This window comes from Talpa occidentalis, unplaced genomic scaffold (genome assembly GCF_014898055.3).
Source record: "Talpa occidentalis isolate TD23 unplaced genomic scaffold, MPIMG_talOcc4v2.1 talOcc4.6, whole genome shotgun sequence".
Classification (NCBI taxonomy): Eukaryota; Metazoa; Chordata; class Mammalia; order Eulipotyphla; family Talpidae; genus Talpa; species Talpa occidentalis.
This window is the reverse complement of record NW_023604972.1, coordinates 39,284,776-39,398,160: the sequence shown is the minus strand read 5'-3', so window position 1 is coordinate 39,398,160 and position 113,385 is coordinate 39,284,776. Positions and strand designations below refer to the sequence as shown.

Genomic DNA, 113,385 nt, shown 5'->3' with positions numbered 1-113,385 from the left:
GAGGTGAGCGAACGGCTCTGGGCGCCATTAGAGAACAACAGAGACTCTGGAGACCTGCACACAGCCCCGGGCCGGCCAGTAAGCTTGCGCGGAAAAGCGCGGCGCGCTTGAAAAGCAAACACGGATCTCGGCTGCCCAGGTCCCTTCACCTGCGACCTAGGCTTGCGGGGAGACGCGCGGTGGCCCTCACCGAGGAGAAAGTCCCTCACTGAATAATCAGAAACCAGGCGCCCCTACACAGGAGTGGGGTGCAAAAGGCGCCATCCCTGCGGCCATTGAACTGGGCTACAACCCGCATCCTGGACCTGAGGGCTTTGGAACTGAGACCTGGGGCACGAAATTCGGGGTGTGGGTCATCCACGTCAGTGGGGCACAAGGCAGACACAGCACCCCAAAGCAGTTAAGGTTTTCCCTACCATTCCCACTCTGTTCCCTGTCCCACGGGGTGAAAAAAAGAGCTCCCCAAGAAGAACAGGAGAGATCTCTGGCGCCACCTAGTTTGAAACCGGCAGAAGGCTTTTGGAGGAGCCCGTGGCCAGCTGGGAAGTTAGCCCAACCCAGGCCCCCTTCAGACCAGCAGTCTGAGCCCACAGGGGGAGCGGGCACCCACGGCCGGGGCAGACCGGGCGCGCAGAAGAATGTGCCTGAGACTGGACGCACAGGGAGGGTGTCCCGCATCGCCATTTTAGAAAAGAGACATTTCTTCAGTAAAGACTGCCTGCAGAAGGCTCCCTCAGGAGCCAGAGGTGAGCGGGGAAGCTCCCCCACGCCAGGCCCCTTCTGGCCTGCAGTCCAAACCCAGAGGGGGAGCGGAAACCCACCATCAGGGCAGACCAAGCACACAGGGGAGTGTGTCCCCACATCAGCATTTTAGAACAGGGACCTTTCTTCAGTAAAGACTGCTTGAAAACGACAGATGGCTCCTGGAGAAGCCAGAGGGAAGCGGAGAAGCTCACCCAAGATGCCGGCCAGTCCCAGCAACACAGTGTCCCAATGCATACGACAAATTAGAAAACAGACAGTAGGGAGTAGAAGAACCACATGCAACCTAACAACTCCTCAGGAAAAAAGCACACCACCAAAAGAAAACCACCCCCCAGATTGCAACGACAGTAACTTGGAAGAACTTCTGAACCTTCCATATAACTGTTCATACACAAACAATAAATCTGAAGAAGAAGAAATAAAAAAAAAAATCTCTTTTATTATTGAAACAAAAAAAATCAAATATTTGGGAATAAATCTAACAAAAGAGGTAAAGGATCTATACAAAGAAAACTATAAAACCCTGTTAAAAGAAATAGAAGAAGACACAAAGAAATGGAAAGACATCCCCTGCTCATGGATTGGAAGAATAAACATTATTAAAATGGCCATCCTACCAAAAGCAATATACAGATTCAATGCTATTCCAATCAAAATTTCAATGTCTTTCTTCAAAGAAATAGAACAATTATTGATGAAATTCACATGGAATCACAAAAAACCCCGAATAGCCTAAGCTCTCCTGAAAAAAAAAGAAGGGAATGGAGGCATCACACTCCCAGACTTCAAACTATACTACAAAGCCATAATCATCAAAACTGCATGGTATTGGAACAAGAACAGACATACAGACCAATGGAATCGAATAGAAAATCCAGAAATAGACCCACAGATTTATGGTCAACTAATCTTTGACAAAGGAGCAAAGACTATGCATTGGAGCAAAGAAAGTTTGTTCCATGAATGGTGCTGGGAAAACTGGGTCGCTATATGCAAAAGAATGAAGCTTGACCACTACCTCACACCATACACAAAAATCAACTCAAAATGGATTAAAGAACTAGACATAACACCTGAAACCATAAAATACATAGAAGGAAATATAGGCGAAACACTACGTGATATGCACATCAAAGACATCTTTACAGACACATCACCCAAAGCAGTGATAGTGAAGGCAAAGATAAACAGCTGGGACTACATCAAATTAAAGAGCTTCTGCACAGCAAAAGAGACAATAACCAAAACAAAGAGAAACCCCACAGATTGGGAGAACATTTTTGCACACAACACTAATGATAAAGGACTGATCACAAAAATCTGCAAAGAGCTGATGAGACTCAACAAAAACAAAGAAAATAATCCAGTCAAAAAATGGGCAGAAGAGCTAAAAAGAAACTTCTCTGAAGAGGAAATGCAAATGGCCAACAGGCATATGAAAAAATGTTCGACATCACTTGTAATCAGGGAAATGCAAATCAAAACTACAATGAGATACCATCTTACGCTAGTGAGAATGGCACATATTAAAAAAAAACTAGCAACAACAAATGTTGGCGAGGTTGTGGAGAAAAAGGAACTCTCCTGCACTGTTGGTGGGAGTGCAAACTGGTCCAACCACTATGGAGAGCTGTGTGGAGATTTCTGGACCTACTAAACATAGAGCTTCCATATGATCCAGCAATGCCACTCCTAGGTATCTACCCAAAGGACACAGAAACATCCATTCCAAAGAACACCTGCACCCCTATGTTTATAGCAGCACTATTTACAATAGCTAAGCTTTGGAAACAGCCCAAATGCCCAAAAATAGATGACTAGATCAAGAAGATGTGGTACATATAAACCATGGAATATTACTCAGCATTCAAAAAAGATAAACACATGCAATTTGCAGCAACATGGATGGCGCTGGAAGGGATCATGCTCAGCGAAATAAGCCAGAAAGAAAAAGAAAAATACCGGATGGTCTCACTCATAGCAGGAATCTAGAAAACTTAAATAAGGGACCAGGAAAATGAATAACTACAAGAAAGTGAAAATCAAAATCAACAAAAAACTATGAACCAGAGACACTTTTTGGGGGTTGGGGCCGGGAGGGGAGGGAATGGGGTCAGAATGGGTGAGTTGCAATTGTATGGGGAACATAAAAATAAAATTTATTATTAAAAAAATAAATAAAATAAAAATAAAACATGATTTCATTGTAGTTCTCTAATTTTTAAAAAAAAATTTATTTATTCATGCATACAAGAACTGGGGTATAGGCCAGAGGTGGAGGGGGTTGAAAGTATTCGCCAGAGACAGAGTGGGGAACAGAGCAAGGAGATTGACTGAAATACACTGCTGAGGGGAGCAAAATTAAAAGTAGATGCCTGCATGCAGAGAAATCATGGATCCAGGGTTATTCAGATAGTGTGAAAGCTAGGAAAATTAGTGGAAAAACACCTTGAGCAGTTAGATTATATGTTGTCAAAGTCAATGAACCCTGTGAACACATATTCTAATTAAAAGATTGGAATTTTTTAGAAAGGTGGATTTTGAATTAGGAACTGCCATAAGAAAAAGAGAAAAGATGACATATTAGGCATAATGAAGACATACGAAAGCATAATGAGAAAAATAATAATAAAGGATGCAGTGACTGAGAAAAAAACTTGTAGTCAAGCCACAGTGGGTAGACTCCATCTTAGCTAAAAAGGGTAAGGTGGAGTAAGGAGACAGCTGATGAATACCTTTAAAATAGCATTTGGCACAAATATAACTTTATTTTCACACCTTAAAGCTGGGAATTTCCCCTTCCTTCTCAATTCCCCTTGAGAAGACATGAATTAATTAGTGGGAGATATGAACACGTGTACTTCATTAAGAAAAGCAATTCAAGGACATATCAAATATTTTATGAAAACCTCTGATTTTATTTTATTCAGAGCTTGAAGACCAGACTTACATTGACTAAGAAGGAAGTTCTACCTCCTGAAAGACAAATACAAAACTCAAAGTATCAAGGGCTTTGCTTAGGTTTTGGATGCAACATTGTTTCTCATTTAATTTTAATTATGCAGAACCAGGAAATTTTTACTCCTGCAACAAACACCAACCAAGTGATTCTTCACCTCAAGTCATACTACTGGCTAAAGGTTACCCACCCCAACTTGTCAAACTAGTTTACTTTAAATCCTCAAGCATTCTTTCTTTAGTCTGGTTACAAGTATGAATGAATGTTCAGGATGCTACTCATTTGATGAGAAATCACAAGGCAGCACAGAGGTGAAGAGTTTGCATTCTCAACAGTGTGCCATGTATCAGTAAGTTTAATTTTATTTCGTTTGAAAGATTTGTTTCAGATTTGTGGTTTCAAATTTAAGAAATTATGGGAATTTAAGTATCTGTTTTCTCTATTGTTTGGGGGAAAATAACATAGTAATGTTAATACTCTGTCTCAGAAAACCATGCTAACAATTTTATATTTAGTCTCTGAAAAGTTTAACATGTTGGATTTTAATTGGAAAGTTCATGTGAAAATGAGCTAATCACAGAGAGAGGAAGGAAAAAAAGCCAGAGGGCAAAACTGCATAGGTTTTTAGGAGTGAAAGGTTGAAGCAAGGAAGAAAGTATTTTCCCCCCAAGTCTAGTGTTTAGAACATATAGTGCTATTTGTGATTTTTCTAAATTATGATTTCTTATATTGCAAATAGAGAAAATACACACGTTGTATAGGAAATATTGTATTTTAACCCCTATTCTGAAATTGATCAATTAAAACTCAAAAGAAGGAATAAGAGTTTTAATATTCATTGGGAAATTCTTTACTTTATAAAGTAAAATATTAAGAATATAAAAAGGATTTGTACATAAGAATATAACTAGTGAGAAGCAAACACATAAGCCTAAGATTTAGTTAATGGTCTTGGAAGTCCATAAGAAAAATACATCTTAAAAGTTTTTTTTTTTAATCCCACTTTACGGCGATTCATTCTGTATTTTTCTACATATTGAACAGTAATTCTTTATATAAATATATGATACCAGTTAGTACAAATTACTCAAGAAACTAAAGGAATTACAAATGCATTTGTATTGTACAAGAGTAGTATTCTCCTTTATTTGTAATAATTGTATATTGTGTATAAAACTCAACTAAACACACATGGATTTCTGGGCCACAAATACCCCAGCAGATTCAATTCATTACAGTCATTCAAAATGTTTCACTTTTTCTCTGATCACCTCAGAACCACAAATTAAGATTCAGGTTGTGTTGTTTCTCTCACTCTCAGCCAAAACTAAATCTAATAATTGGATATTTGGCTAAGTTCATGCATTTATTTCAAACCATGTAATGAATGCTAGATATTTAATCACTTTAAGTTTTGGGTCCTAATCTAAAATCAGGATGTCAGGCCTCCCTGGTGGTGCAAGGGGTTAGGATGCAACCTATGAAGCTTCTGTGGCCTCTTCAGCATGAGTTCGATCCCCCGGCCTGCCAGGGAGCAACCCAAGTGGTGCAGCAAACATCTCCTGACTCACCCACTGCTCCCCTCAGCAGTGTATTTCAGTCAATCTGCCTGTTATGTTCCCTACTCTGTCTCTGGTGAGTCCTCTCACCCCCCCCCATACCTCTGGCCTGTACCCCAGCTCTTGTATGCATAAATAGATCTTTAAAAAAGTTAAAAATAAAATAAGGACATAATTAGAAAAAAAAAGATTTAGGTTGTTAAAAGGCAAAACTAATTAAACAAACAAAATCCCCCAACTTTTCACACTTAGTTGCTCTTATTTCTAGGGCTAGCACGTTAGGATTTACATCTTAAATGGAACTTAATGGAAATAGAATGGTCATCCATTCATATTGCTTTTATTTTTTTACTTAAAAGTATTTCCCTTCTGTAGAGGAAAACTGATTTCATACCAATAATAATTCAATTAATCCAATATTTTTTGCTCTTTGATAAGAGCATATGTTTTAAGAGTATATGTTTACTCCAGAATAACTATGTACAAGCCACCATTTTTTGGCATTGGAGACACAGGAATGAATATACATACAGTTTTAACTCAGTTTCTCTTAATGCTGGTGTAAATGTCAATGCTGTATGACAGCTGGTCAAAAGCAAAAGAAATCTATCAGAAGGTTAAAGAGAGAAATGAAGGTGAAATAAGTGAAGAGAGACAGGACTAATAGAAGAAATAAAAATCTGGGAAAATCAAAAGGTCTACATCTGATCAATAGATCAAGAAACCATCTGGTCCCCTCCATTTCTATTTCTTTTCATTTTCAAAATGGTCCCTTCCATATCCAAAATCCTTAAAAATTTTATGATCCCACATCCTATTCTGATAAATCAGTGTTTACTTTATAGATTTTTGTCACACTGGCTTTGGTTTTCTCTGACTTTGTAGTTCACAGGAAGAGTATGGAGTGAGCATGGTAAGATGTGAAGGGAACATGTTACTGAAAAATTATCCCTACTCTTCCCACTTATAATTCATACCTGGGTATAAATAAGACTCAGTGTTTTCTCCATCTGGTATACATAAATATTTTCACCTTTTGAGTAATTTTAAAAAATATATACCTTCTTTGTTTTATGTGCCAGTACACTGCAGAATGCTTGCCACATCTATGTTTGGGTCCTAATCTAAAACCAGGATGTAAGGCCTCCCTGGTGGTGCAAGGGGTTAGTTATGCCAGTTAATTCTTCTTCAAATATACTTGGGACTACCTAATTTCCAACAAACTCTGTTTGGGTTTTCTCTATTTGACTCAACTAAAGCACATGGTAAGACAAATTTTTACACTGAAATATTTTGTTTGCTCTTCAGTAAGCTACTCTGGATTTAGATAGTTATAAATAGGTGTAAACACATATATATTTTGTCCAGGTTTTCTTTCCTACAAATGAGTAATTATGAAGTAAATTCCTTGGATTATTGCATTCTTACTATGAGGTTCTGAATAATTTACATTTCTCTTTGCCTCACACAGAGACACTAGTTTTTTCAAGCAGTAACACTCATCAGTGGATTTGAAGTTATTTCCTAAATTGATTGTTAAAATCAAGTTTGGGTTTCATAACAATAGAAACAAAAGGATCTTGTCAAGTGACTATATCAATTAGGAAATAGGCTGCAATGATTTTAATTTGGAAATCAGACTTGTCTTTAAAATGAGAGACTTCCCTCATCTTATTGCCTTGGGCTCTAGAAGTTCAGCAGTGTTAATGCAGGACTGGAACTAGATTAAAAAAAAATAATACAGTTAGTCTTCAAAATAAATGAGTAATTACTATCTCTGAAATAGCACAACTAAAAATGCAGTTAATGCTTTATCACAACACATGCACACATATGTATACATTCATTTTTATCCTTCTTTTGAATAAGGATTAACAAAACACAAATACATCTGTTTTATCTATAGTTAAGTGTTTTTACAGGGAAATGTCATGATAGACTATTTTTTCTTTAAACCTCTTCTACTTAAAAATTTTTTTCCACCTGGTAAAGCTGACATACATGCTATAAACAATACAATTCGTTTGTGCCAAATTCAAAATTGTTTCCCTAGGATAAATTTTCTTCTGTGCTGTCAAAATTTGCCATGCCATGCTAAATAAACTACTCTATATGCTAAACTTTTTTGCTGAATATTGTCTGGAAATTGAATTACAGTCCTGTCTTAGGACACAGCATTTTTTTTTTTTTTACAGCCCTCTCAAGTGGGGGCTTATTATTTGGGTTTAATCTTTGTCTTCCTCTCTCCTTAATGCCGCAGTGTATATTACTCTCCACATCTGTAAGCTGAGTTGTTCCTCTGAGGCTTTCATTTTTCTGCTCTCCATGTTTTTTGCTTCCTCATTGCAGTCCTTATGGAACCAGGATTATGTTCTCCACTTACTGAAGACTGGCACTTGCTTCCTTTTTCTCTACTTCAAACTCTACATTTATCCTACATAGTATCAGAATCCATGTGGATGATCAGCATCCTAGACATTTATTTCCTTATTCTTTTCATCTTATCTTCAAACACTAGTCTCACTTCCACTCCCCAGACATTGTCTTAACATGAAGTTACTCTCTCTCTGAATCCTAGCTTTTGACAACTGTCACGATCCTAACCTTCCTTCTTACAGTCTTAGTGATTTATAATGCATGTTTTCTTTTTGTCTTTATTCTTTGGCTTTTTCAATCTATGAATTCTTCATACCCATCAGTTGCTACCCACACGAATCACACCAAACACACACATACACATACACACATAACTTTGATTATATTGTGACCTATAGGTGCAACATTGAACAATTTCTTAAAATGTTTTATTTATTTATTTTTTTAAATAGAGGCATGTTTTATTTATTTATTTGTTTGTTTGTTTGTTTATACAAGCACTGGGTACAGTCAGAAGCGCGGGAGGGTGAGAGAATTCACCAGAGCCAGAGCGGGGAGCAGAGCAGGCAGAGGGACCGAAGTACACTGCTGAGGGGAGCAGCGGGCGGCAGGAGAGGTCTGCGCGCCATGTGGGACCCTCCTCCGGTGGCCGGGGAGCAGCCGGGGATCGAACCAGGGCCGCAGAGGCCGCGGGCAGCTTCGCAACCCAGTGCTCAACAGCTGCGCCACTGGGGAGGCCCAATTTTTTAAATGTTTTAAACCCCACTAAATTCTCATTTTATTTTTCTTTCATCACTTATACCTGGCCAAATTCTATAGAGAATATAATTTTGTCAACAGTGATTTACCTCTGCCCAGACTAGCAAAGAATGCTGCAGAAAATCTTACAAATATGCAGGAGCTGCCAATTCCTATAAACCTTCAACTCTACACATATTCCTACTACATCCCCTTAGTCAATACTCCCCTTTGCCATAATAACTATTTCCAACTTCTCTCAGTTGAAATTTCCAGCCTCCCTGACATGTATGCACCACTTCATAGAGATGTGACTGCTCAATTAAATGACAATTATTTCAACTTCCAAATATCACGCCAACAAACTTTCCTAACATTCATTCATACTCTTAAGAGGATGCTTGTAGTGTGACCAATTTCTCCAATCCATTAGGTTGAAATGTATGAAAATCAACTTATGACCATTTTTGAACTTAAACACAAGTTTCATATGTGTGGGATGTTGAAAAATGATCTAAGTCATAAAAAAGATGAGATTGATGTTATTTAATTTTAACTCTATATTTAGTTTTTACCAAGGACAAGTGGGCATATGGTAAAGGAATAAAATAAATACGATTTCTGCTAAGAGACGGGAAGACAGAGAGAAAAGGGAAGAAAGAAGAACAATAAGTAGTAAAAAATTTAATACAATTCAGAATTCAATAAATGTTAATCACAGGTATAATCAATGTACTTTAGCAGCATTACCTAAAAGACCATTATTCATACTGCTGGTTATATATCAGATGCTATTATATAGGATTTATTTTAATACATATTAGGGAAGACAAAGCTATTATGTCAGTCTAAATAATTGGTGAATATTATCAGGTAGGGATTGCCTATATTAAACTGACTCCATTAAAAACTTTAAGAAATCTGTTTTAAAGGCATTAGTGCAAAAACTTAGTTATGATTACAATTGAAATTGGGGGAAAAATCCTAACTTAAAGAATGAGCAATTAATTTTAAGAGTGACAGAAAATGAACAGTTTAGGACACTTGGATGAGGTCTTAAAGATGCGTAAATTCTTATAAATAGGGAAGTAGTACAAAACAATTCTAGCCTGGGAATATTTGACAGACTAACAATGAAAGATGACCCCTTAGCTAATGTAAGAGGAATTTTGTTTTGCTTTTGGCCAGATTGATATCCTAAGAAAAATTCAAATTATAAGTCCTCTTTAAAACAAATACTTATTTTATGAGTTTATTGTAGAGAGTACTTTTATGCTTCAATATATAAACATATAAAATATATTACAGACACGGCAGGGAAAACGTCTATGAATTATTTGATTTTTTATGTTGTTGATACTATTATTTTTTTATAATTACTATGGTTAAATATTACTTTCACTGTATCTGTCTGAATTTGCCAAGTCTTTCAAATTTATACAAACTGAATCCTCTATAATTCTTGCAATTCAAACTCAAATATCAACTTTCTGGCAAAATATTCATGTCCTCCCTAAAATCCTTTAAATCATGAAAAACTAATAAATTAAAATCCAGATTACTGAAGTACTCCCATTACAAAATAAAGAGTTCACAGCAAAGATTATGGAAGGAGACTATGTCTGGTATGAGAACACTTAACCAGATAAAGACTCTTTCAGCAGATAGCTAAGTTAATAAACCAAACCCAATACCTATTTCTACCTCTGTAATTATATTTAAAACAAACACTATGAAAGCAACAAAGGACCACAAATGTTAAAAGTGATCATTATTCATGAATCCAATGGCAGTATCATTGAGAAGAGAGTTTATTATATCAGTGTAGGATTTGCTCATAACCCTGTGCCAGAAACACATGTATATGTAACAAGAGACTAGGTGATTGTCTAGATTTTTTTATACTTCGATTTTGATTCCCTTCTACATTTTTTTTAAAGATTTATTTATTTATTTATTTATTTATTTATTTATTTATTTATTTATTATACAAGCACTGGGTACAGTCAGAAGCGTGGGAGGGTGAGAATTCACCAGAGCCAGAGCAGGGAACAGAACAGGCAGACTGACGAAGTACACTGCTGAGGGGAGCAGCGGGTGGCAGGAGAGGTCTGCGCGCCATGTGGGACCCTCACCCCGTGGCCAGGGATCGAACTGATGCTGCAGAGGCTGCGGGCAGTTTTGCAACCCAGTGCTCAACCGCTGCGCCACTGGGGAGGCCCCTCCCTTCTACATTTCTGAGAACAGAACAGACTGAATAGTTTTACTGTGTCCCCCTTATAAACAGATCAACTCTCCTCACCAAAGGATTTTAGGTTTTTCAACAGGAGTAATCATTTTATCCCTATCTCTTTTGTTGTTGCCCTGAAGACCTCACAGTCTTGACATACATCATGTGACCCAAGCATCTCTCTCCCACATGGTCTGTTGGGCTCTGATTGCTGTGACTAAACCATACAGTACTGGAAACTCTTAGTGCCTGCCATACATTCACATGCTCTTCCAGATTCCCAGATCTTGGCTGAAAATAAAGTTATTTCTTAGTATGCAGTTCTGCTTAACAAACTTTACCTCCATGTTTCCAAATTTCTGTTTTTCAAATATGCTTCTTTGGTCATTACTCCAGTAATTTTGAATGAGGACCTATGTTGTACAAAGAAAAATGCTGAAAAGTAGAAGACAGGGAACTTAGGTGGGTTCAACTAATTAGTGCTTTTATGTCCTGGGCAAATCCCTTTGACCTCAATTAAAAAAATGGGCATAATAATATTTCTCATTTGCATTTTACATAGATGTTACGTGGTTCAAGTATTACAAGGTATGTTAAAGCTCTTTAAAACTATAAAGTACTGTACAAATGAAAGCTGTTATCATCACTATTGTTATTGTCAGGTGACCTGTGCTTCACCTTTATACCTCAGGCTGCTCTCACAAACTTGTTTAAAATAAGGTGGGGCAACTTTAAGTAAAGTAACACACCCTACTTTTTCAGGGGCTTAAGACTCTCCAGAATTCCTTCATGAGGTTCTTATTACACTATGCAATTTATCAAACACAGAGAGGAAGAACTTCTAGCAATGAAGATAGCTAATCAGATATATAAAAATGCCATTTATACTTAACTGAGGTCATATTGTCCCTTTCTAGTGGGTATATTGCCATTGAAATGTGAGTAATAGGAAATTAGGAATAAGAGAACAAGTTGGTGTGAGATCCCTTGGTTATCTTGTAAACAGGAATCTCCAAAATGAATGATACTTCTACTCCAATGGTCAGAGCAGTTATCAATCGTTTCCACTTTTCAAACCATCTAATTATATTCAGCAGGGAGAGCCAATCACAGCCACTTCCTTAACACTGGAGGAGCACGTTCTATCTCTTTTCATTCTCATAATGTCTCTGTAGGGATCATCTTCCCTTAATAGATTAAGAAACTCAAGCTCCAATAAATGAGGTGAGGTCATGTGACTAGTAAGTACAAAAGCATTCAGTCTGAAAACAGGGCTCTTTTCATTCCACATGCAACTGTTCTTAAGACAGCTGACTAGTCAGTTGTGACCAAAACAACCTTTTGAGGAAAAAGTATTGTGAGAGAAACATTGCTTATTTTCTGTATAAGGCTACGTAAGATATGCAGGATTGGCTAGAAGAGGTGGGCTATCACACAAAATTGCATAAAACTGTATTTCAGCATTGTTTTCAAGCATTTTCTTAAGTGCCTGACCAATAATAATTCTTAAAGATGCAACCCATTAAATAGTAACTATCAGCTTCATTCTTGCTCATGAGTTAATGGTAACATAGAGAATTTTTAAAATATGTGATACATCACATACAGACCAGATTATATAGGTGTGTGAGATACTGAAAAGCCCATCTGTGCAGTAAGTGTATAATTTCCTCTTAATTATCTACATAATTACATTAATTCTTTTTTTTTCAATTATTATTAACCATTTATTTGAAAAAATATCTGCTTAAGAACTTTACATTACTATGACAAATCGAGATTCAGAGCAGAAGCATTTTAATTACATTAATTCTTGACTTCCCCTTTTCAATGTGATTATGACCCCTTGTATGGAGATAAGACTAAAATCCAATCATTTCATTCCCTTGCCCATACTCATTTTTTTTAAATTTAAATTTTATATTCCCCATACAATTACAACCCCCTTATTTTGACCCCAAGCCTTCCTTTCCCCGCGCCCCCCACTCCCCATAGAGTGTCTCTGGTTCATAGTTGTTTGTTGATTTTGATATTTTCTTTCTTATAGTTATTTTTTTTTCCTGGTCCCTTATTTAAGTTTTCTAGATTCCTGCTATGAGTGAGACCATCCGGTATTTTTCTTTTTCTTTTTGGCTTATTTCGCTGAGCATGATCCCTTCCAGTGCCATCCATGTTGCTGCAAATTGCATGTGTTTATCTTTTTTGAATGCCGAGTAATATTCCATGATATATATGTACCACATCTTCTTGATCCAGTCATCTATTTTTGGGCATTTGGGTGTTTCCAAAGCTTACCTATTGTAAATAGTGCTGCTATAAACATAGGAGTGCAGGTGCTCTTTGGAATTGATGTTTCTGTGTCCTTTGGGTAAATACCTAGAAGTGGAATTGCTGGATCATATGGAAGCTCTATGTTTAGTAGGTCCAGAAATCTCCACACAGCTCTCCATAGTGGTTGGACCAGTTTGCACTCCCACCAACAGTGCAGAAGAGTTCCTTTTTCTCCACAACCTCGCCAACATTTGTTGTTGCTAGTTTTTTTAATATGTGCCATTCTCACTGGTGTAAGATGGTATCTCATGGTAGTTTTGATTTGCATTTCCCAGATCACAAGTGATGTTGAACATTTTTTCATATGCCTGTTGGCCATTTGCATTTCCTCTTTAGAGAAGTTTCTTTTTAGCTCTTCTGCCTATTTATTAACTAGGTTATTTTCTTTGTTTTTGTTGAGTCTCATCATCTCTTTATAGATTTTTGTGATCAGTTCTTTATCATTAGTGTTGTGTGCAAAAATGTTCTCCCAGTCAGTGGGGTTCCTCTTTGTTTTGGTTATTGTCTTTTGCTGTGCAGAAGCTCTTTAATTTGATGTAGTTCCAGCTGTTGATCTTTGCCTTCACTATCACTGCTTTGGGTGATGTGTCTGTAAATATGTCTTTGAGGTGCATATCATGTAGTGTTTCACCTATATTTCCTTCTATGTATTTTATGGTTTCAGGTCTTATGTCTAGTTTTTTAATCCATTTTCAGTTGGTTTTTGTGTATGGTGTGAGGTAGTAGTCAAGCTTCATTCTTTTGCATGTAGCAACCCAGTTTTCCCAGCACCATTTATGGAACAAACTTTCTTTGCTCCAATGCATATTCTTTGCTCCTTTGTCAAAGATTAGTTGAACATAAATCTGTGGGTTTATTTCTGGATTTTATATTTGATTCCATTGGTCTGTGTGTCTGTTCTTGTTCCAATGCCATGCAGTTTTGATGATTATGGCTTTGTAGTATAGTTGGAAGTCTGGGAGTGTGATGCCTCCACTCCCTTCATTCTTTTTCAGGAGAGCTTTGGCTATTTGGGGTTTTTGGTGATTCCATATGAATTTCATCAATAATTGTTCTATTTCTTTGAAGAATGACATTGAAATTTTGATTGGAATAGCATTGAATCTGTATATTGCTTTTGGTAGGATGGCCATTTTAATAATGTTTATTCTTCCAATCCATGAGCAGGGGATGTCTTTCCATTTCTTTGTGTCTTCTTCTATTTCTTTTTAACAGTGTTTTATAGTTTTCTTTGTGTAGGTCCTTTACCTCTTTTGTTAGATTTATTCCCAAATATTTGATTTTTTTTGTTTTGATAATAAAAGGGATTTTTTTTGATTTCTTCTTCTTCAGATTTATTGTTTGTGTATAGGAAGGCTACTGACTTTTGTGTGTTGATTTTGTATCCTGCCACTTTACTGAACTGATTGATGCATTTAATTAGTTTTTCTGTGGAGTTTTTGGGGTTCTCTATGTATATTATCATATCATCTGCAAATAGTGATAGTTTGACTTCTTCTTTTCCTATTTGGATTCCTTGTATGTCTTTCTCTTGTCTTATTGCTCTGGCTAGGACTTCCAGTATTATATTGAAAAGCAGTGGTGAGAGTGCACATCCTTGTCTTGTTCCAGATCTTAATGGGAATGCTTTCAACTTTTCGCCATTGAGAATGATACTGGCTGTTGGCTTGTCATATATGGCCTTAATGATGTTGAGGGCCCATACTCATTTCTTTATATTTCATTGTCTACAGAAACAGAGCAATGTCAGCTCTATGCATTATCCAGGATTTATTGACCACTTTTGGCCAAGCACTGTGCAAAATATCACCATAGGGACAAATGAAAGAACATGGACATGGAAATAAGACATAAGAAGGCATAAAAGGGGTGACAGATGGGTTAGCAGGAACTTGTGGATACTCTCTTCTGATTCTTTCTATTTTCTCACTGAAATAGAATGAAAGCCATAAGCTGAGGGTGTGAATGAAGGCGGAGAAATTAGAGATTTGAAATAAAAAAGAAGGCATGAAATAATTGTCTAGCTCACACAGTGGGAGAAAAAAGAGAGAATCAAATTAGTATGATGGCCAGGAAGCACTGAGGGCCAAGTTAAGGTTAGTCTTCCCACATTTGAAATGAGACTCATCAGCACTTTTTTTTTCCTGCTTCATTTGTGTTAACACAAAGTGGGCAGAAAGTTGTACCCAACCAGGATTGGACAAAGTGAAAAAAGGATCACAGGACTGAAGGTGCAAGCTAGAGGACAATTACAATGAAGATGATGGGATTTACACTAGGTGGGGGAGTAATTCCAACATGGGGTGATGCCAGACAGTGAGGAGATGTTATGATCAATGGATTGTTGGGCCTCTGGAACAGGATACGAAAACAGTGAATTGGAAAGATGACAGTGAGAAGTTGGATGATTAAAATTTACACTGGGAGGAAATAATTGAGGTTATTAGTAATGACAAGATATAGAGCGTAAGTGTAAGTGTATGCAGCTGAGATACAAAGGACAAGGTCACTGACACAAATAGCAAGAAAAGAAGATAAAACACAGCCAACACAGCAAACGAAGGAGAAACCAAACAGTATAAGATGCTTCAAGATGGGGCCGGGTAGCTAAGAGATGAATTGCAATTAAAGCAGGAAGAGGCATTATAGCAGCACACTGAAAGTTTTCCCAAAATGGAAATGCCAACCGCTGTGGAGGAGGAGGTTAGAAGTAAAGAGAGGGCATTTTCGACAGAGGGCATGTAGTGAGACAAATAGGTAGGGAACAGGACAGCACATGTGAAGCGAAGTACTATATATATCAGGAGACCTCAAAATAAATTAGAAACAGCAACTTTTAAAAATGTAAATAATCAAGTCTCTCCAATGTTAACAATAATCCATAAATTTCTGTCCCTTAGAATTAATAGCACCTTGTTATATCCTCCAAGAGCTATACGACTTAATCCTCACCTGTTTCTCTGACTGAATTTTCTCCACTTTTTCCTGGAACTTACCATGATCCAGTCACACTGGCTCACTTCTTTCAGGCACTAAAGTTCACTTCTGTTACAGCTCTTTGAACTTGCTGCCACCAGGTTACTCTTTCCTTAGTTCTTCTAGAAGCTCACGATTCTTCACAGTTTATTTCTCAGTTCAAATGGCATCTCTTCAAGGAAGACTCCCTACTAATCAATTAAGCATCCCCTTCTCAACCTGGAGACACTATTCACTAATGTGTTTTACTTTTGCAAGTTGAAGCTTATTTTTTGGCTTATTCATTTTTAGTCCTATTCCACTAGCCTGTGCACTTCATGTGAGTAGGAACTTGTTTGTCTTGTTCTCTACAGTATTTACAGCAATAGAATTAGTGTTCAGCACATAATGGGATCTCTATAAATGCTTCTTGAATAAACAAGTACTAAGTTAAATAGTTGAATTTACATAGTGAGACATATCTGTGTGTTTTTGAACTAGAGTCACATAATCAGAACTGTATATTTGGAAGCTAATTCTGGCAGCAACATTGTACAATGTCTTTAAGGGGGATTTACCTGGAGATAAAGAGATCGAATAATAACCACTATGATTGTTCCGATGAAATATCTTTGAAGGGCTGAGATAGGATGGTGACAGGTAAAGAAGGGGGCAAATGGAAGGACCATTCAGAAGTAAACTGATTAGGTGGAGGAGTTGTGGAGAGGGAAATATCATATAATTTCAAATTTCAGAGAATGGGTAATCTAGAAAATTATGAATGATTCTATTAATACTTAGTTTTGTTTCTAAAATGTTTTTATAAAGCAAAGGAAAATAAGGAGCAGGATAAGAAAATGACAAAGGAAGAAAGTGATGCAATAAAACCAACAGAAGCAATCTGAGGCAGCAAGTAAAAAAAAAAAGAAAAGAAAAATGAGGCTGTGTGTTATACATTATTGGTGAGAGTATAAAATGCTCAGTCCCTTTGGAAAAGTATAGCAGTTCCTCTAAAGTTTAAACAGTTATATGATCTAGAAATTTCTTTCTTATATATAAATGCAAATGAAATGAAAATATATATCCACACAAAAACTTGAACATGATTGTTCATAGCTAATTATTCATAACAGCCAAGAAGTAGAAAAAATCCAAATGTCCATAGCTAATGACTGAACAAAAACCATGGTATATTCATAAAATAAAACCTCCTTTGCAATAAAAAAATGAAGTCTTGATATATGTTACACATGGATGAAAATATTACACTAAATGAAAAAATCTATATATGAAAGCCCACATTTCACTTGATTCCATTTATATGAAGTGTCTAGAATATACAAACCCATGAAAAATTAAAGTAGACTAGTAGATATATAGGGTTGGGGGGAAAGGGGAGTTTTAATGGATATGAGTTTCCTTTGGAGTAATGAAATGTTTGCAAAGTGATTATGATGGCCATCTAACTTTGTGAATATACCGAAAACCACTGAAATATACACTTTAAATGAATAAATTCTATGGCATGTTAATTATATCTCAATAAAATGATTAAAGAAATAAAGTAAGAAAAGGAAGAGAGGTAGGAATGAGGACACCAAAAAGCTCTAAAAGCTCAGAAAGTGTAGTTTCATTCAATGCAAAAATTCCTGACACTATTGTGCAAAAATTCCTATTCACTAAAGCTGTCAAAGTCACCTACCTATCATAATCCTTCCCTTTGGGCCATATCAGTTAGTTCTTTCAATAATTCTTTCTGATCTGAGAAAAGCCTTAATTTTCTTTTCAAATTTTAAATAAAACTATTTCCCAGTGGTCAGATCTAGTGACAGTAGGCTTTGTCCATTAGAAAAGACTGGTAAGATATATCTGTGCTTCTTTCAGATATATCTGTGTTTTCTTGTGGAGGTTAAAATTTATATAAATAACAGTAAGTAGAGAGATGGTTAAGGATAAATAATTCTTAATCTGAAAACACCAAAAGCAGGAAAATGTACCATCAAAATTGAAGCATCTATGGGGACTACACCCGAGAAAAGAAAGCAAACATTGTTTTTAAAAATAAAAAAGTAAAAAATATATAAATAATTAAAAAATTTTGAAGCAGTCAGCCCATGTCCCCAGGGGCTGCCAGCACCAGACAAATTTTCTTATTCATCCTTACATGGGCACCCCTGGGATGTGGCGTAAGCTGGCAGAAGTGGGTGGGAAAACATTGCTCTCTCTGGCCAGATAAATGGCATGCACACCCTTTTTGGTCTTCCTCAGGTTTCAATTACCTCAAAACTCTAAAACATCCTTCAAGGAACAGGTTGTCATGCAACTTCACTATGTAAATTTACATTAATGGGGAAAGCTCTGAAGAGTAGCCCTCTCTGAACTTGATTCTCTTTTGAACTCTTATCAACTAAAACACCTATTATTTTAACTATGCTTTAGTTATAAAATCAACCAACTTCCCATTTATGAAGTATTATGTCCTTATTTGCATAATGTGGGGTTAAGGAAAAAAGACACACAGCTTGTGAGAACATGAAACATAAAAGGAAGCATAAATCTGTGAGCAGACCTCTCCTGTCTCGCCCACTGCTCCCCTCAGCAGTGTATTTCATCAGTCTGCCTGTTCTGTTCCCCACTTTGTCTCTGGTGAATCCTCTCACCCTCCCGCGCATCTGGCCTGTGCCCCAGTTTTTTTTTTTTTAAGATTTATTTATTTAATTATACAAGCACTGGGTACAGTCAGATATGCGCGAGGGTGAGAGAATTCACCAGAGCCAGAGCAGGGAACAGAACAGGCAGAGTGATGAAATACACTGCTGAGGGGAGCAGCGGGCATGGCAGGAGAGGTTTGCGGCGCCATGTGGGACCCTCACTGGTGGCCAGAGATGGAACCGGCACTGCAGAGGCTGCGGGCACCATCACAGCCCAGCACTTAACCGCTGCACCACCAGGGGAGGCCCTGTGCCCTGGTTCTTTTATAAATAAAATAAATCTTTAAAAAAAAAAAAAGGAAGCATAAAGCTTCATTTACTATTTTGCACTTTTAGTATTTTCTACACACATCACAGATTTTATGATCATCTCATCATTCTGGTGGTATAATTAAAATGATGATTGTCATCATTGCTAAGCCATTGTCATGAATAATACCACCACTACCTCCTGATATTTGCATAACAACCATTTTCTTTGAGTCTTTCCTAGGCAATGGATTAAAACTCCAGCTAGATGATTCACCCTTCCTGTTCTACCATATCCAGTTATTTTTGTTCAGTAAAATTTATCCATATCCAGTTATTTTTGTTCAGTAATTCTTTCCCCAGGGATGCTCCAAAATATACTCACCACATAATGCCAGACTATGACTACTCTTGCGGACTCTAGTATCTTTCGTTGCCCCAAGCTTGGAACGTCCTTTGCCTGCTGTAACTCTCCATGGTGATATGCAAGGCTTTGCTTGCCTCCCAAGCTGCTTCCCACTCTGTGTAAATTGTGTGCCTCTCAAATTCTAGGATCCAAGGTACCAGTTCCCACCTCTTACTTGAGCAGCACGCCCACCATCCAGCACACTCTTACCACCTCCTCTCTCTACTCCATCTATGAACAAATTCCTTGGTATCCTTTCTCTGTAGCTTTTGATAGTAAAAATAATAAAATAATTCTGATTCCTCAATCCTCACCATGTTTCAGTTACTGTTCTAAATGTTCTCTCATATATATACTCATTTGCAATAACCCCACAAGGGGTTGCAATAACCCCACAAGGTAGGAATTATTACCGCTAATTTCCCATAAGGGAGCTGAAGCACAAAGAGGTTGAAAGCCTGCCAAGGATCCTAGAGTGGGGAGACAGGATAATCACTTAGGTAGACTGGCTGTAGAGGCCCTAATTTTAACTACTATGTGGAACAACTTTTCAAAAACCATGAGTCTTCTGAGCACATGGCAGTTGCTGTGACAGAAATAAATTCCTTTTTTACTCATCTTTGAGGATAACTATAAAAAAAGGCATTTTAAAAAATCCTGGGAAATTAACTGATGCTAATAGAGTTATCTGAAGGGAAAGGACTTGTACCTGCAAAACACTGTAACAAGGAAATAAGTGACATTGAAAAAAGAAGGGTTCTTTCCATTTTGCTGAGGTTTGGCACAATATTTCCTCTTGAGATGGTCTAAATCATGTGGAATTTATATGAAGGTAGGGGAGGAATTAAAAGGAAGGCATGTTTAAGAGCTTGACTGTGCCTCTTTGTATTGACTCTTTCTGAAAGGTTTTCTAGACTTTCAAAATTAATGGCTTTTGTCATTACTCATCTTCACTGTGAAATGGACTATCTCAAAGGTGAGGTCACATATCCTTCATTTGATTGACTGTCAAAGGTTTCTCTAAGACTGAATTTTCCTGCACAATAAACCTGTTTAACCTTACTAAGATAGTCTGGCCAAAATTAAATTATGTAAATTGGAAGGATTAGGAGATGGGAGAAGTCAAGAAGGAAAAAGGAAAGAATTGCTTTTATTGACTTTTAAGTACAAAATTTGTAATTGTATCTTGATTCCTGGTAAAGACTTGATTGCATTTCTCTTCCTACCATGTTAGAAACAACTTCTAGCAAAACTCTCCATTAAAAAGTTTTTGTGTAGCAAACAGTTTAGGACTGCTTACTTCCTGGCTTCTTGTTTAGTAGAGTTGATGCCCACCAGTCTGAAACAACACTGAAATTAGTCATTGAAAATAGTCAATGCTTAAATTATACTAAGATTAGTTCTAGAGAAATAAGAGAAAAAATATTTTTTAAAAAAATATCTAGGAATATTTTCAGGCATGTGCAAGGTTAAGGGAATAAACTCAAACAATTTTTCACTGTGACCCATACATAACACTATAATTCAGTCACAATGATGTTTCCAGTTTTAGAAGTGAACAGTTCAACAGGAAATTACATCCTTTTGAAGATAAGCTTCTTGCAAAACAAGCTACCTCTTTATGAATGGTTTTCCTTATCTGACTCAGAGAAGATTCTAAGGTGGGTTCAGATTTTCAAACTTTAAAAATGTTATTACTTTTAGCTATTATTTTCTCCAAAGAGAAATCATAGTCCTTTCTGAGTCAAAAAACTCTTAGAAATTTGGTACAACTCTGATAGCAGTTGGTATACTGCTCCTGTATAAGACTATAATCCATGAAAGGAAGATCTATTAAATATTCCTTTTTATATTCCCTTGTATTTTGTACATAGTAATGTACAATCTATTAATTTAGTTGATTAACCTCATTAATTCATTTACCTCTACTCTGATTCATAAATTCTATTTTCTTAATTATGTCCTTGATAAATCCTTGTCCTTGTTTCATGTCTCCTTGTCTTCATTTATGCTCTTCCCTCTATCTGTGATACACACCACCACTGCCAATTCCTTTTCCTCAGCATTCAAAGCCCAGTTCAAAGGCCAATTTCTAGATAGCAAAACCTTCTTGCCCATTAATTTCATAGTATATTAGGCATAATTCCATTATGACAGTGACTACTTGTATGACATAATGTGTCTTTAGATTACACATCTTGAAAATAGGAGATTCTGTCTCATTATCTTGTAAATCTGGAGCAGAAATCTTTAGCACACAGAAGAAATTCAGTAAATGTCAGTGAATCAGTTCGTGATTGCTCATGATACTTGTTAATACAGGTGCTGATCACTCTTGTGAGAATGGAACATATCAGAAAGACCAGAAACAACAAATATTGATGGGGGTGTGGAGAAAAGGAAACTCTTATACACTACTGGTAGAAATTTATTCTGGTCCAGTTCTTATGGAAAACAGTATGGAGGTTTCTCAACATTTTAAAAATAGATTTACCTAATGATTCAGAAATCCCACTACCTGAAAGATGCAAAACACTAATTTAAAGGGATATATGCACTTCTATGTTATTGCAGTACTAATAAGAATAGTTGAGTTATGGAAACAACCTGAATGCCCAACAGTAGATAAGTAAATTAAGAAGCTGTGAGATTTATACATTAAAAGGATTACAACTTAGCTATTTAGTAAGATGAAACCTTTGTGATAATATGTATGGAATTGGAGGAGGTTATATTACATGAAGTAAGTTTGAAGGCAAAAAATAGAAACCAGATGTTTTCATGTTTGGAATATAGAGAAACAAAATAAGTGGTCAGAAAAACTAAACTAAAACAAACCCTAGAAATCTGAATGTGGAACTGAAGCTATCAGAAGATGGTGGGTGGAGGGGAACAAAAAGAGGGAAAGGACCCAATGGAATATGGTAGATGATTATGAGTGTTTTGGTGGCAGATATGGTATAACATACATCTGAAGAGTTGCTAATCTATACAAATTATACACAATGTTGAAAACCGTTGTTACCTCAAAAAACAAATGCTTAATTAAATTTTTAATGGATTTAAAAATAATTTTAAGAAAATTATATTCCAATGTCACCAAAATCAATGAGTTAATCATGAATTCCAGAAAAAAGCATTTTATATCAAAACTATGTGAAACTAAGATTCTAGTGTTTAAGATGTTTGTTTTTTAATATACAACTCTCTCTCAAAAGGCCAGCAATACTGGGTAGAACAAGTTCACTGAAACCATGGATGATTGCCCTTATTGTTATGGCTGTTGTGTTGGTTCTGTCAATAATCATCGGTCTCCTCGTTTATTTTTTAGCATTTTGTAAGTATCCTTTCCATAGTAATATGAAAGTTTGAAGATTCACTCAATTTCAAAATTCTTAATATTTTAAAATATTTTTAGAGTACAACATTCATTGTAATGATTTGTATACACTTACATATAATTTGCATCGTTCAATATTGTTATATAAATGTATGTAAAATTGGGAAATGGTAATCTTTTATATATAAGAATCACTTCTAGCATTTAAAAATTGGACTTGGTTCATATGTTATCACCTTTGAATAATGCAATGGATTCACAGTTTGTTATTTTGTGGTTTAATGTTAATGCACTAAGAGTACAAAATTATTTTAGTAGCAATTCTAACTTTGAGGTCAATTTATGAGAATATATTACATTATATGATTATTTTTGTTCTCCCTTCCAGACCAGAAGACTCACTATTACCAAACCTCTTTCCAAATCCCCAGTGTTGAATATAATCCTGAATTTTTAGTGGAACACTCAAAAATTAGAAATGACCTGGAACAAAAAGTCAATAATGAGGTAATTCTGACCTTTGCTGGCATCATTTCTAAACTACAATACTACTGTGAAAGAGATTAAAATAAGTGGTTAGTTTAGAACACACAAATTATACTTATATTAAGGTTTCCAGATAAAATACAGAATGCTCAGTTAAATCCTAATTTCAGATTATCCTAAGGATATAATTCAGCAACATTTGAAACATGCTTATACTGAAAAGTCAATCATTTATCTAAAATTAAAATTTAACTATATTTTTATTTGCAAATCATGGCAATTCTAACCAATATTATCTCAGGAAAATTGGAAGACTATTTTAGACAAAGGATAATTGCACCAAAGACTGAATAACATGGACACAACAGAAAAATAAATAGCTTAAATACAAAAAAAAGTTACTAGAGCTATGTGGAAACAAAATCCAATCATTCAGATCCAAACAATATCTGTACATATCATATATTAAGCACTTACCATATATATGCCTATATATATGGGCATATATATATATATATGGACCTGGGGTGTGTGTGTGTGTGTGTGTGTGTGTGCCCCTGATGTATTTCCCATGAGGCAATTTACACCAAACACTTCTTTCTGAAAATATGCCACAGAAACACCCAAACTAATTCTTCCACTGAAGACTTCAGGTGCGCATGCAATTTCTAGTGAGCCTAGCATTGACTAAAGATGACAGATCATTCTTGGCAAGTTCAGAAATATTTCTTTACATATTTTCTAACCAAAAGTAGAAGCTGATGAAAGACACTGAAGGCTACACCTGAGGAGGGTTGACATGAATTTTCAACAAACACATCCTAAGGAAATTTTGATTGGGGGTAAAAATTGGGGTAGGAAAATTTTGTTATGGGAAGCAATATATTAGAAATTGTTTTAAGTTTTGAAGTCAGAATATCTAAATGAATATCCCAATTTTACCCTTTGCTAGTTATAACTCTAAAAAAACTATAAAATAAGGATAATTCACTCACCTCCCTCAATTATACCGAGAATTCATTTGTGTAGTGAACAAAGAGAATGAGAAGTAATGTCTAAATAAATGTTAGTATTTTGTTCCTGTTTTCTCACAAAACTGCACACACTTCTGTTAGAGCAATTACTGCTTTGTGATTCATTATGATTTTATACACCTATGCTCCACTGGACCTGTGAATTCATTTATTCTAGGTCTAAGCCTACTTATTCTTATATTTCTGGTGCCTCTCATGTATCTGTCACATGGTAAGGCCATAGTTCATCAAGTAGATAGCTCGTTAATTCACTAGTATTTGATCCTGCTCTGTAGAGTATACATGTAGACAATATTAAGAAGAGAAGTTTAGTCATTTAGATCAGGAATTGGCAAATGTCTTCTGTAAAATGCTAGGTGATAATGTTTTTTTTTATTTAGAAGTCATACAGTCACTCTGCAGCTACCCATCTCATTGTAGTACAAATGCAGCCATAGACAAGATATCAGCAAATGAGTGTGACCATGGTCCAATAAAGCTATAAGATAGACACTTAAAGTTGAATTTTGCAAAATTTTAAGATGTCATAAAACAGTCTTTTCTTGATTCTTTTCAATTAAAAATATGAAGTTTATTCTTAGATGATGGGCCAATAAAAATGCTGATTAGTTTGCACTACAAGTTATAAGTTATAGTGAACATTTTTTAGAAAAAGAGATTAAAACGAGTTTCTAAAATGAATTTTAGAGATTTCTTATGGAGTTTAATAATCTGTTTATATGCTATATTTCATTGCATGATATGTAGTTCACAGAACTGTGATTCAAAGAGAAAAAAATGAAATTGGAACAAAAATAAGGAAGGCAGAAAATATATATAATATATAGTAATGTATGTAAAGAACCTGTAAGTATATATTTATACCAAAAAATACATAACTGGTTCTATATAATTTAGAAATGATTTTTTTTTGTGGGACCCTCCCCGGTGGCCGGGGAATAAACCGGGCGCTGTAGAGGCAGCAGGCAGCCTCACAGCCCAGCACTCAACCACTGCGCCACCAGGGGAGGCCCAATTTAGAAATGATTTTAATCATATTTTTCATTATTCCATGATGTATTACTTGCCACACACAAACACACACACACACACACATATATTCTTTACAAAGAATGCATATAAAACTATTTCCTTAATAAAAATTCTCTTCATATAGCCAGTTAGAAGGAATACACATAGCAATTTGTTTTTGAATAACTATTGCTTTCTCAATAAACTGATGTTCACAAACATATCCAATATGATAACACACAGCACTTCACCAGAGAAAATATCATTAATCAAATCAGATGAGTACAAAACATTTGCTTGCCACACACCCATGTCCATAATTTAGCAGCTCTTCTCTTCTGATTTGTGCTACTAATTATCAAGACTGGTTTATTTAAGGTTTGGCATATCATCAGTCTTTTTTTCTGAGCAGCCAGTTTGCTGAGTCAATGCTAATAAACAGGTTTGTAAAACCAGAGATTCTTTAACAAAGTGTGTTTTTAGTAATTTCTTCTAGGAATTTATACCACATTGAAATTATTCCATATAGAAAATCTGAAATGACATATAAATGGGATATATAGTCTTATTTTATTTTAAGCAATGGTTTTATGTATTATTCTTAATAAGAATAGTCATTTTAAAGTAGCACCCCAAATTTACACATTTTCCTCCTTTCCCACTATTACCATGGGATCAAAACATGGCCTAAAAAGTTTTACTAAAACCTAAAAAAAATGGTCCTTCATTTACATCCACATGATTTATAACTAAATGTGAATGATGCTAGGTAATAAGTTGATACATATAAAGCTTTAAAAAAAAGTCTCTGTATCTCTAAATCCATGTCTATTTGATAGCGGTTATTGAAATACTTAGCTAAATTCAAGTTTTTATTATCAGTCATCTTTAACCATGTGACAAGTTGTTCAAATACCAGCTTCCAATAAGATAGATGACTTTATGACAATAGGATTATGCCCAGATGAGACTTCTGGCAATAGCTGTAAACAGACTTGAAAGTAAATGCTATTTGAATGACTGCAAGTTTTATACAAGCATTCTCGTGATATACTGAATTGTGTGAAATCCATATTTACAAAATTTTACACTGTTTTTTTTCTTTTCTCAGATAGATAATATATTTCAAAGATCCAGTTTAAATCGTTATTACATCAAGTCTCATGTTGCCAACTTTAGGTAATCACAACTAATTAATTTGTATAATGAACAGCAAACTGTAATATTCAGCTAATCTTCACTTATTTGCTTTGTGAATAGGACCTAACAATCTTAGATATATCAAATGCCAAAGTAATTTAATGTTACTACATTTCATTGTTGTTGTTCCTGTACAGCGTACCTATAAAGTTTCTTAATATGGTAGTGATTGCATATATTCTACTATTTGTCCTTTAAAAGACATTTCAGCTAAAGATTCTAATAAGCACTCACTACCGTTTTCAATAACCAGATATTATAAATTTTTAAAGACGAGGAATTTATATACATATGTATCTATATATAACATATATTTATGTAATTGATGAATTTAGCAAGGGCTTTTGATCTATCTATATCCAATAAGAAAAAATTTTAGAGCTCTCAGATACCCTCACCTCCCTGAATAAGATCAAGCAGGGAATAATTCAGGTAGTAACACATATGGTGCAGAAAGAAGAAAACAAATCTATGAAAACAGAATGTATAAAATATCTATGCTGATATTTTCTTGAAGATATAACTAATATTTAAATAAGAGGAATACGTAGTAATTAATGTAGCTATGACTTCACTCATTTATTCTGCTATTTTTTTTTTTCAGGTCAAATGATGGTTTAAAAACAGATGTATTGCTTAAATTTCAGTTTGTTGCTCACAATGCAGATACTTTAAAAAGACAAGCTGATATCCTTTTGCACCAGAAGTTGAAATTAGATGAAAGCTTCCTGAAGACAGATAATTCATTACCTTATCTTAGAGGCAAGAAATACCATTTTCTTCTCCTGTTGAATTTATCATTTTAACAATATGCCCATCTACAAAGAAAGTATTTTTTTATTTCACCATAAAATGAAACCGTTCTTAATATGTTAAGTATCTCATTTACTCAATAATAAATAACCCTCCTCATACAATCAACACTAAAGATTATCTCTCTTTGGTTAGCATGAAATAATTATGAAACAATAATTATAAGTAATTCAAATATGATTGTTTTTCCTTATTTTTAAGAGATTTTAGTAAAATTGTTTGAATTAATTAAACAGGCATGAGGTGAAAGCCTACACTGTTACTGATATAGTAATCTTTACTGACTGGCTATTTCTGTAACAAAACTCTTTCCACTCTGAATCCAGAATGTAAGAGTGGTATGAATACAGAAACCACAATATGTGGGGAGCAACATGATTTGGACTCCAGGGGGAGGAGGTCTGGTATTTTATTTTTTTTTATGTTTAATATATTTTATATAATTCTTACATCACTTTTCATTTCTGCATAATGTATGCATTTTCATTTTGGTTATAGTCCCCATACAATTGCACCCCCTTATTTTGGCCCTAATCCTTCCTCTACTCCCCCCCTCCCCTAGTGTGTCTCTGGTTTATAGTTGCTTGTTGATTTTGATTTTTTTCTTTATTACAATTAGTCTTTTTCCTGGTCCCTTATTGAGGTTTTCTAAATTTCTGTAATGAGTGAGACCATCCGGTATTTTTCTTTTTCTTTCTGGCTTATTTCGGGGAGCATGATCCCTTCCAGCTCCATCCATGTTACTGCAAATTGCATGAGTTTATCTTTTGTGATTGCTGAGTAATATACCATTGTGTATATATACCACATCTTCTTGATCCAGTCATCTATTTTTGGGCATTTAGGTTGTTTCCATAGCTTAGCTATTGTAAATAGTGCTGCTGTAAACATAGGGGTGCAGGTTTCTTTTAGATGACACTACCAAAACCCTTCCTACATTTCACTGGAAAGGACTGCCCCAGGGAATGGAGGGGACAGAGAAGATGCTAGACCCTGATAGTACCTGTCTAGGCCATAAAGACACTTAGTCATTTTCAACACAGACATAAAGGGCTAGGTGATAATTGGGGTGTGAGATTAAACAATGATCATTATAATTCCAAGACTACTGTAAGCATTTTATAAATTAACTTTAAAGTTGGCACATTTTACCAGAAGTTGTATAAGTTGTGAAAGGAGATTATAAGGCTGACAGAAAACTGTAAGTTACCAGTAAGCTTCCCTTCTGTACTTTCTCCTTAAAACTATAGGAGTAGAGCAGGTATATTATATCAATAGAAAACTGTATTGTGATTTTGGCAAAAGTCAGGAACCTCCAGACAGTTTTCCATAGTGGTTGGACTAGTTTGCACTCCCACCAGCAATGTAGGAGAGTTCCTTTTTCACCACATCCTCGCCAACATTTGTTGTTGCTAGTTTTTTTGATAAGACATTGTGTTTTAAATTGCAGTTGTTTCACTGCTGACAAATCATCTTGATTTTTTTTCAGAGATGGATGAAGTACAAGCAGAACACATTTTGAACAACCGTAAGTTTAAGAAAATCATTGATATGTTTATAAATCACTAAAACTCAAAATTCTTTAGAGCTTTTTCCCATTTTTACTATTCCCCAAAAAGTATGCAGTATCTCTGACTGGATACATAATTTAAGTCTCCCAAGGGAAAGAAAAATCACTGCTAAGAATTGGGAAAATCTATGTGGATGTACTTGACTTCCTCACAGAAAGTTTCACTAATGATTTCTTTAAACAATTCTCTCTCAATTTGTCTTATCTATTTTTATTTGGCATAGTAGCTGCCCCATCAGTGAATATTTGGATCTGCTTCTGCATTACAGGTTTTGCCCTTTTTTTTCTGAGTACAAAATATTTTTTTTTTATTAAGGTAACATTGGGTTACAACACTATGTATGATTTAGGGGAATAAGTTCATAACTCTTCATATGCATGTCATGACACCACACCCACTACCAAAGCAGTCATAATTCTCCACCATAGACCACTGGACCTCCTACCCCTTCCTTACCCCCTCCTCCCCTCTAGTTGCCTAAATCTGTAGTCATATTTCTAGGGTTTGTTTTGCTTTAGTTTTGCATGCTCCTTTGTTTCATTTCTTTATATTCCACAGACGAGTGAAATCATCCAATATTTGTTTTCTCATTCTCACTTATTATTTGGCATAATCTCCAGTTCCATCCGTGTCATAAATGGCAGAATTTTTTCTCTACAAACAAGCTGTATTCTATTGTGTATATATACCACATCTTATTAATCTACTCACCTGCTGTCCATCTTTAACTATGTGTCATATTCTGGTTTCTCTTCAGATCATATAAATCTTTCGCCTTTTAACCACATGTCAAACATTCCTCCACATGTTTATACTCCGGAAATAACCATCTTATTTCCTCTGGACAGGTTGTGGTATAGGGAGAGATTACCCAACTATGGAAAGAATTGCAGATGGTAATATTGCAAGGAAAAGTGACTGGCCATGGCAAGCCAACCTGCAGATGGATGGCATCCACTTCTGTGGAGCATCTTTGATTAGTGAGGAATGGCTCCTGACCGCAGCTCACTGCTTTGACACGTAAGTCCTCAGTCTGTACTAACTGGATCACCACTTTACCTATTTTATTACTTTTGCTTCTTATAGTTTTCATCCTTTTTTAATTACTTAGTTTTCCCAAAGTACTCAGGATTATCCAGCAGGCTTAGTAGAAGTAACAATTACTGAAGAATAGTAAAAAAAAAAAAAAAAAAAAAAAATTAGGGAACATATCTTCAGCTCCAACTGAATGTATATTTTCTAGTAATCTCAATCTTAACTAAGAACAAGTCAGTTCTGTTCAAAGTTCAACAAACTCATTTTCCTGAGATATATTGTGGGTATTTTTAAAACTCTGCTAATAGTTTTCCAAACTTACATCTGATTATCCACATGAATATCTTGGATACTGTGCTTATATTAATAGTACAAAATGGGGAAACATTCTTGGACATAATGTTAACAGGAAGGATAAGAAAGCAATACATAAAGTGTGGTAACAATTTTATACGTCTTTCCTCCCTCTCATTCCCTATTCATAGCCTACACATATTTATATACCTGTGCATAGATAGGGGTGTATATGTGTGTGGGGGTGTGCAAATATGGGTACATGTGTCTAGTTTTTATTTATCTTTTCTTCAGCTAATCCATATTTTTATAATAAAATTGGCATTAATATATTGTTTCCTTTAAAAAATACAAGTTCCTTCTTGAAAAGAATAATTTAAGCTACCTTAAAATGTGAAGATTTGTAATCAGCTAAATAAAAGCAAAGCTATTTTAGTGAAGAAACCTCAAATAAGACAGTGAGAGCACTGACACATTTATCAATTCACCCTTCTCCCACCCTTATTCCCCATGCCCATATAGAGTCCTGGGCACCTTTAATTAGTATTGAGACAACTCTAATCCTTTTAATCTGTGATCAGTTACAAAAACCCCAAACTCTGGACGGCCAGTTTTGGAACAACTCTAAGACCTGCACTGATGAAAAGAAAGGTGCAGTCAATTATCATCCATGAAAATTATGCTGCCCATAAGCATGATGACGACATAGCCCTGGTGAAACTCTCCATCCCTGTTGTATTTTCCAATGATGTGAGCAGAGTCTGTCTCCCAGATGCTACCTTTGAAGCCTCGCCTCAGAGCAAAGTGTTTGTCACTGGATGGGGAGCATTTAAAGCAAATGGTGAGTGTTTCAGCTGAAACATCTGAGCACAAAATACAAACCCATCCTCCACTTGAATGGAGATATAAAATAAGGTACAAAATCAAAATATATAAAAGCTGAAAGCAAGATATCCCAGGAAAAATAAGTACAAAAACTTGAAAACCCAGATATGGTGAAGTATTGAAAGTCTGGCTATTACTATTGTACTGTATCAATGATGTTCATCTTCTCTATGGGCTATTTTGAAAACTACTCACAATTTTCCATTCAAAAGTTATTAAACTATTTCTTTAATATTTTTTTTCATATGTAGGTTTCTGCTATGGCTACCTGAGTTTTAAAGCACATGATTAGTGAGCAGTAGTAACGATAAACTTCAGTAATGTGTCATGCGACTAAACAGATATAGCCTTAAGCAAACGATGTGAATGACATTCTGATGCTAAATATTAAATAGGATCCCTCTGATCCATTTACCAATGGATCAGAGTCTGAGACTTTATAAAGTTCACAAGTATGACATTTTACTTTCACTTTGTAGTTCCTGTGTCTCTTTGTTGGACTTTCAACATAAGGTTTAATCTGCCCTTGAATTTCAGATTTTTACTTAGGCTCTTATTACAAACTTGTAGTGTTATTTATGTACTCACAGCATAGTTTTTATCTACTGAGTCTTCATCACTCGATTTTTATAGAAAACTGCTTCTCTTCAATATGCACTTCAAAATTCTGACAGGAGCCCAGGTTGATACAACATCACTCTTACCTGAGATTTCTCTTCCTCATTTCTGGGAGATGGTAATTATTCTTCAGGCAATAGTGATGAGTACAAAAAAGAATTAAATATTTTGATTTTAGACAAGCCACTGACTGATTGGAGTAGAAAAGAACAGCATCTACCAGTAGAGCAGGACCATTACACTTCCTTGAGGCCTAATTAAGCCTCTCCAGAGAACTAGTTTATAAGTGATATGAAACTTCATCATGAATCACTCAGTATCCAACAGTGTGCCGGTTACTGAATACTGATCTCTACTCTAACAATCGCATACCCCTGAGGAATAGTGTTACAAGTTTACAGACATCTGACTAAGGTTAAGAATTAGATATTTGATTGTGTATTTTCCTCTGGATTTTCAAACTGAGACAAGAAATACTCAGGTTTTCTTTTGCTACTTCTCAAGATTTATCCAATTTTATCTGATTAGAAATCTTCCTACAAGAAAACTTGTAAAATGGGAACTTTCTATTTGGGATAGTTTCTTCCCTAGATAGTTAATAACATACAAAAAATAGCTTGCTATACTGCTAAGCATTGTAATTGACTTTTAAAAAGTTGAGATTAAAGAATTTTAAGCATTTGAAGCTTAAAACTATGTAACTCAAATCAACTCACTAAAATAAGGCACATGGAGATAAGTAAATGGAATATATTTGATTAAAGTCTGGAATACCTAAAATTTTAAAATGAAAATTAGAGCCAGCAAAATTGAATATTGCTGTGATATCTGCAAAAAGAAATATGTTAGCTTATTCAAAAATTATATAAAGAGAAGATGGTAAACAGAAATGCTAAGGACTAAAGGAAGATAAGAACCATTTTGACAAAGTCCTTTTGTAGAGCACTTTCTTAGTCTTGACTTCTCATCCTCAATGACAAAAATGTAACCTTCCCTTTGGTGTAGGGAGGATATCTTTCATATGGGAACTTAATCTCCTGCTTTTAAAATAAGAAAGGAAACTCAGAGTGCTGCCCTGCATCTGCTGCTCCTCAATTGCCTCCAATTCAAAATAATCAACATGCCAGAAAGACATAGTTTGGGATAGAACATTTTTTTCTTTTATGTTGAAAGATTTATTGCATTTATTCAGAAATTAAGAGACAAGAATGTGGTCATTTAATGATCCTCCCATTAAAAATTATGACAGGTGGAGAAATTCACTAGTTCTTGGACAATCTTTAATGACCTACAGAAATTAGATCTAGTGTTTAGCAATGATCAATTCTAGTCAAGTTAATTTTCTAGTTACAAAAAAGATATCTTTACAACGACTGACAAAAATCCCTAGGAACCTAGATCTCCTTTTGCAAAAGTTCTCTCACCATCATCATTAACAGTGAAGTGCAGTTTCTTGACCATAAACCCTAATCTCTACAATTCACTCTAATAGCTTCTATTGATTGAAAATTGAATGTGGGATTGTTATAGGACAGCCCCGATATTGAACGGGTTGCCTGGCTGTGGGTCCTCACCCGCGTGCTTAAAAGGGACTTATTAATACTCCACTATAGGCACACACAAAAGGTTAATAAAAGGTTTATTTACAAAGGAAAAAGAAAATAAGGAAGATGTACAACTCAGGGAGAAAATAGGGAAATAAAGTCTTTAATGCGTCCTACCCAATCCGCCGACCTGGAAACCCAAAGTCACTCTCAGAGTTGGCCGGACAATGCTAGCTGGCAGAAGCCAAAATGGGGGACCCCCCAAGCCCACATGTCTGGCTTTATATCAACCTGGCTGCTTAACCCCACCCTCAGGTCCCAGCTACCTTCCCTTTGGTGGTGATAGGATTTGGAGTTCCCAGTGTCTTTGGCTTTGGCCTGGGGTGGGGGTGGAGTCCACAAAGCCTGTATGGAATTTAGCTTTAGGACATCCTTTTCCCCCTAACAGGATGAGGCACTATCATAATTTATTGTGTTCATTATTATTTAATGCTCACAACAAACTTGTGAGATAGGTTTGATTTTCTTCTTTATACAGGTGAGTAAAATAATGCTAAGATTCAGTAACTTTTCCAAGGGCACATTGTGCAAATTGTTCAAGCTCATATCTGCTAGCTCCAAGACCAGGGTCCTTGGCACAGAAATACTCTGACTTGTTCATATCAATAGCACTGCTGTCCTCATCCTCTCAATTATCTTTGAACTTGTTATAAACAGGACATCCATTTTTATATGAAGGACTAGTACCCCCTTTAAAACAGAAGCTGTTAAGTGATAAAGAGAATGACTTAAACAATTCACTACATAACTAAATAATACTTTGCAGCTAACAAGTCAATAAATGTATGTTTAATTAATAAAGCATTATTTCTTATCTCAGTACTACTTATTTACTCAGTAATAGTTTTAGATGTTAACTTGATCTTTCTTATGAAGCAACAGGATTCCATCTAGTTACTATTAAAGTTATTTCCCAGTAGTACAGCCTTGCTCTATACTGCTATTCCAAAAAAAAGGATTCCCAATTCCCAGCATAGCAGTGTCCTTTATGAAGTGACGAGATAGATTTCTAGATAAAATAAGGTAAACTGTCACATATTAACTCAGAGAGTGCCCTGAGAAATGCCCTGGCTTTAAATCTAATGTGATCCCCATTTAACTATGCAATTCTGGCAAGACTCACAACCAGGTGAGCTTTGGTTTCCTCAGATAAAGAAAACTCATATCTTTGTTGACTATTATTAGGATTAAGTAAGTGGGAGCATGACAAACATGATACTTAGCACCTACAAGGAAACCAAAAAATCTAACTTGAACCTGAACATTGTCATCAAACCCACAGTTCTACAACATCAAGACATGTTTTACTACTGATCCAACCTTTGTAAGATGCAATATGGAAATTTTTCATCTATTTTCTCTTTTTAGGCCGCTTTCCAAATACTCTACGACAAGTTGAAATAGAGATCATAAGTAATGATCAATGTAATGAAGTTTATGTATATGGTGGTGCTGTGTCATCAGGAATGATATGTGCTGGATTCTTATCAGGAAAATTAGATGCCTGTGAGGTAAGAATATACTCAAATTATAAAAATGAACCTGCTATAGACACAGTCACTTTATGTGACTATGAAATTAACTTGAAGAGGAGAAAGGAAAATATAAAAACGGGGAATAGGAGAAGTGTAATAAGTAGTCTTCCATTATCACCTATTATTGTCAAGAATCATATGTGAAAATGACAACCAGCTGTAAATGAGGACTTTGATTAGAAAAAAGGACTGGAAGCTGATACATAAATCAATCATTCCTTCAGACCATAGTCATAACCAAGAGATAGAATTGTTTACTAATTGTAAGCATGGTGGGATGGAATCTGCAGATATCCCCACAGTGAAAAGAGTGTCATCACACCAATGCTCGGAACTTTGACTCTAAATAATGTTCATCCAGACAGAATTACCCTGTTTAATGAAAAATATATGCACTGATTCATATTAAATTGCTACTCACAAATGATGTATATAAAGTAATTATATAAATCACTACACAAAACATGAAATTTTCTCCTCAACCATACAAAACAGGAATTCTAAGCATTAAGCACTAAAGAGAAAATCAGTTTTAAAGACTGGCTATTTAAAGTTCTAAAAAATATGTAACTATAGATTTTACTATAACATTTGAAACTGGGCCCAACAGTTTAGCAATTTCTGAAAAATTAGGAATGACTAAGGATTTGACATGAGAGCTGTCCTAATATGCAGAGGAACACTATTGTTCTGCCACTGCCTGTCATGGGACAATATAAACATTCACTTAGTTATTCATTAAGTTTGTGTGTGTGTGTTAATTGTGAGGTACTGTGTCAATAACTGAAGGGAAGCAGAAACATTAAAAAAGTGAATCCACCAGGAATTTACCATCTAAGAGAGCATACAGGTAAGTAAAACAAATGAACAAAAAACTAGGATTTAACAACATAATCTGTAATACAAAGGTCCCCTCCACTCACCTTACCTCCTAAGAAGAAATAAATAACTGGGTAGTCTAAGATGCAACTGGACAGCATGACTGAAGACAAATTTATATTTTAAACAGACTCAAGTCACAAGAATGAATCTGTTGGACAGAATTGTATTTCAGATTATTCTATAAGAGAGTAAATGTTCCCTTTCCCGTATCCCCTCTCTTCCTTTGCTTCTTTCACCACTAGCATACTGAGCACCTAAAGTAGGATGTGTGTCCATGGGAAAGGAGCTGAGAATGTGGATCAGGGTTTTCATACTTGTCTACTGAATACTAGAAGGAAAAGAGCTAGAGGCACATGACACCAAGACTCTAAGCCTGCTTCGAACAGGATCATCCCTCATTAAATAAAAAGTCTATACGGTGTTTCCACATAATACTCCTTTAGAATGAATAGTTTCATTGCTAAAAGATAAAAGTAAAAAAAAATTTGTCTAAGCCTTGGGTTAAAGATGTCAGGGAAATCATGATTCACATACTTCAGGCCATTTCACTAAAGTTAAGGATGCTACCTTAGTTTGAGAGCAAAATCCTTTGTGTAATAAATGGTGCACACTGGCTTGGAATGCCTTTGCATAGCTTCCTCCTGTGAAAACTATTCTTGCATGGTGCTGAGTGTCCAGGACACTTTCCTATCAACAGTTGTGAGAACAAGGTGAGATTCAAATTCAAGTCAAGAAATAATTTTTACATAACAGAATTAGGTAAGATTTCATGGAGGAAATCAAAACTTTAAGTTGAGCCTTTAAGTAATCATTTATGTAAAAATAGGTTTTCTTGACTTAACTTCAGCTCTGTTTCAATACAGCAAACCCAAAACTATACCAGGATAAAACTGAAACCTTTGCTTTATCTATACTAGCTTCTAGATGAAAACACTAATGGGCATAAACAGAGATAATAACACAATAAGTAATAAAAATTAGTTTTACAAACTTCAAAATATTAACTTTTAGACATTCAGGTATTGGCTGACTCACATTTATGACACACCTTTATTTATTACACTAATGATACTATTTTCTTCTTTTCCAGGGTGATTCAGGGGGACCTCTGGTTATAGCACTTAATGGAAACATCTGGCATGTCATTGGAATAGTAAGCTGGGGAATAGATTGTGGAAAAGAAAATAAGCCTGGAGTTTATACCAAAGTAACTCGTTATAGGGACTGGATTAAATCTAAAACTAACATCTAGTACAACAATCACCTCCACATCCAAAATACAGATGTCATGTGTGATCTCTAGCAAAATGTGTTTAATGTATATTGTCATTGAGGTCAAGATGCAAATAAGTGTGATTTGATCATTTTCTCCTTAAGGATGAGAAAAGCATACTTTTATTCACACTTCATCTGAAGTATTTTGCTGACCATGACTGTACATGATACTGTCAACTCCAAGGATATCCACTATTGCTGCTAGGAGCCTCTGATTACCTCCTGGTTCATCTTCCTGTCCCTACTACACACTTCTCATTTTAGAATAATCCAGCAGTTTAATCTGTGGGTACTATCTGGCTCGGCAGCCTCTATTTTTTTCCCTGACAGAGCAAGCTGATTTTTCCTAACACTACAATTTATATCTTCCTCATCAAATAATCCTCATTATGAATCTGTAGGGTTAACACAATGCTCAAACAAAGATGGAGGGGTAAAAGATATGGAACTAGAAATTAAGAGATGGCACTACCGTGAATACTTTCTCCAATGCCCTCAGATGTGCATTTAACCTCTTTGAAAGTTGAAAAAAAAAGTTGACAAAATAGTGCAGATTTTAAACTCTGTAATAACCACACTAATGTTTACTTTGGAACAATAACTAAATCCTTAGATCAGAGAGCAAGAGAACTAGAAATATTATCTCTCACAGGATTCTGTTCTAAATATGTAAACCTGCCTTTGTCCCACATAAATAAAAGCAATTTCTTGATCTGTTTTTAAATGGAAGTGAGGACAAAACATTAAGAACTCTGGAAAAGGGAGAAGTGAGGTGGGGAGGAAAAAAAGAAAAATAATTAGTTAAAAGAAGAGAAATTCCAATTCTGATGTAAATTTGCTATTCACTTCTGTTTAATTGTTTGTTCCCTTATGTAATTTATTTTCTAAGTGGTTTTATTTTCAATCAACTTCAGAAACACTAAGGGAATTGCAGAATGAGAAGCCAATGTAAATTATATCCATAAATAACTACATGAGAGGTAAATATAAAATTGGACATTCATAGAAAATTTGATGCAAGATTTTGTGAAAGACCTTATTGTATAATATTTATACAGTAAGAATACAATAATATGTATTCTTTGAAGAATGGTGTTTATTACAGAGAATATTCAAATAACCAAGATGGCATCTTCCGATTGGTTTAATTATTAAAAAGTTCATTTTATTTGTATTTAAGTTCATATCTTGTGACATTATACACAATTATGGATTAGTACTCAAAAATAAACTCAGACTTTTTCTATGCAACTAAACCTTAACTTGTTACCCCCTCCCACACACCCCTTTACAGTTAATTTAGCTAGTAGGATAACTGCTGTTTTAAGATTTTCTTTTGTGTTTTATATTAAGAATCTGCCTGTCCCACATAATATATTGTATACAATAAAATATATTTATATAACACTCAAATTCTTTTTCTGTGAGTTGTCACTAAGTTGCAGGTTTTCTTGACCTTGGTACTGTTACTATTTTGTCAGAAATAATTGTTTGGGGGGGGCAGCAGCTCCCCTCCCACTGAGAATGTTTAGCAACATTCCTTCCCTCTATACTTTAGGTGTCAGTAGTAACTTCACCAAGTTGTAACAACCAAAAATGTGCCCAAACATTGCCAAATGTCCTCTGTGGGAAGGGAAAAAATCATCCCCAGTTAAGAACCAATGCTGTGGGACCAACAGAGGGAAAAAGTCACTGTTATAAAGCTTGTACCTGCAATTTCCTTACTATTTCTCCCTTTTCTAATAATCCTGATGCAGTGAGAATGCTAAAAGATCTATAATTATCACATGCCTATCTAAACAATCCTAGCCAAATTAAGATCATTTGGAAACTGAACCAGACTGGAGGAAGGAGGCTGATTAGATAGATATATACATATGCACACATACATATAGGTACACCCATAGATCTATAGACTTGATGTCCGTATCAATAGATAAATCTAGAGAGAGATATGTCAGATCCCTAAATCATTCATAATTGCACATGTACACTCCATTCAGTACCTCAGAACGCATAAACAGACACTAGTTGAAAGGGTTATATTTGTTTGCATGAGACAAAATAGCTCATTCTAGCACCATTAACACTGCAGAGTGAAGAACAGAAAATCATATAGCAGCACTTTGCACTAAAACCTATACTCTCCAATATAATAGCCACTAGTAAGTTAGGGCTATATATATTTAATTGAAATTAAATATTCAATACAAATAAAAATTTATTTCCTCAGTCATAAACACAAAATAATACATGTGGCTATTGGATACCATATTGGGCAACAGAGGTAACATTTTTATCATCACAGGAAGTTTTAGTAGACATCACTCACCTAGGTCATTCTATGCAAGTATTTAATAATTATTCATCTAACTAAAATTTCTTAAACCTCCATGTGTCAGACAATATGGGAATTCCAAACACTGGATATACAATCATGAATAAAATCAAGCCCAGTTCTCAAGACCACATAAAGAGGTAAAAATATTTTTGATAAGTTGTATTGAAAGCAGCGGACACTTTGGGTAGTGTGATTATTCAGATATAACATGACCACTTTTAGGCTTTCCTCAGGGGTACAGGTGGCACTGTCGGAGAGAGGAACTTCTGCATGAACTATAAGAGACCCACCAGAGTTCCACTAGATTAAAGTGGTCAGAAATGGGTTTTTCAACCTTCTTTAGAAAAAGATCCCTGAACTTTCCCATTGAGCAGTATATTAAAGAATCAAAAAGAGGTGGGGTCAGAGGTTGTTGCTTTTCAAATCACCATGAAATCTCTCATAATCCCGAAAGATATTACTGGCAATCAAACAAATGAGAAGCAAATAATGGAGAAGCATCAGACTGACTTAGTCACAAATATTAAAAATATCAAATACTATGTTAAACAAGAAATCAACCTACAGAAACAAGGATAGGATTGTATAATTTATTAATGCTGTTATTTTTTTTTATTTTAACATTTATCAATTTTTTTACATTTTTTAGACAATATTTGCGTCCCGCCACCCTAATGCTGTGTTATTATAGATGAATCCAGGAAATGTAGAAACAACAGATAATTGTGATTCATACCTACTTCATTAAAACACTACATACAAGAAAGGCACTGAGCAGCTGTACAAATGAGTATTATACTGCCATCTCCTGGTCCATGTTATTTTTAAAGTACACTTTATTATAATTACATTTCACATTGAAAAGGCACATGAGCTGTTTTCCAACATAAAATACACACAAAAATCTGATAACCCCTCCCCAATTTTCTCCTAATATAATCTAAGTTTAAAATGTTATATATCCTTTCACATTGTTCTGTTTATGCAAATATAAATACATCTATTCACGCATGAAGGGATTTACCCACTTTTAAAAAAAGGGATTATTTTATGTTGATACGTACATGTATGCATACATAGACATGCATATTTTATACATTGGGACTTCCCAAACAAAATTTGAAAGAGATTGCCAATACTAGACTTGCCCTACACTAAATGTTGAAAAAGCTATCCTATCTAAATCAAAAAGAAAAAGTTGACATAAAATTGAACAAGGAGAGCCTCCCTGCTGGTGCAAGGGGTTAAGGCACAACCTATGAAGCTATTTGCAGCCAATGAAGCACGACTTCGCTCCCCAGTCAGGGAGCTACCCACATGATGCAGCAGACCTCTCCTGACTCTCCCGCTGCTCCCCTCAACAGTATATTTCAGTCACTCCACCTGTTCTGTTTCCCACTGTTTCTCTGGTGAATCCTCTCACCCCCCCTATATCTCTGGCCTATACCCCAGTTTTTGTATGCATAAATAAATCTTTTAAAAAAATTGAACAAGGAAATAGTACCTGAAAACTAAAGACAATATGGTAGCAGCAAGTGTTTATGTAGCAGTACGTAGCAAACAAAAATAGATTTTAATTCACCAAGAAAAAAGCACAAAGTGGCTAAATCAGAAAACATATCCAACTTCCTGCTGTCTCTAGGAGCTCCATCTGAACTCCAATCATAGGCTCAAAGTAACAAATGGTACCCTAATGAAGGCAGGGAAAGCCATACTTACATCATATAAAATCAGTTTCTAGCTCAAAATGTAACAAGAGTCAGGGATGGGCTTTACATAGGTGTTAGAGATCAATTTATCAAGATGTCATAACACACAAGATGTATGCACCAAATAAAGGAGCATCATAATATACAAAGCAATTATTAACAAACCGAGGGTGTTATAAACCAATATTACCTCAATAAAAAAAATTAAAAAGATCACTCACGCAACTAAAATGGATTGAAGGAGTAATAGCCATCAAATAATACGGCCAAGTAAGGAACCCAGGGAATCATTTCTCTCCAGAAACATCAGGGGAAAAAAGGGCAAAAACCACCAGAATCAACTTTATTAGAAACTTGGAGAGTAGTCAAAGGCTAACAGTGATAAAATGAACACTTGATCAGCAGGAAGGTCATGGAAGCAGAGTAGGAGATCATTTTGGTATTTAATTTACTCTTGTCCTATCCATTTCACTGGCAGGGTAGTGACATTGAAGAATGCAATCTATATTCTCACTGTGGGATTTTGATTCCAGAGGAAGCAGAGAAGACCTTGTTCCCTAGGAACTGGTGTTTGTCTGCTTTGACATGTGTGGGGTCTCTCATGGAGACTAAATCAAGATGTATGACTTTGTTCCTCCTATCTAGAACTCTCTTAGGGCAAGAAGCAGTCACATAGGAAATGTTGCTGGGAAAGTCAATTGAATGATCTAGAACTGTCTAGGACTGCCCAGGGCAAAACATCATAGTTAAAGCAAATAAAAATCTTGGAAGAGAAATGTAGGAAGTAAGATATTTTAGTAGGGGCCTCCCTGGTGGCGCAAGGGGTAAGACACAACCTGTGAAGCTGTCTGCAGCCACTGCAGCACGAGTTCGATCCCCGGCCAGGGAGCTTCCCACATGGCGTGGCAGACCTCTCCCGGTTCACCCGCTGCTCCCCTCAGCAGTGTATTTCAGTCACTCTGCCTATTCTGTTCCCTACTCTGTCTCTGGTGAATCCTCTTACCCCCCACACCTCTGGCCTGTACCCCAGTTCTTGTATGCATAAATGAATAAATCTGTTTAAAAAAAAAAAGATAGAGTAACTAAGGGCTTTGATAAGCTTTTGCACATACTAGGGAATCTAGAATGCCACACACATGCCCAGGGCAGGATGTATGCTCAGAAAAGAACTGAGAAGATCATACACTTTCATTCCAGCTTTTATTTAGGCTCAAAGGAAGATGTAAAGTACTCAGGAAAAATGTGAAATGGCATTGAGATAAAATGTTGAAGCAATTTTTGAACAGTTTCAATTTGGAAAAAAAAAAACAAAACGTAAACTTGTTGGGCCTTTTGTTTTGTTTTCTTTTTTTGTTTGTCTGTTTCATGCATTTAAGGAAATCTACTATTTTACCACTGAGCTAAGGGGAAAGAGACCTCAGAGACTATATTCTGCAAAGAATATACTTTTTTAAAAAAAAGTTTAAAAAAGTTACTAAACAAACAACTATAGGTCATAGTAAGCAAAAACAACTAATTTTGGGGAATGATGAAAATATGGTTTCCATATGACATATGATCATATCATAATAGTCAATGTGCAGTCTTCATTTAAAAAATGATGAAACCTACAAAGAAAAATAAAGTATGGATCATTCAAGGAAAAAAATAAAATTTACACTCTCCCTAAGGAAGAATAAACATTGGACTTACTGGACAAAGACTTGAAATTATCTCAATGACATTTTTTATAGACACAAAAATAGCTACCCTGAAATTCATATAGAATATCAAGGGACCTTGGTCAGACAAAATAATATTTGAAAAGAACAAAGTTGAAAGACTCATAATTTCTTTAAAAAAATAACTATAATAAAGTAAAAATCAAAATCAACAGTCAACCAGAGACCAGAGACATTCTGTAGGGGAGGAGGAGGGAGAGGGATCAGGACAAGGTGCGAGGAGCACGAGGGACTATGGTGATGGTGCACGGGGGAATTGGTAGTGGGAATTTCACAGGGAAATCATACACTGTACAAAAATGAAGGATGATATAATATATTAAAAAAGAAAGAAAAAGAAAAGAAACAAAGCAATAAATTAAGCACAAAAAGAGAAAAACTCATAATTTCTAATATCAAAACTTTCTATAAAGCTATCATAATCAAAAGAGTGACTCTGGCAGAAAGTTAAACATAAAAACTAATTTAAGAGAAAATAGAGAGGTCAGAAACAAATACTCATCTAATTTGGTCAAATTATTTTGACACGGTACCAATGCCATTCAAAGGAAAAAGGCCAGTCTTTCAACAAATGGTATTGTACAGACTGGATAACCACAAGCAAGGGAATAAAGGTACACTCTTACCTTATACCATATACAAAAGTTAACTCAAAAGGATTAAAGATCTAAGTCAAGAAGCTAAAAATATAAAAATAAAATAAAAAAGAAATAAAATAAAACAAAGAACAAGCTTCGTAATATAGAATTTGTTGATGATTTCTTTATGTGACATTAACAGGACAAGCTACAGAGGACAAACTGGAATGCATCAGAATTAAAACTTTTGTGCATCAGAGGACATGATCAACAGAATGAAAAAATAAGTCATGGAATGAAAGAAAATATTTGAAAATAATATGTCTGGTAGGGACATATAGAATATATAAAAAATGTGTATAACACAACAACTAAAAAATAAACAATCATTTCCTGATGGGGCAAAAAATCATAAAACTCTTATGGAAAATGGCATGGTGGTATATTATTCTATTCCAGCTGATATAATAAAAATACTGCGGACTGTGTTATTTAATCAACAAATATTTATCTTAAAGTTACAGAAGATGAAAGTCCAAGTCAAGGTGCCAGAAATTCAGTGTCTAATGAAGACCTGCTACCCGGTTTGCAGATGGTCATCTTCTTGCTGTGTGTCACATGGCAGAAGGGGCAAGCTCTCAGGCATCAATCATATTAGACCACTAATCCCACTCACAAGTTCTTCATCATCACGACCCACTCAACTTTCAGCGTCCCCATATCCAAATGTTAGCACATTGGAGGTTTGGGTTTTAATATATGAATTTTGAGAAGACACAAGCATTCAGTTTATAACAGAACTGTCATATGAAGCAGCAATTCTACTTCTGGGTATATGTCCAAAGGAACTAAAAGTAGGGAAAAATAGGTATTTGCAAAAATGGCAGCATTTGTATTCATGGCAGCATTATTCTCAATAGTGAAATGGTGGAAACAACTCAAGTCTGTTGACAGATGACTGGATGAACTGAATGTGGTATGCACACACACACACACACACACACTGGAATATTATTCCAACTTAAAGAAGGAAATTCTGATACCAGCTACAACACAGATAAACCTTGAGGATGTTATGCTAAGAGACATATGTCAGTCACAAAAAAACATACTGTATAATTACATTAAAATGAGGGACCTAGGCAGCCCTGTGCTGATGGTATTTTCAATAGCCACTAACCTTCTCTGGGGGTTATAAATTGACATGAAGATTTAAAGCTGGTTCTTGGTGGACAGTACAGACTAGTTAAATATATATTATTATATTATATATTACATATATATTATATACATTATGTTATATATATTGTATGTTACATATATTATATATATTATATATATGGGCATGGTAGTTTTTCATCTTCAGTTTTCTTTCATGCAGCTTATAAGAAATAATTGTTCTGTTAGCTGAATACCACTCTGTAATTGCAAAAAAAAAATTGCAGTTGATTGATAGACATTCTGAATGCTTCTAAGTAAATATAACTTTTTAATGAAAGTATCTACAAAATAAAAAAAAATCAAGGAATTGATATATGTGTAAAGAAATGAATATAATGATTGTCTTTTTTTTTAACTGCACTAGTCTCCAAGTACCTAAAAAATACCCTGGCATTTTTAATAAATTACTGAATTACTGTTTAATGAATTACTGAACACATGATGTTTACCATATTTGGCTTTTCTGAAATAACCATAACACGAAAGTCTGAGCTTCTGTGTACAAAGGCTCTTAAGCTTTGCAACGCTTTCCACCTGTTCATTTTCAACATGATACTCGTCACCCAGTATCAGTTTTGTAATTCTTTCTTGTTAGAGAGAAGAAACAGTTGAAAACACCATTTTAGAAAAATATCTTACATCTCTCACAAGAAACAGGTGACTAATTCCTCCTAATGGAATTTTTATGTACTACAATATTTTTATCATTATAGCATGAGACAATTACAGTGAGGTAGCGTACCAATTTAAATCACACTGACAAATTTTTTTTAAGTACAGCAAATTTTTTTAGTACAAAAATTCTCAAACAAGAATCATTTCATTCAACCTTATTCTATTCAAATTTGTTTTATTATAACATTGCCAGTGACATTTGAAGAAAACAATTTTATTGGAGGATCTGCATTTATTGTGTCCTTTTGCTTAAACTTGCAGTTTTCAAGAACCTATCACTGATGTTAAGTGAAGACCTAAGAAGCCAGATGACATCAGGGCAACAGAGAAGTTCTAAGCAAATGTCTTGCCATTCTCTGCTGGCATTTGGTGTACTTATTATACTTAAATTAATTACACTAATTACACTTAAATTAATATTTTCTCTGAAATACACAACTTTAAAGGTTTTGATAGTGAATTATTGAGATCTATTCAAGTTTATGCCTAAGTGAAACAAATATTAATTTTATTTACATTAGAATTATGATTATTATTCACAATCACAGTAATTAATTTTTGCTCCCATCACTTTGGAGAAATTAGGTTGGGACATTGAGGTTTGCAGTGATACAATATTAAAAATCAGAATATTGCCAAGGACTATTACTCCCCACCTCCAGTTCCAGTAATCAGTTAACGATGGGGAAAAAGTAAAATCACTTTTTAATGAGCAATTGTATCAATCATCATACACAGAATAAATCTAACTGATAATAAGGACCTTTGGCAACAAGGAAAAATCCCAACTCTACCACTTTCAGATGTAAGATTAGGCAAATTATTTAATAACTGTGAACCTTTGTTTCCATTTCTTTTTTTTAATAAATTTTATTTTTATATTCCCCATACAATTGCAACCCCCTTATTTTGACCCCAAACCCTCCCCTCCTCGCCCTCTGTTTCCATTTCTTTAAATCCTATTCCAAAGACCGTTGTGAAGTATTAAATAAGATAGTGCAAATAAAGCATTGATGTCCATTTCTTGCACCTGATAAATAGTATTTGAAATTATTACAACTTCATTTAATTGCTATCCTATTTTGAATGTATATTTGTATCAAGACATAATTTATATTCAGTAAAATTCACCCCTTTAAGTGAATAATTCTGAGTTTTGGCAAACACATTCTTATGACCACTGACACAAAATATAGAACATTTGCATTATCCCCAAAACTCCCTGTAGACCTCTGGCAAACAAATGTTCTATTTTTGTCCTTATAAGCTTTGCCTTTTTAAGAATGTCATGTTTTAAACTTTTTAATTGTACCGTAACACTATGTAAATTTATGTTTATCATTATAAATCAACATCTTAAGATACTAAAGAATCAAACAATACTTAGTCTTTTAAGTCTAGCTTCTGTCACTCAGTGTAATGACTATAAGGCAGTTGGGCCTCCCCAGTGGTGCAGCGGTTCAGCACTGGGCTTCAAAGCTGCCCACAGCCTCTGCAGCGCCAGTTCGATCCCTGACCGCTGGGGAGGGTCCCACATGGCGTGCAGACCTCTCCTGCCGCATCTGCTGCTCCCCTCAGCAGTGTGCTTTGGTCTTTCTGCCTGTTCTGCTCCCCGCTCTGGCTCTGGTGAATTCTCTCATCCTTCTGTGCTTCTAACTGTACCCAGTGCTTGTATAAATAAATAAATAAACCTTTTAAAATAAAAAAAAGGTAATTGCATTTAATTTGCATCTATATTACTATTCTCAGAGTAGGAAAACTAAATTCATATCATTACTAACCCAAAGCTGTAGTCAGTGGAAAAAAGAATTTGGTTCTTGTTTTCTTTATGTTCTTGATCACTTGTGTCACACTGTCCTCTGCTAGCCTATACGTTATTAATATCCTACTACCAATTCTGGAATTTACTTTCATATTCAGTTTTTCAGTCCTCTACCATACTGTAAATAAATACTTGGAAAACTAAGAAGCCAGATGACATCAGGGCAACAGAGAAGTTCTAAGCAAACGTCTTGCCATCCTCTGCTGGCATTCGGTATAGTTATCTGATCTCAATACATTCATAGTTCAGTTCTTATACATCCCATCTAAGGGGGAGGTGGGAACATATTGCATGTACTTCTTTATTTAATTTCTACAGTATCTTACAGAAAGCTATTATTAATTTCATGTGCCAGTGAGGAAACTATGAGGCAGAAGGATCAAGCAGACACTGAGGGGTAGTCAGGTTTTATAGACAGGTGTGTCTCCCTCCAAAGTCTGGGTGACCAGACCACTTGTCACCCACGATAGAAGCTGCCATTTGTTACTGGATAGTATGCTAGGCAGTTTTACATATGCTATGTCATTTAATTTTCACAAAACTCCTGTATGGAGATGGTATCAGCCCATTTTATATAGAACTGATGCTCAAAGGGTTAAAGTAACCTATCCAAGCTCACAGAGCTACCAGGAATCAGAATTCTATTCCAAATCCATGCCCTTTTCACTATCCTATGAAACACTATGCCAGGAAAAAAGGAAAGAATGTAATTATGTGAGTTACTTGTACAGTTCAATAGAATGAGCTTCCTTCAGTTTTTCTCTAATAAACGGCAGGTAAGAAAACATGCAAATAACCTAAGTTCCAAATAATGGTAACTAATATTTCTGTAGTTCTTACACAATACAAAGCACTTTTCTAAGCATTTTGCATATATTAACCACTTACATTTCAATTAATAAAGCAGCTGCTGATATTTTTATTTTACAGACCTGGAAACTGGTAAGATTTAAATCCTGACACCTTGACTTTTGAGAGTCTGTACACTTAAAGCACCATATATTACTTAAACTGAGATTTTTTCAAATATGCTTGTCCTAAGTGTTGGAAGTAATGACTACTGAAGACCTTTATTTAAAAGAGTTTCCTTGAGCCTCCCTGGTGGCGCAGTGGTTGAGCCCTGGGCTGCGAAGCTGCCTGCAGCCTCTGCAGCACTGGTTTGATCCCCAGCCACTGGCAAGGGTCCCACATGGTGCACAGACCTCTCCTGCTGTGCCCGCTGCTTCCCTTAGCAGTGTATTTCGTCAGTCTGCCTGTTGTGTTCCCCACTCTAGCTCTGGTGAATTCTCTCACCCTCCTGCGTTTCTGACTGTACCCAGTGCTTGTATAAATAAATAAATAAATCTTAAAAAAATAAAATAAAAGCGTTTCCTTTAAAATGGATACCATTTTGTTATAAGATTATCATCAACACAAAGGAAGTTCTTCAAAATACTTAGAAAATCATGTACAGTGTTGCAAACCAATGTTACCTTAATAAAAAAAGTTACAGAAAAAAAATTCAAACTCTCCCTTACCCCAAAAAGTTCAAGTTCCACAAGGATGTGCACAATATCATACTGTTTAATTAATATTCATTGTGTTTGTATGGCTTTGTGTTAGAGCAAGTGCTAATGTGTTCTATAAAAGAAAGGACTCTAGTAACACTAGTTGCTTCTGAGGAGAATTAAGGGTCCAAGATTAGACCATGATCAAATAGAGATTTAGCCTCATTCATAATGCTTTAATATTCATAAAGAGCATGTTATTTAAATGAAAAATTCAAAAAATACTGTTTACCTGTTCTTTTTTCTTAATTCTGACTAATATGTATCTATGCACACATACATAGATACATATATATTTATAATTACATGAAGACTGTGATATATATTACATTATGTCATTTTAGGAATAATCTGGTTTAATACGATTATGTTTGTATGTACTCTCAAATGTAGGGAATTTTTTTTAGAGAAAAACAATTACATATTAATAAGTACATCACAGTCCTGTGAGACATGTAGATACCTGATGTTCACCAAGAATTTAAGAAGTATTTCTTCAGTTATATATCTAGGCTTTAAGAACATTTGATTGTTTTTATTGTGAGCTTTCAAATGAAGTTTTCTTTATTTGTCTATCTACCAATAATTTTCTTTAAACCCTTAATCCCAATGCATTCCTAAGGAATTTATCATTCAAATCTTTGCAACCAGTTTTTTCTCCTTTAACAAAATTAGCCAATACCAAAAAAAAAAATACTACTTTTCTTGTTGGGACTATTCTGTCTCTGGCTGTTTTCTTCAAGCTATTCTAATGGGTTGAGGCTTCTCTGTTCAGACTTGTCAAACTAGTTTCATTTCAACTACTTGTAATTTGTTTCCTTATTTCGTCCAGCCGTAGATCTCAAATATATCTAGAGATGTCATATAGTTGATTAGAAAGTCAAGTTCAGTAGGTGCAGCCCTACAGGATCATATTCTTCCCCTGGTAGATGATGTATCGGTAAGTTCTGTTTCATTTTGTAAATTGTTCCTTGCTCTACTGTCAGTGATTAGATTCCTGGCATGTCAGAGAACTGGCTGGGTCATTGATGGAATTAATCTGTATGTATAGCAGCTAGTTTATTTAATCACTGTATTTGAAATCAATATTTTTGCATTTAAAAATCATTTTAGCATTATTTCATGTTGCCAAGTTCAATAGTGGGATTTTAAAAGAAGTTAATGAAAACCTGTATTATCTTGTGTCCTAATTGATTCTGATTGGATGAAGCGATTGTGTGGCAAGGTTGTTTATTTGTGGAAGAAAAGTCTCCTTTTAGCAATCTACATTTAGCCTCTTTAGCACTTCTCTTTAGTTTTTTTCTCCCTTGGAACTTATAGTCTTAGTCCTTGGAATTAATGCAATTTGGGAAGTCAGTAGCTGCAGAGATACCTGCTAGCATTGTAAAAATCCCAGGGGAATAATAAGGAAAACAGGTGATACAAATTGGGGAAGAATGTCTAGCCTCTAAAAATTGTCCTATTAAATATTAAAGAAAAAAGGAAACTATTTCAGGAGCAGTTTTTTTTTTTTCCAAAATAACAATGCAAAAGAGAGGGAAAATAAGATTCTTTGGCATAACTACATACAGTTAAAAGAGTTTAAACATTCATGATAATAGTAGTTCACTAAGCTTAGACTTATGCCATTTTCAAAATATTTTTGCATATGTAATTTCATTTAATAGTCAGTTCACCCTTGTGAGATTAAGAGAACATGTAATTATCAACTCCAATTTAAAATGAGACATATGAGAAAAAGGAAGTTAAGGGCCATCACAGGGTCTGCAGAGCTGTCAGATACCACAATTAGAGCAGCAATTTACCACTCTTGAAGACCAGTCTTCCTTATTAGCTGTCATGGCCTCTCTAGGTAGCAAGCATACCACCTGGAGAATTTCAGAGATAAGAATTTGATAGTAGACCCTCCACTAAGTCAGTGAACCCCGTTGGGCTTCCTTCATCACTAATAAGACACACATTTGTGTTGGTCCTTTAGGCAGCATGTAGTAATTGTTGAAAAGTCTGAGAACCTGAAAGGTCTATAATTCTCCACACATAATTGGTACTTCATAGTATTTTTAGAGCAAATGAATTAACAAAATGTAAATGTCTAATATTAATGCTCTGCTTTTTTTATTTAAACTTAGAATTTGACAAATGTGTATCTTCCTCTGTTTATGAAAATCATGAAATTGACCCCAATCTTTTATATTTCATATTCCCAAAATTGTTCCCTTAAAAATATCATCTTTTGATTATAGACATCAAGTCTTTTTTTTTCTAATTAATATGTGTTTAGAGAGATGTTTTTAGTGTGAGGGAAGTATATTACAGTAGTAATACTGAGAGTCAGTACTATTACTCAGAACATACATGACACTTATGGTTAAGAAAGGGGACAGTGGAAAATGCTGAATGCTTATGGTTTCTTTGAACTAAATTCATAGAACACTAATTGAGGATTTGGAGGATTTGGAGGAGATGGAAGGTCATACTAACAGGCAGGCTTTAAGGATTGAAGCAAAGCAATTGCTTAATAATTACTGTGATATTATAGGTCTCATCTATACTAATTTTACAAAATGTTCTGCAGTCATGCTCACCATTCTTCTCAATTAAAAAAGACAATGTCAAAACTTTGTTATACTATATCGGATTCATTTCTTTGGTATTTCTGCTAGGAACCTTAGATCTCTTTGGGTTTTGTATCCTTCTTTACATTTAGACATAGTTTTTAGTATTCTCAATTCGCTGTGAATCTCTACTTATATTTGGCTTTCAGTCATAGCCATATCTATATGACTACATTAATAGGGGGATTCACTTACTTAAAATCTCAATTATTTTCCTGATAAAAGACAAAAATACCATGTGACTTCTTCAACTGAAATTTTTACTTGTCCTGAGAAATCTGGCAACTTTCTCTTCTGGTAGCTCATTATTTTTGACATGCCTAGTAAAAGCAAGAATTAGATTCGTCCTCTTCATTAGCATCGTTTAGAGAGAAAGGCACTGGGCAAGTTCAAGTATTCATATTTTACATAATTTCATTTTGAATACTTATTTTCAATCAACTTGTTAATATTCCAATCATTCCCTAATATATTCAAAAACTCTTCAACAGTAGATCTTGAAACTGCTCATTGCAAAAGAAAAAAAGTTTACCTCTGTATGAGGATTCTTGTTAACTAGACTTATTGTGGTAATCATTTCACAGTATATACATAATGAATCATGCTGTACACCTGAAACTAATATTATGCTACTATGTCACTTTAAAAAAGAAAAAAAAAAAAACCTACTTCAAAGTTAAAACCAAAACAGCAAAGTAAAACTCTAAGTTGGTCATTTTTTTTTAAACTTTGTTTAATTATTATTTTTGGTTTGTTTTCTGCAAAGTCATAGAGCTTTCTTTGTAGTATACACATATTATGTTAAATTAGTTGATCTAATTTTCACAATGGTCCTATAATTAGGTCCCATTATTCTTCCATTTTATAAATGAAAATTAACTAGTCCTACACCATAGGCTAATGAGTGAGAGCCGGGATTTGAGGCAGTCTGAAATCAGAGCTTAACTATTAAAATGGTCTGCCTTTCCTTTCTTTTGGTAATTTTTAAGAGAAAAATAACTTTCATTTAAAATTTGGGTAGGGGCCTCCCGGGTGGCGCAGCGGTTGAGCGCTGGGCTGTGAAGTTGCCCTAAGTCTCTGAAGTGCCAGTTTGATCCCCAGCTGCTGGCGAGGGTCCCACATGGCGCGCAGATCTCTCTTGCAGCCCGCTGCTCCCCTCAGCAGTGTACTTCGTCAGTCTGCCTGCTCTGCTCTCCACTCTGACTCTGGTGAATTCTCTCACCCTCTCGTGCTTCTGACTGTACCCAGTGCTTGTATAATAAATAAATAAATAAATCTTTAAAAAAAATAAATAAAATTTGGGTAAAACAGTCATAGTGCTAGTCACTCAGTAGGGCTTTATATAAATATGATATATAAACATCATATGATAAAGCAGGGTTTCAATGTATTGAAACATGTATTCATTTCATTGAGGGTGAAAGGCTAGGTGATAATATCTTTGTTTTGTTTTTCTACTTTTCCAATTGGCATATGGGGAATAATATATTTGTAGATATAATAAGGAGGCTGGAATATATGTATATAAATTATTTGAAAACCAAAGTGGTCATTTATGAACAGATAAATATAAAAATCCACAGTGGCTAATAGTTTATAATTATTATAAAATCTACCATTTATTATCTTTATGGATAATAAATTATTTAAAAATGGATCACTCTCCTTACACAGATCACTTATTTTTTAGAATTTTCATGTGTAAGCTTTTATTACCCCATTTTATAGAGAAGAGAGTTGAGTTTATTGAGTTATTGAGCTTTAAACTCAAACTATACACACCACCCCACTATACTCATAGCTGTACTTCAGAAACATCTTGGTTAATGACAAGAAAGTCATAATGGGGACAGATAAATATAACAACATTTGAATAATATGTGACTAAAGGCTTTCACATTTATTATGAGAGTAGTGTCTGGTTACAAATGGGGACAGATAACTTTGAAGTCAGGCCTCCCTTTCATTAACTTTGCAAGCAAATGTTGCTTTTCCTCTCTGATCCTTAGTTTCCTCATTAGTGAAACGGTAATAACAAGGCTTAACTCACCACCAAGTTGTGGCAACAATTACAAGAGATAATCCATGTGAACTTGACAATTACTGGAGTCCTTGATTTATTCACTCTATTGTCTCACATCTTTGAGTACTGTTTTTTATCACCAATTAAATGTCGGAAAACTGAAATTCATAGAGGTTTCATAAACTGAGTCTCAACATACAAGCTAAGGAGTTATAAACAGGACTGAAGCCGCAGTCTTCTGATCTTAAAAGGTAGATCCATATCTGCAATAGTAAGCTGCTTTTAGTTGATTTGTTCAGGCAAGTGAAAATTTAGAGGAAAAATTTTAAATCTTTACTGTGAAAAAACTGTTTTCTTTTACTTCACATTGCTACCACTGTCACACTTCTGACAACAGATGTGTAGGTTTTTTCCCCAAAATAATTCTCTAATTCCAGCTGGATTTGCTGCAATTAAATTCAATTCTAACTAGGTTAGCACAGACCTCACAGGTTAAAGACTTAGTCCATAAGAATGCCCCTGCCTGCATTTCAAAAGCCAATTGCAGTTCTAAGCTGTCACCCAGTGCCTCGGACCCACTGATTTATAAATCAAAGGTTCCCACAATCCCTAATTTGTGTTTGGTCAATTTGCTAGAGTGTTTCACAGAACTCAGGAAAACACTTTGCCTACAAGATTACCAATTTATTACAAAGGATCAAAAAGGATACATATGGCAAGGTCCAGAAGTATCCCAGGTATAGGAGTTTTTGCTTTTGTGAAGTTGGGAAACACAACCCTCCCCCTACATAGATGTATACCCAAACCAGAAGCTCCCTAAAACCTATTGGAATTTTTATGGAGCCTCCATTATACAGGCATAGTTAATCATTAATTCAATATTTAGCCTCTGTCCCCTTCCCAGAGAATGGGGATTAAAGCTAAAGATTCAAGCTTCTAGTTGTAGTATAGCCTTTCTGTTGACAAGACTCCACGCTCAAGTTATTCAAGAACCACCCAAGCATTACCTCATTGGAAGAAATGATACCCCTACACCCAGAAGATTACACAAGGGTTCTGTGTCAGGAACTGAGGTCAAAGGTCAATGAACAAAATATGCTCCTAATGCCCTTATCACTTAGAAAATTACAAGAGGTTTTGGAGTTCTGTGCCAGGAACAGGAGACAGAGAACTGTATTATAGACAGAGATCTGTATTATTTAACAATTTTTAACTTCAATCTTTTTGTTGCTTTTGTAGAAATTGGTTATTTGTGCTATTTTAAATATTCATAAGTTTCACTTCTCTGTGGAATATAAATAACCACAGAACACATATTGGAAAATCACAACAAAAATAATTCTTAGACTCTGGGAAAAATACACTGGGTACCAGAGGAAAGAGGGTAGGGCTGAGTAGAAATAAAGGGGTATGGCATGGGCACAGGTTAGAAAGACAGTGAAGCATGTGCATATTGGGAGGAGTGAAAATGTGACCCCAAAGTTATATAGACATGTAAACAACTTACAAATAAATATTTATGGAAAGTTTACAATGCTTCACATGGGATAGACTGAAATAGAAGCATTATAAGTTATACCATGAGTTGCATGAGGGTAGAAGCCATGTCTTATTCATCACTGCCTACCTAGACCCAGCATGGTGCTTAACACATAACAGAAGTTTAATAAAACATTGTGGAAAAGAAAAATAGGTGAATAGATGAATGGACAATTGAATGGGTAGACAGATGGACAAATGAAAGACAAAGTGGGAAAATATTGTGAGAGCAGACTAATTCTTAGAAGTATATTAGGTCATATTTATGGTACGCAAGTCTCTGACCCAGGTATTTGAAAATAAGCAATTCCTTTTGCATACATACATATCACTCAGTCTGGGCATTTAACTCCAAGGTGATACATCCTCTATAATATTTTATAGAGGAATGAGTATTGTGAAAAAAACATTTGTTACAGCATGTGCATACACAATTACATAACATTTGGTGCTACCTATCTTTTCTAGTAAAGTAGGACATTCTATATTATGTCCTTGTATTATTATGCAATCCCTTCTTTCTTTATTAATACTGTACCTATAAAATAGCATCTCCATTTCATTATGTCACTCTGGGCCATATTGAAACACATCATTTTGTTGATTAATACTATATGAAAAATATCTGGGCATTTCCTAATACCTTATCTATCTAAGCTCCATTCTGTGAGGCAACTCTAAGATGATCCTAAAATTCAAAATACTACTGGCACCAAATTACTGACCTATAAATACCTTTATACTAAATGACCATTTTATCAGCAAGACTGATGTCTATCAATGTGTAATGATGATAACAAAACATATTAACTCACATTTATATTGGATTTACTATGTGCTCATCACTTTTTATAAATTAATCCTGTTGATCTTTATATTAATCCTATGAGGCAGGTATCAATTTCATTTCCATTTTACAAATGAAGGAACTTAAGCACAAAGGGATCAAATACTGTGTCTACCAAGTAGCAGGACTAGGACTTGAACTCTGGTAATGTGGCTCCAGAAACTGGGCTTTTATCTTTAGTGCTATACTACTTTCAATTAGAAATCAGTTCAATCCTATTGCCATAGTTTATGAAAATATGGAGAAACCTTTCCTAAATGAGGAAGGTTAGAAGAGAATTCTCTTGCATGCACACTCTGTGCTCCAGAAAAGTTGTAAGAAAAAAATTAAAAATCCAATAGAATCTCATCTGAAAGACAAGCCCAGCATCTCTGACAGGAAGTGATGTTCCTTTCCTGCCCTGCAGGAGGAAGGAGGCAGCTCCTCGCTCATAGCAACAGCCTTACCAATGAGAGAATGACAACAAAGGAAAGACCACTATCTCTGAGTTCCAGTATCCTCTGATGGACACTTCATTTGTAACAAACCCTCTGAACTTCATATATGAACATTTCTTTCTTTTGTTCTGGTGAAGTGTGCTTGTGATTTGCCATGAGACCATATATTCCTAATTACTTTTGTTGTTTCTGAATAAATAGATTGTTCTGGTGAAATGATTGGTTGCTTATTTAAGGTGAATGAATTTAAAAGGCTATGTAACAGTGCCATAACCCTAAATGCTTCCTAGTTCAAACTCTACTTCAACACTATTTAAGAGCTGGCAGGTATAAAGTAACACACACACAAGCTCATATTTTCCTGATATCTGAAGATGAGAGAGCATTCAGTTAGTCATATCTCAAAATACAGCTAGAAAGACCCTTTTATTGAGTCAGGACAGAAGACTAGAAGGAATAAGAATCTGAAGTTAATTCATTTACTAGTGTTGGGGGGATGCTAGAGGAAAGACAGAGCTGCAAGTATTTGGAGTAAATCCAGTACAGCAGGCCAGACATGACAAATAGTAACTGTCCCTGTCAGAAGTGCAGGGAATGGGAGTATCCCTCCATGGGGATAAAGTACATCCATTGGGAATCCAGGAAAGGTGTTCCCAACCCCATTAGTTTTCTTAAAGTCTCAAAATTCTCATTTAAACATGTGGGGGGTTTTTTTGGAGGTAGGGGGTATTTATTTTTTGTTGGTTTTTTGTTTTTGCTAGTTTGCCCAATTTCCATCCTTGAAACCAGAGTGAAGGCATTTCCCTAGATAGCTGAAGAAATAAAGTCTTATCTTTCCTGAGGTCCTGATTTTCCTTCTTGGATTCAGTTCAACCTGAATCTACTTATTTTCTGGTAATGATACATGATTCAATTTTGTACATCCCTTGTTACCCACCCTCATCTCTACCCTTTTCTAACAAGAATTAGAGGTAGAAGAAGTATCAGATTTTTTATTTTGACCTTTTTATAGTTCCTAAAAACAAAGCATTCTATGGAGCAATACAATGGTATGAATCCATCTAGAATAATGTTTTCAAAACTATAGAACATCACCAAACTATATTCAAGCACCTACTAAGAGCCAGGTGGTATAGTAGATACAAGACATATCCAAAATCAAGAGAGAAATACTGTCCATCTTCACCCCATTTGAAATCATAAATATTCTAGAACTTCTGGAAATGCAGATCTTATTTAATTTTGTTAAATTTAATCCAATTTTTCCAGACCTGTTCGGAGAACCTCCCTTATCCTCACTACCTGGGAACATTTCTTGAAAAAGATCTCAATGCTATATATTACTTATTTACTTTCTTCAAGACCTTATACTTCAGGGTAAAATGATACATGTACACATTTAAGAAATAAAATAAGGAAACTTGTGACAGGAAACTTGTGACAACACAGAAAAAAGTACAAAGTTAAATAAAGCAAAGTTTACAGACAACATCAAATGTGCTCTCAATTACACCTGTATACACCTGTCTCACAGCTCTCCTCTCCTCCTCTCCTCCCAGATCATCTAGGTCACCATTATGGGAACCTTCAGTAGAGGTGAGAGGGAGAAGGGAATCCTGACTTTTTGAGAGTTCATGAAAATTTAAAACTAGTGGAAAGGAAGAAGATATGAAAGCAAGAACAAATTCAAGACTTAACCATAATGAAATTTGGTGTCTTATCTAATCAGTAAAAATAATCTCTAACTTTGACTTCATAAAACTTTTTACTTGCTTTTTATATTGCTGGAAATTGTACTCATGATTCATTGGGGATAATAGGAGGAATGTTCTGTAAAAAGGAAAAATTCATTTTCAAAAGGAAACTTGATGCCACAGAGAAAAATGGATTTCTGAGTCACAGCAGCAAAGCTAGTTTCTAACTCTGCATACTGACTACGTGAACTGAGAAACTATTCACCTGTAAAATGAAAATATATCACTCTACTGGCAAAAAAAGCTTTAAGGATTAAATGTTACAAAACAGCAGCAATTCTTGTAAACTAGCACTTACTGAACAGTAGCTTTTGTTTCCCCCCACCCCACCCCGCAACTTTTGGTATTAAATGGGCATTCTAGAATGGAGTATCACTAGACAAGAGATTCATATATCAGAGTATGTTAGTCATTACAAAACATTGCTTTTCTTCTAACAGATGACTGAGTTCAGCTGCTCAAAGGGAAAGATTTTCATTGCCAGAAGCAGAATTTGGCACTTTGACTCTATAAGGACTTTCCTCCGGGGATGGACGATAACCTAGGAAAAGAGGTGCCAAGTTTTCTGCACCTAATGGTTCCTGGGAATTTAGTGCTTTTAGCACCTTTTGTTGTTGTTGTTACATTAGGAGTTAAGCAGATTTTCAGGTTAATCTGGGAAGCTAACCACTAACTCATTTTAAATCAGCTAGTGTAAATTAAATTTTAAAAAAACTGTCTTTATGAAGACAGATGGAAACATGACCTTTTAAAAATTGTCCTTTGTTTAATATCACATATATCTACATGTATATAATGATAACATAAGTCTATAAGAAAGCAGAAAGATAATCTTGGAAAAGGAGATTGTAGATAAAATGTTTGTGAAGGGAGCCCAAGTTGATATGTTTAGGTGAAGCTTTTCTATCAACAGGAAGATCCATGTGGGGTAGAAGATCTATAATATCTTCTGCTTAACTCAATTCTTTTCAAAGTTACATACATAGAAGTCATCATCTCAGAACTTTGCAACTGAGGAAATGAATAGCCCAACTCTGATCATTAACAATTCATACTACTCTATATATTCTTCAAGGTGTGTATCTTTGAATCTGCAAAACTACAGAAAGCAAAACCACAAAATTTATTCAAATTACCATGTTCTCATTATAACAAATGTGGGGGGGAATGCCATAAACACACCCTACTAAACACTGAATAATCAAATTTAATGAAAGTGTAATGGTTATGATAAATTGAATTTCACGGAGATTATATAGTGTTACTCTGAATGAGTATTATCTGTATTTGCCCTTTCCTTAGAAGAATGCAGAGTGCCAGTTAGGTCACAGATTACATTTAGCTTTGTTTCATTTTAATTTCAAAGAGTTCACTTTGCATTACCCCAAATTATTTGTATAAAATGTCCCTTAGTCTTCTAGTTTTATACTTAGCATAAAATTCTCTTTGCAGGGAATCATCTTTACTAAAACTTCCCTGAAAGGAATATTTTTAATCTCACATGCTTTTTTCAAAAATTTTCTTATGACATTCTTTTGTTATATTATTTTGCTCCCAAAGATCCCCATTCACTTGTGTACATATACCTTTTACCAGTTATTTAAATACTAATCTAGGTGCTGCTGGTATACCTCACCTAATCATGTGACCCTTAAAAAATGGGCTAGGCTCAGCTGGAGAGAAATTGAAAGGTGATATGTTTGATGGGGGCAGAATCCCCATCGCTGGCTTTAAAGGTGAAGTGGGCCACATGGCAAAGAAGGTGGGTGGCAGCTAGATTCTAGGAGAGACCTCAGTATTCTGCAATAGAAAAGCTCAGTTCAGCTTCAAGAAACTGATTTCTGTCTATAATTCAGGTGAACTTGAAAGAGGATCACAGATGCTAGAGAAGATAGCTATCTCAGCTGACACTTTGAATTCAACTTGTGAGATTCTGAAAAGAGACTCCATACCAGGCACCTTATTAAGTCTTGGTGATAAAAAGATGAACAAGTCTAGTCCAAATGATTGAGGAGTTCACAGTTAAGATTAATATACATATAAACCATTCTTGATACAATGTGATGGGTACTATTGTTGATCATAAGGATTACAGGAAAAAAATCTTTTTTCTTCTAAAGTGTATAAATTTCCTCTATTCCTGACTAGATATTTTCATTTGCAATAACATGAAAGGACTGAGAGGGTATTATGTTTAGTAAATCAGATGAAGAAAAACACCATATTATTTTACTATGTTGTACATAGAAAAATAAAAAACTAAGTAAAAAAATAAATTCTAATCTGTAAGACCTAGATAAAGTTATCAGAAGAAAAGAGGGAAGGGAGTGGGTAAATTGGATCAATTATATGGTGAAAGATAGAATTGGTGGGGCCTCCCTGGCGGCACAAGGGGTTAAGACACAACCTATGAAGCTGTTTGCAACACTGCAGCATGAGTTTGGTCCCTGGTCAGCCAAGTAGCAACCCATATGGTGCAGCAGACCTCTCCTGACTTGCCCGCTGCTCCTCTCAGCAGTGTACTTCGGTCAATCTGCCTGTTCTGTTCCCCACTCTGTCTCTGGTGAATCCTCTCACCCCCATACCTCTGGCCTGTACCCCAGCTCTTGTATGCATAAATAAATCTTTTTAAAAAAAAGATAAAATTGGATTTTAAGTAGTGAACTTGATGTATACAGATGTTGATATTTAATGATGCGCCCCTGGAACTTATATAATGCTATGTTATTTCAATTAAAAAAATCATTAAAAAAAAAATTCAGGTAAGTACAGAGATGAAAATTCTAAAGGACAACTGGCCTGACCTCTTCAACAACTTAATATCACTAAAATGGAAGCAGGAATATTTAAAGAAACTTAAAAGGGCTTCCCCTGGTGGCGCAGCGGTTGAGCGCTGGGTTGCATGGGAGGCTGCCCACAGCCTCTGCAGGCCAGTTGGATCCCCGGCACGGCGAGGGTCCCACAAAAAAAAAAAAAAAAAGAAAGAAACTTAAAAGACAAACAACCATATGGCCCTTGATTGTACAAACGTACAAACCATTTGTAAATATAATGGTGACAATAAGATGGGTTGCATATTATAAAAGTTACTCTTAAATACTCTTAATTATTTAGGAACATTATAGTATTGTGGTTATGTTGGTATAGCCTAATGCTTTACAATAATATTTTAGTGAAAAGCTACGATATCAATATCTTGTTTCACATGGTAGCAAAATGTGAAGAGGAAAAAAAAGTTGTACAAATGATAAAATGATGTAAATATAGGGGTGTTCTATTATACAATTCTATGATTTTACTATTTTTCTACTATACTATTCTATATCCTATAGGTCTATTATCTGATTGTCCATTATATATGAAAATTTTTATAATGAAGAATTAAAATAAAAGGTAAATGGGAAAATATATTTTAACCACTTTGTAAATGCTAAAAGGACAAAATTTGTTTTAAAAAAAAGTCTTGGAAAAGGTGGAATAATCCTTTATGAAGCATGTGTGCTACTTTCAACCATGCTGCTAAGACAAGTCAGAATTGTCACCACAGAGAGGCTACCAAAATGCCTCTAGAAATAGAAACCTGTAGCAACATTATGGATTAACAGATCCTGATCTTTTTAATAAGTACTCTCACACCAAGATGAACTTGACCAAAATTCAAGAACGATGTCTTCTTGCTCAGAAAATTAAATTAAAGCAGCTTGCACCTAGGAGAACAAGGAAAACTACAGATTACAATGTGAAGGTAACTGGTGAATTTTCCTTTTTGTAGAACAGTAGGGTTTGGCACCCGAAGCAGAAATTTGAAACCATGGATGACTGCCCTTCTCATTGTGTTATTACTGACAGTGGTAGCAGTGGCTATAGGTCTTCTGGCTCACTTTTTAGTCTCTGGTAGGTAAAATAACAGTAATGAGGTTGATTTTCATTTTTATCTGTTAAAGCTTCATTTGCATGTATGCATATATGCAGATTTAATTTCATCCCAACTTTTACCTGTAAATAACCACACTCAGAATTTCTAAAATTTTTCAATTATCTTCACAAATAATTACTGAATGCCTGTTACATGCTGGCATTAATACAATTAAGCAAAGACACATTAAGAAAAGAAGAAAATTTCCTAGCCCTTCAGAACTCACAATCTAGTATTCTTTTGAGAATTTACACAAATGATGAAAAATAGTCATTTTCTAAAATTTACTAGAATCATCAAAAACACTCAATTACCAAATTAAGTGACAATATATTATTTATTAAAATGGAAACTTTTACTCATGATTATCATTTTCTGTTCAATAAAAGTAAAATAATGAATTTTGAAATGATTGGTAAACTATAAATATGACACAATATTATTACTCTTAGAGAAAAACATTTACTCTTTCTAAAACAATGCAGCAGGTTCATTTTTTATTGACTAATCACACAATGTATTTTAGAATTCTCTCCTCTTAAGCTGCTTTCTAAGCATAGAATGCAAATCCTTTACATTTTTGATAAATCCTCACAATATCACTCTGATACAGAGTTACTTAGGCTGCTCTGTGTCATCTTCCTCAGGTTTGAAGGGGACCATTTAAGGGTTTAAGTGTACAGTCTGTGCCCCATATGACAACCCTATCTGCAGTTTATGCCAATGGTGAAAGAGTCTGACATCAGTTAAACTAGTTGCATAGAAACCCCTTTACAAGATATATAACATTTAGTAAGAGTATATAAATCATATAGCTAATAAGAAGGACCAAAACAGCATTGGAGTCCAGAGATACCCCACTGAAGTGATATACCATCCTCAGATGTATCTTTCTTTCCTACTTCTACAGCCAGGAAACCCATTAACACATGATTCCTCTCTGAGTCTGGCTATCCAAGGATAGAGTTGTTTTGTGATTGTTCCAGTCTCTACTTTACACCTGTTAGTTTTCTAGCTCCTTCCCTTTCCACTCCCTCCCCCACCCCTAGGATTTTACCCATAAAATTGCAAATTGCTCAAGAATCTCCACTGCTATTTTCTTACCTTTCTTGGTTGCCAAGACTATATGACTGATCCATCCCTGTTAACACACTATTCTCACCTACAACCCCAGATGGTTTTCCTCTCTTTCTTTTCACATGTTTCTTAGTGTTTCTGGCTCTAAACCAAAACAAACTCTACAAATATGATTGTACAACTGAGGCTATTAGAGGTGGAAGGGGAGAGAGAAGGGTGGAAACAAGAGGGGAGATGCCAGTGAACAGTGGTGGGGGGGCCTATGCATGCTTTGGTAGTAGTTGTTTAGTGGTGATATAGATCTAAGGTGTAACTTTACTCCTCTAAATCATATGCAGTATTGCAAACCAATATTACTGCAGTAAAAAGATATATAAAAGACATTTTTGATTTTTTTTAAATGATAAGGACATTCATTTATCTACACTTTCAATAGAGTGGAGTGATACATTTTACCTTAGCAAGGGGCAATATAGTAATATAATGTTCTGGAAGTTAGATTGTTTGGGTTTAAAACTTGGATAGGTTATTCACTAGTTGTGCAGCTTAGAGCAAGTTACTTAACACCTCCATGCCTCACTTTCACCTCTGAAATGGAAATGATGCCTTAGAGAGCAGATGGGAAGATCTAATGAACTAATACATGTGAGGTGTCCAGAACAGTACTTGACACATACTGGACACTCAATAAATATCAGCTGTTATATGTAACATAAAACAATAATCATTATTTGTATCTTTTTTTAATGAAACTAGACAGTGATACATTCAAAACGTCATAATAGCCCCTTTATATTTGGGCCTTAGATCCTGAAATAATAGCTCCAAATGACTTAATTTCCTACTTTTCCTTTTCATCACAGGCCAAATAATGGAGTATTATCATGGCACCTTTAAAATTTCAAGCCTACAAATGAACAGTAATTCTAGACAAAACAGCAAATACCACCTTATGGACTTACGAGAGAGAAGCGAAAGCTTGGTAAGTCAGATAAAATTATTTCTATCATAGGATAATAGATAAAATTCCTTCTATCATAGGAAGGGATTTTGTGGATTATTTCCCTTGATGTTTCTAAAAACAAAATTTTCAGACCACCTGCATCAAAATCATGTTGCAGTTTTCCTGGGACCCACTCCAGACCCCCCAATCAGTGTCTGTTGATATGAGTAGGTGGGTACCGAGGAGTAAAGGAATCAGCAAATCTAAAAATTATGATAAACTACTCTTTCTAATTCAACCACTTCATTTCAAAGTGAGAGAACTGAGATCCAGTTTTCCTAGCCTATTGCGCCCCCATGTCCACCATAGTATTAACCAAATGGAAATGCTTAACTGCAACAAAAGTGGTTATTTGCAAAAACACAAGCTTTTATTGTGAGACATTTTAAGATTTTTTTTTTTAATATTTGGGAAAAGACAATCATAAATGAATCATAAATGTTCTTTTTATCTCACAAACATCCTTTTAAAGACAAAATATACTGGCCTGTAATGTAATATTCAAATGAAATGCTAGCAATTTTGTTAAAACTAAAATACAAGACTGCCCCCAAAGGAAAAAAAGTGAATTCAGTTGTATAATAGTTCTGTTTAGGATGCCTGTGAACCCCCACTCAAAAAGCTAACTTAACTGTCCTGACATGGAAGTAGAGATAGAGTTTTTTTAAAGGGGTACAAATGGCAGGTATATTTGTTTTAGCCAAAGAACTTTTTGTTCCAAAACATGTCTTTTCATTCTCAAAATCAACTTCTGTTTTCCACATCACCATCTGACCTCTACCTATATGAACATATTTACAGTAATAAAATAGGAAGGACTAATAATCTATATTTTTAATTATCCCTAAATCATGCGTACTTTTTCTTTCTTGAAGTCTCTTCCCTCTCCTGAATCAATAATTAAGATTTATATAGACTTCTTTTATATCAAGAACACCTTAGAAAATAGCATCTACAGCCATTTCTTGAATTTCAAAAAAATCCTGGATACAGGCCAATACTGCCTTTATTCCTCTACTTCTGAGTGACTCCACACAATCTCTTCAATGGAAAAAAATATCTGCCTTGGTTAAAAAAGATAAATAAGTTCTTTTAACAATGAAAAATGTTTATAATTTATGAGGAAAAGTTTGAAATTTTCTTTCACTAATTTATAGTCAACATCATTGTTGTTTCTGACTAAGACAATGTCTTTCCTGAAATAAATGGACAGGAATGCAGTAGATCTTTTAACTGTAATTGAAAGAAATGCAGAGGAACATCTTTAACAGAAAATGTCTTCAAAAGTGGATGTTTTGTCTTTCTAGGAATGCAGGAACCTCAGGTGCAAAGTCTGAGTTAGGTAATGACATTATCATCCTGATTCCATGCAAGGTCTTTCTCTAGTTATTATTTAGTACTCTCTTTATTTCATAACATACTCCCATTTGCTGCCTTTTAAGGGCAATCTTTTTGTATTTCATAACATACTCCCATTTGCTGCCTTTTGAGGGCAATCTTTTTGTATTTCAAGTATATACTTTGTATTCATTCTTGCAAGAGTACCTTTTGTTGTTTTGTGTGCACATGCTTTTTAATTTATTCTTTGGACTGTAAATCCCTTATCCTAATTCAAGCTGCTGTAACAAAGTACCATAGACTCAGTGACTTATAAAATGCAGTAATTTATTTCTCAGTTCTGGAAGCTGTAAGTCTAATCAGGATGCCACGTGGTCACTTCTGTTGATGACGCTCCTTTGGGTTGCAGACAGCAGACTTCTCAGTTAATCATCACCTGGTGGAGAGCAAAGAGCTAAAAACTCTCTGGGGTCACTAATCTCATCAAAACCTAAACACTTTTCAAAGCCCCACCATTGAATATCATAACATTGGAGGTTAGGATTTCAACATTTGAATTTTGAGGGGAAACAAATACTCAGCCCACTGCATCACTTTTTATTCATTCTTTTTTACTCTGTTTAAGATTTATTCATGTTCTGCGCCTCCCCTGGTGGCACAGCGGTTGAGCGCTGGGCTGCGAAGCTGCCTGCAGCCTTTGCAGTGTGCAGGCAAGGATCCCACATGGCGCACAGACCTCTCCTGCTGCGCCCGCTGCTCCCCTCAGCAGTGTATTTTGTCAGTCTGTTCTGTTCCCTGCTCTGGCTCTGGTGAATTCTCTCACCCTCCAGTGCATCTGACTGTACCCAGTGCTTGTATAAATAAATGAAAAAAAAAAAGGTTTTTAAAAAAGATTTATTCATATTCATCTATATACATTTGTATGCATCATTTCATTGGTATTAGCTGCTATATGATGATTCATAGCACTATCACATTTTAACTCCTGCTATTATTTCAAGAAATGCTGCACTAAATAGCATCCTATTTATCCCCTATAGTCACATGCAAGTTCTTGTGGAAGCAGATTTACTGGATTTCTGGGTGTGCATACACTTAATTTGACTAATTGGTACTGGCTTGCTCTTCAGAATGGCTGAATCAGTGTGCACTCCCATATGCAGCATATACAGATTCTTATGTCCCCATATCTTTGCCAACACTTGGTCTTATTTGACTTTCTAATTTCTGACAGTTGAATAGGCATCAAGTTGTATCTTAATCATGGCTTACTTTGTATTTTTATATTTATTAGTGAGCTTGTGCATCATTACATACTAGTTGATCTTTTGGGCATTCATTCCACAAATTGCCTATACATATCCTCTGCCCATTTTCTATTAGAGTTGTTTTATTAGTATTGCTTTTCAGAAAGTTCTTTACATTTTCTAGTTATAAATTTTGTTGGTTGTAGACAATGTATTTATCCATTGTGTCTTTTATTAATCTGGACCACACTGACTTCAGGAAATAGAAATTCATAATTTTGCAGCAATCACATTCATCATTTTTATCTTATGATGGTGTTTTCAAGAAATTGTTCACATTTTTAAGTCATAAAAACATTTTGCTGTATTTTTTCTATTAACTATATCCTTTTACTTTTTACACTGGTCTATAATGCATATGCAGCTCACCTTTGAGTGTGATGTTAGGTAGGGACTTAGACTTTATTTTCCATAGAGTAAACCAGTTTTTTCCATAAAACTAAACAATCTCTCTTCCCAATATATGGTATGATTATTCAGTATTTTTCATTTCTTGGTACCAAAGACTTGTGGAAAAGGAAATATGATCTTTCTCCACAAACTACTTCATTTTCCTTAAAGAGATGAGAATAGCACACATGAAACTGAATAGAATGACATAATACAATTAAGAACTAAATTGTATGTTGAGGACAATACAAGCAGAAGAACTACAAGGAAAAGGAAGATCAAGTGGGGTTCTGTGGTCAGGAAAAGCTTTGTATTCATTTACCCTGTTTGAACAAGACATGTGTCCTTTTCTTTCCACTCCCCACCAAGTTACTTTAAAAGAATTACAGGAAGGGGCCATGCCTCATCTTGAGCCACTCCTGTTTATTGTTGCTAAATCCCAATGAATAAAGCCAGATTCTTCTCTTTGCCCTATATGAGTGCTAATTAAACAGCCAAGAAAGACAGGTTGCAGGTCCTGTTCTTCATGAGTTGGAATTTATTCATTTGAATGCAAACGGAGATAGAAAAGTAAAATGAGCTCATGATCAGATACTGCTAAAATTTATCCCATTTCCCTGATAGAGTGGAACAGACATGGCTTTTATGTCAGCCTTCAGGGAAGACTCTTATAACCAAATACCAATAATTCATGATAGTCCCAAAGAGGTAGGTCACTACTGTCATCATTATAAACTTAAGAAGGGTCACTGACTGAACAAGTACATCATTTAGGAGAAATACATTTTAGAAGCATCAAGCAATGTTTTTAAATTATAAATATTACAAATATTTATAAATGAAATTTATAAACTTGTAACACTATAACAAGAATAGCTAACATATATTGAATGCCAAGTACCATGCTAAGCACCAAATATGTATTATTTTAGTTAATCCTCAAAAAACAACTTTATAAAGTAGATACAATTACTAAGACAACTTTTCAGGTGAGAAAATTAAGGTACAGAGAAGTTCAATTATTTTTTTAAAGATTTATTTATTTATGCAAACAAGATCTGGGGTACTCAACAGAGACAGAGTGGGGAGAACAGGCAGATTGACTGAAATACGCTGCTGAGGGGAGCAGCAGGCAAGTCAGGAGAGGTCTGCTGTACCATGTGGGTAGCTCCCTGGTTGGGGATTGAAGTCGTGCTTCGGTGGCTGTGGATAGCTTCATAGGTTGCGCCTTAACCCCTTGCACCACCAAGGAGGCCCCAGAGGAGTTGATTTAATCAAGATCATATAACTGGTAAATTATATAGATAGGGGTTAAGATTATATACTTTTCATAAAGATCTGTCATCTATAAGAATCCTATTTGCGATTTTACTTTCCATCTGACAAAAACACTACAAAGCATGTATCTATCCTGGTACCTTATTCTCTTTCACTTATGCTACTGACTTGGGTTAGGGACCACCATCTGCCTAACAATGGCAATAATTGGAAATTTTTTTAAGGCTGCCTCCAAAAGAAACACTGCTGCTGTGCCTATGGCAATTCTAAATTTTGTCTTCTTTGTACTCACTAACACAGGAAAGAGGGCTGAAAACAACCTTCAGTATATCCATGAACTATATTTCTATGATTGTAGAGATAAAGAACTTGAAAACTGTGAGGGAAGCAAGGAAATAAATATGGTTTAGGAAAACTTGCTAAAGAAATTAAAAGGCAAAAGTAAGAAATTTGGGTATGAAATTTTGGATCTGAAAGCAGGAGGTTCTACTGAGAAAAAGCTCCTGAGTCAAGATAAACTCAACCTTAGCAAAGGTGTTTGAGTATCAGAAGTTTGAAGTTGCCTAAGGTAAGAGGGGTAAAAGATGCTCAACCCTGGGTGGAAGGCTACATCCTTATGGCTAGAGAGGAGATGGAATTTGGAATCTTTGAAAAAAATTAGATTATCAAGAAACGTCATGTTCAGAGTTTTGAGAATTGGATGTAGAATATGGCTGAGTTTTCAAAAATATAAACTTAACATTCATTTTGTAACTGAAGTGTGACTCCAAGACAAAGATATGTATCCTTACCTCTAAATTCAACGTGCTAAATGTCCATCATGAAAGAAAAAGCTAATCATTGTGTATTTCTTTTCTAATCTGCAATTAGGCAATTAGGCATTAACTACACTTTACAGATCAGAAAACTAAGTCTCTGAAGTGCAGATCCACAGATAGTAAGCAATGAAGGAGATCTGATGTTACATAGGAAATTCAAATGTACTCTTTCCACTAATTTTCTACTTGAGAGGAAGGAACTCAGGTAAGATAAAAAGATCAGTCCTATATTAATTCTTATATTTAATTTTTAAATCCATAATGATTATAATTACTATATGCTATAGTAGATCACTTTTAATTAGCCGACACATTAGGGTTACTTATATAAAAATATCCTCATCCTCAGTTTCTTTACTTCCCTATAGTTTTATTTCCCCAGTTTTATAGAGATACAATTTACATATAACACTATATAAGTTTAAGGTATAAAATGGATTGATTTGATACACATATATTGCAAAATGGCTACAATCATGTCACATAATTACAGTCTCTTTTTGTGGTGAGATCATTTAAGAAGTACTCTCTTAATAACTTTTAAGAATATAATACACTATTATTAGCTATAATCACACTTTACATTAGATCCCAGAACTTATTTATTATATAATTGGACTTTTACACACTTGGGCTAACATCTCTCCTATACTTCTACTCCATCTCACCCACTCTTGGTAACCACAATTCTTTTTATGTGAGTTTGTCTTTGTCTGACTTATTTCACTTAAGCCATGTTATCTCAAATGCCAGGACTTCCTTTCTTATGACTGAATAATATTCTACTGTTGCATGTAAACTCATGATGTACATTCCACATCTTTATCCATTGATACTTAGGTTGTTTCCATGTCTTAGTTTTTTGTGAATAATGCTGCCATAAACATGGGAGTGAAAATAGCCTTTTGAAGCTTCTGTACAGCCAAAGAGACATTAACCAAAACAGAGAGACACCCCACTGATTGGGAAAAAATCTTTGCACTCCATCCAACTGATAAGGGACTGATCACAAAGATATACAAAGAACTCACATGGCTCAACAAAAACAAAATAATCTAGTCAAGAAATGGGCAGAAGAACTTAAAAGACATTTCTCCAAAGACAAAATGCAAATGGCCAACAGGCATATAAAAAATGTTCAACATCCCTTATAATCAGGGAAAGGCAAATCAAAACCACACTGAGATACCACCTTACACCAGTAAGAATGGCACATATCAAAAAAACAAGCAACAACAAATGTTGGTGAGGATGTGGTGAAAAAGGAACTCTCCTACATTGCTGGTGGGAGTGCAAACTGGTCCAGCCACTATGGAAAGCTGTCTGGAGGTTCCTCAGTCTACTAAAAATGGAGCTACCATATGACCCAGCAATTCCACTCTTAGGGATCTACCCAAAGGACACAAAAATATTGATTCAAAAGAACACCAGTACACCTATGTTTATTGCAGCGCTATTTACAATAGGTAAAACCTGAAAACAACCCAAATGTCCAAAATTAGATGACTGGATCGAGAAGATGTGGTATATATACACAGTGGAATATTATTTAGCAATTAAAAAGATAAACTCATGTCATTTGCAGCAACACAGATGGAGCTAGAAGGAATTATGCTCAGTGAAATAAACCAGAAGGAAAAAGAAAAATATCAGATGGTTTTACTTATAACAGGAATATAGGGGAACCAAATAAGACATCGGTGCAAAAAAACAATAATACCAGTACAAAACACAACAAAGCAAAAACAGACAATTACAAATCAGAGACAGACTGCAGGGGAGGAGGAGGGAAAGGGATCAGAGGGAGGGAGGGAGAGAGGAGAACAGTAGACTGGTGATGGTGCACGGGGGGCCTTGGGGAAGGAAATTCTATGGGGACTCAAACTGAGGGAGTGGGGGGGGAAATATTGTTAAAAAAAGAAAATATTGTTAAAAAAAGAAAATAGCCTTTTGATATCCTGTTTTCATATCCTTTGGATATAGTCCCATGTGGGATTATTGACTCATAGGGTAGTTCTATTTTTAGCTTTTTTCAGGAATGTCCATTGTTTTCTACAGTAGCTGTTTTAATTTACACTCTCACTCAAACTGTACAAGTGATTCTTTTTCTCCACATCCTTGCCAACACATTATCTTTTGTCTTTTTGATGATAGCTATTCTCACAGAAAAAAGATGCTGTCCATTTTTAAATTCAGATTGTTTAGTTTTTGCTATTAAATTGCATATGTTCATCATATATTTTAAATATTAGCCCCTTATCAGATGCATGATTTACAAATATTCCTTCCAATCTATAAATTTCTTTTTCATTTTTGATTGTGTCCTCTGATGTAGTTTTATCTTGATATAGTTACACTAATTTTTGCTTTTATTGCTTATGCTTTTGGTGTCATAGCCAAATGATCATTGCCAAGACCAATGTCAGGGCACTCCTATTTTGTCTTCTAGGAGTCTCAGGGTTTTAAATCTAATATTTCAAATTGTTTTTAAGAGAGTTTCATTCTTTTGCATGTGGTATAACAGTTTTTCCAGCACCAATTATTGAAGAAACTTTCCTTTCCCAATGACTATTTTTGGCTCCCTTTGTCAAATATTAGTTGACCATATATATGTGATGGTTTATTTCTGGGTTCTTGATTCTGTTCTATTGTTCTGTCTATTTTTATGCCAATGCCATGCTGTTTCAATTACTATCACTTTGTAATATAACTTGAAACAAGGAAGTGTAATGCCTCCAGTTTTATTCATCTTTCTCAAGATTAATTTGACTATTCTGGATCTTTTTGGTCCCATACAAATTATAGGATTTTTTTTTTCAATTTTTGTAGAAAACACCTTTGGAATTTTGATAGAAATTACATCTAAATAAAGCTTTGATAGTATAAACATTTTAACAACATTAATTCAGATGATCCATGAATGTGAGATCTTTTGTGTTTTATTCGATTTCTTCATTAAGTCTAGTAGTTTCCAGTGTACTTCCTAGGTTAAATTTATTCCTAAGCATCTTATCACTTTTTTTCCTATTATGGATTAGATTGTTTTATTTCTTTTTCAGACATTTTACTTTTAGTGTACAGAAACACAACTGATTTCTATATGTTGATTTTGTATCTTGCAAGTTTGATGAATACATTGATTAATTTTAACAGCTGTTTTGTTGGAGCCTTTAGGATATTTTTTACATGAGATAATATATCTTCAAATAAAGACAATTTCACTTTCTGATTTGGATGAATTTTATTCATTTTTCTTGCCTGATTGTTCTTGCTAGGACGGCCAGTATAATTTCCCCTTGTCCATAGAGAATACTTTCCAAGACCCACAAAAGATGCCTGAAACTACAAATAATACTGAACCTTAAATTAGGCTGTAAGGAATTAATATTAACTATTAGAAAACAATGATATAGTATAATAAATTGTATATGAATGCTCCCTCTCTTCCTCTCTATCTCCATCTCTGTCTCTCAGAATATCTTTGGCACATAATATTTTTGGACTGTGGTTTACTCTAGGTAAGTGAAACAATGGAAAATGAAGATACAGTTAAAGGGGGACTACAATATTATATTTAATAAGTGATGAGCATGAGTACCTTGTTATCTTATTTCTGGTCTTACAGGAAAACTTTCAACCTTTCACTATTGAGTATGATGTTGGCTGTGAATTTGTCATGTATGTTCTTTATTATGTAGAGTTATGCTATATGCAATTTGCTGTAATTTTTATCACAAAAGGACATGCATTTGTTAATTTTTCTGCATTTATTGTGATAATCACAAATCTTATGATTCACTATATCACATTACATATCAACATTACCTGACTAAACATAATTAAAAAAAATACATAATTTGACCTATCAGATTATATGCCCTGGAAAACATTCTGCATATACTTGAGAAGAATGTGCATTCTACTGCTGTTGGATTGAAAATTCTGTATATGTCCATTAGGTTCATTTGGTCTAAAGCATATTTTAAGTCCAATGTTTCCTTTCTGCTTTTCTGTCTAAATGACCTATCCATAGTTTAAAGTGGGGAATTGACCATTATATTGTGGTCTATTTCTCCTTTCATATCTGTCAGCATATGTTTAAAATATTTGGGTGCTCTGATGTTGGGTACATACATACTTCAGATTATTGTATTTTTTTTAAAGATTTATTTATTTTCTTTATACAAGCACTGGGTACAGTCAGAAGCATGGGAGGGTAAGAGGATTCACCAGAGACAGAGTGGGGAGCAGAACAGGCAGACTGACGAAATAACACTACCGAGGGGAGCAGAGGGTGCAGCAGGAGAGGTCTGTGCGCCATGAGGGACCCTCGCCAGTGGCCGGCGATCGCACCAGCGCTGTGGAGGCTGGAGGCTGCCAGCAGCTTCGCAGCCCAGCGCTCAACCACTGGGGAGGCCCGATTATTGTATGTTTTTAACAAATTGACTTCTTCATTATTTTATGTGTTTTTTTAAATCTCTTGTTATCATATCTGGCTATCTTGTTATCATTTCTGGCTGATTTCTTTGTATCAGATTTTAAGGAGGAAGACAAAAGAAGAAGAAACTGAAATAGAGAGGGAAGGTGGTTGGAGGATATATTTGCATCTGTATATCTAGAATAGGCACCTATGAATGGAGGAAAGATATGGATGGCTCTTTTCTGAAAAAAAATTTGGGGTTTTTTGAGAAAGGAAAAAATAATATTCACCTCTAAACTTCTGATAGAGTTGCAAATAAATCATAGTCTTCAGTTGGCTGGATTGCCTATTTAGATTATTATTCATCATTCAGGTACTTTATAAGAGAGTCTAAGAAATACTTCATCCCTCTCTCCCCTTTCCTGTCACAGATATAACAAATTTAGAGATTTCAAAAATTACATACCTGGGGAGGACAAGAACTCTCTAAATAATGAACTCCCCTTGCTTTAGGCTTTCTAGTTTCAATACCTTTTGTAATTTAAACAGATACAACTTAGATATTTCCTGTTGAGAAAGTTAGACTTGTGGTTTACTGAAAGTTAATAATCTATTCTTATTCTTTGTAACCTTTAATTTTAAATATTTTAACTCTATAAATTTAATTTGCCTCTCAATTTCAGGAAAGAAAACAATTTGGGATAAGGTTATCCTGTAAATTGCCACTTGCTATAGGTTATTGGTTAGTCACAGATGTTTGTTTCCTTCTGACATTCCCTAAGGAAATAATGAGAAAGGACTTGTACAATCAAAGGCATAACTTTGATAACACGACATACTGTGACAACCCACTTGGTGATATCATTACTTCCTGGCTTAGGGTAAGCAGAAAGTCACATTTCCCAAGATACTCCACACACAGATGCCATATGACACTGGATCCAACTTCCTTGCCAGTCGACACAATACTGGACTCAAAGCTGTGGAAGTTATAGAGAGAGCTTTTGCGAAAATGAAGTGACTCAATTCCTTTAAGTCCAACAACCCTCAAAATCCTGTGAGCATCACTGGTGCTTAGGTTGGCTATGCTCTATATAGGCTCAGGATAATGAGTCACAGCTGCTTTTTGAATCCTGGATTTTACCAAAAATCTAGGGTTGTAAACAGAAACAATAGCAGCTTCAAGGGATTGCAGTAATAACTACCAAGATTATAGTCCTTAGTTTTGAAGACAAAACAGACGGTCTTTGAGTTGAGTTGTAACAGATTCTGGTCTCTTTACCTGCTGCTTCCTGTACCTCAGTGGGTAGGAGCTCTTAGTGAAACATTCACTGTGTTCACCCCAAGGTTGACAATGTAAGAACATTAACAAGCTCTGAAACTGGACTGTCCTGCTTTCATTTCTTGTTGTGTCACCTTGAGCAAGTCACTCCCTCATCTATATAATACAAATTATAACAGCATCCACTTCAATGGGCTGATGTAAAAAGCAAATGAGCACAAATATAGTGGACTTTATGGTTGGTGCACAGGTGGCAGACAACAGTGATAACTGTTGCTATTATAACTACTGAAGTCTCACCAGAGAGGACATTTCCACAATAAATGAAATTTCCTGAAAATGTCAACAAGGGGCCTTCCCTGGTGGCACAGCAGTTGAGCGCTGGGCTGTGAAGCTGCCTGCAGCCTCTGCAGCGCCAGTTCAATACCCGGCAGCCAGCGAGGATCCCAAATGGAGCACAGACCTCTCCTGCCTCCCGCCACTCCCCTCAGCAGTGTATTTCATCAGTCTGCCTGTTCTGTTCCCTGCTCTGGCTCTGATGAATTCTCTCACCCTCCTGCACTTCTGACTGTGTCCAGTGCTTGTATAAATAAATAAATAAATCTTAAAAAAAAAAAAAGAATGTGGGAGGGTGCCACAGACCAAAGCAATGGCCTGAGAAGGACAAGTATGAAGTCAAAAAACACCAAGTCTGAAAGGCAATGGTGGTGTTGAAGAGTGGGTGGGAATGAGATAGGGTGAGGAGCTTGAATGTCTGCCCTAATGAATTACAATCTATTCTCAACCTAACTTGAGTTTGGTCCTATAGCAGGACAATTTTGATTGAGCTTTATTTAAAACTAAATGTTGATTTTTAAAAGCATCTCTTAAATCACACTTTGTGTGGTACTATTTTATAATCGGAAGAAAGGTAAAGTATCTAAAGTTTTCGTCATAATATGGTTTTCATTTGTTAACTCTCAGGGGTTTATTTGGCAAAAGGTTGGAAGAAACTATTTTTTTTTTTTTGTTTTTTTTACTCAATGACCAATCTGTGTGAACTCTGCAGTCTCAACCCTGAATCAGCCCTGATGTGAATCAAAGACTGCTAAGAGAAGAGTCAGTTGGGAAGCATCTGACAGTGAAAGGCTGGTGACATGTGTAAACAGAGTTAGTTCGGGAATAAGAACTGAATGGTTGGGCGGGTCTGTTTGTTCGAGTTGATAGCCTCTCCCTACCTCTTTCATTAAACACCCAACTAACCTTCAATTGCCCTTTCAGAACTTGATCTCAGTTCAATTTCCAGAATTTCAAAATCATCAAATACAGAAGTACGAGCCAGAAAGGGGATATTTTGCTGTTGAAAGACTAACTCCTGTGACAAAACTCTATAAATGCCCCCAAATGGGAGGTAGGATAGATTTAGAGATTGCTAACACTATTTCACTATATAAATAAGGTGGTATACAACTTTAAAAAATGTGTCCTCTAAAACTTTAGGGAATTTAGAATACCAAAAAATTGGCAGACCTTTTCTGATAAAGTAAGCCTTAACTTGCCAGGGAAACATGATTTCAGAGTTTGCAGAGTACTAGTTCATACATGAATTCCAATCAGCAATAAAGTTTATGTCTTTTCCAATTTCCCCCTTGGGGAAATTCTATTAGTAGAGGCATATTTTTAGCCAGTCCAGTCACAATGCCCCAGCATTTCTCAAAGTGTTCTCCTCAGCTACCTTGAACCCCTGAAGACTCCTGAGTCCCACCCCAGATCTAATCAATGGGGTTCTCTAGAGACAGAGTCCAGAAATTTGAACTATAAAGGATAAATTTCTCTTTTTCAGCGATTATTAGTTTAACCTAGATTCTCCTTATCTGATTCTCTCAGCTCTTACCTTCCTCACAATTTAGCCATTCAAAGATGGGATTGGTGTTGGACTTAAGTTTTATTCTCAGCAGGCTTAGTTTTTTGTTTACACAGAAGAGACTTTGGTTTACAACACTGTGTATGATTTAGGGGTACAGTTTCACACCTCTTAAAATGTGTGTTACCACACCAGATACACTATCAAGGTACCAATAATCCTCCACTATTCCATTTAGCCTCCTACCCACTTTACACATCACTGACCCTGCCTCACCGCCCCTGCCCCTCCCCAACATATTCCCTCTGATAGCTTCCATTCTTCAGATTTCTTTTATTTCCCCATTCTTCAGATTTCTAGGGTTTGTTTTTGGTTTGGTTTATTCCTTTGTTTTCTTTCTTTATTTTCCACATAGGAGTGTAATCATCTAGTATTTGTCTTTCTCCTTCTCACTTATTTTACTTAGAATAATCTCTTCCAGTTCCATCCATGTCATCACAAATGGCAAGATTGCATCCTTTTTTATAATAGTATTTTATAAATGAATAGTATCCTATATAGTATATATATAGCACATCATCTTTATACACTCACCTGTCACTGGACACTAATGCTGTTTCCATAACTTGGCTATTATAACAGTGCTATAGTTAACAAAGCATACACAATCCCTTCAAATTAGTGTTTTTGCATTTTGAGAGTCTGCCATACTGTTTTCCATAGGGGTGAACAAGTCTTCCTTCCCACCAATAGTGTATGTGGGTTCTTTTTACACCAAACCCTTGGCAGCACTTGTTTCTGGTCTTTTTGATGTGGGCCATTCCCACAGGTGTGAGGTGGTATCTTACTGTAGTTTTGATGTGCATTTCCCTGATGATAAATGATGATGAACATTTATTGTGTGCCTGTTGGTCACCTGTATGTATGTATATCTTCCTTGAATAAGCAGCTAGTTCTACACAGAACTCAAAAGTTAACAAAACCGGAAAATAACGTAATCACAAAATAGGCAGAAGAGCAGGCATGGAGTGTCTTATGAATGAGTTATGTCAACCAGAGTCAAAAATTAAATCCAATACCTTTGTTAACTAGTTACAAATGGCAAAGGGATCAATTGAGAGTAGAATTTTAAAGGATAATTACAAACCAAACTGCTTTAAATTATCAATTGTTCACTTTTCTTCCTTTAAACCTTTGGCACTTTTCTCCCTGTTTTTATTTGTTCGCCTTTTCTTTTCTTTTGTATTTCCTCCAGATACTGAGTAATAGCTGTGGGTGACAAGAAATGATCACAATAATGCACTACTGTGAAATCATATCACCCAAAACAATTTTGTTTTTAGCATACTTCCTCATCTTATTTAAGCTTTCTTTATTTAAATCTAAATAAAGATATATTTTGTACTAGAAATATCTTCTTTAAGATGTGGTACATATACACCATGGAATATTACTCAGCATTCAAAAAAGATAAACAAATGCAATTTGCAGCAACATGGATGGCGCTGGAAGGGATCATGCTCAGCGAAATAAGCCAGAAAGAAAAGGAAAAATACCAGATGGTCTCACTCATAGCAGGAATCTAGAAAACTTAAATAAGGGACCAGGAAAATGAATAACTATAAGAAAGTGAAAATCAAAATCAACAAACAACTATGAACCAGAGATACTCTATGGGATGTGAGGGGCGGTGAGGGGAGGGATTGGGGTCAAAATAAGGGGGTTGCTATTGTATGGGAAATATAAAAATAGAATTTATTATAAAAAAAGAAATATCTTCTTTAAATACTGTCTTTGATCCTAAGTTTATAGCTATTATCAAATGCCTATCTTTATCTTTTTCAGTCAACTATTTATTTAAAACTTATGCTTTGTATGAGGATAACTGAAGCAAAAAAGTACATCACATCTAGTGAAGAGACTGTGTGATTGATGAAAAGAGATGGCCCTACAGGGAAATTCACATGTCTCTAAATTTAGATTATCTCTTCAAATAACATAGGAGTCAAAACAATTCTCATTTTATAGAATAAGTGTAAGGTCCAAAGGAAACCCATGCATATTTTGGTTTCCAATAAAACATTTATTAATGCCTGATAATGCTAAAAAAAAAAAGTCAGAACTTATTTCTTAATCTTTGAAGCAGCCTTCACTTTATTTTTTATTTTGTGTTTTTCAAAATGATGGTTGGATTTCTTTCCCCTTCCTTAAGGATTAAGGTCATGTTTGTGCATGTTTCACTATCAAATGTGAAAAGTCATGCCTGTATTCAGATGACACTGCTGCCACCAACTGGTCAGTAGAAAATACTGCAAACAAAAATCTAGGTTTCTAAGTCACTGTATCATGTTTAAAGCTCTGCACAAGTAGGAGGAAATTAGAACTCTGTGTTTGAATCAAGAACAAAAACTTTTTCTTCTTCCTTTGTGACATAAATTAAGAAATACCTCTTTGATCTAAACCAACAACAGTTTTTTCCTCTATCTTCTACCCTGATTTAGCTGATGGTTCACAATCTACAACTTAAAAATCTTTGACTCTCTCTCCCCTATCAATAATGCCATTTACTGCATTTATAAATGCCTGCAGGGAAATCTGAGACCTAAAATGCCATGATGGGAATTAGGAAACCACTTGCAATACTCTATCAATACATTATGCGTTTTTAATCTTCACAGCCCCACTAGCAAATCAATATCTTTGTTTTATAGATTAAGAAACTGAGGCTCATTTTGGTTCAGTAACCTTTGCAAAACATCCAGTTCATGAGCCTCAGGATAGGCTTCACAGCCAGGAGTGAGTCAAGGTTGTCTCCACCGCCTGTCATGGCCTGCCTCTATGTCCCATCTCTGTTCTGAATCTTTTTGCTTCACTTTCTATAGAGTTTGAGGAGTGTACTTTCTATCCCAAATGCCTATCCCAGCACATTAGAATCACCCACGAAGATTTTTGCAAATATGAATACTGAGGCCACCTCCAAAACAATTATAACCAAAATTATAAAAGAGGGGTTCTACACTTGATCTTAGCCAAAAGGCCAAGAAGCGGTAAGAGGGGCTCTAGCATCTCATCTTTTGTTGACTTCTGCAAATGATTCTGTTGTAATTTGAGAGTTAAGGACCACTGGCTTAAATATATATTTTAAAATTTTCCCATTGATTTGAAATTCAATCAGGAGTCTTATTACAAAATATCTTATTAACACAGTTTCTCTCTTGTAATACAGGTGGATGAGATATTTATAGATTCGACCCTGAACAAACATTATATCAAGAACCAAGTAGTCAGACTGACGTATGTATGTTTGGGCAAAGGTGGAGTCACAAGTCTGGAAGAACAGTGGGCAGAGACAGGATCCCTTATATACTGTGTGGCTCTCTGGGCTATAGTCATGACTCAGAGTCTCAGAAACATCACCTTTACAACAGTCCCAAGATATAGATCTGACCACCATTTTGTAAATTAAAAAAATAAGACTTGATGAGGTTACAGGACATGCTCGCAGTTCTCCAAGCATTTTCCCCAAATGATGACCAGAATTCAAGCCTCATCAACTGATTGTAATGGCCATGACATACAACTGACTGTCAGGAACCTGTAGTCTTGCAAAACCAAGAAGCATGTTACTGCAAGCCCCAGGATATATTCTTTCAACAGATGTTCCTTCAGAAATATTTAAAAGGCAAAGTTGATTATAAAATCCAATCATGTTTTACCTGTAATAAAGCCTTGGTGAAATGAGACATGATGTTTTTGTTTTAATAAATTTTCTTTTTGTTGTGGTGGAAGGGGAAGACTCATCAGTTGCAGAAATTGCTCAGAGGTTTCCATTGTTGTTAAGCACACAGCATAAAATATAAGTCATATGGACCTGTAGAGTTGTGCCTATTCTTTATTTCCTTAAATATATTCTGACTAAGATTGGCAGAAACCATACTAACTTTTATCATTAATAGAACAAAACCTTATTGGCAGACATATCCAACTTCCTTACACATTTATTAAGTAACTAATAACCTCCATAGGGTTTTGTAATATGAATTTGATGAATTCTATAATATTTTGGAGATAAAAGGTATATATTTGTTGAATATCTCTAGATTTTCATCACCATTTTCAAATTCTGATTTGTCATAACATTCTAACATCAATATCATAGTTATTAACACCTTTGGACTTATAGGCTGATCACAGGTTTTTGCATAGTGCCAAAGAAATTCTATAAGCTAATAGTACAAATAATGCTTTTCTCTAAGAGGGAAAATCACCTGGTCATACGTTTCTTAACGTGACAAAAAATTCTGATTATTTATATTTTCACATTCCAGAGCCTAAATGAATTACACTATATAAAATGCCTCAAAGCTGATATTTTCTCTTTTTTTAGTCAAAGAAATCAGAAAAGTAAGCCTTCACTGCTATTTAGAGTTGGATCTTTTAAAGTATAAAAATAAGACACATGATAGATCAATAGCTAGGTTTTGACTTTTTATAGACCTTTAATTGGGTTTACTACTTTAAAAGTATATAAAAATTCCGTCCCACAGTTGAGGAGACTTGAACCTGTTGATATGAAAAAGGTCAAGGAAATGGTCAGGTTTAATTTGAAGAAGACTTGGATTTATAATATCATTGTCTTCAAATATTTTAGGTGGAAGAGAAATCTGACATTTTATGTATGTCCCAACTAGTAGACCTAAGTCTAATGAATGGTATAGGAAGAGACATTTCAAATTGAAGTAAGGAACTCATTTAAAATCAGAGTAGACCCGAGAGAAACAAGCTTTTATCGGGGAGAAACTTTTCCATCATTTTAATTCCTGAACTAGACTTAGAAGTCCACTTGTCATGGATGTCATGATTATAAATACATGTGTGATTAGTCAAAGTTTCTTTCAATCCTTAAAGTTTATGACTTCATTATAATTTTTTGATATCCAAGTCTTAACTGCTATAAAAAGTCTTTAAATTAATTTGGACTATGCAGTCAAAACATAACGAAATCTTGAAGAGAAAGTATAGACTGACATTGGGTCAGAGATTGACATTGGGTCAGAGATTCACATATAGAAGAGTGTCATTGTGAGAAGGTTAGCTCTTAACATGGTCAGGCTTGAGATGTACTAGATGTATTTTTTGAATAAGATTTCTCTTGTGTGCCATAGTCCAGAGGAAGATGGTGTGAAAGCAGATGTCATTATGATTTTCCAGTTTCCCTCTGCTGGGCTAAGGGCAATAAGAAAGAAGAAAATTCATAACATCTTAAATCAAAAGATAAGGAACACAAGAGCCTTGTCAATAAGAGCCTCAACCCTTCAAGTTAATGGTAAGTATCTTACTAAGTGATGAGAAGTTCTGCACTAGGTTGATTTTATGTCTAATCTTAAACTTACTTGTTATTTCTATTCCAAGTAATAGCTATAAATAATATGGAAAGAAATTTTCAAGTTAAAAAAGTGACATTTTAAGGTTTTTTTAAATTCTCTAATGAAAGCATGTCTGAAGTGAGTTGTCAAATAGTATTTCCTGTTGTAAGTGATTGGCACTCCTCCCAAAATAAAGATAAATCTTACCAATAACATAAAGTTACTATGACCTAAGCACTGCCTCCATAACTAAGCCAGTATTAATACCAAGTATTTAGCAATAACTGTATTTCTGGGTAGGACCTTCCTAAAATGTGAGCTCATTTGTGGTCTTTTAAAAATATGGATGTTCTAATTATAATGTAATTACTAATTTTTTGTTATTTTTTTTTTCCCTGTGGGCAGTTGGGAAAGTGGTAAACCAACTCTGGAGTCATGAAAGTTGTCCTATAAATAATGCTTCAAAAATCACTGGTCACTGAACTAGAAATATAATTAAAATCATTTATACATTTCTTCATTTTCAGTTTTTTTGTTTAGCTCATTATACCTTTATTACCATTATTATTTCTCTAAAAGGAACCTTTATCAAGGCCCTTCTCTATGCCCTTTACATACAGTATCTAATAGTCTATGAAGGATTCAAACTCACCTTTATATATATTAAAGAAGGGCAAAAAAAGTTAAGGACTCTAATAATTAGGAGGAGCTACAATTAAAATTTAGATCTTTAATTTCTTGAGAAGCTCTATTTAAAAACAGTCATTTACCAAACATACTTTAGAAATTGCACCTACAACATTTCTCTAGGAAAGCCATCCCTTATGTAAACATGTTAAAGACTTCCAGGAGTCCAATTTGACAAAAACCTATTTACCCTCATTCATTTATCTTCATTTACCTGCTTCCACAAGCAATTTCTTCCTGCAGACACGTACAGATTTCCCCTACAGATTCCGATACCAGACTTAAGGAAGCAACAGCAGAGAATCAGAGTAAGAGATTATCAGCTACGAAATAGGATGCCCTGCCCTGTAAAGGTCTCGCTGACACTTGAGGAAACCTGACCAGGAAGTGAAAATTTGAGGGAATGGGATGGGCTGGAGTTTGCTGATGTGACAAAGAGTCAGCGACTCCGGGAATAAAGCTGAGGACCTCTCCCAAGCTAAGAGGAAAGAAACTGTCTAGGGCTTAATCCTCCTTTTTTTTGTTTTACAGGGAAGCAAATGAATGTTGTGAAACAATGGCAATAGTGATAAGTTACATGACATAATTTCCAATAACCAGTTAATTTGCCAGGAATTTAGAAACCTGAGTTATCTGAAGCTAGAAATACAGCATGAAATGGTCATTGACTGCTGGCTTTTTTATTTCTTACAGGGTCAGTTTTTTAGCTGCAGCTTATTTTAATGACTAGATTAGATTAAGGGGAAGGATTTGCTGATGGAGAACCTCACTTGAGAGTTATCTGACTAATTATAACTTCACTGCGTCACTGCAGGACCACCCAAGTAACTGACCCATGACTTGGTCTCCATTTTTTCATCTGTACAATTGCAGTGATGTTTGTTCTTCCTGAAATCATAGAAATACAATGAGGATGTACAAGAAAATATAATATGAAACATATAGGCTATCTCCACTTAGAAAGCTATTAAACCGTGCATAAGTTTTGGAAACCTGAAAGCATGAATGCAAGTAATTAACTGATATACAAAGAGCCAGAACCTTGAGGTTTTTCAAATTTACAAACATAAAAAGAATAGAGTTTATTAGCACTTAGGAAAGACCCACTAGTGGAAAGCTGAGCAAATCCTCAAGACAATTATTACAGGCAAAAACATTGTTCTTTAGGAACACTTAATATTGAAGATTTCCAATAATGAAAAACTGTCAAAGTTTTAGACAAAGTCTAGAAATAACCCTGTAGCTGAAGATTTAGCTATAATATCTCAAGAATCTGTGATCTCTGTGACAGAGAACAAACAGTATGCCGTGGGCCTTTCATGTGATGAATGAGTCAAAGCAAAGTTAAAGTAAACTTTGTGTTGCAAACCCTATGGCTGTGGAAGCGCAGCTCCTGGCCATTGCTGTGAGCGCCAAGTCCCATATGTTAATTGTAGCAAGTAGAACACTGAATGCTAACTATGTTACTGCCAACTCAAGAAATGTGTTAGTGGGTTAATGTCTGTTTTCACTCCTAAGCATGGAAAGCAAAAATATTTGATCAAAATTCAAAATTGTCAACACTTACTTATATATGGATAGTTTAACTCCTCGTACAAATGTTCTCCCTTAAAATACAATCCTACAAAATCCAATTACACTCACAGCCATTATACTTACCCTGGTATCATTCTTGGAAAGGGATGATATACGTCTTAAGAATTCTAACGTTATATTCTTTTCTATTTTAATGCATTCCAAAAATGGGAAATATTAAATTCATTGTTTTAATGGAGTAAGAAATTTACTAACAAACTACATTTAACAGAAAATTGAGTTACTTCCAAAGAGTAAGCACTGAGAATCTGTCCTGAGCAATAGAGTCTTAGCAGTAATAATGACTTAAGGAATCCTTGAGGGGTATTTTCAAAAACTCCCACTTTGCAGAGTTGACCACCACTAGTTTCCCAGGTGACATGTGTAGAGATGAATAGAAAGAAGCATTCTTATTTTCTATCATGGGGAGTTAGATGCAGAGAATATGAATCTGAGAAACACATCACTGATAAAAATATGTAAGTTTAGTCACATTCTGCTCAGCATGCCACATTACCTTTAAATTATCACCATTTTTATGCAGTCCTCCACCCACTTAAGTCTATATGTGTGTTTTATCACATTTATAACTTTGTTAGAAATTGACAGCTTAATCTTGTTCTTCAACAATGGATCTAAACCAATATACAGCAGATGTTTAATAAGAATACATAATAGTTTTTTCTCCAGAAAAAATAATTTTGGTAATTTAGAAACTATATTTTAGAAATATTTTAAATGTAGTTTACTTGGAATTTTAAAGTCTTTTCATTTCAAAGAGAAACTTATAATATCAGATGGTTTCATTTATAACAGGAATATAGGGGAACCAAATAAAACATCAGTGTAAAAAAAATAACAGTACAAAACACAATAAAGTAAAAACAGTTATAAATCAGAGACATCCTGCAGGGGAGGAGGAGGGGAGGGATCAGAAGGAGGGAGGGAGGAGCACAGGGGACTGAGGTGATGGTGCCAGTGTGCACTGGGGAAGGAAACTCTATGGGGACTACACCTGAGGGGGTGGGGGGAAGCAAACATTGTTTAAAATGAACAATGATGTAAAAAATAAAAAAAAAATTAAAAGAAAACTTAAATAAACAGGAAGAATAAAAACATCTGTTTTGGTTGAGGCTGTTTGAAGCCTGGAGATTGCATATATTTGGTCTCTCTATCCCCACTTCCTGTCTCTAGTGAAATCCAAGAGACTTCACACCCTGCACCATTAGAAAAGTCCTGTTCCATATTCAAACTATTTCTGTATTTTTCTCTACTGAGGAAAGCTTTAATTATAATATACAGGTCTCAGATGTATCGCATTATAATTTTACATCCTTATATATTACATTATGATCTTGTCATATGAATGGATCTTGAGGGGATTATTCTAAATAAAATAAGTCAGATGGAGAAAGACAAATACCATGTTGAGAATAAGGATGTAAAATAAATAAGCAAAATAAAAACAAATTCCTGGACTATAAGACCAAATTGGTGGTTGCCAGCCAAGAAGGGTGAAGGGAGGTATGCAAACTGGGTAAAAAGGCTCAATTGCATTTGTGGATTTAAATCATTATTTGTGCACAGCCACCCATTCAAGGTATAATTAGAGGTTGCCTATAAATCTCTACAAATATTAGACTAGTCTCCTGCTATATTAGGTAGCTATTCCCTGACTGATTTACATGTTTAACTCTAGAATCCATATATGATCCAACCTCCTGATAATTTTTGGTTATTGAGACCAATCAGGAGAATCTCAAATTACCACTCTTTGTTCTATTTTGTTTTTCAGCAATGAGCTCATCGACAGGGAAGCTCACTGTCCAAGCATGTAAGTCTAGTTAGCTTATAAAAAGAAGTTCAGTTTCCACATCAAGATGGACATGTTCAAATATTAGCTCATTCATGTCTCACATTCTCTTTGGGCAAGAATAAAAATTGGGCAATAGATAAAATACCCTTTATTTTTTTAACTCTGTCATTGATCTTTCCTTCATGTTCAAGAAAACAATTCACATGGTGGAAATCTGGGGACAATTTGAAGAAATTATACATTTCTGGTATGGAATAAATGGACTTGCTTTTCTAATTTTTAAAATGCTATGAAATGTGCTTTCTGCTGAAACATAAAATGAGAAATACATGGCAATAGATAGACCCCATTGTCTATAACTGGCCTATAAAATTTAATATATTTCATTGTCGTGGTAGGCAACAGCTCCACCTGCCCACTTCTTATCACTGTAGAATGAAATCTGACTTTATAAAAATGTTGATAATTTTTTATAAAGATGTTCATGTATTTGCCTCTGCATCTTGCAAACACATTTAGTATTTTATATATTCTTTCATTCAATAATTATCTTTTTAACATCTACCAAGTGCCAGAAAGTATACCAGGAGATGGTAGTACTTATGTGACTAAGACATGACCTCTTCTCTAAAATTAAGAGTATGAAGGTAGGGAAGGCATAATGAAATCAGGAAGTAAATGTGATCAGTGCTATGAAGACAAGTATATATTGCTCCAAAGCCAATCAGAGAGTCAGCTAACCTGGTCTTGTCAGATCAGAAAGTGAGCCTGAGATAGGAGAGGTCATGGAGAGTTAGTGTCCTAAGGAGGAAAGTAATATGTGAAAATGTCTTCAGAAAAGCAAGAAATTGATCATTTCTTGTCATTGAACAACACGAGTGTGGCTGAAACAGAAAGGGGGTTGGAGAGCATGAGAAAGAGGTGTGAATTATAGTGATCAAGGACTGTTCTGACTTTATTTGGAAGACAAGAGTCACAGGAAGCTTATTTTGCTGAGCATGATTTCTTCCAGCTCCATTCATGTTGCTGCAAATTGCATGAGTTTATCTTTTTTGATTGCTAAGTAATATTCCATTGTGTATCATGCTCAGTGAAATAAGCCAGAAAGAAAAAGAAAAATAGTGGATGGTCTCAGTCATAGCAGGAATTTAGAAACCCTAAATAAGGGACCAGGAAAAAGACTAATTATAATAAAGAAAAAATCAAAGTCAACAAGCAACTATAAACCAGAGACACACTATACGGTGGGGGAGGAGAGGAGGAATTAGGGTCAAAATAAGGGGGGTGGGAATTATATGGGGAATATAACCAAAATGAAAATGCATACATTGTGCAAAAATGAAAAATGATGTAAGAATTATATAAATTTTAAAAAAGAGTCACAGAAGGTCTCACTAAGGTTGCAGTATGAAGACTAGATTAGAAGAGCAAGACTAAAGGCAGGAGATGAACTGAAAAGCTGCTGTTGTCCTCCAAATGAGAAAAGAAAGTGGTAGTCTCACTAGAGTAATGATAGTGATAGAGAAATCCAAAATAACTAGGCACAGTTGAAATATAATCAATACAAGTAAAATGCATTTTTTTTATATACCTAATCAGTTGGAACAAGAACTGAACCTATCATGAGTTCTTTATTAGCACCATTCTCTAAATAGACTTAATTCTTAGCAGGAACCCCAAGCAGCAAAGTAATCTCTGATCTGATTCACATAAAATACGTTATTTATTCCCAAGAGTGAGTCTGATGTTTATATGAAAACATGGAACGATTTATCCTCACAAATGAGGGAATCGATCATGATATATTAATTTGTGTATATGCTGGAAACTATTCACTCTGAAAAATACCATGTAGAAGGGATTCCAACAAATGGGAAATAACTTGTTTGGCCAGAGGGCTTTGTTCTGTTGAGAACTTTGTGTTAAAGTAACAACAGTGGATCACCTAAAACTAGGGAACAATCTTAGTAGGAGTTCGCTGTGTATCTACGTAATCCAAATCCTGAGGACTGATTTGAAACTTGGTGGTATGTCAACCCTTTGCAGTTTACCATAGGCAATATATCCACATCTAAAAATGTAGCAAGTAGCAGTGAACAAAACATCAACACATCTGGAAATACAGAGAATGGATGTTAATATTGTATATATTTTATGTAATGATTGATGCACATGTCACTTTACTGTGCTCTTAGTTGCTCTGTAACAAAGATTACAGAGACATTTCTTATAACTTAATGAACTCCTCTCTTTCAGGTTGTGGTAAGCGAAATGTTCCATTAATACTCAACAGAATAATGTCTGGCAACATTGCAGCCAAAGGTGCCTGGCCTTGGCAAGCGTCCCTTCAGCACAATAACGAACATAAGTGTGGGGCCACCTTGATTAGTAATACATGGCTTATCACTGCAGCGCACTGCTTTAATAGGTAAGTTACTTATTTTAAATTGTACCTCACTACTGATTTTTAAAAAGCTGAGTTTTATTATATTCAGACTTTACTAGATGATCTTTCATCATTACTGGATGGCATTTCCAATTCCCATTTATACTATGATCCATCAGTCTCTCAAACTCATAACTAGAAGTCATCTATACTTGTAATCAGCTCTCACAAAACTTCTGGCAGCTTTTAACTCATCCACCCATGTACTCTAGAAAGAATAAATGTAACTTTAAAAAAGGGCTATTAATGAGACTATTGTACTGTTACCTTTACATCACCTAGTTAATACCCATATCACTTGAATAAAATCAAACAATTTATTCATTAACTTTAAGATGTTCTAAAATATGGTCCCTGCCTATTTCATTACCTCATCCCCACCATTCTCCTTTGTGTCTTCAGCTGCTGTCTGTGTAGTCTCAGGCCATGGAAGTTTGCTTGGAAACTTGCTTCCCGGTGTTCTCACAGCTGACTTCTTATCAGCCATGTTTCAGTGCAAATGTTACATTTTCAAAAGAGTCTTTCCTAACTATTCCCCACACTCTATTCCACAGCTTTTTCATTGTTTGGTTTATCTATGCATTCATTTATTTGTTAACTTGTTTTGATTTTCCTTTATTGGAATCACATACTCTCACCATTTGGGATAGTTTCTGTCTTGTTCATCACTTCATTCCCATTAAAATAAGGCACTTCACATAGATGTTTTATAAATTTTTGTTGATGAGATTGTTTTGTATTTTACAGTTCTAAACTTCAATAATTTTGTATTGCATTTCAGTAACACAGATGGTATTTGCATATCATCATTTTTCAAAATAGTAGCAATAGACTAAAGCCGTTAAAGAAACACATTGTAAGCATTTTCAGAATGGTGTGTTCTCATATTAGTCTAGATGTAATTATTTTAGTGCAGTTCATATATTCTGTTCATTTCTAACCATTCCCAGTAATGCAAATCCACGTCAATGGACTGTTAGCTTCGGAACAACAATCAATCCTCCGTTAATGAAAAGAAATGTTAAACGAATCATTGTCCATGAGCAGCATCCCACCCCAGCAAAAGAACATGACATTGCTGTTGTACAGTTCTCTCCTCGAGTCACCTTTAGTGATGACATCCGCCGGGTCTGTTTGCCAGAAGCCTCAGCACACTTCCAACCAAACTTGACCGCCTATATCACAGGGTTTGGAGCACTTTTCTATGGTGGTGAGTATCTCAAAATAATTACACATCTAAGCCTTATTTAAAACATGATTTAATTCCCACCAATATTATCCTATTAGTCATTTTCATAGTTGGTTGGATTATTTATGCCTCTTGTTCTCTCAAGCAACTAAAGCTCAATTCAGGGCCTCCCCAGTGGTGTAGCGGGTCGAGTGCCGCGCTGTGAAGCTGTCTGCAGCCTCTATAGCGTGGGTTCGATGCCCGGCCAGCCAGGGAGAAACCCACATGACATGGCAGATCTCTCCTGCCTTGCCCCCTGCCCCCCTCAGCAGTACCTTCGGTTTGTCCGCCTGTTCTGTTCCCCGCTCTGTCTCTGGTGAATTCTCTCACCTTCCCGTGCCTCTGACTGTACCCAGTTCTTGTATAAATAAATAAATCTTTAAAAGAAATCATTTAATAAAAAAATAAAGCTCAATTCAAATTACTAAAGCAAAATATAAAATGATCAATTTGGCCCCTGTAATGAGTCTGGCTTTAGACAAGTTCCATTCATGAGTTTGTATGATGTAATCTCTAAAAAGAAGGAGGAAGAATCTCTCAGTTTTTCCATTTCATGGAAATTTGCCCCTAGATCTCCTTCAGATGGAGTGACTCTAGCTCCACATAGTGGCAAAGTGAACCAACAGCAACTCAGGATTTACAACATCTGCCCACTACAAAATGTCCTGCACTTCTCCAGAATCCACATTAATCCCTGAAAAATTCTCTTTTGGCCTCACTTGAGTCCAAAAATACTTGGATTGACTGGTCAATTAAAATACTCCTCTGTCAATACTAAAAATGGCAGGGGTATCATTGGCAGCCTGGCCAGGATGACAGAGGATAAAGGAAAGGCAGATTCAAAAGTGTGGGCTCAAGGGACATTTAAAAGACACAAACATTCCCGCAAGCACACAAAAACCTATTTTAATATGTGGTTCTCTCTGCAGTGCCAGTTATATACATCAGATATGCTGTAATCCTCATGACCACCTGCAATCCAAGACTCTCCCTCACTTTGAGTCCTATCTCTGAATGCCTGCTCCTTATCCTTTCATTCCACCTCCCCCTAACTGCTCCATCCCTCATTTTTGTTTTCCTTAATAATCTCACAAGTATTTCTTTTGCTCAGTTACAGTCTCCACTTGTATCAAAATCTGCTTCAGAACTAGAAAGACAACTTTAAGTAATTCCAGGGAAAGGGATATAACTATGTAGAGATTAATCTCCTACAACACAGCTCCAATGCCCTCTCTAATAATTTATCTTGATATACTAACCTAATATGAGGATAAACATTTAATTTTTAAAAAAATTTTTGGTGGGAGGCCTCTAGTCTAGGTACACTCACATAACAAGTAGTGTGTTGGTTTTTTTGTAACTCAAGCTAGAGAAGGTAAGAGCTTTATGAGAATGACAAAATTCATCACAGAACTCTACACAATTTATTTACATAAACACTAATGAAGACAAATTCAATTCTCAGTCCCCACTAAGAGGCAGGGAATATCTTTCATTAAATGTGACCCAGAGCAGGTTTGTGGTCTCTAGATTTTCTTCACGTGCCCCACATAGCTTTGTCTGATAATATACACATTGGAATATGCACTGATTTCTGTAAGGCTAAATACCAATCACAGAATATATTATCTATAGCTTAATAATCCTAGGGTTGGCTGAGTAGAACTGTAAGCCTGATATCTCTCTGTCTTCATTCTCCGGTGGCTTTCTCCTAAGACAGCGTTCATATTCACTGGTTCATGATGATGGGAGGGGCATCTTGGCTCCCCTTTGGCTTGGTAGGAAGAATCATTCCAACCATGAGTGTAAGGTCTGCACAGAAATATAGAAGCCTACTACTTTTTGAGTAGCAAGGGAGTTAAACTGATGTACAGAACAATAGAACACTGTATGTACAGAATACTACATCTAACAACCATGGAAAACTCCTTTTTACAAGTACTCATGGAAAATTCACCAAGATCCACATTATCTAGGTCCATAAACAAATCTTGACAAATTTTAAAAAACTGCAACCATACATAGTATGCACTCTGATCACAATGGAAGCAAACTAGAAATCAGAAAGATAATGGAAAAACCTTCAAAAGCTTAGAAATTAAACAACACACTTCTAAATAGTCCATGGGCTAGAGAGGAAGTCTTAAAGATTTAAGTATGCACAGAAGTGAATGAATATAAAATAAAATCAATATATACTGGACACAGCTAAAACAGTGGGAAGAAATTTATAGCAAATGCATACATCAGAAAAAATTTCAAATCAGTAATTTCAGTTCCCACTTTAATAAACTAGAAAAAAAGAGCAACAAACACCTAAACAAGAATAAAAATTAGAGTAAAAATAAAATTGAAAGCAAGAAAACAATAGAGAATGTTATTGAAATAAAAAGATTTTTGACAAAGATATCAGTAATATTCCCATCATAATCGAGAAATAGTTGAGGTGTCCAGAATTTATGGAGTATACTCTGTCAGCTAGGTTTTTAAAAGTTATGAATTTACACTGTCACGTACAATATATCAGTTTCACTTTACCCTTCCTACTACCAAATATGATTTTTTGGTAATTATGTAGTAGGCAAAAAAAATGCATCAATTATATTCAAAGAACAGAGTAACTTGAGCAGTTTTTAGAAATCTTAGTAAACAAATCTGCAGAAATAAATCCTGAATTGTTATTTTTTTTTTTTTAAGATTTATTTTTATTTATTTATACAAGCACTGGGTACAGTCAGAAGCGCAGGAGGGTGAGAGAATTCACCAGAGCCAGAGCAGGGAGCAGGGAGCAGAGCAGGACCAAAGTGCACTGCTGAGGGGAGCAGCAGGACGCAGGAGAGGTCTGCGCGCCATGTGGGATCCTCCTCTGGTGGCCGGGGAGCAGCCGGGGATTGAACCAGCGCTGCAGAGGCTGCAGGCAGCTTCGCAACCCAACGCTCAAATGCTGCGCCGCCGGGGAGGCCCCTGAATTGTTATTCTAAAGAAGTTGCTCTCTGTATTAGTTTCCTACAGATGTATAACTGTTGTAGAGTAACCCCGATACAAAACGGGATGCCTGACTGTGGGTCCTCACCCGCGCGCTTAAAAGAACTTATCAATGTTTTACTGCAGGGACACGTGAAAGGTTAATAAAGGTTTATTTACAAGGGAAGGGGAAATGAGGAAATGTACAACTTAGGGAGAAAAGTGGGAGACAAAGTTTTAAATGAGTCCTACCCGATCCGCCGATCAGGAATCCCAAAATGGCACTCTGAGAGCTGGCCACGAGCCAGGAGCTGTGTAGCCAGGAGGCAAGCGACAGCGAGCCATCCCAAGGCCCACATGTTTGGTTTTTATATCCAACCTGGCTGCCCAACTCCACCCTCAGGTCCCAGACACCCTCTCTTTGGTGGTGATGGGATTTGTCTTTCCCAATGTCCTGATGGTTTTAGTCTGGAGTGGGGGTGGGGTCCACAAAGCCTGTATGGGATTAGCTCAGGACATCCTTTCCCCCTAACATAACAAGTTACACAAATTTGAAAGCTAAACACAGCACCCAATTTTTTTTAATCTCTTAGTTTCTGTGGGCCACAACTTCAAACACAGCTTAGTTGGGTCCGCTACTCAGGGTCATAAAATAGCTGTCAAAGTGTCCACTAAGTTTATGGCCCTGTCTGTCCCTCCAGGTTCTCTTCAAGATCACTAGTTGTTGACAGAATTCAGTTTCTAGCAATTATAGAACTCATAGTAACTGCATCTTTAATACCATTAGGAAAATGTCTCTGATTTCAGGAAAGATCTATATCCTTTTAAAATGATTTGCCTTATTAAGTCAGGTCCACCTCAAATAATCTTTCTAACGAACTCAATATAAAAGTGATTAGGGATTCTTAACTACATCTGCATAATTCCTTAACCTGTGTCATTAACAAAACCTACTCATGAGAATAACAACCATCATATTCACAGATTATACTCTTAACTGAGGGGAAAATGAGATCTCACAGGAAGCTTGGGGATATTCTGTCTGCTATGGTTTCCTGATTCCTGTATGGTTTGATATTTTTAAAAATCCCTGAATGTGTATGATGTCCTTTCCTTCCAAACATAGGTAGTAGCTTTCTTGCCATAATATTGCTTTCTACAACTAATGAAATCATTTAAATCTAGAATATCAAACTGGAAATACATAAGAAATGAAAACATTGTTTTTAAATGTCATTATGTGAAAGTTTTTTCACAAAGCATAAAGGATAAAACAAATGTATGTAATCCTATTGTTATTTTACAAACCAAGGGAGTAAACCATCTAAATCCCCAGTTTTTGGGTACAATCTAGAGTATGCATATACAATTAAAAAAATGGAATCCCTTCCTACACAAATCAATTTTGCTAAAAAGTGCAAAGATTGTCCAGAAAAAAGGAATGAAATGTGTTTCTTGCTTGTAGAGTTATGCATAAAAATATGATAAGGATGATAATTACCATTTAAGTGTGCCAAATTTTAAACCAGAAGTTTCTTCTGAAACTGCATACATCATTACCTCATTTTGTACTGATAATTTTAATGCAGAAAAAGATAATAAAGTCCACTTACTTCATTCTAGCTAAAGATGCTGATTATAAACATTAAAATTCTATTTTAAGGGAAACCCCAAAATGATCTTCGAGAAGCCAGACTGAAAATCATAAGTGACGATATATGTAAACAACCATATGTGTACGGCAATGATATAAAATTTGGAATGTTTTGTGCTGGATATCTGGAAGGAATTCATGATGCCTGCAAGGTAGGTGGAGAGAGATTACTTTGATAAGACCCAAACACAAATGACAAAAGGATTGGAATTGCTGATATGAAAGTCTCTGGTATTTTATCTCAAATTCATGATGCTGCCATTTCCAGTTGAGTTTAATAAAAAGAACTATCATTTGTTGTAACCACTATGCATGCAGCTGCTGCACTGATTTAAGGGCTATCCCAAGATGGCATTCAAAATTGCTTAAGAACACAGTGGTTGAGTTTTGGCAACATTCTTCCAGAAGTTTCATAATTTAAATTCTGGAAATTGGAAACGCGAAGTCTAACAAAATTAGTCTAGAATTGTCCCAGGTCATATTTTCACTCATTCTAAGTCTGTTTACTCATTCAAAGGAAATGCTTAAGTGCACATCTGTGTGTCCTTCACTGGTCCAAGTACTGGAAATACAATCTTGTGTAAAAATCTGCATGAAACTTACTTTTAAAAAACTTACATTAATCAAAAAAGTAATACCAATGTAAGTAACTGGAAAAAAGTCTTGGAAGGAAAAGACCATGGTTTTGTGATTATTATAAGAAATGAATACCCCAGCAGGGGTAAAGCTGGGGGGTAGCTAGAGCGAAGGTAGTACTCAAATGAGTAGGAATCAACTACAAAGAATGCAAATGTGAAAGTACTATGAGGCAGGGTATAAGAATTATAGAAACTGAAAGAAAATCATGTGGTGAAACAGAATTCATGGAGTCCAGTGGTACAGGGCCAGGCAGGATCATTATAAAGGGCCTGGTTGTGCAGGGTCTTGAATGCTACCTTTATTTTTTTCCATCACCATATTATACCCCACAGACCCTTTCCCCTTTTTTCCTCCCCCTCCTTAACTTCACAGATCCCACTTCCTTAATTCGTGTATAGTTTTTTAATAAGTATTTTTGTTTTGCCTAATTCTACTCTATGTAAATGTTCAACATTTGTCATTTTGACTTAAATACACATAATTTCTTAGAAGCACTTCCACTTTGCTGCACAAATGGCATCATTTCATTTTTCCTTCTGGCTGAATAGTATCTCACTGTGTGGCTAAAGAGCCATAGCTCTTTACCTATCAGTGAGCACTTAGGTTGCTTCTGTGTCCTTGCTATTGTAAATAATGCTGTAATAAGCATTGTAGAGCATATAATTTTTGAGCTAATGTCTTTATGTTCTTTGGATTGATGCCCAGAAGTGGGACTGCTGCATCATATGATAGTTCCACTTTTACTTTTTTTCTGAGGTAAATCCCTTTTGCTTTTCAAAATGGCTGTGTCAGCTTACAGTGTAATAAGATTCTTCTTCTTGTGCATTCTCTCCAGCACTTTTTGTTGGGGTCTTTTCAGCATATTCCATTCTCACTGGTGTGTGATGATATCTCATGTTGCTCTAACCTATATCCCATATTAAAAATGATGATAAATATTTTTCCATGGCCTTCTGGATACACTCTGGTGAATTATCTGTTCAGATCTGCTATTGCTTAGGTTGTCGGTGTTTTATTGCTCAATTGTGTATGTTTTATGTTTTTATATGTTTATATGTTTATATCTTGGATACTAACTAACCCCTTGTCAGTGTGTCAAAAGATACCAACCTTCATTTATAAAATGAATGAGCTCTGGGGATCTAACATACAAGACAGTTACTATCGCTAATAATACTGTCTCTTGTTATTTGCTAAGTGCTAAGAGTATTGTGAATATTGTGAACTTGTTATTTTCTAAGAGGAGATATAAGTGCTCTCATTACCAGTAACTATGTGAGGCAATGTATATGTTAGATAACATGATGACAGTAATCATTTTAGAATGTATACTTGTCAAATCATCACATTGTGTTCTTTAAATACACATAATTTTATTTGAAAATTATTCCTTTTAGTTGAAAAAATTTAAATTTAAATTTAAAATTTAACCCCCCATGTCACAGGGATTAAAGTCTCAGTGCTATCAAGGTATTGCCAACCATTGCAGCATGAGTTCGATCCCCAGCCAGGGAGCTGGCCCACATGGCACAGCAGACCTCAATTTTATTGTCCCCTTCTCCCCTCAGCTATAAAAGACTAATAATAAATGTATGTTTCATCAGAATATCTTTAGTAATAAGGCTTTTATTAGGCTAATTTTCTTTTTTCTCTTTTTGATTTTCAGGGTGATTCTGGAGGACCTTTAGTTGTAAAGGATTCTAAAGATACCTGGTATCTCATTGGAATTGTGAGCTGGGGAGATAACTGTGGTAAAAAAAACAAACCTGGAGTATATACAAATGTTACTTATTATAGAAAATGGATTGCTTCAAAAACAGGTCTCTAGTTCACTATAAAAGTTTAACATCAAAAATTGTATGCAGTGCATAAATGTATGAGAACTGAATCATTAAATGGAATGAAGTAAAATGAAGTGAGGTTAAATGACTGACCTGAACAATATGAGACCTATGATATATCTAATTAATTTTAGGATCATTTTAATCAACCAACAACTCATAACCAATTTTAAGAGATTTAAATTTACAAATGGGTCAATTTAGCCTGGTTTGAAAATATATCAGGGATACTCACCTATTTAAGTGAGGAGCAATGTAAATTTTTGAGGGTAGTTGTGAGGATTTTAGATTGTCTTTGTCAGGCATGTCCCATTAAATGAGAAACTTTATAAACTCAAGGAGTTCAGGAAACGCTTTCATAAATCTATCATTTCTTCAGGCTCACAAATACATTTTTTTTCCTTTTTCCTTATCCTTCTGGATTTCCTAGAGATTTTTCCATCATAAGAAGTGTTTCTATTTATAAACCCATTGGCATGATGTTTATAAGAAATTACATCAAAGTAACAAAGTATGGTAATAAATCAGGTCAGATATGCCCTAACCTTTTTCTGTAGTGAAACCTTATCTTTTGGTTTTTATTGACACACACAACTACCCTATAAACATACCCAGAGAAAGTGTAGTTATGAGTATATATATTAATTTTCTAATCAATAATGTATTTTTGTTACAAATATTTGGGAGGTTATGGCCACATCAAACAATGGATACCAAAAAAAAAAAAAATGACATTCTAAAGATCCATTTACATGTTTGGACCATCAGGAGGTAGCTTTGTACATCATTACTGTAAGGTTAAATGTCTAAAAAAAAAAAAAAAACAGACTATGCTGATACATTGAAGAATCAAAGAGCATTTTCTTTCTACATGGAAAAAGTTTATTCTTTTGTATAGTTCAATTATCCTCTATGCTTGTAGCAGTCATGTACTGTTGCAACCATGAAATCATAATTAACTTTTTAATAAGCACCAATTTTGAGAACTTACCATACAGAATTTATGATCGAAGTGATCTGAAAGAGCAAATAACCCCCCTGTCTTGTGAAGACATTAAAAGAGTCAGTCTCATATTTCAAGATAGAATTAAATGAAGGCTTTGTGACAGTCTGAATGATAACACCAGCTATTAAATATTAAGAATTCTCACTGGAAAGTCATTTACTCATGTTGTTAAAATATATACCAAAGCATTGGAAAATGGAGTTACTTTGTATTAATCCTTCCCCCACTCAATGCTGTTAAGAAGATGTGAAAATAATCCTAACATAATCCAAGAGATTTGTAAGTTATTCACCAAAAAATTGACCTATAACTTAGATTCATAAATTTGGAAGTTTAGGAAAGATTGTATTAGTCATGAGGACCAACACACTTATTATGAAGAAACTGAAGCCAGGAAACATCAATGACTTGACAAAGCTATAGATAGTTTTTATCCCATGGACCTAAAACCAGGTACCAATTTTACATATCCTTTCCTTACAAAGTATCTTTATAATCATAAATCATCCTATCTATAAAATCCTATCTTTATAAATCATCCTATCTATAAAAAAATTCAGCAAGTGCTAGTAAATCTATTTTTAGTTAGGAAACTCTTGAGGAAAGAATTTAAAAAAATGTGATTCACTTAGGCAGCTGGCTGCCAATTCTCTACTCCTTAAGATAAACTTGCTTCTTCATATATAAAAATATATATAGGCATATAAGTAATTCTATATTGTGGTGATAATATAATTGACTTTCAGTGTTAAGATTCCAGATGATCTTAGCATCATAAACTGTATTTCTAAACTGTTTTGTGCAACATTTTATTGTGGGTTACATGTAAACAAATATTCATCTATCATTTTAAACCTAATAAAGTTGGTTATCAGAGCATTACAAATATCACATCTGTGTTAGGTCAAGAGCATAAATCTTTCTTTCAACTGCTATTAAGACATACATTTCTCCTAAATAATTACTATGGATCACTCTGAAATGTGACATTTTGGCCTCAGATGGGCTGTCCCCTGCAGCAGACTCTGACCTCTTTCTACTCACTAGAAGCCTGGAACACACTCCTGCTCCTCCCCCTACTGATATAACCAAAATATATCTTCAGACATTGACAAATGTCCCATAAGGAATAAACTTGCCCCTTATTAAGAACTACTGTTCTGAGTATTTAATCATTTTCAGAAATGAGAAACACCTCGAAGATTTTACATCAAGTATTTAAAAACTTTTATCTGATTAAACAGTATTCACTCTGATGTCCCTAGAAGAAATAGCAGAATAAATGACTGACACTGCAGTCAGTGGCTTTTTCAAATACAGACTGACCTCGCCCCAACACAACGTGCTTTCAGGGACTTCAATCATTAACCTACCCAGAGTGTATTCACAGAATATTAATATTAGCCATTGTCATGAAAACAGGTTTCAATAAATAACTCTAGTAGAATTTTTCTACTTGAACACAATTCATAATAAAAAAGATATTTTAATCATAGCTCTATAAATACATAATAAAATTCATATATAGTAAAAATTTAAAAAGAAGTTTCATAAGGTAAAACTTTGCTAAATGCAATAAGAAAAAAAGTTTAGTCCTTTGTATTGCACAATTATCCTTATGGCTTTTAGATGTAACCTACTGTTGCAACCATGAAATTATCATTAAAAAAATGTTTTTAATAAGCACCAATTTTGAGAACTTAGCATACAGAATTTATAACCAAAGATCTGAGAAAGCAAATAAACTCCCTAAGTGTCTAGTGAAGACATTACTGTCCTTCCTTTCTCTTTGTCCAAAGGCCCTCTCCAATCTGGATAATTCCCATTTGTCATGTTATAAATCTGTGATTATTTTCTTGTGATTAAGGCCCTTCCTTATTGAATTTGCCTAATAGACAACAGAGAGAGTAAACTGAAAATCAAACAATATCTGCTTTCCAAAAGCTCATAGAAAGTAATTTCAATTTCAGAAAAATATTTTGTTGTATATTTAATTACACATATGACTGTCCTTTAGTTTTCATTAGGAATCAAGACTCAGCTGTTAAATCAACTTTTAACATTTTTTTGTTGTTTTCCAAAGTTAGGAAATATATGTACTCCTATTTTCACTGCAGCACTATTTATAACAGCCAAGTTATATAAACAACCAAAACTCATCAGATAGATGAGAAGATTAAGATGTGATGTATATGTACAATGCTAGTTCTCAAAATTGAGTAAGGACCCACTTCTGCAGACTCAGAAGGCTCAAAGGAAGTCTTCATAAGCAAAATCTTCAGGATATCTGCCCATACATCTACATCCCACATGTCAGGTCCCAGGTTTCCCCAGCTAGGGCTGACTTTGGAATAACAGATCTGTCTTTGTTGGGCATTCAACCATCATTGGAGTTCAGCAACTTTAACCAATCCTGTGCTTTATATGCAGTTTTTCCTGCTCATCTACTACATATAATGAGGGCTTCTTTTTTATTTTTTTAAGATTTATTCATTTATGCATACAAGAGCTAGGGTACAGGCCAGAGGGGTGTGTGTGGGGGGATGAGAGGATTCACCAGAGACAGAGTGGGTAACAGAACAGGCAGACTGACCAAAGCACACTGCTGAGGGGAGCAGCAGGCGAGTCAGGAGAGGTCTGCTGTGCCATGTGGGTTACTCCCTGGCTGGCTGGGAATCAAACTCATGCTGCAGTGGCTGCAGATTGCTTCACAGGTCACATCTTAACCCTTTCGCCACCAGGGAGACCCTGATGAGGGCTTCTTAATAATTTACCAAAAAAAGAATCTCTGGATCTCATACTGACTTTAAGTTATGTTAATTAGCCTCAACTGTTCATTATCCCCCTTTGAGTACATATGCAGCCTAGTGGCAAGCATGCAGTTCCACTGTCTTCATGTTTATCATCTCTCTCCCCCATCTCCTTCAAAACATGTGGACCAACACCCTGGGACTTGGAGTTAGAGAATTTCCAAATTCTCAAATTAGGTTTCCCAAGGAAGAGTTTCCCTTACAAATCCCTGGTAATCTGACTTCCAGGAATGGAGGAGTATCTGGCAGCTTTGATTACTGACTCCAACAAAAGTAACATGCCAAAAGAATGTCAGTGGCAGTTCTTACAGGAATACAGGTCATGAAGCCCAGGTACAAGTTTCCACTAGGTTGGTACCCCTCAAAGGAATAGTTCCAAATCTTAAAAATATGCTTGAAATTGGGCCTCCCCAGTGGCGCAGCGGTTGAGCGCTGGGTTGCGAAGCTGCCCGCGGCCTCTGCGGCGCCGGTTCAATCCCCGGCTGCTCCCCGGCCACGGGAGGAGGGTCCCACATGGCGCGCAGACCTCTCCTGCCGCCCGCTGCTCCCCTCAGCAGTGTACTTCGGTCCTTCTGCCTGCTCTGCTCCCCGCTCTGGCTCTGGTGAATTCTCTCACCCTCCCGCCTTCTGACTGTACCCAGTGCATGTATAAACAAACAAACAAACAAATAAATAAATAAACATGCCTCTATTAAAAAAAAAAAAAAAATATGCTTGAAATTTAGTAAATATTTTGCCTTTGTGAGAACACTTTCCTAGAAAATTGGGCACAACTACTAGTCCCTGAGTGCACTCAGAAAAGAAAATGCCCTTGACTTGAAGACATAGGAAAATCTTGACAAAGCTAATCTGCAGGAACTTTCAGGTTATTAAGCAGCTTCCTCAGGGCTAGTAAATTCCTAGAGACAGCAAATGATTCCCCTTGTGAATGTGCCTTTCACAAGCAAACCAATCCTATCCAGTGCCCAGCCCTAAACTCCTTACTTTAGTTCTTCACTCTGGCTCTATACACCTGCCAATATAGTTTATCCACTCCAGAATCAGAAATCAGACAACTAGAGACAGCACCTATATTACAGACCCCAGTAAGTCTAATTAGTCAATCCTACACCTGCTTATCCTGTCTCATCTGTTCCTTCCCACAGAAATGACACTGAAGGCTCTTGCCCATAGTTCTTCCTTTTCCTTCTGTCTGCTAGTTGACTAATATTTCCTTATCTGGCACTGCATGATGTGATCTTCCTTTTGGGAACTGTGAATAATAAGTAATCTTTTCAATGGCCTTCATCTCCTGATCTACTGACCTCATCACACGTACAGAAAAAATAAACTCTAGTCCCCCATCATATTCCACACTTTGTTCTAGGCCTGGGATGCACTATGGTGATTGTACCTTCAAGAGGGGGAGGCAGACAATTCTATACTCCCAAAATGCTAACAAGTATGTAAATCAACAAATACTTCAATAAAATAAATTAAACAAAACAATACAAATAAACTGTTTTAAAATACAGGTGCTCATACTGTGCAACTGAGTAGCTTGTCTTGAACGATCTGAAGGGTATCTCCATGTCTCCTTCAAGAGTAATTTTTGAAATACTGTCAAACATAGCTGCAATACTTCATTGAAATTTCTACTCACAATTTCTTTCAATAATTCAAAATTATTGAATAAGCACCTAACCCCTTGTCAGGTAGGAAAGCAGGCTCTGAAAACACCACAGCCCCTCCCCTCATGAAAATCCATGGTCAATCCTGAATAATACTGTCCTGAATATGAGACAAACATACTGCGGTGCAATCACATTGCAGAGGAATCAACCTACCCTAAGAGTTAAACCCTCGTGGATGAAGAAGCATATAAGAAAGCCTAAAAGATTATTTGAATTTGGGAACAAAAAAAATTATTGAGGAAGGTTAAGAAAAGATAATACAAGCTAATTAAATAGGAGAATGTGAGAGCAGAATGTTCAAACAGGTAAAGGAAAGTCAATGCTGGAGTGCAGCATTAGAGATGCAGAGTTAGAAAGAAAGGTGAAAAGGGAGGCAAAGTGCAGATGCTACAGGACTTTGCCACCATGTCAAAGAGAATAAACTATCTTAAGTGCAAGGGATTGATGGACAAGTTTGTGAAAGGATAATGACATGACTTAATTTATATTAATCATTTTTGTAGGAGTGAAGAGATAACGAATGTCAAAAAATAAAGTAGCGGGAGAGAGACTAATCACAAGCCTATGGCACATATATAGTTGAGAGTTTATAGTGACCTGGAGGCACGTAATGGCAGTGGAGATAAGGACAAGGAAAACAATAGATTTATGCACGTAGGACGTTACAGAAAGAGATAGTCAAGGTTAATGTACAGATTTCCCATATGAGAAACTGGAAAAATGGAAGGTAACTTGTGGAGATAGGAAATATCAGACAAGCAAATTTAGGAAGGAAAGGAAAAGGACATGCATACCAAAGCACAAATGACAAAATTAGCCTCCCAAAAGAAGAAGAAAATTTCTTCTATACGAGGAAGGATATGGGCAGAGACATAAATTAATGGTTATCCCAGCAAATAGTTGAAGGAGTGTCCATCCGAAGACATCTTTTTCTCCAGTTGTAGATCTGTAAGTCATCTGCTGAAAACAAGGGCATGGAATAAGGGACAGAGTATAAACCTTTGGAGAAGAGTAGAAAACATTTGATGGATGGCAGATAGGAAAATACAGCTCACCAAAAAGCAGTAGATATATGGAAAAATGTTTATCATCACTTCCAGTAAGAGAGATGCAGATTAAAACCACAATGAGATACAATGAGAATGGCATATATTATATTATACACACACACACCAGTAAGTGGAAGAGAGGAAGCGAAGAAAGAAGATCCTTATGCTGTTGGTGGGAATGTAAACTGGTGCAGTCATTATGGAAAATGATCTAGATTTACAGTAGAAAACTCTAAGTAGAAATACCACATAACCCAGCAGTCTCACTCTTAATATCTAACACCATCTATAGAGGAAAAAACTACATGCTCTACAGTGTTTATCACCTCACTAGTTACAAAAACTAGGATATGGATGCAACCTAAAAATCCATGAATAGATGAGATAGGTTGATATGGCATATTCACACTTAGGACACTATTCAGCCACAAGGAAAAATGGATAAAATGCAGCTAACTCACAGTAAATGGAGGGAGTTTGAAGAAGTTGTGTGTAGTAAAGCAACTCATAATGACAAAGGACAAATACTGTACATTTACATAGTGAACATACTTTGAAAAAAATAAAATACAAAAACTAGTGGGCATTAGTAAATGCTATGAGGTCTCTAAGGTTAGAAGGATGGACAAGGAAGGAAGGGATAAAAGTATATAGGAGTAGTAATGGGAAAAATGAGATGAAAAAAATTTAAATAGAGAAGAATTGAAATAGCTTTTATGAACACTAAATTAGACATTTTGGAAGAGGAAATGAATACAGTTTGTGGTGATTATGCTAAGTAAAATAAATCAAAAAACTAAAGACAGTTATCAGATGGTTTTACTCATTTGTGCAATATTTAAAAAAAAAAACAAAAACCCAGTCAAAACACAACAAAAATAATCCTTGAATTCTGTGAAAAATACAGTGGTTACCAGAGGAGGGGAAAGGACTGAGAGGAGGTTATATGGTGAGTGAAGCATGTCCAAATGTTGAGGTATGAAATTGTACTCCCCAAATTATATTGTTATGTAAATGAATGGCAAATGAATAAAATGTGATATTTTCTGAAAAGGTACTTATGACTAAGATGTTTCTTTTATATCTTATTTTATAAAATGGTTTTTAAAAATGCATGGGCAATGTTTTGGGATATTTCTGTAAGATTGGTTTGAGAAGCAAAATCCCCACATTTGGATTTAGGGAGGAAGGGATTTTAGAAGCATCCAAGGCCATTTTCAAACTGTGTTCTTCACTATTTTTCAATGTGACTCCTACACACGTACACATACATACTATCTTAAGAATCAGTGATGAAGGAATGAGCACATTACATGTTGTTGAACAAGCAAGGTGGTTTACATTCCTCAGTGTGTTTTATTTGATTTGACTGAATTTAATTTTTATAGCTTTATGAGGTGATATTTAAACTCCACTTGTATATGTAAAAAAACCCTGAGATTTATAGAGATAATTCTACTGAACCCTGCTGGGAAGTAAACAAAAGAACCAAGATTTGAATGTAGGTCTATTCTAACTCAAAAGCTCATACAGTTTCCCCTACTAAACTGTTCCTGAATATTCAAGTTTTGAAACAGAGTGAAGCATTCTTATTCCTTTAACTGCAACTACCTAACATCATAATCCAAAACAGTTTTGTCACACAAAATTGAATTGCCACCCAAATTTTAAATTTATATTAATAAATGTAAGAATTATGCTTAAATACCATTGTATAACTTTCAATGGAAGGCATATCCATTATCTTTCTTTTTGTATCTTTATACTGTCAGAGAGGTCATGACAAATTCATTACCAACTATATACATATGACTTGACTGTACTTTCCCAGATTTGATGACTAAACAAACTCCAAATTGAAAAAGAAAAAAACACTACTGGCCCACACCTTCTCAGATTAACTGCTTTCGGTTGTTTTTTCCACTCAGATTGTTGTGACGGGCTCCATCAAATGATTAATACTTCTTTCAAAAGTAGGTCTATTTACAGACATTTGTATATTTTAAGATAATCTATTTACCACTATCTTCCCCGCTCAGACTAGGAAGGCAAAATAACCAATCTTATGGAGCTAGAAGGGATCATGCTCAGCGAAATAAGTGAGAAAGAAGAAGAAAAATACCAGATGGTCTCACTCATAGCAGGAATTTAGAAAACCTAAATAAGGGACCAGGAAAAAGACTAATACAAAGTAAAAATCAAAATCAACAAGCAACTATAAACCAGAGACACACTTGGGGAGGAGGGAAGGGGAGAGGAAGGACTAGGGTCAAAATAAGGGGGGGGGTGCAATTGTATGAGGAATATAACCAAAATGATAATGCACACATTGTGCAAAAATGAAAAATGATGTAATTATATAAAATATTTTTAAAAAAGAAATAACCACTCTTAATAATTTGTACAATGTATGGTCTTTCCTCTACCAAAATAAAAGACTCCTGACAACTCCCTGATGTCTGTTCCTGTAGTTTTCCTTTACTGTTGTGCATGTATAAATCAAAGAATAAAATCAAATCTATGACAGGAAGGAAAAGGATTCTGATACTTTTTATACAATGTGATTCTCTATTCCTTATTCTTGTAATGGCTGCTCCTTTAGAATAGAAAAGGACAAGGCCTATCCCACCACTCCCTGAGGATCTGGAGTCAACATCTTTTAAAAGAGTCCCTGTTAAGAAGTATTGCTTTGCTTCACAAACCAAACTTTCATGCCCCACCTCTCATTCTGTGTTGAGGTCATCACAGACAAGCAGGAAGTATCTTTCAGACTGTTTTTTCCATGTTATTCCCACTCCCTGACTCACTCCTAAATTCTGTAGTAAATAATGATGGAACACCTGGATCTGCACTAAGGCATTCTGTTATTAGACATTCAAACAATATGTGTTGAGTAAGCACCTACTCATCTAAATGGACTTTGCTCAGTACTCCAGGAAATACAAAGATAGAGGACAAAGAATATGTATAGTTAGAGGAGCTACAAATAAAAAAAAAAAAGAAAACTTCAAATCATTGACCAAATTAAAAGTAAATTTTAAAAGACAATAAAATGTCTAAATGATTTGATCTAAGACTCTTTCATTTATTCCAAGAAAAAAGTCAGCAATAGCCTCAAAAAGAAATCACGTATGTGAAGATGGTCATTGAATGTGTCATCTACAATGAAAAAAAAAGAAAATGTCTAAATAACTCACATTATGAAATGGTTTCAGTATTTTACCATGAATCCATTCAGCATAATTTGATTCACTCTCTATAGTTAATTGATGATCTAGATACTATATTTGCTAATTTTTGTAAGTCGTAGCATTTTACTTATCAATTAGATTCATATACAGTTACTAGAAATAATATACAGTTACTAGAAATAAAACTTAGCAATGCAGGGGTTTGCTTAGGAAACAACATTAAGTATAAAAAGCATAATACAAAGCTAAACAACAAGTTACTATTTCAAGAAGACCTGTACATGTAAACATTACTTAAGGGTTGACAGGTAAAATAAAAACAGTTGGTTAATGTAACTTTGTTATTAAAAAAACACACATAATGTTATAACGCAATGTTACTTCAATAAATGAATTTTTTCTTTTTTTTTTTTTTTTAAGATTTATTTATTTATTTATACAAGCACTGGGCACAGTCAGAAGCACGGGAGGGTGAGAGAATTCACCAGAGCCAGAGTGGGGAGCAGAGCAGGCAGAAGGACCATTCTTTTTTCAAAAAAGATTTATTTTTTATTTATGCATATAAGAACTGGTTGTAAGCCAGAGGTGAAGGGGGGGAGAGGATTCACCAGAGAGAGTGGGAAGCAGAACCAGCAGATCTCCTGAAATACACTACTGAGGGGAGCAGTAGGCGAAACAGGAGAGGTCTGTTGAGCCAAGTGGTTTAGCTCCCTAGCCAGGACTAGCTAGCTCCCTAGCTAGAACTCATACCTCAGTGACTGGCAATAGCTTGAGACTTTAATCCCTGCACCACCAGGGAGGCCCTTTAGCATTCTTTATTTCTCTCAAAGTAAACCCAACATAGCTTGCCAATTTTATTTTATCTCCTATTTTTTTCCCAACACATTAAACAGGAATGTTCTTTCTCACCTCCATGCTATCCTTGTCTGTTTCTCTGGGCTCTCCCGCTGTCCACAAACACTGCCTGACACTCTCCATCCTTACTCAAACCCCACACACATTTGTATCATACGTTACTGTTCACTCATCTCCTCGGAGGAGATTAAAAAAACTTTTTTCAAAAGATATACTTGAAAAAGACTGTGGATTTTGTTTCAACTATTGGAACTGCTTGCTTATCCCACACACTTTGCACACCTACTCAGTGATTCTTCTGATTCTGTTTTATATGCTACAAGGAAAACATTTTATCACAGAGAAGGGAGAATTCAAAGCAGTATTACCCACTAATGACTGGAAAGTATTTTTGTCTTTTGCTTGCTGTGGCAACCGAGGTATATGACATGTTGATAACATGGACAAGAATGCCACATCCTCTTGAAAAGTGATCACCTGATAGCATGAAGAGTAGTTGATAACCTGTCACTTGTTATATTTTAATCATAACTTACCAAAATAAATAAAATTCTTACTAATCTGTGGAGCACCGTTTCTGATTCCATTCTAAAGCCACGCTATTGGTTCAAGTTGATCCTTCAGACTTGTTTAACAAGTTACAGATTTCAATTACGTGGGATTTCCTCATTTGTATTCAGCTCTTTCATAGATCACACATAATACATGCATGTCATTCATTTGGGTGGAAATCTCAGCAGCTGGATAGCCAGAAAAAAGGACCTCTTCTTTATTCAGGATTAAAATGTATAGGTAAGTGCTGTTTTTGATTCTGTAACTTTCAAAATTTTTTATTATATCTCAGAGTCTATGAAAAATATATAGACACTTAAGAAATTTTTGTCTCGCAATTTTCCTGTTAATTTTTTGAAAGCTTCACTGAAAGGTTTAGGTACTGTTTTGATAATATGCTTGATCATGTTTAAATAAGGTGATTGGATATATGACTGAAATCTTTACTGAATGAGTAAATCTAAACTGATCACTTAGTTATGACAACATATTCTTAAATAAGGAAGTGTTTTTATTTTTTCATGTTTAACTTTTCCAAAAGAAATGTCAATTTCAAAATGTAGTCAGTAAAAAATTACTTTTTTGTTTCAGAATTTTTTGAGGATTCTGTATTCTTACTTACATCATAGTATCATTAAATATGCAATGAATCCCCAAATCCACTTTTACACAATAAAGGCATTTTTCATCTACTTTTATATAGGTATGATATCATTATTTTCAAGTAAATTCTTGTTGATATTTAAGGAAAAAACAGTATTTAGATTTCAATTAGTGAATACTTGTTTTCACATACTTTCACATAAAAAGGCAACAAGTTATAGGATAATCTGGAGTTATATGGTAAGATATAAAAATCATTACACAATTTAATGTATCTGTGTATATACATATATATGAATATATGTAAATATATATGCATATATAGTTCCTTTTGCTTTCCCATGAATACACAACTGTGATACTAGCAAGTAATTTTAAAGGGGAATTAAATAAAAACATGTGTAATGTGTTTACAAAATTTAGTGTAGGTGGATTTATTTTATATCTCCCAAATACTAGCAAACTCAATCAAAATTCCAATAATTTTAATAAAATTAAGTGTATAATTGTGTGCATTTGACTAACTGTATATGAGTAAAAACAGATAACAATCTGTTCCAACAATAAACAAAACCTGAGAATAATTTAAATAAAATGATTTCACATTCAAATGATGAAATCACTAAAATAGGTTAAAATCTTCTAAGTCATTTATGTATGGTGCCCGTTTTTATTCTATGTGAAATAAAAAATCACAAAATTGAATTTTATATGTGGACTGTCTAATGAGGAATCCAAAATAGCAATCATGGTTTTTGTATTAAAATGATTAACATGGAGAACATATGAATTGTTTTTTCCATTATTTCATTATTCTATACAATGTAATACTGTTTTGCTAATCACTATATACTATGAAATGCAGTTTGCTAAAACATTTAATTCTGCAAAGAAATTCTGATATTCAAAAATTTGACCCTTATAAATGCTAATATAGATGAAAATGTCATTTGAAGGAAAGATGTAAACCATGCAATTGATGAAATAGATGAACAATTTCATAATGCCTAAATTAACCCATTTCCTAAATTGATTCATCTTTATGGGAAATAGAACACGTCATCAGAACCACACTTTCCAATTACAAAAAAACTCTTCTTAGGAACTTTGTTTATTATGGAACACTTTGGTGTATTTCTTAAATAGATGGCATTGATTAGTAATAATTATTTTTCCTCTTTAATTAACCTGAAAAACACTTTACTCCACATTAGTTTTGTTGTTTGTTTTTTCAAAGTCAAAGCATCAAAGTCGCCTTGCCAATCTGATGAACTTTTAAAAATAAATTATGTACCTTCATTTGTCAACATATATACTCATGACTAGGAAGCAAGGGTTTATATTAAGTTGAATAAAGTATATAGAGTTTTCAATGGAAAGTGGAGAAGCATATTCAAATGTTTTAGGGAATTTTTTCTGCACTCTACTATAGTGTTTTCCAATTCCTCCATATCCTCAGAGGAACCAGGGCACCCAAATTGAATTGGGAAATGGAAACAGACAAGTGCAATATATTTTTTAGGTAGTTTTAGGTAAATCTGACAATTCTATGATACTTTGGTTAAAAATATGATCCGTTGGATGATTTGATTACTTTTATATAAAATTTAAACTCTCAAACCTCTTTCAGGTTATCCTCTCCTGAAAATACAAAGATAAGATATAGATTCTTTTATTGCCCATCTTGTTCTCCATATCTGTAGAAGGAAACCCCATCACATGGCCAGGAACCCAAGTAGCTGAGTAATCATGATATAATCGTTATTCATTCTAAATCCAAAATTCACAGTTATTCCAGATATTCTCAGTTCTCCTAAGAGAGTGTCTATGTCTACTGGATTACATAAAAAATATGAGATGAGTGTGGAAAATAGGATGAAGATTTAGAAACTGAAATTCAGAATGTTTTCAGGAAAGATTTAAGGAATCTTAGTTCAGGAACAGACAAGTCTTAGCAGGACACCTCCCACTATAACAAATCTTATTTCCATTTTCTTCCCTTTTGTCTGTACTTGTGATGGGATTAACTGATTACATAGACATGCCAAAGCCAATCAGGTGACATGAGTTTAACAACCCAAAACAACATGAAAACATGAAAGAGAAATGTATGTGCTTATGAGGGAAAGAAGCCACAATGTCAAAAATTCATTCCAAACTCTGTTGTTTCAATCTGGTTTATGAACTGCTACTTTAACTTTCAGAAACTATGCTTAAAATTGAAAATTTTATTATTAAGCAAAGGATAATTTCTTAATAGAATTAGTCAAGCAACTTACTTACTTCTTCAATCATACAGTCAACATAGTGTATTTAGAGACCCCATAGAAACCACAGGCCACATGCCAAACAGTTACCAATTGGCTGAAACATTTTTTTCTTTAATTATATTTATGGAAGTATGTTGGTATAGACAACAGTATATGTTTTGGGGGTATAATTTCAAAACCCTACAAATACAACATGATGTTATGGGCAGAGGAGTGGGAACATTATAATATAGAGAAAGATTATCTGCAATCAGTCATCTAGGATGATAAATTTCTACCAAATTCTCTAATGTCCACTGCCAACTTAATGTCCATTACAGAAGGTATCCCTAAGCTATTTCCTCAGAAATATGTTACTTACCTAATTCTTATACTGCTCAAGCTACCAAAATGACTATAATTGATACTCCTACTATGTCTTGAGGACAAAAATCAATAACCTAAACCTATCTGATTCCTTAAAATGTATTGCCCCAACTTGAAGGATCTCATTTTCTTGAGCAGAGAAATATGCATTGATTTTGTTTTTCAGAATATGCTTTTCTAAACTTAGCATATGTGCATGATATGTAAAATGAAAGTACCATTCCAAGTATAAAATTATTCATTGGATAACTGTCTAAAATAATTGAAAATCAAAATGATTTTGGAAAGGGTTACACTGATTAATAACTCAAAAGAAGAAAATGACTGACTCCATTCAATATTTGTAATACCCATTTTCCCAACCTATAAACAAATGTGTTGGAAATTAATATGATCAACTTTCAAGTCAGTGGTTAAAGAGATCCCTTTTTTTTTTTTCTAATCTAGAAAAATTTTGTCCTGGCAGTCTTACCTCTTAGCCAGGATATCTGCCTGAGTTTAATATTGCAAAGCATGAATTAAAGCAGAGTTTTCTTCTACTGGTATATTCCCATCAACATAAAGATGCGCCACATGACCTCCAATTTAAAAATATATAGATATAGATAAAGAGATAGAGATATAAAGATCTCCCTTGAGCCATGTCCCAGCTCCACCTATGGCTTTCTTTCTCAGTTCCTCGCCTTAACCAACATCTTCTATAAGCTTGTTTAGACACCCTGCCTGAATTTCTAATTTCTTATCCCTATCGTTCCTTTACTTTAAAAATTTGTTTGCAAACATCAAAGACTAATTTAAAAAATAAAACTTTGGGTACTCAGCATTTATAAGTAAGGTATATTAAATTACATCACCAGTACTTTAGAAGGCCCTACATGTCCCTTTCTAATTACATCTTATCCATTAAGTGCCCACCCACTACCTTTCACAATGTAACTATTATCCAGCAAAGTATCTCATTCTTTTGATTTTCTTTAAGGCTTTACCACTCATGGGTAGATTCCTAAATAACATGTTTAGTTCCATCTGTATTTATGATTCATATAAATGAGATCAAAATCATATTTTATAGGTAACAATATTATTCATGAGACAGTAAGAATTTATTCAAACAACTTTTTCATTGCTATATAATAGTCTACTGTGATAGTATAACTCATATATTCACTCTTGTGGTATTTTGCCATTACATACAGTGCAACTCTGGACACTCATGAATTAATTAATGCAGTGGTTCAAACTTCCAAGAGTTTCTCTGTAAGTGGATTTAGTATGTAACGTATTCTCCCTTATTCCATTACAAATAGCTTCTCATACCTACATTTGTAAAAAGGGTCTTGTCTAGGTCTTCAGTGATCATCCACATTGCAAAATCAGAAGGTCAGGTTTCAGTGGCCATTTAATAGCACAGTAGTGATTCTTCCCTGAAACATAATCTTCAAACACCTTTCACACCTGTTTTTTTCTCTTATCTCACTGATCAAGTTTTCTCACTTACTGTTGTTAGATCATTGTCATTTTTTGTTGCCCAAATTATTGAGTACTTTACAGTAAAGCCTATTCTCTTTTGAAGCTGTATTTTGATTCTCTGTTAGTCACTCCTGTTCAATTGGTATTCTCTCTCTCTCTCACACACACGTGTGTGTATATATATATATATATATATATAAAATATATATATATACACACACACACACATACACATATATGTGTGTATACACAAATAATTCCCAAAGGCAGGTAGTAGTCCTTCAAGTTCACACTCAACCCATTAGGAAACCCAAACTATTCTTGCCTGAAAACAACTTTTAATTCAATATAGCAAAATGAGTCATTTTGAGTCCTACAAACCCAAGCACTTTATTTACATACACATATTTTATGTCATTTATCTCATTTCACCATATGTTATACTTCATTTCTTTTTCATTACTCTTCCAATGAAACAATACCTACTTTTGGATTGCCCAATTTTTGTGCTAGGTGCTAGACATACAGAAAGAGAGCAGAAAGGCTTGAACTCTGCTCTTGTGTTGTAGATTGTGAAAACAGACACTAAAAAATCTAAATAATGGCTTCCCTGGTGGCGCAAGGGGTTAAGACGCAACCTATGAAGCAATCCACAGCCACTGCAGCACAAGTTTGATCCCCCGCCGGCCAGGGAGCAACCCACATTGCGCAGCACATCTCTCCTGGCTCGCCCACTGCTCCCCTCAGCAGTGTATTTCGATCAATCTGCCTGTTCTGTTCCCCACTCTGTCTCTGGTGAATCCTCTCACCCCCCACACCTCTGGCCTGTACCCCAGTTCTTGTATGCATAAATAAATCTTTAAAAAAATAAAAAAATCTAAATAAGCAAATACTTACCCAACTACAGTTGTGGTAAATACTATGAGAATGAGTTTAGGGGCATTGGTTGTTTAAGATGAAT

General features: G+C 35.2%; 2 protein-coding genes and 1 pseudogene across 2 annotated transcripts; 2 read left to right on the top strand and 1 right to left on the bottom strand.

The window, feature by feature from the left end:
• Nucleotides 1-20,812: 20,812 nt before the first annotated feature.
• On the top strand, nt 20,813-36,839 carry LOC119260307 (transmembrane protease serine 11G-like). The gene is made up of 10 exons (XM_037529294.1): nt 20,813-20,940; nt 22,498-22,616; nt 23,008-23,126; nt 26,262-26,329; nt 26,955-27,112; nt 28,653-28,691; nt 29,583-29,754; nt 30,645-30,904; nt 34,539-34,681; nt 36,678-36,839. The coding sequence occupies exons 1-10, from the start codon at nt 20,813-20,815 to the stop codon at nt 36,837-36,839; spliced, it is 1,368 nt and encodes a 455-aa protein (XP_037385191.1).
• A 2,430-nt stretch (nt 36,840-39,269) lies between these two features.
• On the top strand, nt 39,270-96,570 carry LOC119260306 (transmembrane protease serine 11A). The gene is made up of 10 exons (XM_037529293.1): nt 39,270-39,340; nt 61,464-61,585; nt 63,548-63,666; nt 79,590-79,657; nt 81,529-81,689; nt 85,787-85,825; nt 88,064-88,235; nt 89,204-89,463; nt 94,109-94,251; nt 96,405-96,570. The coding sequence occupies exons 1-10, from the start codon at nt 39,270-39,272 to the stop codon at nt 96,564-96,566; spliced, it is 1,317 nt and encodes a 438-aa protein (XP_037385190.1). The 3' UTR covers nt 96,567-96,570.
• LOC119230265 (U2 spliceosomal RNA) lies at nt 79,291-79,412 on the bottom strand (annotated as a pseudogene).
• Nucleotides 96,571-113,385: the final 16,815 nt, after the last annotated feature.

What these genes read in the sequence shown, in the direction of transcription:
- LOC119260307 (XM_037529294.1), top strand. Translation starts at nt 20,813, where the DNA reads ATGATGTTTCCAGTTTTAGAAGTGAACAGTTCAACAGGAAATTACATC. An exon ending in GACTCAGAGAAGATTCTAAG is followed by an intron (nt 20,941 to 22,497) that starts GTGGGTTCAGAT and finishes CTCTCTCAAAAG; the next exon opens with GCCAGCAATACTGGGTAGAA. An exon ending in GCAGCTCACTGCTTTGACAC is followed by an intron (nt 29,755 to 30,644) that starts GTAAGTCCTCAG and finishes ATCTGTGATCAG; the next exon opens with TTACAAAAACCCCAAACTCT.
- LOC119260306 (XM_037529293.1), top strand. Translation starts at nt 39,270, where the DNA reads ATGGGAATTCCAAACACTGGATATACAATCATGAATAAAATCAAGCCC. An exon ending in GAAGCTCACTGTCCAAGCAT is followed by an intron (nt 85,826 to 88,063) that starts GTAAGTCTAGTT and finishes CCTCTCTTTCAG; the next exon opens with GTTGTGGTAAGCGAAATGTT. An exon ending in GAATTCATGATGCCTGCAAG is followed by an intron (nt 94,252 to 96,404) that starts GTAGGTGGAGAG and finishes TTTGATTTTCAG; the next exon opens with GGTGATTCTGGAGGACCTTT.